The sequence below is a fragment of the Tympanuchus pallidicinctus genome, unplaced genomic scaffold, assembly GCF_026119805.1.
Source record: "Tympanuchus pallidicinctus isolate F22 unplaced genomic scaffold, pur_lepc_1.0 scaffold5, whole genome shotgun sequence".
Lineage (NCBI taxonomy): Eukaryota > Metazoa > Chordata > Aves > Galliformes > Phasianidae > Tympanuchus > Tympanuchus pallidicinctus.
In genome coordinates this window covers 33,654,553-33,798,731 of record NW_026294769.1, presented here as the reverse complement: position 1 = coordinate 33,798,731, position 144,179 = coordinate 33,654,553, and the positions used below count along the sequence as shown (strand labels likewise).

At 34.5% G+C, this 144,179-nt stretch overlaps 1 long non-coding RNA gene across 2 annotated transcripts; it reads right to left on the bottom strand.

Annotated features, from left to right (window-relative positions):
• Positions 1-63,188: 63,188 nt before the first annotated feature.
• On the bottom strand, positions 63,189-133,190 carry LOC128090910 (uncharacterized). Of its 2 annotated transcripts, XR_008211144.1 has the most exons (6): positions 133,116-133,190; positions 112,521-112,717; positions 88,142-88,204; positions 87,571-87,621; positions 86,807-87,027; positions 63,189-73,929 (listed from the first exon to the last, which is right to left on the bottom strand). It is a non-coding gene; the product is annotated as an uncharacterized LOC128090910 (long non-coding RNA). The 2 variants fall into 2 exon arrangements; XR_008211143.1 differs by lacking the exon at positions 63,189-73,929 and having other exon boundaries at positions 86,795-87,027.
• Between the last annotated feature and the right edge of the window lie 10,989 nt (positions 133,191-144,179).

Below are 144,179 nucleotides of genomic sequence, written 5' to 3'. Positions count from 1 at the left end.
CATTATGCAATTATACAGTATCACATTTTACAGAGAGCTGCTATGGCATACAACCAGTATAACCTGTGCAAATATATTGTCTGTGATTTTTTTTTCTATTTTCTTTATTTATTATACTACTTACAGGCATGCACAGTTCCTTTGTCTTCTTTGTGACAATCTGACACAGCTTGGGAAAGCAAGTTCACTGTTCATTAGAGAAATGCCACCCAGAGGGTCCTTTCAGAAAGCTTTGTGTATTCCAGCTGGGAAAAAAGAAGTCTGAATGTTTTCCATAGTCCTGCACTTCAGCTCTGATGTACTGTCATTACCAGTACTGCAGAAAAACTGTGATATTTCTTACTGCACTGCCTAGTAGACCAGTGTCATTAGGGAAATACCACAGCCTACTTTATGGGAAACTGTCCTATTTTAGATGTAGGCATATCATAAAGAGCTTTACATCTGACAGGTTTTCTTGGACTGTAATATTTTCTACTCAGGTAAGTATCTCCCTTTATTTCCCCTATATTATAAAGCGTATTACCTACTTACCACTTTTTTTGTGTGTGTGCCAATTTATTATTTAACAACATTTTAAATCACTCGAATTTTAAAAAATCAGACATTCTCTACCCGGGATGTTGGTCACAATTCTCCATTTTCTTTTACCTCAAAACCTGTACTATTAACTTCTGTCACCTTAAAAGCCTTTTACACAACACATTGCTCTAGTTATTGAAGCATATGTAATTATATCCAACAGAACCTATCCTGGGGCAAGCTGATTTCATACAATTTTTATACTACCTTTTTTCATTATTTAAGCAGAGGGAAATCTTTAGGATGTTGTGATTAAACTGAAATTGGAACTGTTCAAGGTATGTTATCCAGAGAAAAGGCAAACACCTACCATCTTTATGATGAGTTTAATTTTTTGTCTTTATTTTTTTGTAAAAAGAACTTCAGCCCACTTGGCATAGATATTGGTCACATATCCAAAACTGTCATCATTATGATTTTTCATGAGTCCGTATTACTGTTCATTAGTACTTTGTGGCTTGGATTGAAGCTTAATTCAGTGGAAATAGAGACAGTGATTAATATCACATTATAGGCATATCTAAAAATCTTTTCTGACTATTATAGATAAAATCTGTATAGATAGATCTGAGAGGTTAAAAAGAACCAGTTAAAATTGCACTAGCAATTCCAGCAAGGCGTTTCTTAAGAACACATAACTGCCACTGCAGAATACACAGATAAACATTGCAAACTTATTACTAAAGCTTGCTGGGATGGGAATTTCTGCTCCATGGGACATTCCAGATTGGACAAGAGTAAAACACCAACATTGCAGTTTTCTGCTTTGCAGAACAAACTATTTTGGGCCTAAAACCTCACCCATGATCAGGCAAACTGGGCAGCATGCCAGTCTGCCGGGGAGCTGGGCAGCAGGTAAATTGGCCAGCAGGCAAAACGGAGGCTAGGCAGGCAGCCAGCCAGGCAGCTTGCAAGTCCATCTGCCAGTCAGGCAGCCAAAAAGCTGGCATGCTATCACATGGGTTGTCTCCCTGTCTGCCCAGCGGGGAAGGTTGGGAAGTGGTCAGCCAAACAAGCCACCTGTCTGCCAGGGCAAGAAGAAAGGTAGCCCTGCTGCCTGCTGCTTCTCATCAATGACTCTGAAGGAATGCATGTATTCCAGTGAAAAGTGTCAATTCTATTCTGATATCAGACTGATATCAGAGAATATGTTTAACCACCTCTATTTCTTGCAAGAAATATATATATTTAATATATTGAATTACAGGCAGCTACAATGCAGGACTTGTTGTCTGTAGAAAGATCCAGACACAATTTAGGATTAAACGTATGAAATGTGATCTACCTGCTTCTTGGCTGCATACAATTCACTGTTCAAATTTGCATTTTAAAGATGTTCTGCTGCTGTACATTTGTAGTACTATGTCATGTTCAGAAACTTGCCACCTTCTGCTGCTAAATTCCACATAGGATCAAAGAATTAGGTACCTTTCTGCCTAAGTTTCTGATTAAATTGTATCTGGTGCAAGTTCTTGGAGTATGCTTATGTGCTCCTGGAACACACACAGCTGTATGTCACAGTGACACTACGAGAAGCATTTGGAGTTTCTGCTTAGAAAAATAGCTTTTCTATTTACCAGAAGAAAACTGGACCTGGGTCTTCCTTCTACATGAAGGATTATAAAGTCTTCCCTAAGTTTCTGGAAAGGCATCCTAAACACAAAGTTTAAAGGAAATAAAAAGCAGAAAACTTTGCCTGCCTTGCAAAGATTGCACTACCGCAGAAATTATTGAAGATCTAAGGAAGACAGGATGTGGCAAGCACCCCTGCTGGCAGGCTGGTGTTCTGATCCTGATTTCAGGGCTGTTTCTATATTTTAAAATAAATATTCTCTGCATAAAAATGAAGAACATGGTGAGACCAGGGGCTGGAACTCTCATCTGCTTATTTGCAGATAAGCACCCTCACTACAGGGCATATATAATTATTCATTTTTATCCTTTTCACCTGAAATATTTAATTTCTCTTGAGCACCCCTGCTCAAGGTGATCAGGGTAGACAGTATTGCCCCATCCATCCTGCTTTGTAGCCTCAGAAAAAGATGCTCTGTCCAGTCACTGATATGGATTTTAACATCAACCTCTCAACCTCTCAAAATTGCTCTGTTCACTTACAAGTTGAGCAATACTGTCCCTGCCTGATGTGCTTTAAAAGATGGATGTCCTTTCAGAAGGAAAGCTGGTAGGCTTGAGTTTGGGAGAGAATGTTGAAAATCTGTGAACTGAGTTAAAGAGTCTCAGGTCCTGAAAGCAGCAGTCCTACAGACAAATCTAGGATTATCTGATTAATCTTTTGAATTCCTTTATGAAGCAGTCAAAACCCTTAGGACTCATTTTGTGATGTCCTTCCTGGATTGTCCCTGCTATTCTTAAGGACTATTAAGCAAAGGTCAAGAGAACATTAACAAGAGTGTGTCCTCAACTTTTGAATTTATTTTGTGTGTGTATTTGTGTGTGCATTATACAATGTATACATCTCTATATGTATAGATGTAAATATAGCTATATATACACCATATACTATGCATACAGATTATAGAAATACAGACTGTATTTGAGGGCACAGAGGAAAACACTATAACTGTTACAGACCTCACGATTTATTAGCACTGTTAACTGCTCTTGTATCAGCATCACAGAGACTCAGTTCAATAGTATGCTGTGAAAATGTGCTACATGGGATCTTGCTTCAAGCAGCATCTGGTATCTAGCTACGTATTGACTATCTCAGACTGCTGCTAATGTCTATTTATGAAGGACTCAGTATTTTGAATGATATACAGGGTCAAAAGCAGGAACGAGTAGGATGAGGGAGAAGGATTCCTGCTGTTTTTGACTTCAAATAGGAAGAACAGAAGAATCAAGGGACTGACATAGAAGAAACAGTTTTAGGAAAACAAAATAACAGATAACAAGCAAGAAGTAAACAGAGTTAAAAACATAAAATGAGGTTAAAGCCTTAAAAAGGAGAAAGTTTAGGATTCATAGGAACCATAGAAGTATGAATAATTTTCTTCTCTCGTGTCATTTTTAGCAGTGTTATCAACAAAACGCTAAAAACATTAAGAAACTGACAATAAAAGTAAACTTATTGTAAAATATTTTGTAAACCGAAATGTGCAATTTTCGTTTACTGTTAGACAACTGTCTCAGTATTACTTGAAAAAGGCGATTATGAAATCTGAAAGAAGCAACACAGAATGTTGGCAACTCAGAATGTATCTTCCTTCAACTGGTGCTTTACCTGAACGTTGTCACTGCTTGATAAAAACGTTCATCCCACATGCTCACAATCTGTTCTCTGTTGAAGGCTCATCATACTACTGTAACACCAAGGAATCATAATCACTGTTTCAAACTATCCTCTCATTTTCTGCACTTGATTTTTTGATGGATGAAAAATTTCAATCTTCTTCTGCTAAAAAATACATAGAAATGTCACAATAACACAAAGATTTCCAATGCTTTGAAATTCTGGACAACTAGTCCCTAGCTTTATGGGAAGCATAGATGAGAATAGATTTTTTTCTTAGTTATCTCCCATCACTTATCTGACTGCAGAGTCTGAAAGAGAATCTTTAGACTTATCCTTGGACAGAAGGTCCTCAACTTGGCAATCTTAGGTGAATAGCTTAGAAACACAGCACACTTTTATTAGAGTCCTAAGACAAAAACAATTAAAAGTCCTATTTTGGAGGATGCAGTCTGAGGCAGCTCTCAGTGAGCCTACTCCTCTCTCACTCAGCCCCAGGGAATACAGGAACATTTTTTCTAGCCTCTGTGACTTCCATCTTATGGCCTACACTGCTTTACTAGAAATGAAAGAGGGAAAAAGAGGCCAGGTCATACGGAAATCAAAGGCAGCAAATGAAAATATCATGGTGATGCCACTGCATAATTATCTGATTGGATTTATTATCGATTACTTTAGAATGTCTGCATTACTGTAATTTCATGTGTTGTCCATCAGTCTTTTTTACCATTCCCCTAGTGCAAAGAGAGTTAATCTGAGTTGTTCTGCTGGGAACTTCCTAGACATAAAAGAAAATCTTTGTCAATAGGAAGACCAGTTACTCAGTTCCTTCTCAGCAGTCCTGGAGGAAGGAGAGTTGTAGATCTGTTATAGAGAAAATTGTATTCAGTCCTACTGATACCTGACAGAGAAAGTAAATATTGGCAAAAATAAACAAAGAACAAAAAGGATTCAACTCACAGCTTCTAATGGGATTTATTTGCATTTATGCATCTGTCTGATGATTTGCAATGTGTAGTTTATGAGTTATTGAAAGACTGGGAGATTTTCAAGAGCTAGTGAAAATTCAAGCGAAGACCAGACAAGGGCCTTTACCTCTTATTTTTTACAGTCCTCAGACTGAGAGACAAAAATCCTAGCTCATAACAAAATAACAAAAATCATGAGCCAAAAGGGAGCCAGGATCTTTTCAGTGGACCAAATAAGAGGACAAGAAGCAGTGGGCACAATCTGGTACAAAAGAGGTTGTGTCTAAATATCGGGAAGCATTTCTTCACTTGTACAGGTGACGGAGCTCTGGAATAGGTTTCCCAAAGAAGCTATGTATCCTTGGAGATATGCATCTTTAAAGGATACCTGGCTCTAAGTGTTCTTACTTGAGCAGAGACCAGATGGAAGTTTGAACAGATGGTCTCAAGAGGTCCCTTCCACCTTCAGTCCTGCTGTGATTCTGTAATACTCACAAAAATGATGCAGAAGTGGACATAGCTTCTATGTGATTAATGTTGATAAGCAATTATAAAAGTGAGCAAAAAACCACTGCAAAAGCTGAGCATAGTTACAGAGATGACGTATGTCAAAAAGTTCTTCTTCACTACAATAGTACTCCTGGTGAAACTTCTTTTTAATTTAAAAGCTGAATCTGCTTTAATATGAATCTAGTCCCTGATTATGGTTTTCATAAATATGATTAAGAAAAATTTTGGATATATTTTCCTCCTTTTGTGAGTTGAACATTTTGCTGTTTACGAGATCACTTAATTAAACATTTCTGTTTTTATGGACTTGCTTTGTGCCTCCTACCTTTTGGGAAAGTAGATAAAGATAAGGCTGAAGATAACACCTTTCTTTCTCTTTGAGCAATAGCTGTGGTGTTAGATATTATAACATTCAAACAGGATGCGATATTGATCTTTTACTGTTATTTGGGTCAAACATAATTATAGCTTTCTTTTGTTTCCATTGCTTAGTAACAGTACAAGACCTGACAGCTCTATGAACATCTTAGAAGAAAAAAGAATCTTGCAAGAAGGTTGTTCAGATCAAGTTTTGTGAAGTATATGCATTTTTTATACCTTGCTTTGTACTTCAGCTAAACTCACTAGGCAAATCACATCTCTGCTTATTTACAAATAAGTGGTATTCTTCCTACACGTACAAGATCTGAATATAAATTATAATTTCTTGCTGAAATTTGAAAACAAATGGAGGAACTGTTTAAAAAATAGGTAACATCCTCAGTACTCGAAATGGAAGGCTCAATTCCTTTTCCTGTCTGCCTGCGTTTTATTCCATTACTATAAGAAAGTCACTCAGTCTTCATCCCTATTTTCTCTACAGTCCCTGTTTGCTTTATATGCCTAGCTTGTAAACTTCTGGGACAGAAAATGTTTTCCCTTCTCTCTGAGAAGTAGCTAGTACTATAGTAGTTGCAGTAGTGTCTTAAGTGACAGATCAACAAGCAAAAGAGTAATTGCTAATTCTGCCAATGCATTTGCCAATGCAAATTATTCTGAATTGGGAAAATTTTTAATAATTAGTGAGAAGACTTTAAATTATACACTTCAGAAAGCTGTGCATTGAAGCTAAAGAGTCAACTCAGCAGCAGTAAGAAAAAAATTTGAACCACGAGTGATTCGTGTCAGTTTAAAATTGAGAGTGGAGAGGAGCCATTTGCTCTCAAAGAGATGACTGACATTATAGCTTTCAAGACCATAGACTGAAGCTATGAAACAATTTCTTATGTTTATAAAGACTTCCTTTTCTAATGGCAAAGATCTTGGTCACAGCGTAACAGACAAATGCAGGCCTGAATAAATGTTAATGCATACATAAGTCACTGACATCAAAGGAATTTATTGTTTAACTGAAAAATTAAGTATGGTTCTATTCTGTCTTCTCACTCAACTTTGAATGAGTCTGCTACATCTGAATGGAATGCTTGCCTTAAAAAAATTCTCAGGAGTTCAACACTGCAGCCACTTGAGGTCAGCAAACTGTCCTGCACATGCATCCTGAATAATACCACTGGTGCATGTGCATGTTTTTAAATGAGTGTATTCTGTTCATCCACTTACACAACAATTGAGACTTATATAGCTTGTCTTATATAAGACTTATATACTTGTCAGAGTATTTAAATAATCAATTAGAAAAAAGCATACAGATCACTGGATGAAGATGTTAAAATAACAGAAAAGAATAAATAAAACACAAGTATTGGATTCATACAATCATTTAATAATGTAATATAATATAAATAAATAGTTACAATAATATATAAATAAAGATCTATATTTAGAATATTACAGTTTTGTATGAATTTCAGGTTTACACAGAAGACAAAAATCTGTCAGTTGGATATTAACAATTTATTTTCCTTAGTTACTCACCCAAGTGTTTTAACCAAGTGTTTTTATTTTTATGTATTTATTTCTTTATTTATTTTCTGGATATTTTAATAGTTTGCTTTATAGCCTTGTCCAGTGTAAGTAGTCTCTGAACTGTGCAGAAAAATTGGATTTGATTCTTTTATCTTCTTTGTTACAAGCAATTTATGAGATGAATCCTGTAGCATAGTGCATGGGTTAGAGTACTGAATCTTCAGGTAATCACTCAAGGTTTAGGATCTGGCAGAATCACTGATATCAGCACATTAAATATACAAAGAATAAAGAGTTGTTGATACTGGAGTAAGAATGGTGTTGCTTGAATCTAGTTAAGAAATATCTAAAATGTGACTAATGTTAAATGGTGAAGAAATGCAATAAATCTAAATCCTATTAATATTGATAATATTACTCTCAAGATTTTTGACAAGAGTAGGTATCTTAGGGTAACTAGCAATCCATCATTATTATTTGACAAGCATCTCACTGATTTGATGGCTTTACTTGCATCTGAAACGGGTTTATGCAAACTTAATAAATGTGGCTTAAATTTTCCTTAGAAGGAAAATTTATTTTATCAGTTATGGAACCAATGTCTTTTTCATATGGTTGCATACAGAGTGCTTCAAATAGCTTATTGACTGACCTCAAATGAAGATCATAAAAAGCTTTTCATATTATGCTGAATTATGATCATTCTGGTTCACTCTTGCACCACATTAAACAAATGAAATCAGGCAAGCCATCATAGGACGTGTCAAAGTTCAAATCAACAGTTTATATTTTTCTGACAAAGATATTAAAATATAACAGCTTGCTTGTATTTATGTATTTTAGATGTATTTATGTATATAGATGTATCTTAGAGACTAAAAAGAAAGTTGAGTGCAGTTTAAGAAGACTCACTTTTTATGTAATAGTACTTCATAGAAAACTAGTAGGCAAATAAAGCAGAGGGATGTGCACTTATAGAAATATTGCAATAGCATGAAGAGATAACTGTCCATGTGACATGATAAGGAAGGCGAAATAAGGAAATACAGATGAAATAGAAGATTATAGGACTTGCTCCTTCCTTCCTTCCTTCCTTCCTTCCTTCCTTCCTTGCTTCCTTCCTTCCTTCCTTCGTTCCTTCCTTCATTTCAGTGTGATCTTCCTTCATTTCAGTGTGATATTTCTGTTATGTCTAGGGTCATGACTTAGATGCTTTTTGGGGGCCTTTTAAATTTGATTTGGTTTTTCATATGCTTTCTATTCTCTATATCAATATATAAGAACTCTTTATAAAGTTACATAGTCTGCAAAGCACTTGAAAAACTTATCTAATTTATTCTTGGCTGAAGGCAAGTTCAATGATACCTATATCATTCCTTACAGATGTTTTTTCCTAACTTCCACTGAGAGTTACTTTACAATCCGCCTGGACAATCCTTTCTCAGGGCTTGAGATGCTAACACTTAGCAATCCAAAAATGAAATTGCTTGTAATTCACCAACTGCTTCTTTGTGTGCCTTGAGATGTGCTTCAGCTCACCACTTCCAACATATTAGAAAATATTTGACACAAATACCTTCCAACCTGCTTTTCTTTTTTTCTTTTTTCTTTCTTTTTTTTTTTTTTTTACATGCAGAGGCTATAGTCCCATGTCACTGACACTGTTTGCAGTAGCTATCTGATGATGGCTATACTTCTTGACAGTGTTGTGAAGATCTTTTACACCATTGTCTTTGCAGCATATATTATCATAAACTTTTCTTATCCACATAATAATGTATCAGGATTTCTTTTCTGATCTTCAAACTTGCTGAATTTATAACTTCATATGTTGTTCCTGCTCAGACTTTACTGCTTTTAACATCCTTTTAACATTCATGCATCTTTTTAAAATTTGTACTTAAAAATCTAACCTGTATGCATCTTTCCTTTCTTTGTGGCAAATGGGCATTTAGTGAAGTTGTTCTCCTGCAGCAGAAAGTTTTCACCTTATTTCCTGTAAAGAGCCACTTGCATCCTTATTCCTTTTGAACTAACAGGCTCAAAAGCACATGGGCAAAGATTCAGAGATACTTCGTTTAGGAATTTTGAGTTTCCTGAAGTTGCTTTCATGAAATCTTTTTACTTTGCATCTTAGTCCTAAGAATCACAAACTCAGACATTTCACAAATATTTCCCAGACCTTCCTTCAGTAACCTTTTAGCATTGTGGAGAATAAAACCTGTTCTGAAGCCTTTGTCAAGAAAGAAGCCTTGATATTGCTCAGTTCTGCTGTGTTCTCCCACTGCAGTTAATTTAACGCCTTCCCTCTCAGTTCGCAATTAACTGGGAACAAATACTGTCCTTTGCTCCTAAGGTGAAAAAAACCCTTCCTTGTTCAACATTCACAGCTTGTCATCTTATTATCAAGGGAGCTGAAGTCCATTTGATAAACACAGTTACCTTGGGGGTTACAGCTCTCACTTGATCCTCCAGTGACAGGAATGACAAAAGCACTGAGTTCTACCTCTACTGACTGACCTCAGAAATTATATATGAATTGTGGGTTACTGTTAATTGAAACCTCGACATATATACAAGGAGTCTGCAGCAGTGTTCCCATCAAGAGCTCTGTGGACTGGTACACAATACACTGGTAGTGTATTATGTGCTAATTTTTTTTTTTTTTTTTTCATATCTTAAAAAGAAGGAAAGAAAGATATGAAAAAAAAAAAAACAATAACAATAAAAACTGGAAAAGTAGTGCTGGAAGAACTTCTTAGAAATTGTTGTTTATAGAGGGGAAAGGAGGTTTAAATCTTTTCTTTTGCTTTCTGATTTTATATGGAATCTCCATTGTTTTGCTTAAATGTGCAAGAAGACATTATTAAACCATTTGACATTTTACTTTACGTTAAGATTATAAATATAAAAACAGCCAGAGGTGACAATATACTCTAAAGCAGCAGCATCCAAATCCAAGGATGTCCTTAAACAGAGCCTTTATAAAATCTGCAACTTGTAATTTGATGCCTCCATTGTTTTTATAAAAGATCTAGAGCATTTGAGGACTGAATCTGATCTAATTCATGTAAAAATATGTACAGTGCTGAAAGCTCACTGCAAATGGCAGACAGGATAAAGATATAGCGATACCAAACAAGGGAATGAAGGAATGATAGGAAGGATGATGTTGGATGTAATGTATGACAGAAGAATGAAACCTGAAGACTATTACTGAATGTAACCCCTTCTTGGTTAGTCATCTGCAGTCTCTACTGATATCTTCTTATTCTCAGTTCCTGATAAGTATCAGATAAGATGATTAATAAATTTGGAACTGGGAAGAAATGTTGTTTCAAACAATATTGGCAGAAAGAAATTTAAGGAATTTGGTCATCAAGCAGTCAAGCAGAGGAAGCCTTGAATAATACTGCCTTTTTTTTATGATAGGCATATTTAAGGATTTTTTTATTTTATTTTATTTTATTATTTTATTTTTTTTAATGAGAGAGAAGCCTTATTTATCAATAGAGGTATCTACATTGGAAACCCTGCCCTTTTCCAGCTTCACTTGCTGAAGATCATATCTACTTTGGAGGAAGTCAACTCAAGTGTCTTATTTTCTAGGGTTAATTTAGAAGTTAAATTATCTTATTTTAGTTCTCTCCTCTAGGACACTTTGCATCTCTGCTCTCTCATTTGCATGTTACTTAAAATGCACTGCTGAATGTTTTTATCTATAAACAATTTCTCATACTGTGCCTCTTGTGCATTCTTCATGTTCTCTTCCCTGTCTATGAAGAGGAGGATTGGCTTTCAATTCTTGATCCCAATTTTTCAGATCACCTAACTTAATAATGTTGGTCTCACTTACATTTAAGACTTTTTTCAATCTTAAGCTGAATGACATGCATCACATTCATTTTAAGTATCCCACTGCTGTGTCTCATTTCAAATAAACTACTACAGGGAGTAGGTGTTCCTGAGATCCATTACGTTTTGTATTTCCTCATTTCTAAAAAGTACTTTACTGCCTCCTTCCAGTGGCAAGTTTCCTGAAAAAAAAAAAAAAAAAAAAAAAAAAAAAAAAAAAAAAAAAAAAAAAAATGTTTTCAGAATGACTGTTGATATCCTTTGTATTCATTACTTACTTCCTGAAAATCTTCCTACCTTTTTCTTTACATATCTGTATTATTTTGAGCTGTGTCTTTTTCACTGTCCATTCAAATTTATTTTATGACTAATGAACTTAATAATCTCAGTCAACATTTTGAGAAAGTAAGCTTTGCATTTGAGAAGAATGGTTAAATTATGTGTATTCATTTAAAAATAAATTCGGAACTTCAGTTCATCTGTCAGACGTTATCTTGCCTAAATGCTTGGTGATAAAACAAAGGACAAGGATGAAGAAGGAAGAAGCAAGGTGAAGGTGCTGTCATAAAGGATACGGAGGGCATGCTTTTACAGAGCAAACTATTGATTGCCTGGCAATGCAAAGTCTAACACAACCTCCAAAGTTTCACAACCTCCATTGAGACTCAAAGTGTGCCTACCCTTTAGGAATGCTGGCTTGAGGGGATGAGATACAGAGGGAAGCAGAAAATACTAACATGGGGCAAGGATACCTGACAGCTGGTTTAGAAATGAGTGATCGATTTTCCTTGACAATATCTGAAAAGTTTTGTCTGGAAAGATAATGGAGCTGTTGAGAAGAGAGAAACATAAGGAATTTTATTGATTTTATTCATTTCTCTGCATGGTGATGGAATAGCTTGTGCTGGATGTCATCTCCAGACAACTGGAAGAAAAGGAGGTCATCAAGAGTAGTCAGCATGGGTTCACTAGGGGGAAGTCGTGCTTGACCAACCTGGTATCCTTCTATGATGTTGTCTCTGGCTGGGTGGATGGGGGGAGAGCAGTGGATGTAGTCTACCTTGATTTCAGCAAGGCATTTGATACTGTCCCCCACGAAATCCTTATAACAAAGCTGAGGAAGTGTGGGATAGATGAGTGGACAGTGAGGTGGGTTGCAAACTGGCTGACTGGCAGAGCACAGAGGGTTGTTGTTGGAGGTGCAGAGTCTGGTTGGAGGCCTGTAACCAGCGGTGTTCCTCAGGGGTCTGTGCTGGGTCCGGTCTTGTTCCACATCTTCATCAATGACCTTGATGAGGGGATAATGGCCACCCTCAGCAAGTTTGCTGATGATACGAAGTTGGGAGGATTGACTGACACGCCTGAAGGCTGTGCTGCCATTCACTGAGACCTGAACAGGCTGGAGAGCTGGGCAGAAAAAAAACGGATGAGGTTTAACAAAAGCAAGTGTAGAGTCTTGCATCTGGGGAGGAATAATTGCATGCACCAGTACAGGTTGGGGGATGAGCTGCTGGAGAGGAGCTCTGCGGAGAGGGACCTGGGTGTCCTGGTGGATGACAGGTTGGCCATGAGCCAGCAGTGTGCCCTTGTGGCCAAGAGGGCCAATGGCATCCTGGGGTGCATTAAAAAGAGCGTGGCCAGCAGGTCGAGGGAGGTGATCCTCCCCCTCTACTCTGCCCTGCTAAGGCCTCATCTGGAGTACTGTGTCCAGTTCTGGGCTCCCCAGTACAAAAAAGACAGGGATCTCTTGGAAAGAGTCCAGCGGAGGGCCACAAAGATGGTGAAGGGCCTGGAGCATCTCTCCTATGAGGAAAGGCTGGGTGAACTGGGTCTGTTCAGCCTTGAGAAAGGAAGACTGAGAGCGGACCTGATCCAGATCTATAAATATCCAAGGTGTGGGAGGCAGAATGGCAAGGCCAGACTGTTTTCAGTGGTGAGTGGAGACAGGACAAGGGGAAACGGCCGGAAACTGCAGCATAGGAAGTTCTGCACAAATGTGCGCAAGAACTTCTTTACAGTGAGGTGACGGAGCACTGGAACAGGCTGCCCAGAGAGGTGGTGGAGTCTCCTTCTCTGGAGATGTTCAAGACCTGCCTGGATGCCTACCTGTGCGACCTGCTATAGGGAACCTGCTTTGGCAGGGGGGTTGGACTCGATGATCTCTGGAGGTCCCTTCCAACCCCTACAATTCTGTGATTCTGTGATACTACTTACTTTTGGATGAATAAATAATGCCCCATTTTGACAAAGACATTTTTAATTCACTTTAATCTCCTTCTATTGTGCTCTTGTAGTCATGAATGAAATATATATGTAGCTTACAAAGTACATAGTCATACAGGTACCACATTAGCTCAGTGAAGAATGATCCTTACAGACACCATAATCTAGAATATGAATCGAAAAAAATTAAAAAACTGAACAGCTACTTGAATCATCACTTAAAAAAATAATACTATTAGGCAGTATCTTAGTGGGCCATAAGAAAGTTAAGGCTGAAATGGCTGAAAGATCTGTGGCTGTTCAGCCAGGAAAAGAGGTCTGCAAGGTGACTGGATAGCGATCTTTCAATATCTGAAGGGCAGCTACCAACTACCAGCTACCAACTTTAAGGATTCTATGATTCTATAAATGCTTTTGTCATCTTAATACAGCAGGATCAAATACCTAGAAAAATGAGATATGAATAAATATATCCACTGCATAATATTTGTGCAATTGTTCTTGTTTCCCATCAAAACTTTGTAGATAGCCTGTTCAAAATCATGAACTATGTTTAATTAACTAATATCTCAGCATGTGGCAAACGATTTATGTGATGATTTTGTCTCTTTTTATTCCTGACGAGTGTGCAAATTAATATTTTGTAAATGAGACTTAGCTAGAAGTGAGCAATTGTGCATGGTATTTTAAACTAAATAATAAACGTTTTTTCCAATATTTTTCATTGAGATAAAATTCCACATCATTTTTTATTTTAAAAATATACTCCTAAATATTTGTTCTTCTCTAGGATTTCTCTTAGGAAAACAGTATTTATTTGTACTCTAATATCATGATTGCCTAAAAAAAAAATTAAAAGAGATGGTGATGATTTTTCCCCCCTGCAGTATCTTAACACTATGCAGTGAAATAAAAATACTCCAATCACAACCAAATCTCTTCTCTCACAAGCAGAATGCAACCTAAACAGGGTATTGAATATTGCTGCAATGCAGAACCACTTATTTAGATTCTATGCAGGAAAAATATTGTGTTGCTGCAAAACAATGTGATAGAAAAAATTAAATATCTGTCTTTCCTCTAGCCCACAAAATGGATAAAAATTCCAGAGTTTGCAGTTTATGTAGTGTATTAACCTATGGACCTCAATATTGTAAAGTGAAAATATGGATCAACTCCGACACTTAATTTTCATAGGACAAATAGAGTTCGGATTAGATATTTCTGAAGAATCTGGAGAAAAATCAATAGCATTCACAGAGCTAGGAAAGCTTAGCTTAGATAGTAAATCTTAAGCCTTTTGTTTATAAGTTCTTACCTCTAAAGCCTTTAAGGTAAGCTTTGTTCCTAGAGTTTTGTTGTCTTGGTGACTCCAATTGTGAATGTAACAAGACTCTAAAAAAAGAGAGGAACCAAAACAGACTTAATGTTTTTTTATAGATTTTCTGTCACCAAATTATTATTACTGGTCCCCTGCTGGCAGTATTGCACAAAGATGTCTTAAATGCTACTTCCAACCATTTGATTGAGATTTTTCTATAACAGAGTTAAACCCCCAGGTAATTGTCAGCAACTTCCCCAGAATACTGAAAGACTCTACTAGTCAAGAAAACACAAACATCCAATGAGCTAAACAGAAAATAGATCTCGACTCTGAGATAATCAAATGCAATCCTGCAAAAACTTGCATGCATAGACTGTATAGGTTTCACATGAAATAGCTATTTAACATTAAAGACAGATGGGTAATATATAAAGATAATGGACACTATTAAAATTGAATTTTAAAGTGGAATCAGTGATTGATACCGTGGCATCTGTAACAGAATTAGGTGCATGTCTGCTTTTCTTAGCGCTAGGTGATTGTTTTCTTTTTACAGTTTTTCATCTGAACAACTCGCTTGGAAGGAAAGGAGCAGTGAAGTGAGAAATGACTTAATCTACCTACTTGCAGAGCTTCTTCTCTGTATGGTGATAGTGCTGTACACTGTAATTAACAGCAAGAACTTCATAGAGTAAAAGATGACCTTACAGGTCAAACACATCTGGAAAAAAAATTGTCTCTGTATGACAGTACGGTAGTTTACTTGCACTGTGCAGTGAGCTAGAACAACAGCAGGGTGTTCAAACTAATACAAAGCATTATAAGTTAATGGACACATGTCTTTAAAATATTTAAGAGACTGTTACTTCTAGGCAGCTGCGCACACCTATGTTCAACTTAGTAACCCTGGACTTTCTGCATAGTTAGAGGAGAGTAAAAAAAAATTGCACTGGGACTGTTCTAGCTTACTTAGGCTGATCTCAGAGTGGATGAGTTACTTACTAGTAGTACAATTCTCTCTGCACTGAAGAGTTCATGTCAGCCAGATATGCCACCTGTGGAGGTCTACAGCTGGGCAAATCCATTATGAGCTGTGCCTCCAAATGTCCATTGAAATAATATTTATGGAAGGAGAGTACCAATATGTTATCCCTTAATACTCATATTTTCTCATAGAATGTTCACTTTTATGAAGAATTTATCTGAATACACTTTCCAGTATGCATTTTAAGAAAATAATGGGTCTGTGAGAAAATACTAATTTATTGTTCTATTAGTTCAACTAATGTAGTTTTCCAGTTTACTATAGTAAAAGAAGATCTCTGTCTATGAATTAATTTAAATTCTTAAACAGCTGTGTCCCAAAAAAGCCAAGACGAAGAGGAGAATATTTTTGAATCACAACTCCAGTCTGATCTATCCCTATAACTCTGTGAGCTCAGTTTTTTGTGCTGGCTCTGCTCCAAAGACCAAGACTGAGACAGGGACCAGTAAGTGGCAGAAATGAAATTTATATCTGTTTATGAAGTTTATAGCTCTTATCCATGGAGTATGTATTACTGAATAAATGGGATGTGGCTCAAGTGAAATCTTTACTCATTTAGGATTTTCTGAGTGCAGGCTCCACCAATCAATTAAAGCTAACTGCTTATCTACAGAGAAAACTTAAAGGAGCCAAGTATCACTTCTGGGGACTTTTTTCCCCATCAGTACTAAAAGTCAGAAAAGCCATCTGAAGAACAGTCATATATGTGCACCAGCTTATGTTATAACAGTTCCTTCTGTGAAATAATTAAAATGGACTTTTACAGTCAGAGAGGAAAATGAAGAATAAGGGATTAATAATTCTTTAATAAGAAAATGATATCTAGTTCATCAATAGCTTTTGTGTAGTTAATTAATGCTTTATTTTGAAAGAGACGGTAACCTTTTTGGCAGTGGATTCTGCAAAGTGAAATGAAAACAGGACTGATAATAATAGTTTCCCGGAGAGGGATAGGCAGTGGATACTATAGAGTCTATAAAATATGATTGTGCATACAATGTGATATCTCAGTAGTTGTTCACAGGATTTCAGTAAAAACAAATTTTTCACATGAAAGAGAAATACTTAGAGATGTCATCTGGAAGTGCATCAGATTTTATAAAACTCTCAGAGAGGTTCCTTCCAATAACAGTATCCTTGTAGCAGGTATGAAAAAAAAAGATCTTAGAGTGGCAGTATTCACCTGGACAGAGAAATTCTTTCTTATTTCCGTTCAAAGATTATTAATTCATTTTACAATTTATTTTCCCTGCCTATATGAACCTTAAAAACCTTAAATGGCATTATTTTTGCTTGAATTTATTTACCAGGCCATTTCCCTAAAAGTCCTGTTTATAATCAGGAAAGGCATTACTTAGCAAGCAACCTGTGTCAATGGGAAAGAACTATAATAATTTAAGTGCTTTTCTGGATACCAGCATTTAACCACATCAATTTGCTTTATCTTGGCTGCAGTTTCTCCCCAGTTCAGGCCAACAGAACTATTTGAATCCAGGCTGAAAAGAGTTCCAGCAATGTAAGTGCCAGCTACAAAGTAGCTGTGCCAAAGAAGAACAGTTGTGATGAATAAATGTGATGAAGAGCAGTTGTGATGGGAAAATGTAGAAAATAATCCAAATGTGGAGGCCGTGGGAGAGGGAAACAAAAAGAGACAAACATTCATGTGTCCAAATCACAGACAAGTTGAGAAGACAAGACTGCAATTCAAGGTAAATAATGTATATATTTATATATGGGTATACAAATATATTATGCAGGTATGTGTAGAAATATTACACACAAATTTATATAGGTATAGTACATGCATGTTTTACAAATATGTACAAATACTTGTATTCACTCTGTACAAACAGACACATACAAAGAGTGAGGTAGAAAATAAACATGACATTAAGCTGACTCACAGAAGCTAACGTAATAGAGTTGAGTAGAATTCACAAAGTGGGTCATCCAGAAACTTTGCAAAGTTTGGAGCAGTGAAACTGCTGTCTAATGATCACTCCAGCCTTATGTATGATAACTGTCGTACATGTACCTCCTCTGGTGGAAGGGACCCCATCCTTCAGTGTAGTCATGTGCTTCTTCTATTCCTACAGAGACCTTAATCCTAGTCAATAAGGATAGGAGCAGAAGAAGAAATTGTACATGCATCAAAGGAAACAGGTTTCAGCATGTTCTACACTCCTGCTGCACAGTCACGGTTTGGATTAAGAAATAATAGGCTATAGGCAGTCAGAAGTCAGAGCTGAGTACAATTGTTAAATCTTTAAAGGCAGGCAGAAAGCTTAGAAGATGTGTATAATTTATACCTGTCTATCATCTCCCCTCCCTTGATAACCCAAAAATGTGAACCAGGAACTAAAACAACTACTTAAAAAAAATCACTGCATATCTATGTCTGCTACGAACATGAACCATAAACAGTTTCAATTTGCTTTGTTCTCAATTCAGATCATAAAGCAACAGCACTTAAAATACTTTTGTATGGGATTAGCTTTATTAATTCTTTCTGAAGTAACTGCTTCTTGCAGTTTCTAAATGTGATGTTAATCTTATTCTAGGATATTCTTAGGGATGATGATTTTTCATTATTATGCTTATCGTATACCATACAGCAAGCTTTAAAGTAACTACAGGAAATGTAGTAAAGTAACTACAGGAATGCCTTAGTGACAAGTTTAAAATAAGAAATTTGCTGAAGTTTGTTGTTTGGGATTCATTCTTTAGTGGGAAAAAAAACTAATGCTAGAGAGCAACTCTCTGTATCCTGAAGAAAAAATAAAAATTGCATTTTATTTAATTTTAGTTCCCATCTGTTTAACATGCTTGTGCTCTTTTTGGCAGTACATTTTTTTTCTATCTAGAAAGATGGTGTGAACTAAAAAAAAAAGATCTCTTTCTTTGTTTAGTATATTTTATTACATTACACTTTATTCATAAAGGTCAGTAACTTAAATGTCCAAACAAAATTTCAGGTATAGGGGAAAATTAAATTGGATAATATAAAATAAAAGATGTTTGAACACCCATAGAAATTGTAATTGGCAAGATCTGTCATGTGACAGATTTATTTACTTCCAAAGGAAGGAAAATAATACAAAAAAACAACACACTGCCATTTGAACTATTTTTCTGAAAAAAGATTTTTATCACTTCTAGTAAAATTATTTTTTTTACTTTCACAACCTTTACTACTGTCTTAGGCAAGGCCTAAGGTCGACATTTATTTGGAGATTCCCGGACTGATAAAATTATATGATAAATCATCAGCAACTAAAATAAAGATTTTGCCTCCCAAAGACTATTTTGTAATCAATATTTTCTCCAGATATATTGAAATGATATTAAAAATGGATATTTTTAAATTCATAATTTCTAATAAACACTGCAACAAAGCCTGTGCTGTACATAGATGCACAGATACAGAATCTGGAGGGAGAATTCTCATGCACTGAGAAGAGTTTGGTGGCAAGCATGCATGCATGGTACAGAGATTGAATATGGCTATGACACCTTTCAAGAGTCCAGCTACTAAAACATTTTCTACAGAATTTCTCTGTGTTGCTGTCTAGTACATAGTCCCTGAATTATATTTTCTTAAATTTCCATTAACAATTTAAAAGGTCCTTTTTCTCTTAAAAAGCTTATTAGTTACTTCACAAATTGTAATTTCCACACATTTGTCAACAGTCTGTTTATTTTTAAGGTACTCTCAGGATTCAGATAGGGAGAATATAAATGAATATTCAAAAAATGTGTCTTGCTTTATTATTGCTATAGTTTTGAGCACTCTTACAGATTTCCTTTGTGTAAGTTCTACTTACATGAAATTTCTGAGCTATTTATTGAAGGTCTGGATTCAAAATACACCATTCCAATTACACAATCACATCACAAATATAACAAAACAAAGTTGTCTGTGAACAGAAAAGAATAGTTTGGGCAGTAATTCCTATTGTGACAGACACTTAATAAGCATGCTTTTCTGGTTCATGTGCAGTAGGGTCCACAAGTTGAGATCTATGAGCATTTGGCAGCAAAGCCTGCCAGAGGAGCAATTTAAAAAAAATGAGTTGCCAAGTGGCATAAGAAAAAGGTCTAAAAAAAGAGAACATGTAATTTTATTTAATAAATATCAATTAAAAGATAGATCCAATAATAACAGATGGTTTAGGTGTTTGGACATTATTTGTTAAACAACTGAATATAATATAGTTCATTTTAGGAAGTGTTAGTGACAATGGCATCCAAATGCTGATTCACAGCAAAGAACCAGAGCTCTTATACCTAGTTCAGCTCTCTTCTTATTTTCCTTTAGCTTTATAGCCTTTTTAATTTTCCTGGCTGTCTTTAGTCATTCTGATTAGACTTCAATGTAAAATCTTTGTCATACCACACTGGTACCTTAAATTGATACAATTTTAATTATCATTACCATGATGGAAAAATGCTTTGTTTCCAGTTACTAGCCACGTCAGCACAGTTTCTATTGATGCCTACTGTATTTTGAGATGTAAACTTAATCCAAAAAGCCATCTGCCTTACATGCAGAGAATGAAACTGTAAATATGTTTTCAGTTGCAGTTTTCAGTTGCATTCAGAGTCTGCTTTCTAGAATGTGTGGTATTCCACCTGTCAGGGTACATCTTTGGTCTCTTATATGTCCCTTAGCACAACATCAGTTCTGACCCAAAGTCCTGCAGGTAGTCAGCAGGGTAATGGCATAGCGAGCAAAATGCACAGACTGTTGATGGCCATGCTGAAATCTGGTCTTAAAAGGCTGAGTTTCCATCTAGGAAGTGGTGAAGAGCTAAAAGGGTCTGCTCCTTAAATCCTAAGAATTTGTGACTGTGCATTCAGAATCTTAAACTGGAACTAGAAACTAATGTCTGGCTGGACTAATCTAGAAGACAGCCAATTCTAGAAGGTAGACTTGGTGTATTTTCACTGACAACTACCTCAAAAGAGATGAGCATGTTAGCAAAACTACAGATTCTAGCATATCTTTGTCAACAGCCTTGAAACATAGAAGTTAACAGCACTGCATCACACAAATAATCATGTTCAACTGAGCCTATGTGAAAGGAAGTATTGTTGTTTTTTTTTTTTTTTTTTTTTTTTTTTTTTTTTTTTTTCTGGCAGGTAGATATGAAAAAAAAATCAGTTTAATAACATAAACTCTCTGAAGATATTAGGGGGCAGTTGGAATGCATTTTGAGAGTTCGTGTCATTTTGGTAACAACTTGGCTGGGACCTAAAGTGAAGCACAAAATTAACCTTGCTACAAATCTTTCTTATATTCCCAGTAGTACATTATTAAGTTTCAGCCATCTGTTTTGTATCCAAGGATGCTAGTTGAACCTTGTGAAATACTTCATGTGATGATCATTAAAGAATAAATTCAGATCTCTTCCGTTAGCCAAGGAGGGATTTTTGGAGTTTTGTTCTCTACCTTTACAACACAGATCACATCGACTGCAATGAGACGCGCATTCAGCATCAGAAGTATAAACCTAACTTAGAAATTAAATCAGCACTTTTGCTAAAAATTTAGGGCAGAGCTCAAACTAGCATTTTTACATTCTTAGTTTACAGGAGAAGAAAATGGAGATAACGCTGATCTGAATAAATTACCTGTCAGGATAGTCACTTCAGTGGCTTGTTCTTTTATGATGGCAAGACCACACATCTTTTTAAGTGATTGTCATCAGTCTATCCATAGCCCTAACCGCTCCTTCTTGGGTTATGCTGGGATTGCTGAAGGACATGCCATAGGGAAGCTTACCTCTTAGGGAAGTCACCTCTTAGTCTCTGACTTCCACTCAAAAGCAGTTATTTCATGCAGCTTACTTAAACACATCTAAAATTAATGTTGACCTCTTTGAAAAACATGAGTGTATTTCGTAGTGAAGATAAGCTATAATTAGTAATGACAAGTAAATTTGTGCCAGTTTGCGATTTCTTAAGCTACAGAGACTGAAGTCCAAAACATAAAAAAGCTAAATATATAGAATTCCAAGTATTTTATGACCATCAACATTTTGCATGATAAAAATTAACAGAACTATTAACTACAATTTTAGCACAGCATGAGGAATTAACGTTCTGAAGATGTGGGGCCTCTACAAACAAGAACAAAATCTTAATGGAGGTGTGATTATGTTAGTATAAACGGTGCTTGAGGTGCAATTTTTTTTTTTTTTTTTTTTTTTTCTGGTATAGATTATTGGTGGAAAAAGAGAGGAATAGAGACTGCTTATATAAAATGTCCATTTATTAATGTACATAAATCAAATGTATCTACATCAGAGAACTACTGTATTGAAAGTGTCATCTGTTAACTAGAAATGTTGAGAGCTGAAAAAAGCTAGCTGAAAAATTCTGTCTGAATAGCAGGAAAGAAATATCACCTGTATGCTGAAAAGAAAACTGTTCTGTCTTTTCCTATTTTCATGGGAATAAGTTAAGTGGTCACATCTTTCTTTTTAACTCATCGACTTGCAAAACAAAAAAAAAATCATTTTTTTAAAAAAAAAAGAAGAAAAAAAAAGAAAAAAAAAAAAATCCCCCACTGTAAGAGAAATTGTTCTTCACTATCAAGTATGCTTTTTTCCTTTAAAATAAATTTTTCCAGGGTTTGGTGTGTTGTCTTTTCTGTTTATGCTGTAAATGAAATTATGGTAGTTTTTTTGTTTGTTTGTTTTGGTTTTTTGTTTGTTTGTTTTGTTTTATTTGTCTGTTTGTTTTTCCTCTAGAAATTATCAAACCTAAATTTATACATTAATATGCTGTGAGGAAGCTATCTCTTAGAATGGTATCTCCAAAACTATAGAAGATAAGCAGTGCATGAAGTTTATATTTTTGAAAATACAATGCTGAATAGTGAACAGTTTAGGAATAAAGCCATATACATTTTAGAAAAGTTGTGCTGTTTATAATCCCACATCCACAGGGAAATGCAAAGGTGACATTTTTTATTCTATATCCATCCATCAGTAAGATAGAAGGGTTTTTCACATAAGCAGAGAGCGCAATGAGCTTTGTAAATCTGCATGTTAGGTTTTACATCATGTGGAAGTGTTATTGATTCAGATCTATTTGGTGACAATATTTAGTTATAAATTTTCTGTAACTCAGATGTTTTGGCTAATACCCTTGAAACTCCAGCCACCATACCTGCAATGATGATGTAAAAATATTATATGCAATTAATGTTTCAAACTCCTATTAGTATTAGTACTATAATACTACTGGTATTATTAATATTAGTACCAGTGTTTTTAAAGCTCTTGAGTACATTTAGGACATGAATTAGAACTGAGTTTAAAATTTGCTGTGAAAAGATTCAACAGTTAAGTGACCATTAAGTGCCTTTCCTGCCATTCACTGAGGCTCTTGGTTCACTGTAGATGGAGAAATCCCAGAGAGGCAGTAATCTCTGCCTGGTTATCTGTGCTCTCAGACATCTGAAAAATCTAATGTTGCCATAAGGATGCACCAACCATCTTCAGGACACTAAATATTTGTTCGCAGAATTGTCTGCTCCAAGAATACAACTTTCCAATATCGCACTTTGAAAGTAAGAGTGTTGAATTCTTTACAGATAACTGTAAATAGAGATTTGGAACTTAATATTATGTACAGAATTGCTTCTGTTCACATTGCTCTGTGATGGAAAGCAGCCAGCAGAATCTGTTCTGAAGTAAACTACAGGGCATTTCACAACTGAAGATCTGAAACATGATTCAGTTCTTCACCAGTGGTTTTCCCACAGCTTTAGTTTTTTAAAACTGCCGTTTTTGTGTCAGTACTTTATAGTAATAAATAGTGAGAGCATTGGATTTATATGAGATGAATGACATACCTTGTAATTGGATACAGTCAAGCATAGACCACAGAAAATCACAGATGTATCAGACTGAATGTTGAATAGCATACTGACAATTCTGTTATACAATGATGTGTACGTCTGAATATTTCCAACTCTTTGAAAGTGCATTTTCCTTTGATATATATTCCTCCATGTTGCTCAATGGACTAGCATCTGCAAGTTGTCAGCAGAGCAGGAGCATAAGAAACTCACCATAATTACTTGTTTCAATAGCTGTTCAATCCTGCTATCACTGACTACAGATGTTTTGTAGTGAGCCACACTGAGAGGCGTTTGCATAATTACAATTTTTCTGACATTTTACTACCTTGTGAAATAATTTTTAACACTCTTGGGAATTCCCATCAGTGGGCAGAGAAGCAGTGGTATGCTATGAGGGATGAAGGTACATTTCAGATCTGTCATCCTCTTCAATTTATGGATTTTAGAAATGAATGAGCTATAACCAAGAATAAAATTTCTGTGTTTGCTGAGGTAGGCCTAAATCTGATTCTCTGTCAACAGCAAAATCACGGCAGAAAAATATCATAAGGAGAGTAAAAGTAACTGTACAAATCTGTTTTATGAATAGATATTTTGCAACATTTTCACTAGAGCATAAAAATCATATTAAATTAATTTAATTCAGTTCAGGTGAAACAGTTTTGTTTTTACGTCAGATTGATAGCCCAAATCTTAAGAAGAAAGAATCCAAAATTCATTTGTGCGTCCACATTCTTGCATAAGATTGCCTATATCTGCATGCACTGGGGATTTTCACTGCATATCCTTCTAGAATACCTCACCTGATTATTTCACACTGGCTGAAACTCAGATTTTAACTGTGAAAGTTATGACTTGGTCTTCTGGGTGTGTCAGTACATCTGTGTGACATTCATAAAGGTTTTTGCTGATACAAATGTTCTGCATTATCTCTGGAAATATACAGACAGTAATATTAGAGGCAATTAAAGCCTTTCACATGTGAAAGATACAAAAAACAAACAAACAAACAAAAAAAAAACAGCACAGAATAAAACACCTACAGTTATAACTTCATTATTATATAGCAATAAAATCTGAATCTGTAGTCATAATTATTGATGTGTCTACCAATAACATGCCAAATCAAGAAATAGTGCAACATTTGAAATGGAATAAGTTTTAAAGTCAGTCTCACAGCCATGCATTGTGTAAAAACACAGGAATTTCCTGAAAATCTAGGATAAGTAGGGAAATCTAGGTAAATTATATGTTGCCTGCATTAAATTCATTATATCTCTTTAGTCTGTGTGCTCATAACAGGTCTGCACGCTCTGCCACTGCCCTGTCAAAACCACAACATCATGAATTCCCCTGTATAATACTAATTATCTAGGCTTTACTTGATTTCCCCTTACCAGAAACTGCTGTTCATATTTCCTATTTCTGGTCCTTTCTCTGCTCTCTCTTATCTTCTGCCTTTTGAATTTCTTGCACTGCTATTTTTTTCCATGTCTTTCTTATGTTTGCAAACATTTCTCATTTCTTGTTCACAAAAGCCCAGTCTCTTTCTAAAAAAACAATTTCTTTTATCAAAACTCCAATATTTATTTTTATATTATGGATATTTTTAATCTTGGATAATAAAATTTATTAATCTATGTAAACTATATCAGAGATTAATGTATTTTATTTGTTTTTCAAAAAGAATTGTGTCTTAAGTCTTTTAGGCACTAAAAAAGACAGGTTTATGTACGACATTTCACAGCTGATGGAGACTCATCTCAGTTCTTCCCAACACACAGCAGAGAAGTGTGCAGAGAGATACAGTTCCCTGATTCATTTGGAATATGTGGATTGTCAGTTACATTCTTTAGCATCACTTATAAATCCAGCAAGATGGTTTCACAAAGCATCACAGCAGAATATTTTTGTTTTCATAGATGTTTGTATAGATGTTCTGTATGATGTCTCCATAAGACCCAACAAATATCATACTAATGGTATGCTGAGATGATAGCCAATGAAGGTGAAGAATCTTAAATACTCTATGATCTGTAATTCTACTTTCTGACACTTAAACTGGAGCTAGAAATCTCATTGCTATTTTTATCCCCTTTTTCTTTAGTCCTTGTTCTTTACCACGAAGTGAGTACACAGACACTACGAAGGATGACAAATTAAAAAAAAAAAACAAAACAAATAACTATGATGTCATAGATTTTATGCGTAGTTTATTCCACATAATGTAGTTTGTAATAACAAAGACCATTGCTCTAATAGAAACTATACTTAAGTGAAGCATAAATAAAACAGTGGAGTGGCAGGAAAGAAAACAATTAGACAAATTAAAGGTTTTGACACAGGTATTCCAATCATACTTTTAAACTGCAAAACAAACATTAATTTCTTTTTACATAATTACAACCTTCTTAAAAAACAAAACAAAACAAAAACCACAACTCCCCTCCCTCCCCCAAAAAAATCATGAAGGGAAGAATCTCAGTCTCAGTTTTTCATTGGAATTTTCTTTGCCAAGTTTCAACCCACAGGGAGAGGAAATATGGTGCATTCAAGTTAACAAGCTATTGGCTATTCGTAAATATTTACATCATGTTCTGCTTGGAAAGTGCCAACTGTATAGTTTGTTTTTCCAGTGGATTGCTATAAACAATATTGTAAAGTCATGTAAAGTTCTCATCATAGTCTTTATTTTTGGTTCTGTAAAGAAAAAAGGATTTGATATCTTGGAATTATAAATTCATCAAAAGAACAGTGAAGCTCCTGACAGAGAAAAATACTTGTTGAATGGAATAGATCTACACAATGGATTTTCCTAATACTCTGACATATAGATATATCTGGACACAGAACTGGATGCAGCACCTTGGCAGTGCTGAGTAAATAGGAAGAACCACCTCCTTCAACCTGCTGTTGGTTATTTAAAATGTGGCCTGCGATACCACTCCTTTCTTAGTGGAAAGGGCACACTGCTGACTTTTGTTTAACAGTTGGCAGTTATAATTGGACTGAAAAAATGTCGTTTTTTCCACATATATCAGAACACAACATCAGCTTGTAAAGGCATTTTGGACTCTTTATTAGTCATTTACCATGTGACCACATTATTTTTCAGCCCCAAATAGTATTTTAATATAATACTATAATATATTTTAATAATAATAATAATATAATACGTAATAATATATTTTTCAGCTACATCAAGTACAAGTGAGCTAATACAAATAATTTCATTGCTGAATTGATGTTTAGTTAATATAGTTAATAACCATTTTAAATCTGCTACATCAATTCCGAAAGTTTGATTACAGATCAGGTTCCATTTTTTCATAGGGCCACAGATTTTAGAAAAATGTATATACGCATGTATATTTTTAATATTACAGTGGTGTCTAAAATCTATCACTCATAGTATATTATAAAATGTGACTAAGGACCATCTTGTCAATTTAACTAAAGACAGCTATATTGCTGTGCATTTTAATTTCTTAATGCAGATACAGCTTAAATGCTCAGCATTAAGACAACAGAGTTACCACTGCCATTCCAGTTTTTACTATTTACATGTAAAGCCAGAGTTAGATAACAACAATTTATTTTATAAGGTAAAAATTATTTTGAATGTTTGGCATACTGGACTACAGTGCAATGATATCCCAAAGAACTCTATTTAAGAGGCCAAAATTTATATCAGCACTTCCACCCAGAATACATCAGATCAGCTTAAAATGAGGAATAAGTAATTTTTAGTGTTGAAAACTATTTACATTTTAAAATATCTGGTAATTAAAGAAGGCATTGATCGTTTGAAAGTTAAGTACTTCATCTTTGAATCAAATAAAATGTATAATATAATCGATGGCAAGGAAAAAAACAGAAGCATTACTACATTTTGTCCCCTACAGAATAGATTCTTTTTCTTACTCTTCTCATAAGGGATAAGGGTCTGCTCAAGAGCATACCGATAATTCAATGAACAGATGGAAAGCATATGTTACTTCTTTCTAATTTTCTTTGATGGCACTAACTCAATGTTTATAAACTAGACCACACTGAGAGCCACCATAAAATGTGTTGACCCATATTTAAATAGAAGTGTTGAAAAGTACAGAAGTATAGAAACTGGAAATGAATATCCAGTTTCAGCCCACAATGTGTTTGAATGAGTAATATCAAAAGGAACATTTGCATAATCTGCAAATGTTTTGTACTTTATGAAACATTACACATGTAGCACTCATATTTGAAAAACAGAGATTCAGTTTGCAATCTCCCCGTCTCCCACAACCAAGAAGAAATCTCCGAAGCTAAAAGTATAAGTTAGTGTTTTTAAGTCATTTTGCTACAGCTACCCATTATACACTCAATATACCTCAACAAAAATAAAATATTTCAGAAAGACCTATAAGATTTAGCCTACTTTTTTTTCCTGAAACATCCAGAAATGCTCTCTAAATTTTAAATAAGACAACTGATAATCCTAATTTTTTTTAGGATTTTATAGGTTTTAAATACAAAATAATAATCATGAATTTGGTTCCATCTTCTTTATTCTGATGACTATGCAAATGAACCAAATGTAACCAAATTACATTTAAGAGATTTTGATCACAAAGAGCTTCATATTATAAAAAAAAAATCCATATTAAATATAAACATATCCAAATCAACTCTCTACCTGAAGAATTCATATTTTCTGAGTAACTTTTGAAAGCAAACCTCATGAGGAGAATGAAGAGGTCACACCTCTTGACATTTTCCTTGGCAGTAATTGAGCTCAAAGAACATGTGCTGAGCTTGTCAGATTGTACAACATCTAGACAGCTTGGATAGCTGGGCTGAGGCCAATGGGATGAAGCTCAACAAGACTGACTGCTGTGTGTGGCACTTTGGTCACAACAGTCCTATGCAGCACTATAGGCTTGGGGCAGAAGGCTGGGTCTCACACTGCAAGAAAGACATTGAGGCATTGGAGAGTGTCCAGAGGAGAGCAGTGAAGCTATGGGGATTCTGGAGAACAAGTCATATGAGGGTTGGCTGAGGGAACTGGGATTATTCAGTCTGGAAAAGAAGAGGCTCAGGGGAGTCCTTTCAGCTCTTTACAACTCCCCGAAAGGAGATTGTGGTGAAATGTGGATTGGCCTCTTCTCCCACTTAACTAGTGATAGATTTAAACAGAATGGACTTAAGTTATGCCTGGGAAGTTCAGGTTAAATATCAGGAAAAACTTCTCCTCTGGAAGAGTGATCAGGCAATGGAATGGGCTGCCCAGGCAGGTGGTTGAGTCACTGCTCCTGAAGATGTTCAAGAAATGTATAGGTGTGGTAATAAGGAACATGGTTTAGTGGGTAAATATTGATGGTAGGTGGATGGTCAAACTAAACAATCTTGGAGCTCTCTTCCAACCTTAATGATTCTATGATTCTGTGATAACTAGAAGGCTCTAAATATCCAGTGTTTTTTCTCTAGAATTTTGCAACATAATTAGGTGCTTTAAATTATGCTCAACATTTCTTTCTAAAGATAACAACATGAAATGCTTACTATTCCCTGATCTTACAAAAATTGCTAAAATAACAATACTCATTTGCTACTGTTTCCTAAAGATGCTCTTATCTGGGCAAGATTAAGGTGAACTATTGAAGAATTTCATCCAAACGGACCAGCATGGGCAAGTGCTTGTCTGACACTCCAGGTACATGTTAAATTTTAGGCTTATATGGAAAAAACTAAATAGCATTAAGCTAAGTAATACCATGGACATTTTCAAGGTTTTAGCTTTTTTAATGGCACAGTGTAAATTGCATGATTGACTACTTTTAACTTATGTGTAATGGATTCCTAGCTCTAGAATAGCATGAAAACATGATGAATGCATGGTATAAATGTTATTTAGAGCAATAAGCTGTACTCAAGTAGCTGATTTCTATGTTTGAATCATATGACTACCTTCTCCCTATTCTTGGAAGAGAATTCTAGTGATGATAATATGCAGGTTCTTAATGGGTAGGTTACAAAACTTCATGTTTTTCATAGATAGTAGCCATTTGAACTTGACTATGTTGAACTCAGTATTACTTACAGAGGTATATTTTATGGCAGACACACAAACACAATCAGTATCCATCAGGAAGCCTTTTGACTGGGGATGCCACTTGTTTACTGCTTCTACTATCCTTATTCCATTTTATCCTACAATGCTCAAGTAGAGTTCTATTTTAGCTGTTAAACAGCAAACACCGAAAAACTTCTCTATGGTGACAGTTCAATTTTCTGATCAAATTTTTGTCTATCACACTAAAATTGTTTTTCTGCATTTATTCATGCACTTGAGAAAACACTCTGTACAAGTGTCTGTGAAAAACAAAAGTAAAAATACTTAAAGATCTTAAAATATTCTGGAATAATCATTGCCACTATATACTTACTGTATGCTACACACATGCCTTTTATGATCACATAACTCTTATATATTATTTTGCAAATAAACCTCAGGCATATTTTATACTCTGCTCTGCAGAGTGCACACTTCAAACACTGACATGCATTTGGTACATGATTTTTATACAGCCAACACGATTGTGTTATCATTAACTATAAAATGCAGTTGGGAGGTTAAAATTTCTTAGCTCTGAATTCTCTAACTGAAGAAGTATGTATGCAGAAGTCTTGTTAGTAAAAAAAAAAGTGAGAGATTTTAGTGTATAGAGTCTAGGATAACAGTGGGGAGATACTTTGATAATGTATTATACCCCATGGTCACCTGTACTTGAAAGTGAATGCATGACAAAAAAAAATAAAAAAAAAAAAAAAAAGAAGAAGACCACAAACACACCACACACACAAAAATAACCCAAAAATAACAACAAAAACTCAACAAAATCAAACACAAGATTTATTTAGTACTTAATCAAAGAATCATAGAATTATAGAATCATAGGATCATAAGATCATAGAATCAAAGAAAGGTTTGGCTTGAAAGGGACCTGAAGGTCATCTAGTTCCAATCCCCCTGCCGTGGGCAAGATTATGAACCGCTAGGTCACAAGACCACTAGATCACTAGATAGTTAGGGAGAACTTAGATATGAGTTATCAGTTTGTTTTGCAGATGATTTATTTCTGTATGATTTAAATTCATTTTAGATTTAGTTTTCTAATAATATGTTAAATTATTAACTTTCAAGTGCATATTTCATCATTCAGTGACTCTGTGATGACTCTTAATTTGTTTGCATCAAATTGACCTGGCTTGTAGTGGTCAATGAATCTATCACAAGGAAGTGAAACAGATGAGGCTTTATTTCCATGAATACTCTGCATCTTTTAGTATGTGTGTCTTTCAGGTTTCTTTCTTTTTATTTGTAAATTTCAAACTATGTATCTTGCTGGCTCACATGCTGCACTTATGTTCTTGATTATTTGCTTCTAGCAGAACTATTAGTTAATTATTATATAGATAGAGAGATAATGTTGCCTTCCATCTTGAAGATCATATATGTTTTATTTAATCAGATTGCTAGAAATAATATTGTTCAATATGTGTTCAACTTTTTCACTATTTCAAGGTGACATGCTATAAGAAAAATAAATGTTTCAGCAAGATATATTTGGAATATTCACATTGCTATTTTATATAAACTGAAAATATTAAAGGATGATATAGTCTGAAACAAAACAAAACAACCAAAAATATTCTGTGTAAGTGCAACTGTTTCCAGTAGGAAAACATTAAGACTACATGTGAATACTCCTTACAAAATAATGAAGCCCTTTGAAATCTCTTACATAAACAGATAGCTAGTCTACCTTGACAAAAATCGAACAACATTAAAATGGAAAGTTCATGTTTTTCTGCTTGAATATTTAATCACATAACACCATATCTGGATAGCAGAATATTTTTATATTTCATGGTAACCGTGAATCCTCAGTTCACATTTTCTTATATATTTTGTTATAAAGGAATTTTTCATCTTCTGTTAGAATAAAAAATCTCAGGATAGATGACATTTAGTTAAATTTAGATGCCAAAATTGGGATAAACTGATATAAAGTAGATGTATGATTTCTGTGGATTACTGAGGGAGCCTACGTAAGTATCTCAAGAGAGACAATGACTCCAGTGAAATCTAATCAAGCCTTACCCGTCTTGTCTAATAATTAGATCTAGATCTGAATCATTTTTGTCGGGTGATCTGAATTTGCACTTATGCTATAATCCTGCTAAGTAAATAGAAGAGCTGTTCATGTTACCTGAAACCACTCTGAAGAGAAAGAGACAAAACAGGTGAAATAAAAAAACTGTCAGAAATGTGTCATCTTCTTCACAGAATTTGGAATTTATTTTATTCTTAGTGACCACCAACTACAGTTATTGTGTGTCTCCTCCCCTTGTGAAAAACAGCCAATTCTTATCTGCCTTTTGCCTTTGAAAGTGTCCCAGCTTGTGCCATGTTTCTAGTTTAAATTATTTCCAACACACTGATTGTAAGTGTTAGGGAATCTTAAGTAGGCAGAGAAACAGATAGAAAACTTATATAAAAACTTCTTGATCTTAATCATTTTTTATTTTTTATTTTTTATTTTTTTTTAATAAAGACAAGGCAAATTAAGTCTGTCTGCAGCAGGTGAGATATACACTGGTCATCTCTCATGAGAAAGCTAACATGTTATTATGGCACTAGCTGTAGTCCATTTGACCTCATACGTACTGGTTTACTGTAGTGAGGAAACAATGATTTATTGCAGTAGTTATTTTCCAGTATTCACTGAGGAAGAGGGAAAAGAATTTGTCTTCTACCGGCATGATAATATGATTATACTTTCCTAATACTATATAAGATCAGTAACTGAAGCCATATTTATTTTATTAAATTCCCAAAGGACTTTACTTGACTGAAGAAACAATATTCTTTTATTCCAAAAAGACAAAATAGAAAAGAGTAAAACAGCAAAAAAAACCTGCAAGACAAATGGCTATGTATATATGGATTTTATTACCTTTGTGATTATAGTATAGGAAGTTTCTTGCTGCCACGTTCTCACATGTAGTCGTTTTTCTACTATGAATATTTTATATTTTTTTTTACTAAATAATTTATTCATAATTATTAGAAATTTTTATGTAACACTTGTCTTAGTTTTTATATTGAAGTGGTGAAATATAAATGTTTTCTTCATGAGGAGATTCCATGCCTTAATAATTCAGTCTGAGCTAAGAAGGTTTCAAGATCTTTGGCCTAAACTTCATCACTTCATCTGTTTGCTGTGTTACACAGGTCTGTACAATGTTTACTACCTCAGTCATCACACTCTCTTTATTCCTGCCCCAGAAAAACTACATAGGTAAATGTATTGTTTCTTTAGATGGCTCCTTTTTTATTGCATTTAATAACAATAACTGTTAGAAGTCTTCAAGTGGTGTTTTAGAGAATACTTACTGTTTTAATCAATAGATCAAAATAAATATTATATCAACGTACCAATATATTGTCCAGTTTCTCAAAAATTCTGTTAGTGCTTCTGTTTTCTGAGTGCCTTTGTCCTAGTTTCTGTGTATTTTTCAGTTTATTTTTGCAGATGTTCTGTTATTATAATTAGTCTTTTTTCAACATCTTTTAGCTTGTTTACAAACCAATTTGAACTGATTTTTCTAATGAAGTATTTGCATAATAGTATTAAATACATTATCAAAGCCATTTCTAGACTACTACAATTCCCTCTCTTATTTGTATTCTTAAAATATGAGTGCATTTTGTCTACTCTGATTACTAATTAAGTCCATAATTTTATTAAACTCCAAAAGCAATTTACAGAGCACTAAAAAACCAAATTTCATTAAAATGAATACAACTGCTGTGTCTAAATCACAAAATCACATCTGTTGGAATCTTATGAACCATCTTTTATCAGTTGTCTGACTAATGTTGTAAGCACAAATGTATAGTCAGGCCATGAAGAAGTTAAATACTAGAAATTGTCCTTAATTTGCCTGCTCTGTTTCTTGGGATTCAAATCCAAAAGTCTTTTTTTCAGTGGTGGTGGATTAGAAGGAAGTGGAATAATAGTAAACTATCCTGCCTTAAGTATAATTGGACAGTACTATCATGCTCAGGTTAAGAACTGTTTTAGCACTGATCAAACTAATACTGCTACTGACAATTCTGGTGATATTTACTCTTTATGTCAACAACATACATCAATAGCAAAAACATATTTCAATATTCATATCACATAGCATAACATACTCAATAACTATATGCAAAGGAAATTTCTAACCATTATGAATCACAATGGGTAAATTTCTTTTTTTTTTTTTTCCTTTTTTGGTGAATAATTTATATTCCCTCTGTAATCAATGGAGAGGTTTTAAGAAGCATTCCGAGTTAGATGAGCTTTACAGAGAATAACCAAAAAAATGTACAGAAAAAACATAGGTGAACTGGTCAGACAAAAGATCCTTTAACAATTTGAATTAGAGAATATAAATCTTACCTGTGCGATTCCTTTCTTTCTCAGTGAACATTTTGTGTTTACTCAGATAACAGATCTTTCTGTTCATTTGTTTTTGGCGCTGTCTACATACTTACTAATTTCATTAAATATGTCATTTTGTTAAATATAGGATTAAAAATTACTTGAAGCTATAAACATCTATTTTTACACATGCACATCTATATTTTTGCATTTGTGTACAATTTCTACACTTCAATGTTCTTTAAGAATTGATGTTGACCCTGCGCGATTTTTCGTAACTAAATTGAAAAGGATTTTAACTCAATGTGATCAATAGTTGTAGCCAAGAAAGACAAGAATTCACAGGTGAATACATGTAGGAATCCCATCACAGTTAATTTCTGCAAATGTAAACTCAACTCAAACAATAAAAATTTCTAAAAATACATATTTTAAAATATAATCGGCTGTGAATATAGCACCATTTCACATCATTTTCTTAAACATAGATTAGTCAACAGTAAAAATATATTTTTTACAGGAACATGTAGAAGGAAAGACAAAGAAGAGAAGAAAGAAGAACAGAATTCAGCACAGCAACACAACAAAGTGCAAGGTAGGAGGAATCCCAGGCATCCATACAGACTTGAAGGATTGGTTCTTGAGAGCAGCCATGCAGAGAAGGACCTAGAGGCCCTTACAGATGAAAAGCTTAACATGAGCCAGCAGTGTGCTCTTGCAGCTCGAAAAGCAAATGGTATCCTGGGCTTCATCAGAAGAGGGGTCAGCAGGGACAGGGAGGTGATTGTCCCTCTCTACTCTGCTCTTGTGAGGCCCCATCTGGAGTACTGTGTCCAAATGTGGAGCCCCCAGTACAAGAAAGACAGAGAGCTGTTGGAGAGGGTCCAGAGGAGGGCCACAAAGATGGTCAGGGGGCTGGAGCACCTCCCCTACAAAGACAGGCTGAGGGAGCTGGGCTCGTTCAGCCTGGAGAAAAGAAGGCTGCGGGGTGACCTCATTGCAGCTTTTCAGTACCTAAAGGGAGCCTACAAACAGGAGGGGAATCAACTCTTTGAAAGGGTAAATAACAGCAGGACAAAGGGAAATGGTTTAAAGTTGAAGGAGGGAAGATTTAGGTTGGATGTCAGGGGGAAGTTCTTTACTGTGAAAGTAGTGAAGTGCTGGAACAGGCTGCCAAGAGAGGTTGTGGATGCCCCGTCCCTGGAGATGTTCAAGGCCAGATTGGATGGGGCCTTGAGTAGCCTGGTCTAGTATTAAATGAGGAGGTTGGTGGCCCTGCCTGTGGCAGGGGAGTTGGAGATTCATGATCCTTGAGGTTCCTTCCAACCCTGGCCATTCTGTGATTCTGTGATTCTGTGAATTCTATTAAAGCCTGAATTCAAGGAACATTTGATCCAAAGTGTGTAATACTTTGACCTCTGCATGAAGGGTCATCAGTGACAGACACTATACTTAAAAATAACTAAAAAAAGTAAAAAAGAGGCAAGGCTTTATTGGCCCTTATTAGGTTACTCTCTCTTCACTTTCTAAATGTATGTTTATACATGGAAATGATTGCTGGAATATGTATTTTTAATAATACTAAAAAGTTTATCATTCAATTTCAGATATATTTTAAAAATTTAAAAGCAGTTTTGCATTTAAAAAAGTTAGCCACTTTAAAAATCCTTGATATGTGCTTTTATGTTATCTTAATGATCTCTTAAAAATCCATGTTATGAAACACTGCTTCTTTCATTCCCACAGGTAGTAAAGCAGATTTTACAAGAGATGTTTCCATATTTTTATGTATATCTTAAGTTATCACAAATGTTGATACAGCAAGCACTATGTAAATGATAAAATTAAGAGACGTACTATGTCAATATTTTTATGAACAGGGAAATAAACCCACTTTCTTTTCCACTTGCATACTTTATTTGCTTATCATTTCTTCCCACATCTTATTGTTATATTTTATGCAGATAACACATATAAAACATCCAAAACTGCTTATATCAGAGGTTTCACAGCTTGCCAAGACAAAAGCATCCATGCTTAGGCAGCAAAGATTTCCATTAGATATAAAGACATTTTAGACAAGTTAAGAGCTCCACAGGCTGCAAATCCTTATTGATTATTGCTTAGGAAATTTTAAGCAACCACTGAACATCACTTCTTAAGTCTCTCCTCAGAAGATTAAACTAGTTTTCTTCTTTTATAGGCACTAAATACCATTAAAAAAAAAAAAAAAAAAAAAAAGAAAAAGAGGGAGAAGGGAAGGATCTAGTCAGTTAAATAGGATTATTAACAATTTGTTTTAATTCTCTTGCATTCTGTTTCCTTTTCTACAGTATCTATTTTTAAATAGACTCAATAACAATGTGAGGGGAATTTTATAGATTCACTGCTGATAAGAAAAGTGTCATGTATTGCCTACAGCCCTTCTCTAGAGATTGCTTCAAGGTGGATCTTCCTGATCTCTGCTACCCAGAGGATCTGGCCTTTTTCAATCTCTTTCCTCCCTGATTCTCCGATGATGCTTTACCTGCCAGACACACTCAGGGACTTACAGTCCTCAAACTTTCTCACTTCAGAATGAAAAGGCTGTGTTTTGAATAAGGCTGGACAGACTTGTTCAGACATTTAGAAAGCAAATTTTACAGATTATCCTGTAGATGTAGTGTAACTGAAATCAGATTTTCATGCCTTGTATTTGCTTGCTATCTCTTACACAAGATACATGAATATTGCATGCACAGTGACTAACAGAAGTGATCAGATTGCATCTGGAACACTGTTGAATTAATACAGGATTCTGCTATCCTAAAATATCTTGAATACTATTCCAATATCAGTAGTACATTCTAAGATAAAAGTTACTGCTCAAAACGCATGGCAACTGGCAGTAGAATACAGCACTTACTGTCTATTTAGTTTATGAACTTGAAGTACATTGACTTTGCTTTTGATCTAGAGGCTCATTAAACGAAGAGAACAAATCAGGGCTGTTTTACCACTTCACTCTTTATAGCGTTTTATAAATAAATGGACTCTTGCTTCATGTTATCCTAGACTAAACCAACAGAAGAAGCAGTTCATGTAGTTTGGGTATATCAGAAGGATATACAGCATACATTATTCTCTGAACTTCTGTACCTATCCTGGAACAGAATGAAAATCAGTGTAAAACTGATGCAATTCCAAACTGAGACAATGCTTGTATATCATTTAACTATAAATCTGGGAATTATCAGGAAAGGGTGATGGGAAAGAAATGCCTCCATAGCAAGAGATTTGTCACTAAAATTTTCCTTCTTCATCATAGTGAGAATAAGCTATAATTAATCATGTACATTGCATGTAGAATCACTGTAGTAATTGCTGGATTTAAATCCTTTGATTTATGAATAAAGAGAAATGTTTTCAATACAGAGGCAATCTAGACAAAGCTAACATTAGCCCACCATGCATACCACAGGCAAGAACGATGGACATTTTTTGAGTAATTAAACATATGGCATTAGAAAAAAAAAAGACAAGAAACAAAGTAAGCCTTTTCATTAAATTTATTTTAACAAAAGGTTTTTTTAAATCTAATTAAGTAAATGTGCTTTATGATCACTTTCATTTCAGTCTTTTGGATAAGGCTAAAAGAAAGTACTAAAATACCTTTATCATAGCTATCGGAGCAGCTCATACAAAGGTCAGTCAGTATCATTTAGGTGTTACATTTTTTAATAGCAATTAAGCACCCAAGATCCTTGATGCATCTTGAAGCAGAAAACTTCAAAATTCGTGTATCAAATGAGTTTTTCTTCTTTTTCTCTGTATCACAATGAAGCAAAGTCAGATGAAGAAAACAGAGGTCCTGACAGGAAATCTGTTCCCAAATCAATGCATTTCAGCAGCTAAATGCAACAGTATACCTGCAAATTAATTTCAGAGCATAACACCTACTGAAAGACCTAGGAATGGTTTTTCGAAGGTCATTTATATTCAGTTTGTGTACTGTAAAAGGGTACTCTTGTTAAACTATATGGAAAAAAAGTAATAAATCTCTGATCAAAACCAACAAATTGATACCACAATTTGAAATCAGATTATGCTTCTCTGAAGTGTATTAAAAGATCTATATGAAAATAATAAAGAATTGAAAATGAAATAATTTACATTAGCAATTATTGTCCTCTGGGAGTTAAAATTTTAATTTTGAAACAGATAAAAGGTTTCAGAAGCAGTGGAACCATTAAAAAAAAAAAATAAAATGACATATTCTCATGGAAAATGGCTTTTCTTTTCAATGTGATTTTATTTGATTCTACATAGGCCATGGAAAAAAGTTGCTGAAATTTGGAAGGAGAATTAAAAAGTGAAAAAGAAAAAAATCAAACACAATTTTTCTCAGAAGAATTGTTCAACACCATGATTAGATAAAGGTAGTAAAATCCAGTCTCATGATCTTATTTTAATTATCAGTTTAATTATAATTTTGTAGATCATAATTCAAATAAATCATATATATTTACTTAAACTTCTGTAGAGAGCCCCTAGTTCGCTACAAGGAAGAAGTCTGAAAATTTCCTGACTCAGAGTTCAAAGATATTTGTTTCTGTGAGATAGACATTGTCATTACAGATTAATATGAATAGATCTGTCTTGAAAAGTTGAATGTTCAGTACTGCATAGTACAGATCTTCCCACCACTGGTACAAAGCCATTTTTTTTCTTACCCTGACAACCAGATTTTTAAATTTTCCTCTTAGCAGCAGTAGTAGAATTTTTTTTGATGATTTCACTTATTGTCTGCATCTTCATTCTATAAAGGGAAAATATCCATTACTTATATTGTCATAAGAGCTTATTCTCATTGTACAGTAAGTGCTTTTTCACATCCATGACTTCTGAGGTATCATGGCTGTGCTGCTGAATGACCGAGGAGTTAAATGGTGATACAATATTAATCATTATGAGAGGTAAGCTTGGAAATTCATAGACTCACAGGAGAAGACTGTTTTCAGGACAATTTACTATTCAGCCTTCGTGTTCACACTGTGAATGATTGTAATTACATGCTGTGACAATAACACATTCATAATACAGTACAGAAATAAACTTGTATTTTTAGTTCATTATTTAGGGCAGCAATTCACAACCAGCCATAGAAATAGGACAGTACAGAGGAAGAAATTTACCTTTCACTGCAAGTTAGCAAAGAAGAAAAATAATTCCATTATGTTTTCTCTTGGAAAAGCCGTTAGTTTAGTCAAAGTCTAAAAACTCTTCATCACCCCAATGGTTCTGCTGAAGCTTGTAGATAGTTGCAGTTTACTAGTATTCTAGAGTAATCTTCCAGTAGCATAGAATTATAGACAGGGATGAGAGAAACATTATGTCCTCTCAAAGCTTCACGTTTGAGAAGGTTTTTGTATTTCCTAACAGAATACATCTGTAGAAACTGAAGATTTTTTTCTGTTCGATATTAGGATTTATGACATAGATCCAGATTAACAAACACAGATTCTTTCTGTTTTGGGGTAAATGGCATTGATTTGTCGGACTTAAAGAAAAACAAAACCAGTGGCTTTTAGGTGATGTTCACCTTCTTAATACAAACTATTATTTTGAAAAGTATAATATATTAATTGCACCTGTTATGCTTTGTTTCTAAGGTTGACTGCAATGCCAAGTTTTGCTGAGGTATGTTAAAAAACACCTTATATTGTAAGATTTTTAATAGCAGTTTACATTACCTCTAAAAGCCCAATTTTAATTGCTAAAATACTACTTATAAAATGTAAACTAGGTAATGAGTATCTGAATGAAACGGAATAGCCATAGAATAGAGCAACATCTAAACTGGTCAATGAAATCAAATGATACAGATACTTCTACAGAAATGAAACATCTGAATCTGGGATTATGGGCCAAAGAAAATACCTCTGGACAACAGCAGAAACTCTGCATTAAAAGAGAAAAGCCAAGAGATACAGAAGTACAAATAAATGTGTTAATGTAAATGTAAAATGTAAAAATTGTAATGTAAAAATTACTTCACTGTCTTTGAGAAGCCTGTCAAAAGTACTTGGCACTGTTCACCTTTCATTTTGGTTTTTATTTATTTAGGAAAGAGATGTTACTTTTGCATTTATTTCTCATTACTCTCTGCTAAATTTTGGTGCTTCACAGTAAATAATAATATTTTCAATGAATAGAAATTGAATATTCACTGTTGCTTGAGCTAGGTTTACAGTGGGACCAAATGATCTTTCTCAAAGAGGCATGAAGAGGAATGGAGATTGTCCTTGCAAAGCCACTTTTATCCTTAACAGAATTCTCAGAAGAGACTCAAAAACTGGCAAAGAGGGCATTCGTGTTCTTAACACCTTGATAAACAGTTCTAGAGTATATCATGCTATATATCTTCTCTTTTTTTCCTACTCAGTTAATGCTATGATTTGTATCATGTCTCTATCAGGGCAGTATGAATACATGAGTGCCTGTAAGAGTGCATCTTTTCAGGAACTTTGCCTCTGCTAAGTTAATGAGCTAATGTCTTTCCAGAGTCTTTATGCTTTATTCATTTTAAAAAGGTCATTGCAGAATAATAACACTATTTAGAGTTCATAAATCAATGTTGATCTGTGGGAAACCAACTGCTCACTCAGAATTGGTTTCTCATGTCCAGCTAAAAAATTGAATCAAATATGTCCCTAAATCTTCCTTTTTGCATAAAACTGCTCCCTTTACACTAGTTATGAATGTTGAAAGTCTGTGAATTTGTGGAATATGTGATTAGTGGTAAAAGGCCTTGAAAAAAGTGACATCAATAAGACAATCTTCCTGTTCAGATGTGTACTTTCTCATGAAAAATGTAAAGATTTTTATATTAAGGGAAAAAGTTACAGGCTTCTACTAATGACTGGGGGAAAACAACTCAGAGGCAAAGCATGAGAATCAACACTGGAATATATTTGAATAACATGGAGCATAATAGATAGCCCTGGAGTAAATACAAGGCTGTATTTCAGTCAAGAACTCAGCTGCAGTCATAAACTTTGAGAGGTTTATGAATGGCATCAGAGCCTTAGGAATTAATTCTGACTTGTATTCACAGAGATGCCATATGTTGTTATTTATAACACTCACTTTATAATTACTGCTACTAAACAATTTAATATTTGTAGTAGTAATATTTCAAAGATTAAATCATTAACTTGAAATGCCATGCTTTCGTTAGGTAAAGCCATCAAAACTACACAATTTCTTATCAGATAAGGTATTAGAAAGACTATATTTCACAACAAACTGAATCCCACTGATTGATATTTTATGCCACAAGAAACTATTATCTTTAAGGCTTTTATTTCTTTTTTTTTTTTACATCTATGGAGTAGAGTATAGTGCTACTAAGCATAGATGTAACGGCCTCATTTTTAATTTGCAAAGATGTACATTTAGATTGTGTCCATTTGATAGTTACATCATACATGCTAAGAAATTAATTACAGGAAAAGCTTTTGTTCTATAATACATTGCTGTGAAATTAAGGGTTTTATACAACTACCCAGGGTCTGCGTTTGAAATGTAGATGAACAAAATACAACAAAGTAATAATTCAAATATTCATATATTTGAACAATCTTATCTTAATTTCTACAAATTGTCTAGAATAATCCCTGGAGACAATATTACTCTTGCAAGTTAACTGCAATTCTTCTCACCAGAATAATATTCTTCATCACACTCATTCTTGGCCTCTTCCCATATGCATAACATTTTGGCAGCACAATCATGAAAAATCAAACATCAGTAGCGGAAAAGAATTCCTGCTCTCTGCAGCAGCTTGCAATGACAGACTATCAGAATGCAATTGAAAAACAACTGCAGGAAATCAGAACCATCTCACAGAAATCTTCCAGAATCCTCTACTCCCACCTCTATTTATTAATCTATCTATCTATCTATCTATCTATCTATCTATCTATCTATCTATCTATCTATCTATCTATTTATTCATTTGCCTTTTTTCCCTTTCCATGTGCCTTATCTGAGATTACATTTTATGCAAACAGAAAGAGGCCTTCATTTATTAGTTATAATTTATGAAACAGCTTCTTATCTTTCAAACTGAAGGTCTGTCTTATTAGAATATATTTAAAAAAAATTTATTATAGCACACCCTGCATAGTTTGCTTAAGCTATATCCTTGTCTCACATGTTGCATTGTGTGGGTGAAATGTTCTTGTTATATTGTATTAGGCATTCTTGTTCTGCTTTGATCCTTGCTAAGATGGCATGCTGCAAATACGAGATAGGATGAAGAAAGATAAGGAGAATATTAAATGTATTTTAATCCAGTTCAGATCTGGGCCACATAAGCAAAGATGAGTGGTGCAGTCAACACAACAGAAGGGAGGGACACCTTTCAGAGTGACTTGAACACAGTCCAATATTGGGCAGATAAGAATCTAAAGAGGTTTAACAAGGCCAAGTGCTTAGTGCTGCACATGGGTTGGGGTGATCCTGGTATGCGTACAGACTGGGAGATCAGCCCAGTGGAGATGGACTTGGGGATCCTGGTGGATGATAAACTTGATGTGAAACAACAATGTGTACTTGCAGCCCAGAAGACCAACAGTATCCTGGCCTGCATCAAAAGAGAGGTTGGCTAGCAGGGAGAGGGAGGGGATAGTCCCTCTCTATTCTCTCCTTGTGAATACCCAACTAGAATACCATGTCCAAGCCTGGGACCCCAGCACAGTAAACATGTGGAGCTGTCGGAGTGCATCCAAAGGAGGGCCACAGAGATAATCAAAGGGCTGGAGCACCTCTCCTAAGAAGACAGATTGAAGGAGTTGGGCTTGTTTAGCTTGAAGAAGAGAAGGCTCTCTGGAGACATTATTATTACCTTCTAGTACCTGAAGGGAGCTCACAAGCAGGAGAGAGACTGACTTTTTACATGGTCTGATAGTGATAGGAAAAGGAGGAATGGCTTTAAATAAAAAAAGGGGAGATTTAAGTTAGATGTTAGGAAGAACTTCTTACTCAAAGGATGGTGAGGCACTGGCATAGGCTGCCTAGAGAAGCTGTGGATGCCTCATCTCTGGAGGCATTCAAGACTAGTTTGCATAGGATCCCAGATGACCTCATTTCAATTCTATCAAAATTAATTTATATCTAACATGTAAAATAAGAAATTATGGAGATATTCATCTTGCCATCTTCATATGTTATACCATCCAGGAAAGGACAAAGGTACCTGAGAAAGGCATACAAGAATATCTTGGTAAAAATCAAAGTAATCATGTGCTCTAGGAGCCAGATTTATTATAAGACCAAAATCTGAACTTCTTTTCAAAGTACAAAAATAGTAATGTACTTCCTTTTAATTTAATCATTAGCTCATCTTTAAAAGAAGCAAAACAATGCAATTCACAACTGAAGTAATGTGGACTATAAATTTGACTTTAACCATTGAAGTTTCTTACATAAAGGAAAGCCAAAAGGTGAGAAATTAAAAAAAAAAACTTGTGAAGGTCCTGTAGGATTTTCCATGTCCCACAGCAAAACATTCTAATAATATAAACAATTTTTTTTCTGGCTTTGCAAGCTCTCTCCAGCAGAAAAGTCCCCTAGGCTTGCCTTTTAAGAACAAGGAAGTCCAATGAGTGTAGTGCCTTGGACTAAGCTAGTGTAAGGACAATGTCTCTTTTTTTTTTTTTTTTTTTTTTTTTTTAGAAACATAGCTTTCATAACAAACCAGAGGTAGAAAAGTAATTGACCTGTAAAAGATTCCATATTTAAACTGCTATTGTTTAATTATCACAGTCAGAAAATCGAGATTGGAGTGGACCTCTGGAGGTCATCTAGAGCACAGCACAATGCTGTATGATGTTGCCTAAGATTGTGCCAGTGAAGACAGTCAAAATCAAGTAGAGAAATATGAATATGGCAGAAGGAAAGAATATAGTATCTTTTGTGATTTCCAGTGATTTCAAATTAAAAAAAAGGATTTTCACCATCTTCATTTCGATAGTAATTCAGACCTGCATTTAGCAGTGTAACATAAGATTAAAATTGTGGTTATGTGGTTATTTCTAGACGAAGATTTGCAAGATAGAGAGGATAAACAGTAGTATGGGAGGAAGCAGCCCTGAGGGGGCTTAGTTGACCATCTTCAACATCAACTCACATTGCCATGACATGATATATTTGCAGCTACACAACAATTATATATATATATGTATATATATAAAATACTCTTCTAATTTCCCTCCATTTGGAATTAGAAATATTTGCCCTTATCTATAATAATTTTTTAAAAATAGAGATGTTTCCATCAGATATCTACATTTTTTGCAAAAATACAGTGTTCTGCATGTAATTTATTTACTGAATCTAGAATCATAGAACGGCCTGGGATGGAAGGGGTCTTAAAGATCATCTAGTTCCAACCTCCCACGTGGAGGGCAGGGCTGCCACTTATCAGATCAGGCTGCCCAGGGTCCCATCCAACCTGGCCTCGAACATCTCCAGGGATGAGACATTCACAGCTTCTCTGGGCAGTGCTTTATCACCCTATGAGTAAAAAAAAATAATTTTAATCAAACTTTTAATCAAAATATTTTCTCTTTTAGTTTAAAATTGTTCTTCATTGTTCTATCACTATCAGATCACATAAAAAGTCAATCTCCCTTCTCATCTTCTTCTAAGTACTATAAGTCCACAATGATGTTTTCCCAAAGCCTTCTCTTCTTCAGACTGAACAAGCCCAGCTCCTCAGCCTTTCTTTGTAGGAGAAGTGTTCCTTCCCCTTGACCTTCTCCAGTGGCTCCAAGTCTTGTGCTGAGAGTTCCTGGATGCTGTGCTCCAGATGGAGCCTCATGAGAACACAATGGAGGAGTATAATACCCTCCCTTTTCCAGTCCTCTTTTCATGGGATACAACTGGCCTTCTGGCCTAGAAGTTCACATTATGGGCTTACATCTATTTTTTCATCCACTAGGATCCCCAGGTCCTTCTCTGCAGTGCTGATCTCAATGAATTCTCCCAGTCTCTACACACATCAGGATCACCTCAACCAAAGTGCAACACCTTGCACTTGGCTTTGTTGGTCCACATTAGATGCATAGATCTACTTCTACAGTCTGTCCAGGTCCCTTTGGATAGCATCCCTTCCTTCTCTTGTACTGCAACACTTAGAGTAATGTAATCAGCAAACTTGCTGTGAGCGCACTCGATCACAATGCCTAGGCCATTTATAATGGTGTACAGAGCACTTGTTCGAAGAGGTACTCCTGTGGGACATCACTTTTCTCTGAATTCCATATGGACATGAAGCCATTGACAATAATCCACTGGCTGCAACAGTCCAACAAATTCCTTATCCATGGAATACTTCAGCCTTCAAATCCATTTTTCTCCAATTTGGAGATAAGGATATGGTGTGCGACCATGTCAAAGGCCTTGTACAAGTCTAGGTAGATGACATCGGTTGCCCTTTGTTCACCAATGCTGTCAATTTAACTAGACAGCCACCAGACTGGTCAAGCACCATCTTCTGCCTTTGGAGAAGCCATGCCCATCTGCGTCTTAAAGGAGAATTACTTTACAATTTTTATCCAGTTTCTGATTCAATACAAGTGCTTCTGAAATATCTCGCAAGTTGATATCTTCTAGTAGTTATTCAGTACTGGAAACTTCAGAGGAAAAAGTCTACCAAAGAAAAGTTCCACAGTGAGACAACCTCTTCCTGTAAAGAGATATATTTTCCCCATCATACCTCTAACAGAAGCTGGTTGAAGCCTGGAGCTTTAATGGTCCTTCCATTAAAAATAATCAATTATGGATTTGTAGATTAATGTATTTTCTTTTTCTGAGTACTGTTATATTCTCATTAACTTTTCAGATTGGCAGTGAACTCTAGAAATCAGTATACATTTTATCACTAATTATTTATTTTTATGATTTGCCAGGGAGCAGCAAGAGCAGGATTGTTGCTAGTGGGAAGGTGTGCTGGGAGCTGATAGCAGCTTTGATAAAGGCTGTGCTGTGTCTACTCAGCAGAGCCTTGGCCCTCAGTGGGAATCAGCAAGGCAAGGCAGGATGGTCACAGCAGTGGGTCCCATTGGCTCAATGAATATCAAAGAGGACAAGGCAGAAGGCCTGTTTCAACCTGGGAGATGCAAGCAACAATCAGCACAGAGACACTGAAGGAGAGACTGATGGCCTTCACCTGATCTGGAATAGCTTCGTATGCCTTGTGTAAATTGGGTCCCTGAGAATCAGTTCTAATTCTCCTCATTTTAATTTCATTAAATGGACAATAGTTTTTGTTCTCAGTGACATAGAAAGGAGTAAATGTCAGTCACAGTCTTCAGGCAGAAGATGTTGTGCCCCATCTTGGATACAGCCCAGGAGCCATGACGTATTCATGGGTATTCACAACAGTGTTTTTGGATGCACTGAACAGGTCAGAACTCACCATCACCCACACATTAAGGATAATTACTCATGAAACAGATTTAGTTTATTTCATTCTCTTCAAATGTCCATCCACATAGGGGATTCTCTGTATCCACTGTCTTTCGTCAAAGAGGAAGAGGCTTTTCAATTTCATATTGTATCTAGTTTTCTGCATTTAATTAAAAAAAAAAAATAGAAAAAGAGAGTTAATTGCATCAGAAGAAGATAGGGCAAAGATCAAGGAACTCTGACATTTTTTACAGATACTCATCTAAAATATCACTTGTTGGGCAAATTCTTCACAAGTGTCCAGAAATTCAGCTAGTATATGACATTTTAAAGAAAAGCAGCTATAATGGTGAATGTCCTGACTACTGTTAAATAGCTGCTGTGCTTTGGATTACCAAGTATACTTAAATCAAAAGAAGATACCTCATTTCTCCTGCATTTTTTGTTCCAAAGAGTTGGGAAGCAACTGTATAAATGGGGAAAAAATTGATGCATTTTGAATTGTTTGTTGTCTAGCTTTTTTTATTATTATTATTTTTATTTTATTATTATTATTATTATTATTTTAATTATTTAAAGTCTGGAAAAGGAATGACTTATGTAAAGCTACTATCTTTTAACGTCAGTCATTTCTCCCCAGAACATCAGTCAAATTCAGATGGTCCTGGACTTAAGTACAAACAAAAAAGCAAACAAACAAACAAACAAACAAAAAAAACCAAAAACATTTTATAAAAGACTGCATTTCAGACTCTATCTCGGTATTCCAGATATATAGATATATTACATGTTGTTATGATTTCTGATTATTATTACCAGTGGAATTAGGCCCATTAAATCTCTATTAGAATATTGCTCTGAAAAATTTTGTCAGAACTTAGTAAGAGCCTTTCTGTTTGCTGTCAACTCTAAGCAATGGGATATAACAATGTTCAATTTTGTAAAAGGAAAAGAGTCCGAGTGAGTCTTCCCAAATATGCATGTGTTTTCCCAAAATAAAACACTCCCATATAATCATAACAAATTCTTTTTTTTTCACAAATTCATTGTCATCCATTATATTCATTTAATAATATAATAACAAGCTTCAGACTTTGTGTACTCATGTTTATAAAGCTCTGCACTCTTATTTTTTTTTTAAATCAAAGATGCAAATGAGAAAATTAGAAACTTAAAATATAATTTTAAGTTAGAAAATGGATGTCATTACAAAGGTAGCATTAGTGCTTAATGAGAGAGCATACACATGCTATCATACCAGAACATAGACAGAAACATCATAAAACGCAAAAAATAATTAGGTGACCTTTTCACAAACTGTTTTCAGTGACAAAACTGTGACCTTCTTAGATTGTGTTCTGAACTTTTGGCATACTATTGATTGCAAAATCAGTGTAAGTAATGAAAGCAAGTCTTAGTATGCCATAAACTGTTTCACAAGGCAGAGATGACAGCATATGAAATGTGTTGAAAGCTCTAATGTAAATTATTTAGACTGCTTGCACGATGCAAACCTCTCTGCTTGAAGAGTCTAATCAATTCTTTCATTTGATAGGAATTTTAATTGGATACAACTGCCAAGGATGCAAATATTGTTTAACTACCTAATTCACTGGTTATTTAATTGAGGCTAGCCTAATGTTGTTATTGTTGCTACATATATTACAGCAAAAAGACAATATTTAGATGATTTAATTGTGGATCTTGCAACAGGAAAGGCTTAAGTCATAAACAGTGTGTTGGAAATACAACATAAATATTAAGAAGATAATTATATAGCTTGGAACAGTATAGCAAGATGTATACTCTTATCCATCACTGCTGATGGAGCATGTCTTCCAATAATATAAGCAATAAAGTAAGAAAATCAAACTGGAGGAAACATCTGCACAAAACGTACCGCATTGATTTATTAATTGGCTACTGGTTATGAGTTTCTTAAGTTTTGTACTTAAATGTAAGGGTAAAAATGCTTTTTCTTGGTTCATTTCAACTTCTAGAACTTTTCTTTTTAGAGACTATCAGGCCAGCTGCTTAAAAACTTGTATGTGTAAATATACAACAAGCTATGTTAAACACATACCAAGGTACATTTTTCTACTGAATTATACCCCAAAACAGTTACTCAGAGGTTAAAAATACGTGTTTAAGATAAATTAGTAGAATATTTCACTTGTCATTGAAAGGAACATGTTTAGAGAGTAGTAAATTCAGAAAAATAAATGAAGAGCAGTTATTCAGATAGTAAGACATATTGTGTTGAATGAAGGTCAGATTTCCCTGATACGAAATAGGAAATTTGAAGTTCTGTCCTTCCTTGCAGCTCAAAAAACAGAGAGAATTGATTACTGTAACCTATTATCTATAGAAATAATGTTTTTGCAGAAGCTAGGTTAATGAGGTGAAGGCTGGTGATCTGCTAATTAAAAATCTAAAAATAGGACTAGTGATAAATGGTGTGTCAAAATATCCTAGCTAAGTAAGTATCCTTAAGTTAGCTGTGATCAATGTACAGCTCTGATTTCATGACACTGCATATTCATTTAATGAACTTCCTCTTTTATCTGTTAATTACTGCTACACTCTCTGGATTAAGACTGTAACACATGAGGAGAGTCTGCGCATTGTCTAGTTCAAGTTTATTTATGAATATTTATTAGTTTGCTAGCATACCAGAATCTTCTTACTAGCTGACACATTATCTCACACTAATAAGGGCTTTTGTTTGACACAGAAAGCAGTTGCTTTACACTGGAAGAACTGTTAAAGCTCAGCATGTCTTTCAGAATAGCAAAGAAAATTGGGAACCTAAATATGCAGAATACAGGCCCAGATGAATTATGCAACCCATTTACATCACATGACATTAAGAATGATACACAAACCCAATTTTAATTCTAAATGGAAACATCTGGCCAGTAATTCTACTGTTAATGGCAAATCATCTTTTCAGTTAATTCCTGAAAACAATATTTATTCCAAACTCAATGCAGTGAAATGTGCATTCATAGCAAAACCCTTTTTTTCATATTTTTCTTCACAGAGAGAGTGGTGAGGTGCTGGAACAGGCTGCCCAGGGAGGCTGTGGGTGCTCTGTCCATGGAGGTGTTCAAGACACCAAGGTTAGACCAGGCCCTGGGGAGCCTGATCTAGTGCCAACCAGATCTGGAGACTGATGACCTTACCTGTGGCAGGGAGGTTGGAACTTGATGATCCTTGGGGTCCCTTCCAACATAAGCCATTCTATAATTCTATGATTTTATGATAATATTCTGAGTAATATTAATGATTTTTATCACTTTGCTGGAGTATTTTATGAATCTTAGTTAAACATGAGTATTTTATGAATCTTAGTTAAACATGAGTAATTTCTTTCAATAGCAAACATTAAAGTGTGATGAAAGATTTTTTTGGCAGACTAAGAACAGCCAAAAAACTGAAACACAACAAATGATAAGAAGAATTAAAAAAAAAAGTGGTAGAATTGAAAGAATGCAGAAAAAATCTGCAGCATTTCAGTGTAAATAAAAGATCAGGACCATGCAAATCTATCAAATTCTAGAAAACTTAACTGGTGGTATCCACTGACTCTGGTACCTTCAGTAGCAGGGATCCAAGAGAGAAACTCAGCTTCTTCTGACATAAGCTGTCCTGGTAAAAGCTATTAATTTCAAACCTAGAAATTTCAGACCTTTTGAAGTTAGTGACTATGAGTGCACAAGAGGTCTAAAAAGAGAATTTATTGCTCTCAAATAAAGCAGGAGACATATTTCCTATCTTTATGCATGGCCAGACTCTCCCTTGGAAGACCAAGGTTTCAAAGTGACTGTTAGAGATTCAGTTAAACAGGAGCTATCCACAATGCAGTCACAAAGGTTGAATACTAGATGCTAAAGTGTCACATGGAGTCCTAATTCTCTAATTTCTTATGTTACTCGTTAAAGCCCTATGATACTATTCTGTTCTTATTGGACAAAGACATAAATGTGAACTGGGGACAAGGAGTATCTGGTGCACATCACATCAGCCTATGAGCACCACTGTGTCCTTCCATACTATCTCAAATAGAATGACAGAGCCGAAGGGCAAGCCACCAGATTTTATATGGTAACTTTTGTACTGACTCTACTAATCCATTCCTGATTAAAGTTTTTTTTTGTGCTGATAAAGGATATTAATACATAATGGTGTAAAGGAAAGAAGCAAGAGGGTTTGTGGAATAGAACATACAGAAAGAGTGAAACATGCTGAAATGCTGAAGAAGCAGAAAGAAGAAGAAGCAGAAACACATACTGGGTTTAAAGGGAGAAATTTACTGTAAAGAAAATAATACTGCAAGGACTACTCCCTGTTGTAATCTGTAGACTGTCACTAATCTATAGACAAAATTCTAAACAGAGAAGCAGAAAAAATTGCAATTTCCATGTTACCTCTACAAATTCACACACTTTTAATCTAAGTCAGCAGTTATTTAGTGCATTATTCTTAATGCCTATCACGACTTTGCTAACAAGAATTTATTTTTCCACTCTTTGAATTATATTGGCTGCAGTATGCTTGTCTTTCTAATTATATCTTTTCTCTGATTTAACCTGAATGAAATGATTTACCACCTGTACTCTTACCTTTACCTGTGCCAGCCCATTCAGCTCCAGATTTAATCAAGCATTCACAATGTCAATCATTTCATTTTCACCTTTACTTATTTTATGTGAAATAACATTGATCAGTAGTCAAGTGATTAGCTGACATTGTGTGGTGTTCTCTCCACTGCTAAAGACGTTACTTGACCACTGCTTTATTTTTTTCTTCACTGCTTACTCCTGGGTGCAACTGTTGTCACGAGAGCTTTAAATTCATAGCCTACATATTTTTCATAGTGTCCTGAGACCACAGTGAAATGCAGGCTCTTTCTTCTATATTCACATCTGACCACAATATGTCTGCCATCTGTCCAACATGCAGGTATGCTGTTTGCATGCTTTGTGAGGTATTTGTACTTCAGACATTTATTGTTTGAACTCTGAATCACCTCCTCAGAGGTTTCTACATCACTATGTTGACTGTACAGGAACACACATTTTTAACTGTCAACTTCAAATTTGCACCTAAACTGCACAGTAGAGGAGGTTATGCGAATAACTCCACTGCACGTTTCACAAGTTGACTGGTTAAGAAATTATGTCTGATTTCAGTCTTTTTTTTTTTTTTTTTTTTTCTGTCACAGTACAGTGATATTCTTTCAGCAATAATGAATATTACATTAAGAATGAACTTGTAGACTGTATACCAACAGAAGTTATGCTCTTAGGATAATTGATTTTCACTCATACCGTAGGTGATTGTTGATGGCATATGCTTGATTTAAGTTAATGTCCTATTAATTTGTCCCTTTGAGGTGCATGTACACACAGAAACACAGAATAAAAAAATGAATATACTATATCTAGTATATAACTATTCTACTTACAGTATGATAGGAACAAAGTTTTTGGAGTGTGGACTGTTCTGGAATTTAGTAGCCAGTCTCTCAGTATTAGCAGGATTGGAACTTTACCACTGGGACCAGGATGCCACCTTTGGTTGGAGCAGAGCATCTTCAAACTCTGGGCATTAAAACAGAGAAGAAGGATCAGTGAAATTTTTACAAGATTTCACTGACATCTTTTCTGAGTAAGTAAACTTTAACACAGTAATAGAAATGAAAAACAATATTAACACAAAACATCCAGCTAGATAAATATAAAGATAAAATATGTAACTTCTCTAATCCAGTCAAAACATTCAATTCTTTTCATTTGAGATGTACCCAAACATTTCGTTTGAATATATGTGGAATATAAGGTGAACAAGCAGAAAATGCTTTTGTGTGTGGGGGGGTATGCCTGGTGACTGGGCAAATATTTTAAAGGAGTATATGTAGTGTTTATTAGTCAGATAACCCCATTCAAAATGAAGGAATCTACTCACAACAAAATCATAACAATACTTTCTCTCTGCTTTAGTTAATGTTTAATTGGGTCCCTGTCTCGCTCCAATTTATAGGAGGGAGAGGATGTTCTTTTATTATCTATATACCCGGTGTGAGATTAAGAAACAACGGTTCAAATGTTGGTCCGACCAGTTTATTACAAATCTTAATCAGGGAGATGGGGAAGAGGAAGACAGACACTATTATGAATTAGGGTAATGGGGAAGGGAAGGAGGGCGATAGAAAAGAAGAAGCAAGGAATCTTTATAGGAAGCAAGAGGGACATAGTCACCACCATGGATCCAGCATGGTTCGTAGTTCAGTCTTTGATCTTCAGTAGTGGCGGGTCATCGGGCAGAGTTGTTCTATTGACAATGACAAGAACCACTGTGATGATGGCCCCTTTTCAATGCTTTCAAAGTGGTTGAGTCAGCTCTCTTTTGAGTGACAGCTCAAACCCAAGGTGGTTGAGTCAGTTCTCCTTGTGATGGCAGCTTCTGGCTCTGGGGCCTCAGCAGGAAATTCCTTTGTACTTTTTCTTTCTGGCCTTGCCAGCAGATAAGAAGAAGCAGGGAGGCATCAACTTGTATCTTGCCTTCTCAGGGTACAATGGCATCATCCCCCAGCCTCCCATACCAAGCTGGAGCTGTTTTGTCACAGGCCAGATCTTCCTCCAGTGAACACTCCTGAGCACTCTCTTCCACTTTCCTACAGAGCAAGCAGCTCTGGAGGAAGGCGCTTTCAAATGTTCACAAAGCGAAATCGATTGTCACACAGTTAGCACCCATCAGTTGCCTCCTTGACAAATCACTCAGAGTATTATAACAAGAAAAACCTCAGGAAGCAAACTTTGAGCCAAAAAAAAAAGAAGAGGGATTCTCACAGTCATGTAGAAGATCAACTCAAAATAAAACTAAGATTGTAGACACATCTAATCTACAATAATTGTCTGAATGAACTGTTTTATCCAATTAAGTTCAAAATAATTTAAATCAGATTTGCACTCTTTTTGTTGTAGTCCAGACTAATACTAACTTCTTTGTGTTTGCTGCATGGGAAGAGCATGCATGCATATGTGTATGCATGCTCATGTTTGGTTGGTAGATGTAAGATAATGTTTTAAACAGCACAGAAACTCTGTACCCTTTGATGCTGGAAGGTAGAATCATTTCTTCTGTTTTGGTGAGCTAAAGCTAAACTATATTCAAATTTGAATCTGTATTCTTTCATTTTCACTGTTGTGAACTATAGAAATATTATATATCAAATATAAATATTTTTAATATATTCAAGTTTGTTGATTTCTAGTTTACAGCTGTTGAGTAAAAATATGAAGTTTAAGTCTTGAATGGAATAATAATGAGATTTAACACAATTTCCTAAATAGAGAACTGAATATATTTTCTATAATAACATCAAAAGGTAACAGCTTTCTTAAACTTACAAAATGCAGAAGATGATTATAGGTAATCTGCAATACAGTAAAATTTGTCTTTTCTTTAAATAGTTACATTAATTTTGCAAAATCCCAGGCACTTCAGTAGAATACTACATGCTAAAAATAATGAAATGAAAAAAACAATTGTTTTTTGTCATTTATGTATTTCTTTTATTCCTCTCTTCTTTATTATCCATAATTTTCAAGGTGTAATAGAAAAAAAAAAGAAACAATGCATAAATGTTTGAAAAGGAAATACTCTGAATTGCTCAGTATATTATCAGAAATAGTGTGATTTGTGATTTTGCTAAGTAAACTCCACAGGTGAAGATATGGGAAAGATATAATCCTGGCCTTCTGAAACATTTATTCATATTAATGCAGTGTCATTAGATTTGTCTTTGTAAATGTTTGTTTCATACCAATCACAACAAAAAGGTAATAAGGAAGGTAATTAGAAATGATTTAATGAAGTTCTGTCAATTGAAATAGGAAATTTCATATGCATGTAAGGGTGCTTATCTTTGCCAGGAGGGTTTCCCATATTATACAAAGGAGGTATGTAAATAAGTGTTCTGCATATGCTTTTGAATAATTAAACACATTATCAAAAAGAAGAAACATATTCTAATCTATCTACACATAATGACCACCTACCATACCTATAAAAACTATAGTTTACTCTTCATTGTCTTTGTGCAGAAAACAGCGGGATCAGGGTCTGTAGCAGTCTTTGAAGCCATGTTATTTTTTAAGGTATGGAAGATTTGTAGAAAAAGAAGTGATAGGGATAATTAATATGTTCTCTTCAGGTGATTATAAGCCTTAATTCTTGCACTGGAATATAGTGCTAATAAGCAAGATCATTGCTGATTTTCAAGGTTGATAGCCAAGGGTAGAGCTACTTATTACAGATGTGTCCATATTGTCTACATGCACAGGTCCAGAAGTTCTTGTGCTCCTTGCAGTTTTTACAAAGAATTTAAAAATAAAAGCCAAGAATAATAGATCAGTGGTTTGTGTGCCAGCAGAGCTCCTGAACACTATTATAAACAGAGTATAAATTGCACAAAAACACATTAAAAAAATGTTATTTGAAAGATCCACAGCTTGGAGTCATTCCCAGTACTACTACAAGAACAATCAATTTGTAGCAAAAAATGAATAGATTGGCAGGCTCAGTCATAAACAAAATGGGAAACATTACTTTCTTACTTCCAATTCAAGGAAGCAACAAACTAATGAAAAGGAAGACTGAAAGATGCAAAATATCTATTTATTTTGGAGCAGGTAGATGAAGAAGACAAAAAAAAAAGTGAAACAAACTTCCTGTAATACCGAATGGAGAGAACATCAGTTTTCCATGCACATAGTAACAGCACAAAACTTTCAAAAAACGTTAAATTTGACTTGATTACTTATACTGTATTCTTTCTATTCCAAATGAAACTTAACGTTACCTGTTTTGACTCTAGGTTCATACAAAACTAAACTTTATCAAACTTTTCAATCATATAGGTTTTCTGAAAAGCTTCTAGTCTGGCAACACTGGAAAACTTTTTTCTGGTCTATAAAAAAATAGCTGAGAACTGTATAGTGTGCTGACTGCAAATAGACTTCTAAAGCTCAAAGACTGTGGAAATATGTGTGCAAAAATCCTATTTTGCCATTAATATCTTAAGCAGTATGGTAGGCACTTCAACTGCAAGTCTGTGCTTTCTCCACCATGCCTTACCTCAACCTGGAATAGAGTTCTATAAAAATGCCACAAATACTTTAATTTATTTATTTATTTATTTATTTTCCCTTAGTAACCTCATGAAGGACTGATGTTGATTCATGAATGAGCTTTTGTGCTGTGAGAAATTCTTTCCTAATAAATTAACTAATTCACAAGAAATATAACAATATCTCATACTATAAAGAACTTTCAGTTGGTACAAAGATGGCTTGTGGTCCTAAGGCATTATTGTATGAATTTTTCCAGTCACTGAACATAGGGTTTTAGTGGGGATAGGAAAACACATAACCAGCTTAGACTGAATGAAACTGGCCATAGTTCTCACCTATCGTGTAAGACACTTTTCCTTGAGGAACAGGTAATAAAACTACATTGCCATTAAATGGACTATTTTGTTTAACACATATAAATAGAACAGATTTCTTCTTAATAAAATTAATGAAAGCTTCACTGACATAGACGAAGCCATCCTAATTTTTTTATAAATATTATTTGCTCTTACAAATATGCACTTCTATAGTGCATATTTTTATAATTTTGCTGCACTATTTTAACATTCTTCAGCCAAAGTATTAAGATAATGACACTTATTTAGTACCCCCATTCCCAGATTCTTAATATACACTGAAATAAGTCAGTGAGATAAGACTATAGCTATTGACATTTCAAACTATAGTGCATTGCAGATAATGTCTTTAAATTTTAATCAAGAAGAGCTTGTCTCCCCAGACATTGGAATTTTTCTGTTTCCAACTAAATTTCAGCTGTTTAATCGTCTTTATTTTTATATTACCTTACCAGATCTGACTTTAAAAATCTATCCACATTTACATTGTGGAAGTTGGGGCAGTTGAGGTGAGGTCTAGGAGAGTGTGTAAATTTCACAGAAGTACATAAAAAGTTAGGATAAGCCTGTGAACCCTAGGCACACCTTAGAAAATATCACAGCTGTGTTGGAGGAAGACATGAATATGAGAAGTCATCCAGTGGATGCTGATGCTGGAAAATACCAGGCAAAAGGAATTAAAAGATTTACATAAAGGCTTCATTCAACCTGGGCAGAGGTTCTACATTACTTACTCCACATTTACTCCAGAAAGAAAAACTGATGGAACAATTTCTTTTGAGCTGTCAAGGATAAGATTTTCTGACTGCAGTCTCTGATGAGACATACTATCTCAGAGTCTTTCCTTGTGATATTTTCACTACTTGCCATTTCAGACTAGTCCCTTTGGCATTACCTTCCTCATGCTGGGTAGTATCTAACATTCAGTCAGATCTCCCTCAGGCCTAACTTTTCCCAAGTCTTTCATCCTGAATGGAGTCCTACACCACTGAGGAGTACCTTGCCTCATTATGTGGGCTTTCCCTCTGTTCCGGTCACATCAAAAAAGAGGTTAATGCTTGTTCTGTTGCACTCAGAGTTTCTTGGCAGTTTGCCTCCCCTCTTAAAGACAATTGTCTTGGAGATAATTATGGCTGCTACATTTTGTTTTTCTAATTTTCCCCAATGCCACGTTTTTCCAGTCTCCCACTATCCATTCTGAGGTCATTTTTCTCATCCTATCTTCGGATGGTGTCTCGCTCCAATTTATAGGAGGGAGATGAGGTCTTCTAATATCTGTATACCCAGTGTGAGATTAAGAAACAATGGTTCAAATGTTGGTCCGACCACTTTATTACAAATCTTAATAAGGGAGATGGGGAAGGGGAGGACGGACACTATTACGAATTAGGATAATGGAGAAGGGAAGGAAGGCGATAGAAAGGATGGGAAAGAAGAAGCAAGAAGTCTTTGTAGGCAGCAAGAGGGACATAGTCACCACCATGGATCCAGCGAGGTTCGTAGTTCAGTCATTGATCTTCAGTAGTGGTGTTTGGGCATTGTTGTTCTGTTGACGACGACGGTGACCATGGCGATGATAGAATCATAGAATCATAGAATCACCAAGGTTGGAAAAGACCTAAAAGATCATCCAGTCCAACCGTTCACCTATTCCCAATAGCTCCTACTAAACCATGTCCCTCAATACAACATCCAGTCTTTCCTTGAACACCCCCAGGGTCGGTGGCCCAGTTTCAGTGATTCCAAAGTGGTTGAGTCAGCTGTCTTTGGAGTGACAGCTCAAATCCAAAGTGGTTGAATCAGCTCTCCTTGGAGTGGCAGCTTCTGGCTCTGGGATCTCAGCAGGAACCTCCTTTGTTCTTATCTCCCTGGCCTTGCCAGCAGATAAGAGAGAGCAGGGAGGCACCAACTTGTATCTTGCCTTCACAGGATACAATGGCATCATCCCCCACTCTCCCACAGCAAGCTGGAGTTATTTGGTCACAGGCTAGATCTTCTGCCAGTAAACAGTCCTGAGCACTATCTTCTGAGGGTAAACAGCTCCAAAGAAATTCTTTCAAATGTAAAATTGTCCACAAAGTGATGTTGATTGCCACACAGCAACACCTACCTCTCATCTCCTGGAGTCTTATCACAAGAAATACCTCAGAAAGCAAGCTTTGAGCCAGAAAGCAAAGAAGGATACATACAGATGGGGAATAAAACATTATCACCATAACTATCTTCATATTCTGAATATTTTCTTTCACCCTCCTTTGCCATCCTCACCATGAACATGCCCTTTTCAGGTATTACTGATAGGAGCACATCTAAGCTTATTACTCTCTGCAGTCAGCTCCACTGATTTACCCTTGTTGAAGAGTGATAGTTGCCCATGGTGGGCTGCTATCCCCTATCAATTAATAGAGTACATTTGTCAGCTTCTGGAAGTGCAGTCTATATGGCTACATGAAAGGAAATAATGGCTTTTTTCAGCTTTCTACATTTTGTAATACTATGTGTGGAATGGAAACCATCCTCACATGATTGCAACCAGGAACACGAGACAGGAAAAACTAAGCAGTCAATGTCTGTATATCAGTCCTGGATGGAAAGGAAAATAATCAGCTTCTAAAATACATCAGAACTGAGGACTTTTCCCTTGGTACTGGAGAAAAACAGTTTTGTTCCCAGGTTTTTACTCAGGACAGACTGTAATTACAGAGCTAACACTTAAGTAATTTTAATTGTGTGCCCCCAACAGAGTAAGAGGATTTTGTTATTGTGCTTTGACTGACATGGCTGAGATAAGTGTTCCTTCACAATTACACTTTCTCTTGTTGGTGTTGTCACTGAAACAGAGATGGAGTTGAGTTCAGTGGCAAAATTACATCAATAGGTTTACTTTCTAGGGTTCTGCATATATTCATATTTGATTTAAATTGAAACTAAAATGCATTCTAAATGCTTAATAACATTGGTTTGACCCCCAATTAGGTGATGCGTGTCTGCAAGTAACTGTGAGATACAGCATGTTTTCAGGGTTTCATTATCTTCTCTTTTCCAGTCAGTCTCTCCACTACCTGCTCAACAGACAGATGAGTCTCTTATCAGAACTAGCAGATGGCAGAGCCAGTCGGTTTGAATTTTCCAACATGCACTCATAAAACATTTCTGCAAATTTTGTTAAAGTGCATTATATTACAGCACAATTGGGAATATAAGCAAACGGATAGCACAACTTCTGTTCAGGAGTGTATTTTTAAATCTTGTCACAGAGTTCTGTAAAGCAAAGAATATTCTGTAACTCAAAGAAAGCAGACTGAATATTCACTGACATTGTCTTCAGTCCCCCTCATTTCAATGACTGAGTTCAAAGGATGAATCACGGATTTATCTTAGCAGTTTTTGAACAGGGGAAAAAAGTTCTCATTGATTTACTGAGAACTTAATGTTTGTTAAATGAATCAGACCACTGTATAACACTGTATACTGTAGAATTTCGACACACGCCTGAAGAAAAAATGGACTGAATGGTTAATTAATGGATAATCTAAATATGTAGTTCCTTGGTGTTATACATGTTTTTTTCTGTAAAATTACATTAGCTTTATCCTGTTTTCCAGGTGAGAACTGAAAACAAATTAAAATCACCACCCGCCCCCATCTTCCTCTTCCCCCGGATAAGAACAGAGGAATGGGGATGGGAACTGTGATCAGTCCAGAACTTTTCATCTCTCAATTTATTCCTAAAATAAAAAATGACTAACAATCAACAATCAATGTTATGGAACGCCCTAGAATAAGATCTGTTCATTTAATTCCATACATTCCATTTATGATGTTGAGCTGGTTAATAAGATTAATAAAGAGCCAAGATTTCTTTTCAGATATGAGTATATGGAATGTGTCTCACATCACAAACATGGAACTATACAGTACATATTAGAAGGAAGAATTTAGTTATGGACACATACAAATGAAATTATCCAAATTAGACAGACACATTCAAGAACATTAGGTACTACAGATCCATTTTTAAAGAAATATTCATGCAAAATAAATTAAAAAAGAGATTTGTATCCTAACAAATAAATATTTTTTTTATCAGTGTTCTTTTCAGTGTAAATATGTACAGCTCTATAATACCTTGTAAATGGAGAAAGAATATCAGAAACCATATCTGTTAAAAAAAATCATTTTTATTAATGTTTTCCAATTTCCTGACACACACACACAAACACACACACACATATATATTTATTTCATCAAGATGGTTGCGAAACTTAGATCAGAATTTATGTATATTTTTTGTTGTACATCTTATTTTATTATATGACAGATAGATATTTGTAATAGTACCATTTCTATGTTTAGGTTTCTGAATTCCAAGAAAATACTTGTAGTTTTATAATATTTGTATATTATATAAAATCATATATATTTATAACTACCTTGCATTTATACTGTATATCTAAGATAAAGCATCATCAACAACATATTTATTCCACATGTATTTCATATTATAATGCCACTGGGCTGTGAATTACAGGAGAGTAGCTGGCATATTTAATTATTTAATTCTCATTTTTAAATATATTGGACAATTCATTATTTTTCAGATCATTCTTAAAGTATATTAAGAAGGGATTACACAGGAATTTAGAGATAGTCCCCAGTTTTAAAAATCCCAGTACAATTTAACCATTACAAAAAGAAAAAAGAACAAATCAGTATTGATGAATATGTTGTTCTTACAGAGCAGTCCTTTATTTTGGTAACAAATTCTACTTCAAAGTTATCTTGTATTCAAAATTCTTGAGGATAGTTCTGATTCACATAAAAAATGCACAAACAAACCTGATATGAAAACTGAAATATATTAATAGTAACTATCTACATTAATAATAACTATCTACATGTGCGACCTGCTATAGGGAACCTGCTTTGGCAGGGGGGTTGGACTCGATGATCTCTGGAGGTCCCTTCCAACCCCTACAATTCTGTGATTCTGTGATACATTACTTATGACTTATGGTGGAGTTAATGTATAGAAAAAAAAAAGGGTATTAAGCAGAGTGCATGAAATAATATTCAGATTTTGTATTGATGGGTAAGACATAACTGTTAACAGATAAGATACGCACTGCATTACCATTGCTATACTTCACACGACGCTAGAACATACAGGGCTCAATTAAAGAGCTTGATCTCTGAAAAAAAGTCACAAGTTGCCTGATCTCAACTCCCCAGTCACCCTTCCTCCCTCCCACCTCAAAGTATTTTTGCGTCCTTTATAGTCATGTTACTATGCCGTACTCTTTTAGAACAGAGGGAGCTTAAAATAAAAAATAAATACAAATAAACACACAAAAAATCTAGTGTTATGAGAAAAGCATTGCAATAATATGCTCAAATAAACAGATAGACAATGCTGAAAACACTAGTACTATGATTATGGTATATCATCAATTCTAAGTAGTAATAAACTCAATCTCTCAATGTGGAGTTCTGGAGTTTTTAGTCACAAATCTGTAACAAACTTACAGTGCTGCTATGAGTTCGTACTTTTACTGAACCTATTTGGTAGATCAGAAAATAGCATATAGTACTGAAAGAAAGTCAGATTTCAGCTGATTTTTGTCCAGGGTATGTTTTATTATCCTCTGTAGAGAAATTGTTAGAAATAATTTAAGCTGTGTAAATTCTGCCTTCCTTTACTTCAATCTTGGAAAAAGCTTACCTGCTCTGTCATATCTTTGTTGAAAATTACATCTGAGATGAATATGGATGGAAGCAAACAAAAAGATAATCTCAGACCATAGCTGTCCATACTCATAAAATGATCTTGGGGGATTTCAGTCTTAGTATATACTAACAAGATTTTGTTTTCATCAGCTCCTTTTGTTTTTTTCAAATATGAATCTAAATTCCACTAAAATTACTCTCTTTTCTTATCAACACAGGAAAAATATCAAGCGAAGTGTTATTTGTGTGTATGTGTTTTTAAGCTGTGTGTTTCAGTGTTGATAAGCAGAGATGCAGTGACTGATAAAAGAAGAAATATAAGAAATGATGTTACTTGCTCAGACATTTCTAAAAGAAACCCATAGCTTTCAGGGTAAGATCATTAAAAATAATGTTTCATAGTAATTGAAGAACTTGAAATTATAAGTTTCGAGAAATGCATGCAGTCAATTACACTAAGTAAAATAAAGTCAGTGTCTAGAGATGATAGTTGTAGTGAGACATAATTTGTACACATTAGATTTAACTAATTTGTTATGAATCTTAGAGATACAACAACACAACAGGTGATACACATTCATTTTTACATTTCTACATAACTGGCTATGTTGTAAGCACTATTATGAGAATAGACAACAAAATCAACAATTTCTTTGGTTGCTTGGGCTGTGTAAATAATTTGAGAGCCCTAAGTAACATCATCCATACACTATGTGTATTTAATTCTACTGTGAGATACTATCCCCTCATAAATTTTACATTATTGAAATTTATATCTGCAGTTGATAGGACTGTATATTTAAATAATTGGAAAGATCATTCTATATTCACTGACTTAGATTCTGCCAAGGCTACCTAAAATATCATCTTGATGAAATAAGCTGTAGGAAATTTGCTATCCAGTCATTATTGATCAGAGAACTGAATTTATGAACTCTCCAAGCAGCAATAGGTGAAACATGAAAAGTTTCAGTAACTACTTGATTATCTCAGAAAGACCACAAAGCTTCTTGGGCATGAAGTATTGGGCTTCTTTAAATAAAAGTTATCAGACTATTCAGCACAATATATAATGCATGACAATTCTACCATGATACCGACCTTGATGCAAAGTTAGCAAGGAAAAAAATGATAAGAAAAGAGTAATAAAGGAGAATATAACTCGGTGATACTTGAGGGAATTAAAATTTATACCCCTAAAGCTGCTAAAATTCCAGGGGAAACAAAACATTTATTCCACCATCCTACATACAGATTAAATATTCTAAACCTGATTCAAAATTTAAGTTTTGCTGGAGCAAAAGGAATGATATGTGACTGAAATAGATAAGCTATTGGTATTTGCTGCCATGTGTTTAAAAACTTAATAGATAATAGATATATCTATTATAATAATAAATAATTGATATATTAATAATAATAATAATAATAGATATTTATCTTACTGTTTCTCACACGTACAGTGGGAAAAACATAGGCCTGCAAAACAGGCTTTAAATACTCTTAGGATCAATAGGAGACTATATAATAGTGCACACAGAAAATTTGTTTTGATACATATTATATTAGATTTAGGCAAATTTCACTGCAAGTCTGTGTGAGATTATCTCTTAGTTTGCAAAGTTAAGGAAAAAGGCTGGCAAATGGCAGTGACAATATATAGCTATTGGCACTGCACAGAGTTACTGTTCTATTATGATGACTTGAGTTTTTTTCTTGTTTGATGGAAAACTTTGCTTTGATCAGCAATATGTGTATCTTTACCTCTTACAGAGAAATACAGTGGATAGTAGTGGATATTTTTATTGCACTGAGTTAATGAACAATACTATCAACAACTATAGTTCTTACTATTTAAATGCACTAAATGTGATGAACAGTTCATTCAGAATTCCAGGCTATTATAGAATTGTACTTTCAAAAGAGTGTCTGCAACTCAATAATAACCTAGGCAGTAATTCATTTTTTGACCCTTACCATTTTTTCTTCATTTAAGTCTTAACATTTGTCATAGTAAATATTATCAATTTCAGGTCATTTGATAATTTTTTGTGTATGTGAGATAACACAAAAGAATTTCAACTCAAGAATGCAAAAGATGAAGAAGAGTATTGATGGTATTTGATTATCAGAATTAATTTAGTTTCACTAATTAGCTTCATCACCTGACAACATTTTTGCTAAAAGCTTTTTCTGAAGACCAAACATGGAACAGTAATTGGAATATATGGAAGTTCTGTACAACTCAGTAATCAAAGGTTTATTTTTAGCTGAAAACTTTGGCTTTTCTGAAGTTTTTGCCTCCAAATGTGAATGCCTTTTTTTTCTGTAGGTGAGACTGGTGACACACAGATGGAACTCATTATCTGCAGTGCCACATGCTGCTCAAGAGAAAGTTTAATGAGGGTGAGAAAGTGGCTGAGACTTTTACCCATTGTCTTCCATCACTGATCATCATGACAGCTTCAGGAGGTGTCACAGCTAATACTGCTTCTGCAAGTGGAGTTGCATAAAGGGACTCCACTAAATATTTTCCCCAAAAGGCTAAATATCAAAGCAAATTTTCATTTCCACATATTAGATAGTCAAACATTCCAATAGAATTGGCAGATTCTTTAAAACCTAAGACTATGGATTTTACTGAGCATAGTACGTCGATAAGAATATAAAATACATTTAGAAAAAATGGTCATATGAAAGCAGCATATTATACATAATTATAAATCGTTGTATTGAAAGGAAACAGAATTCTATTTCTGAAAGTTAACAGTGAGAAAAAAATCTGTTTTGTCCAGCACTAACATAAAAGACAATGCTCAACAGAAGAATAACACACTCACCTGACAGAAGGAATACTTGTAGTAGTTGGAGAAGCTAATATTCACATCTATAATTTTTCCAGCATTTCATTCATGCTTTAGATTTTGTTTCTCTTAGGTAAAACGCTTCATTTTACTCTGCTCCCTGTTTTCTCCAGGAGTTTTGTGTTCAAATTGTCCAAACTGTGTGAGGATTTTGTAGCTCTCCTGTATGTTGACTCCCATTATCACAACCCTGGACTTTGGATCCACCTTAACAGTCTTCCTTGATTACACTGGGACAGTCTTCCAATGTCTAATTTTGATCTTCGGGCACACAGTCAAAGGACTGAGACACCTGCAGTGATTGTTCCTGTGACAAATATTTGAAGTTGTTTGTCACAGCAAGGTGGTGCCCAGTCACTCCAGGTTACCCACAGGCATTCTTCAGCCTTGTAAAGGTACTCTTTTTAGAACTTAAGGCAGGATTTTTAGCTCTCTCATACCTGACAGCAATAGCCTGGCAAGGATTCTTCTGCTGCAACAGCTTTTTCCTAACTGTGGAGTCGTATTTCTTCAATCGCTCTCTAAGTTTCATTTTTATCTAGAAGCATCCTTTTATTTATTTGTTTATTTGTTTGTTTGCCTATTTTGTTTTGTATTTTATTTTATTATATAGGTGCATTGATCATGGCATGGACCTTTATTTTCTGACTGTGGCTGTGGAATGGAAGCAACCAATATCCACCACACATCAGAAATCAAAGAATCTAAAAGTGAGGAACTTTATCTGCTACTAAGGTGCATGCCCAGTAAGAGCTATTACTGCTCTGTTGCCTTTAAAAGTCTTGGTCTCTAGCAGAGACAAGATATTACTGATTAGCATCAGCAGGCAGCATCGTTCATGTAAGCAACAGTCCCTCCATCAGTCAGGCTTTTGCAGTGTGTGCAAACACAATGATCATTAGTAGTACAGCATTTCTGTCTGCATCTAGTACCAAGGCAAAAGATCTTCGAGCTCCATTTCCAATTGGAGACCAGCTTCTACAATTTAGCTCTAATCACATGAGTCTAACAAATCTCCCATCACAAGGTCAGAAAAGGCAGCTTAGAGAGCTTGAGGGTGTGCTATCTGCATAGACATCTCTATAATCTACTCTTTCTTTTGAGATAACTACTGAAAGAGAGAAAAAGGAAGGTAAAATACACCTAAAAGATACTGAAACTAACGTAAAGAGACTATTGATGAAGTATTTGATAGAAACTTTCATTTTATACATATGAGATACTTGTTGGAAAACCATAAACAATTTATAAAGCAGTAATTACTGTGAGCTTGTAAGGCATTCTATCAAAATCTACTTAAAATTGTTTTTTATTAGACCATGTAGAAGCTGTCTTTGCTAGGGCCTTAAAATAAAATTGCACTGGAAGAGAGTCCATTAAAAAAAAATCTATTATTGAAGAGGTTTTTTTAAGCAATGTCTTTAATCTCATTCTCTTTCTACTCAGGAGGCATGCAGCTACATTTATTTTTACATTTTTCAGTCCTTGACATAGCATAAGGTCTGACCTCAGTAGCCTTTGTTGAAATCTTCCCTTGTATTATTCTTTATCCTACCATGCTGGCAAATAGGAATCTAGACCATATCAACATGCTGTCAGCATAGAGTTATTTCTCTTCAGTCTTTTCTTTTATCCAGTAAGAGTTTGATGCACGCTTGATATAAATCTAGGAAAATAGGACCGTTTGATACATGCTCAGAATAGCAGGAGTTTTACCGCTTTGTGCTTGCCAAAAGTGTTTCCTGGAACACTTGGTGTTAACTGGCAGAGATTTGATAAGGGGAATGGAGAATAGCTGTGGGTAACTAACAGGTCAACATAAGAATGCAACAGCCCATCACTGGCTATAGATTTTTGGCTACAGTTTTTCAAAGCTAATAGAAATGAGCATATGGCTGTTACACCAGTGACAGATCTACTCCATTAAATACCTATTACAGGAATAAAGGGAAGAGAGGGAGTGGTAAATGTCATGTGACTAGGATTATGAGGTCTCTTCTGTTTTCCTAGGCAATCACAAACACATCTATTGGGATAAGGTTTTAAAGCAGTTTCCTAAATTTATGTAAACAGTTCATGTGCTTCTCTGATCAAATTGGTGTCAGTGAATGCTTTGAGGGAAAGAAAAACAGCCAATTTGAGAATACTTTTGTCATAGTTTATTCACTCTGTTTGAAAGAGGACACAAAAGAGAAAAAATTGTCACCATTAACATCTATGTTCAGCAGAACAAGATCTATTTAGAGGGATGCCTGAATGGACATTCCAATAAGAATAGCACATTGGAAGAATAAAGGAAAACATAGGATTATAGCAAAAAAAAAGCATGAAATAAGGGAGTTGGTACAGGATAAGAAAACTAGAGAGAGGCAGAGAAATAAATTTTTGGAGGGATAAAGGATAAATGACTTTTCAGCCTGCAGGACAGAAAGCAAACTCTTTCAGTATGGAAAATTCTGGGTTGAACAGTTGTATTATTTCAGAAAAATACTCAGCATTCACAGCTCTTTGTTAGAAATGTAATTACATACTTGGGCTTAGAAAAAGTGGTCTTGTCTGTCTTTTCCTATTCATTAGCCTTGTAGAACTTATTTTAGAAAGCATAGCAGTAACGCTTTGTTCTTGTTTTAAAAATGGTTTGGAAAAGGAAAATTGTTAGTGTGATGCAGGCTGCTGTTCAGCAACAAGTTTCTCAGTATTTCATGACTTTTGTCAGGGCATTGTGATAGGACATTATCCATATGGTTTAGCTCTGATACATAGAGAAGTAATTAAGATGCTTTTCCCAATAAAATGAAAGATAAAGTGATCTAGGATTATTTTACACACTAATTCCCTATAAGCAATTGAGTCCCAGAGGATCTACTGAGCCCAATGAAACCATAAGACCTCAGACTACTGTTGTTCTCTCATTGCAGCATTAAGATGTTCCTATCTCTTAATCCATCAGGAAAAATCCAACACAAAACTATCAAAGTAGCAAAGACTACATATTGACATCACATACTGCCTAGAAGCTTACATATACTCAGTAAATATTTAATGAGGGCTTCTCTTTAAATTAGTTGGAAAGGACTTTTCACTGCTTTTCTGTATTCAGATTGCTTTCATGGTCTTTTGCTCTGCATATGTACACTATTTCTAAGTACATTTTTGTTTTGATTGATAAAACTTTAGAGAGTGCCTTGGAGAGAAATGCTGAATTATTATGTCTTGAATATAGCTGGCTTTCATCCACTGCAGTACCTTTGTCATAGCCCAGTACTTCAAAGCAAATCTTTGATAATGAGCTTTTTCTTTCTTTCTGCCTATACTTAATGCAATTTCTGCTGTTAAAATTATAGCCGACATGACTTCAAGAAATTATTTTCAAATCTCTACATTTTTTTCTTGTTTGATGTGAACATCTACTAAAAAGTTTTTATTCTATTTCCCTCTGATTATTCTTTTTAATAAAACTTTTACAGATGTGCTTTTTTAACTCACATTTTTCCTCTTTTTTTGTTTTTTTTTTTTCCTTCTAGTCTGCATCTGCACTATTTTCAGTCTTTAATTGTTTCTTTTAAGGAAGTAATACTGTTCCAATCTGATTTTAAGGATGACAACCTGCATTTGAATCTCATTTTTACAGTTTGGGTACTAGTTTTAAAAGCTTCTTTCTAAGTCACTGCCATGAAAGATGTAGGCTGAACTTTCCTATAGCTAACATGAAGATTAAGATTCTCCTGAAACTTGGTGTGACCTTTTGTACTTTTGATGTGTCTTTATATTTCTGAGGTTAGCAAGATTTATATCTCTATTCCAATAGGGGGCACAGATCTGTGAGAATTAGCAGGAGATTGAATAGGTTTATTCCTTTCTTTTGATTGTTCTTATGGAAACAGTAATCTTGGGATTTTTTTTGTGTGCTATATCCTATATTTCTTAGTCTTTTTCCTGCATTTTGAGAATGTGCTTTGTTCCACTCAGCCCTTGCTTATATTTTTTTCTTTGAGAAGTCAGAGCAATTTTTATGTTGTTCATACTTCTCTATTTTTTGACTACATAGGATAAAGTAGTTCTAGCTCTTAACTAATTTATTTACTTATTTATTTATTTAGCCACTGTGTTTTATTTATTGCAGCAGCCTTGCAGATTGTTCTTTTCCAAAAATCCACCAAAACTGAGTGCCCTAAATCTTTTGGACTCACACTCAGAGATTTTGCTCTGTTACAGTACAGTTAGTCTCAAACTATATTTTTAACAATGGCTTTTGCACGTGCAATGTCTGAAATATCTGCGAATTTAATGATAAGTAATAAATCTCAGTCAAGCTCTGGCATTCACTGGGTGAATAAAAGATTGGCTAAGACCACCAGCAATGGAAGAGTTTGAAGAAGATGAAAGATTTTTGTTTTTTTCTGACTATACTCCCAGAGAATGCTACTTTATTTTTCATGTTATATTCAAAACAAATTATGATTCAAAGTTTCTGTAAGATTTTGTGAACAGAAATATTAATATGTTCATCAGAAAAGTCTAAGTTGGCAGCATGTCTTCTTCTCTTTTCTTCTCTTTGAGGGATAAGTATTTGGGGCTTACTTTTTTTTTTTGGTAAGCATGTATAAAAAAGAAGAACCAAAATTATTCTCTTATAGAGTCAAAATCTCAATTCTATAATTTCCACTAACATTGTCAGCTCTTTCTGGGTCACATGGATGCTGCCTTGCCAGTTGATAAATCCTGGGGAGATTGTTAGAATATAAATAGTACTTTTGCATGACAAATCTGATTTTGCTACTGAAAAGGAAAGATCATCTGGTCAGAGCTTGTCTGATTTGATCTGAAGAACTAAGCAAGATGACTTAGAGGTTGGAATTTTCAAAAGAGGAGTTTTCAAAAAATACAAATTGATCCAGGAAACTACTGATACAACACCAGAGTACAATTTGCGTGTAGTGCACTATGGTGTAACGAGTGAAGCTGTGGGGGGGACTCTTCTACTGTTGGGAGAAATGCTTCTGTAATCAGAAGTGTCCATCATTCACACTGAAGTCTGCTTTCCTTAAGCAAAATGATTGACATGAATAATTTTGATGCAGACCTGAGAGCTAAGGTTTCCTCTGCAGTAGATGCAATAACTCTGTTTTGATGCTAAATTCTTCAGTTTAGCATCTTCCATCTGAAATCTTCAACAAAATATTAATAAATTAATAATCACTACAACCTGTCATTAAGAGCTACACTTGTTACTATTTTACAGCAGAGAACAATATGGTACAGATGAGATACATCCAAAAATTCAAATACAGCATACAGCAAAGCAGGACTAAATTGTGAACTTCTTTAGTCTTTGTACATTAAGCAGATTTCTAATAGAAATATGTTCTGTTCTTTATGCTTGATACTATTGTTGCACTTCTTGCATTTCCTAATATTCAAATGGTAGTTCTTTCAAAAACTTCTCCAAAATGGCTCATTTATGCTCATTTTTCTTTATTTGTAAATAATGAAATAGTAATTTCATTAAATGGGGGAAGTATTATAGAAATTCTGTTCCTTACTCTTGACATCGTGTATTTTAATCTCTGTAATATTAAGGGGAAACAGGGTAGAAAAAGTCTAAGTCTTTCCTGATGAAAATCAAACATAATTTACTGCAAGGAGAAACATCCAGTAAACAGCTGCTAGTTCAGAAAATACAAAATAAATAATTTTACTTGGCTGTGTAAGTATCAGAAGTATGTTTTTGTTTGTTTTTTTCTTTAGTTATAAAAAAATTAATCCATTGAATCTCCATATTCCAAACTATTAAACAAAGTTCCACTGTAAATCAAACATTTCCTGAGTCACTCTTTCAAATGTGTTTGTTTTTTTTTTCTCTGTGTGGAGGTTGTACCCATTTCCAGTACTGTCATTTTGATAAATGTTCACTCTGTGCCCACAATCCTGACTACTTTTCTGCTTTCAGCATCTACATAGACCAATTCTCAGCTCCACTATCTTCCTTCAACTGTTCATCAACATCTTGAAAAACAAATCATACCTGACCTGTAATTGTTAGATGTAGTTAAATAATGTTGGAATCCTGTATATGATTTTTACTCTGTGATAAGAACTCATTAGTTACATAGGTCTTAACTTTCTCTAGTTTTTTGTTTGTTTGTTTTGTTTTTGTTTGTTTGTTTTTTGTGTTCTTCCTCACTTCCATGCTGGGCTAAAATCAGAAAGAAATATAGTAAAGATATCACAATAGGCAGAAATAATTACATACATATAGAAATATTCTGTATTCAAATACAGATAAAGCCAGTCCAATCACAAAGCAAGTGACAGATAGAAGACTATCTTTCAGTCTATATGAGTGTCATGAGATTTAAGACAAAGTTTTGTTAATCATATGTAACTCAATGCCCTGATGCTGAAATATTTTCTCTCCCTCTCTCTTCTTAAAATGTTCAACTTTGATCTCTGTTTCTAATCATTTTTTCCTATTTCTCTTCATCACTAAAGCCTTTGGAAACAACATGGTTTACAGCATTAACTCATAGTCTCTTTCAAATTCAGAAAGCCTTCCCACTAGCATAGGTTTTGTCTAATTTTTAGTCTGAACAATTTGTAGGAAAATTTCAAGCATTCTCTTTACACTGTTTCCATCTCGTAATTTCTCTTGGTAATTTTTTTTTTTTTCATGCTACACACTAAATGCAGTTTTTAAAATCTTATCTTCCTCTGGTCTGAATCCATTCCCATATCTTTCAAAGTTCCTCTAGTCTCTCATTAGGTAAGCACCTTTTTTCTTCTTTTTTATCTAACAGACATACACCACACTTTGTTGCTTAGTTTACATTTTTCTTGTACTTGAAGAGCAATTCACAAAACTTTTTTCTGCTCCTGCCCTCTCTCACTCTTATTTGCATTTAGCATATGTTTTTCCTATCCTCTTGGAAAATATCCATGGAGTAGAAATGGACATATTTTTATGTGCATGGTAGTGTGATGATCAGAGGTCATTGCATAACAGCAGCATTTACAGACACTAGTACATGCAATAGCAGCATGATAGAACATCTATTACCAAAAAGAAACTGGAAATGGTTAACTGTGACAGATTCTTTCTCTTCCCTTGCAGAATTTGTGCCTCTCTTTTGAAAAGAAATACCCTTTTTCTCCACTGGTATCTGTTGAATAATACTCTCCAGGCTAAACTGTCATTTAGTCCTTTTAATGAATACAATCTCTAATATATATATTTTTTGTCATTTAGCATATTTGAACGTACAGGATTTAAGCATATAACTCACATCAGCTGCATTTTACATTTTTGCTCTTCATGAAGTGGCTGAATGACTTTGAGCTCACTACTAGTGTTGTTTTTTTTTTATAATTTGGGGCACATTTTTAATTGATCCCTAAAGGATTGTTCCAAAAGCCCTTCCTTTTTCCCAAGTGCCAATAATACGGTGACAAATCATACTGTTCACTTGCTTGTTTCCATCGCTGACAAAAAATGTACTTCATAATTTATTCATCACCTCTGGTTGCTGACTTCTAATTAACAATCATCATTCTAAATAAACATAGTAATATTTTAAGTAGCAATGAAAGTTATTATTATTATTATTAAGCAATTACTGATAAGCCTTTATAAGTCATGTTCATGTAAATTGTTGTTATGAGCTGTTTCATCAGAAGACGTGATAAGATGCTTGACAAAATTTTGTAGTACAACTGTTGGAAGTTTAAGTAAATAAAAAGCTCTGTGCAACTTCACAACTTCAGTTCATTGAAACTATATCACTGGGAACCAGATGAAAGAGGTCAGGGAAAAACATTGGAGTGCATTGGTCCAGGAGTGAGAAGATAAGATGCAATCCACTCCCTGTTACCTAACCTGCACTGAATCTTGAGATGTTGTTTTGTTCTTCTGCTTCAGATATTACTATCTGTGTAGAGAATATATCCATACATCTCTTCCTCCTTTTTGAGTTCGTCAAGTAAGTTTTGTGAAAGCTTCTTTGAATACGATAGAAAAGACATAACTGGGAGAAAAGATAAATATATATTTTCAACATCTAACGTGTTTCAAAGTACCTCCAAATAATAAATAGAAAGAAAGAAATTGAAACTAGGCTAGTGAACATGTCTTTACCATGCAGGAAAATTTGATTACTGTTTGACACATGTAAATGCAAATATTTTCCCCTAATGTGTCTGTATTTTTGTCATTATATTCCATCCCCATATTCCACTCCAGATAAACAATGTAACGGGATGTCAATATAGGCATCACATTGTCTAAGTCTTTGAATAATCAGAAAAATTAGCATTATAAAGTAAACACATGTGCATTTCTTATACCACAAGTCTGACTACCAAATATTTTCTGAGTCACATAATCATTCAGCCTCACAATACCTGTTGCTTTTTGACATGACCTACTGAGTACTTGAGTTTTCTCTACGCCCTGCAATTATTTCTCTCTCTCTCTCTCTGTCTTTCATTTTTTTTTTTTTTTTCTAAAGATTACTGGAGTAGTTCTACCACTAACAAAATCAATCTTAGAACCTGGTTTGCCACTCTCCTAAGGGAGTACATTGGCTTTCAGGTGTTTGGAGACATTTCATTTAATTCTGTCTCAAAATACAGCATGGTCTACAATCAGTTTCCAACTGATCAAAGACTTGAATTGCCAAAAACATCCTTTCTGGAGCATGAAATACAAAATTTAATCCAATATCTTTTCTCTCTGTAAAAAAAAGTAAGATTCTTTCTCCCTATTACTATAAATATAGATGTATTTACTATATTCACGGCTAAGACTTAGTGAACTGTAGAAAATGAAATTCAACTTAAGTTTTAAATATTTCAGTTTTAATAAGAGAAAAGCTACTTGATTGAAAATAAATAAATAAATAAATTGTACTGATTTTAGCATCATTCTATCAAAAGCCCTATTTTTTTTCTTTTTTTTTTTTTTCCTATGTACTCTACTTGGAAGCACTTTGAATATAGACTGAACTCTGTTAATGGGGGGTCATTTATGAGTTCTATTGTTAGCTCTGGAAGTTACGTATAAGATGAAAAGTATCTTTAGACTTTTTAATCTGGAGGTCCCAAATCTATAGAAGTGAACTTGTAATTTATACTATGCAACATGCAGTTCAGTCTTAGATTCTTGATGACAAACATGTAGAGGAAAAACATTAAAATACAATTTCTTGAACATTCTTTTTATACAGAGAATGAGAATGGCCTGGAAAAACATCATTATTGAAGACAAGTTAGTAACATTTCATAGTTAATTTCAAATAATTTTAGTATCCTTCTGTTGATTCTCAGTCTTGAATATAGTCAGATCCCCTCTGATGCACTCTGAAGAACAGATCCACTGAAATAAATAAAAGGTGCAGAGAATATGAGTCTTATAAATTATTGCTATCTCTCCGTCATTTGCTATTTATTTATTTATATATTTGTTTGTTTATTATAGATAACAAAACCTGAATCAGAAATACTTTCATGCTATAGGAAAATACTTCATGGAAAGCATGTTTTTAATCATTCTGGGGAACATGATAAATGATCTTTCCTTTGACAGTTATAACTGGGGCTTTGCTTTGCTGCTCTGTAAGTTTTTAGTTTCTAGAACCAGAGAAATAGAGCGAACAATCAAAATTTATCAGGAAGTGAAATAAATCAGGAATTATTTTAAGTGTCACTTGTTTCAGGTATCATGGGGAAACTCAGTTTTAACCTATAGTCAGTGTTGCTAATGATACTGCTTTATTTTCACTAAAATTATCTTAAAATTAATTATTTTGCATTCATAGAAAAATAATTGATATGTGGTGTGGAAATGAACCTTCTAAAATTCATAGCTGAGGCACAGATAGGCAGCATGACCTAATAGCAGTAAAATGAGATAAAGCAATGAGATTTGCATTAAAATAAAAGTGGAAGATTTTTTTAAAAATTGTTATAGAAGTAATTTGCAACTGTTCTGTTCCTTACAATTAAAAAAAAAAACTTGTGAACAAATTGGAGAAGAATTTGAAGATGATCAGAATGCTGAAGAACCTGCGCTATGAGGAAAGAGTTGGGTCCTTTCACCCTGGGGAAGAGAAGGCTCCTGGAGAATCTTATTATAATTTGCCAGTAGGTAATTGGTGGCTGAGAGGACAGCAATTCTCATTGCAAAAGGAGTCACATAGAGAAGATAAAGAGCAATGGGTACGAGCTTTACCAGGAGATGTTTTGTCTTGATTTTAGAAAGAAACATTTTAAATTAAGAATCAATAACTTAAACAACCTCCTGAGAGACACTGTTGAGTACATGTCACTTGAAGTTTTCAAAGATAAGGCGGATAAGGAAATAATTGGATAATTGCAGCCTTTATATCAAGGTGGAGGCCGGTGACAAGTGGTGTCCCCAGAGGGTCCATCTTGGCATTGGTGCTCTTTAGCATCTTTATCACTGATAAAAATGATGGGCTTAAATGCAGCCTCAGCAAGTTTGCAGATGACATCAAGCAGAGTTGTACAGTTACTACAGCAGAAGGAAGGGATGCCATCCAAAGGGACCTTGACAAACTTAAAAAGTGGATCCATGTAAACCTAAAAAGGCTCAAAAAAGCCAAGTACAAAGTGTTGCAATTGGGTTGGGAAAATCCCAGATACATATACAGACTGGGAGTAGAACTTACTGAGTAGAACTCACTGAGTAAAACGATTCTGTGGACGACTTGGGGATCCAGTTGGATGAAAACCTAGACATGAGACAGCAGTATGCTCCTGCAGCTCAGAAGGCCAAATGTATCCTGGGCTGCACCAGAAGAGGAGTGGCCAGCAGGAATAGGGAGATGATTGTCCCACTCCACTCTGCACTTGTGAGGCCCCATCTGGAGCACTGTACCCAGGCCTGGGGGCTGCAATACAGGGTTGATACTGAGATTTTGGAGAAAGTCATGAAGAGAGCCATGAGGATGATCAGAGAGCTAGAGAACCTAGAGAGATAGGCTAAGGAATCCGAGCTTGTTCAGTCTGAAAAAGAGAAGGCTCCAGAGAGACCTTATTGCAGCCTTCCAGTGTTTAAAGAGAGATTATAAACAGGAGGGAAATCAAGTTTTTACATGGGTAGATAGTGAGAGGAAAAGAAGGAATGCTTTTAAATTGAAGGAGAGGAAATTTGGGTAAGATGTATGGCAAGTTTTTTACAAAAAAACTTGTGAGGTGTTGGAACAGGCTATCCAGAGAAGCTGTGTATATCCCAGCTCTGGAGGTATTAAAGGCCACGCTGGGCAACCTCATATAGTGCTTAATCTAGCAGGTGGCAGCCCTGCCTATGTCAGGGGGGATGAAACAAGGTTATCTTCCATCCCAAGCCACTCTAATGCAATTGACCAAGGGGTTAGATAACCTCACCTTGACTCCCTTTTCCCATGGATCTTTCAAGGTCCATTTCAACCTATTACATGATTTCACAAAATTTGCAATTTGTTCTCAGGTGCTTGATTCTATTCAGTGGTTTCAGAACACAGCCTTTACAGGAGCTGATGCCTTCTAGATATCAGAGCTCCTGGGAACCAGCAGCCTGGGGAAGCAGGGAGCCTCATGGGAGATGAAATTGAGTAAGGGAATTAAATAATTGATTTACTGAATTACAGTACTGTTTCAATAGAAATAATTATTTCTGCTCTATTGCAGTTCTTAAAAAAATCTACCCAAAACATTATTAAATAATGAGATTTTGAAGATAACATTACCTATAAAAGCTTGACCTTTCATTAGTTGCACGAAGAGGCAGTAGAAACATCTCCAAAGCTGAGTTCTAAGTTCATTTTTAATGACAAGTGAAATAATGGATTCCTTAATCTCACTTAGGCCCTGTTTTAGCACTGCAAGTGGTTCAATAAATATGCTTAATCTGTCCTAAGTCACAAGTTTTAAAAGTACAGCACAGTGTATTCATTAAGAAACTTTTCTTTTGACACTTCTTGTATCTTTGTAAAATATTTCTGAACAGATCTGTATAACTAGAATCTATTTTTTTTCAGATCTTTTTTGTTGAACCATATTATGCATTAATCTATCTGGCATGAACAATAGCACTGTTAACTTCTTTGCAGAGCAGTAAACAGTGATTTGTTGTTTTACCCACCTCAAAACCATATGCGAAAGAAACAGTGATGTGAAATGTAGAAAAGTATGGTTAACAACTTAATAATCAGGATGTCAACATCCCATATCATAGAAATTGGATTGCACTATTACAATGTAGAATGTAACTATACAATTTAAGATAACTTCAGCATAATTTCTGACATTGTCAATTTTTCTCCATCAAAACAGAACTCCAACCATCCTTGTCAAGATTACATACAAACAAGTGTGTTGAAGCACGTCTACTTTTCCCTTGCCAGTAGATACCTGAATTATGGATTTTTGTCAGTTAGCATGCCCAATCTAGTCATGCATAATGTTTGTGTTAAGGTGTTGATTTGGGTTTGTAAAACCTAGCTCTGCATAAAGTAATTCTAACTGTGGCCATGCTGAGATAGAGAAAAGCAACACAAAGTTATTTGTAGGCATAAATATGAGTTCTAATAAAAGACCATTTAGTACTAATAAAAAGAGTGACATTCTTTTTACTCTAACTTGAAACAAAGCTACTTAGTTACAAGAGAAAACACATCAATTATTGATGTATGAATATTCTTATTTTTAAAGTAGAATTATTCCCTATTCATTAGCATTTATCCAAAAGTTATTAATTTTAATATGCATTTGGGTGGTGGTATTTGAATTGTAAATAATTCTGCATTCTCCACAATTTAACCACATTTTGCATATTCATGAAACAATTTAGTCGAAAGATGTAGCAGGGCATGCATCGCTTTGGGACATAGTCACATTAGGTAATTATGTGGTACTGTGCTGCCTATGGCATCACCTACTTCATTTAGCACCCAACAATGTGAAAGAACCCATGCACCAGTGTCTCATGTAATTGAGATGAAGAGACCCCAGTGAAAGCACTTAAAGAACATATTCAAGTTAATAAATTCACATATGTTAATATAATCTTTATGCAAAATAATCAATCATAGAGATACATAAGTAAAACCATGACCAGAAAACACTGAATATCTTCGTTTCAGTATTTTATTTTTCTCTGTGCTGAGATACTAATTTCTATATTCTACACAATTTATTTGTTGTGTAAATGATTAATATCTAGAATGGTAGGTGGATATTTAAAAATATCTGACAATGAAATAAAAACATCACATGACTTAAAAATAGTATGAGGAAGAATGTGGAGGACAAATTGTTTCATGAAAATATCACTTAGTATTGCAAAAGAGTTGCATTATGTCCAGATAAATGTAAAGGACAAGGCAACAGACATATTTAATGCTTCCAAAATTAATAACAATTCTAAGTATGATGGTTAGACAAAGGAGAGTCAACTCAGAAGGAAGCAAGCTCTCATAAAAAAAGTCTGAAAAGTCAAAAACGTCTCATCAATGCTATGAAAAAGCACTCAAGTTTTGAGCTTCTAGTGGAGTTGTAAGGCAAGTAAGCCATGTACAAGATGTAATGATACATCAGGAAATGTTTTCCCATATCATCTAGATGATCCCCACAATGGCAAATGTGGCCAGCCAAGTAGAGCCCATCACTGATTAGGGCTCTTAATGTGTTAGTTAGCAACAATTTAGTACTGAGCACTATGGTCTTGCTAAATGTTATGATTATTTCCTAGCAATCCTCAATGTTCCTGTTTATTTCTATTGTCTAATCAAAGCTAAAATTTCAATAACAACCTGCAGTAAATTAAATGAAGATTTAAAAGTACTGTCTCTAAAAAAGGTCCATGACAATGCACAAAGTAACAAAAAATACAGAAATATTTCATTTAGAACAGCATTTCTGTTTATTTCTTCACTCTAGACTTGGTTAATGTTACATGTTTTCTTATGATAATTTTATTATGTTATAAGGGCTGCTCAGACAGTATGGCTCCTATTTTATTATGTTGGATGACAACGTCAGAGGCAGATATTAGTGATATGCCAGTAAAGGTTAAATTTTCCCTCCAAAAATCTGTTACATTTTGTTGTTCTGTGACAAACGTCAGCAGAGGAGTGGTGTGCTTAATTCATGTCTGACATGGAAATTCATATGAAGCAAAGGTCTGCCATTGAATTCCTTCATACAGAAAAGATGGATCCCACTATCATCTCTGATGCTTGTTGAACAGTTATGAAGACCAACCAGTGAAAGCAAGCACAGTGAAGGGGTGGGTGGTGTGTTTCAGCAGGGAGAACAAGAGTGGGTGAGCTCTGCTTGTGTAGATTTGTACCAGTAATACTGGTGACAATGTAAAAATAGTGTTTTGTAGCTGAGAATTTTCTCTATCAGACAGTGTTATTTTGCTCTTTATATCTCTTGTAGTTTCTATGGAAATAAATAGCAGACATTACGGAGTGATCTACATATATTGGGAAAGAGAAAGAAAAAAGTTGGCAATGAAGAAATAAAAGGTAATGACAACATAGAAATGAATTATTAGTTGACCATTTGGCAAAATAATCTGAGAGTGTACAGTGCACAGAATGGAAAAAAAAGAAACAAAAAAGAAACAAAAAACCCCAAAATGCAAATCCAAACAAAATAAACACATCACAAAAACAAAAACAGACATGTTCAGAAATGACTTATTGAATATTACTTATCATTACCTACATTATATTACTGTAGCCTCTTCTTGCTTATCAAGTTATTAATGACCCAGGTTTTTTTGCATGAAAAAAATTTCACCACTAAAAACTTTTTATTTTCTATAATCCCTGTCAGATATTGTATTAATTACAAATTTTTCACTTTACTATAGGATTATTAAATAGATTTTTTTGGAATGATTTCCCAGTGAAAATTTACTTTCTGTTCAGTCAAATGTTATTTTGTTTAGTGATCATATTTATTAAAATGTCATTTGGTTAAAGAAAAGAGCTTTTTGTAAAGAAACATCAAAACTGATGCATATTTTTTGGTTGGAATGACTTAAAAAATACAGTTTTATTGATTGTCTAAAAACAACAACAAAAAACGAGGAGCCATACAAATGATACCACAACAAATCTTCATCTTCCACACCTGCAAGGCCCTTATATTTCCTTTTTTCATTGTCTTTCATGAGACATAATTCAGATGTTTTTATCTCTTTAAAGATTATGTATTGTTAAGGACTTGGGAATTCAGAGGCAACTAACGCACTCAGACTTTCGTTGCCTCAGTTGTCTGCTTATAAATACAAACATGTCTCACTCGTAATGCTGCTGTGAAGACCATGTTCAAAGCTTTGTTCCCATCTGTTACCTTTCTGTTTCTTCCCGTTTCTAGGGAATCAAGCATAACCTTCTTTCCTTGCTTTCAAAGCCCCTCACAGCTTTGTCATATTAGCACCTTTCACTCATTACTAACTCCTACTTCTGTTCATGCCTGCTCCTGTGTCATATTTCAAGTAAGCACTTACAGGCAGTATTTCTCACATTTGGGAAACTGCATCTTGAGCAGTAAATGGGCTAACCACTTTTCAGCTTTCGAGGTTCTTTCTCCTCAATGCAAAAGCCAATAAAAATCCTGAGAAAATCTCTCTTGCTGAGATGGCAGTGAAGCTTCCGAATAAGTTTTATGTTCTCTTTGTCTCTCTTGTTCTGCATGTGCTCCTCAGTTAACATTTAGTCTGTGTTCTTTTTGGGTGAGGTCTGTGCAGTTTTTACACTTTGCCTATCTAAAAGAAGTGCTAGTCAGTGCTTCTGTGCACTATGATGACAGAAGAAGGTAATTGTAAGAGGGAAGTTGATGAGTAATCCATCTCAAATAAGAATTTAACATAATTTATAACCAATTTTCTGAAGTCTTGGAGATACGCAGTTATTTGCGCAAATCAACTGATTCCTGAATAACAATAAACAATATGAACATTCAGATCACAGTCAGATTAATTCATTGTGTTTAATCCAAAATCAGTATTTTCAATCAGCCTCCCTTTTCCTCCTAATTTTTAATGTATAAATGGCGCATCAGTTAAAAAGCACAGATTCTAAACAAATAGATAAAACTTGGATAAAACCAAGCAAATGTAGGATTACTTTTTAAAGTTTGATTGAGATTGAGACACCAAATCTTTGAGTGATGATTTCCTTTTAGAAGTACTGTCCATGATAAGGCTTTATGTATAAATCGAGAAATAATTAAATTTTTACCATTGTAGCCATAGAGGTCTGGTAATAACCAATAAAATACAAGACAGAGAAAGCCTAATTAAGTAAGATGCTAGATTTAAGTTTATGTTTTCCGAGGAGTAATTAGCAATATTAAAGTTAAGTAAATACTATAAAATTATTCCCAGGTGTATTTATTCACATTATTAGTGAATTTTGCTTTGAAGATGTATGTTTGCTTTCTGTTTGCTTTCTGTCTGTATTCATTTAATTGAGCTCTAGCATGAAAAATACTAATGAAAATGAGTTTAATGGTAATATTTACCTCAATAAAAAACAGTAAATATATCAATTGCAACCTAACAAAATAGCAATGAAACTAAAGAATGAAGTAAAAGCAATATAGATGGAAAAATGTAACTGAAAAATTTTAGAAATGTTAATAAAAAGAAAAAGGTTTCATTATTATTTGTGAAATTCAGCAAATATTATAGAAATAATATCAGAATGAAAGAATACTATACAGAACTAAGAGCTATATATCAATAGTGCTATATTGAATTTTTTTAATAAAACACTGTCTATATATATAATAATTTAATGATTATTTTCCTCTAATCCCTAGAAACCTTTAGAAATATATTTTCTCAGACAGTAGAAATACAATTATTTTATGAACACATTCATTTTGTAGGAGCAAAGAGACAGAAACAGATTTATGTATATTATTTAAGTATATTATTTCATCAAAGAGAAAATGTAAACAAAATAATGGTATACAGGAAATATTCCCAACATTGTTAAGTAGTTAAATAAGCTCTTACTTTTTATCTGGTTGATGGAATTGTGGCTCAGAAATATACCATAAATGTGTGTATTTAATTAAAAACACTGTGTTTCTGTAGTATATAAACACTATCATTACATATTTGCTGTGAGATGAACCTTTTAATGAGATCTTGGTTTTCTTTAAAGTGTACATGGTTTATCTCTAGCCCTTATTTTCATTCATACTCTCAGCAGTGGAGAATTCACACAAAGATCAGATTCAGATCTCCAAATGTATAATGGTATAGAAACAGCTCTACCCTAAAGATACATCTGTAATTCCGTAGTGTAAGGGCTTTGCTCCTCTACTGCACACTCCTCAAGTAAGAATTTCTATTTCTAAGTTCTTTCTGAAAAATTCTTCACCTCTAACCTTGACATTCAGTGCAAAGTAGTACAGCTTTTCTGTGTAATAAAAGACTGGATTTTTAATAAATATATATATATATATACATATAAAGTAAATTTAAAAAAATTGTTATATCTTCAGTAGTTTTCATTTGAAGCACTTACAGTTTATTAAGAATAAAATTACTATCAAAAGTCATATGTTTAAGACACTGATATATTAAGGAAAAATCAAATGCATCTTCTATACAAAAATCCACTTAACAGAAGTATTAGTATTACACGTTCTGCTTACAGATGCAATTTGCATAAAAGTATTTTACCTCCTCCTAGAATTCAGAGACAGTAGGAAGTCTGACTACGTATTTGTAGAAAACTTATCTTAAATAATAATAATTTCAAAGAATTAACTTGTTGAAGAATGACAGCTTTGTGTTGCTACATTTGGTATTCAGCAAGCAGTCATTCAGTCACAGCTACCAATGCTGACTGATAAATGTTCAAAAGAGCCTAGAAGAATATTGACAAACCCTCAACTTGTGTGTAGTATGGAGATAAGGATACCAAAATTATATTTACTTATGCTCCTAGTGTAGCATGAAGCTTCACAAAATAGTTAAGCTGGTTAGTTTTTTTCTACTTGTGTGTGGGTTGTTTTTGTTTTGTTTTTTAAATTTACTGCTATGTACTGTGAGTTTCAACTAGTGTTCAGTGATTCAGTGCTGGATAAAATTACTAATCTCCATGAGGGTGGATGGAGACTGAAGAAAGAAAACAAACTACCAACAAGAGTTTTCCACCTCAAGAACCAATCCCCATCCTCTATTAAAAACAAAAAGGGGAGGGTGGTTGTTGCATTGCCTCCTACGGGACTGACCTAAAACCAGGCCAGGACCAAATGACTGCAGGCACACACCAATATGATGAACAGCAAAATGGCGTTTATTACACGTGAACTCTAGCTTATATAACCTATGTGCTTCGTCTACGCCCCTAAGGGCACGTGCCACACATCAATCATAGAGCAGGGAGAAGGCCTATCGCGTCACATCCCGTGGGGGGGTCTCGCAGTTGCTGACAACAGGTGGTAAAAGAAATAACAAATGTGCAAGGACAAGATGAAGTATTTTCTCAGTAATTTCTGTCTAGGACTGATCAGCAGGAATTTAGATCCTGTTGTGTTTATCTAAAACCTCCACATAGATTAAAAATTCTATTTTACTCTCTTGACATGTGGAAAAAAGAAAGTTAATGATTTCTTTAATAAATTATAGGAGCCTTTAAATTAAGGCCACATCAAGTTGTAATGAATTATTCCACAGTTTGTTGGACTTACAGTTTTAAACTTTTAAATTAGTGTGCGTGAGTTTTTCTCTTACCAGTTCTGTATTCTAATTTAAATGGAAATTGCACAAGAAGCTCTTCATCTAATTCATTTCTATGTATATATTTTGCCTCCTGGATACGGTTAAAGACAAAGACCAGCAGCAGAAATTGACAAACACTAAAGCCACATGTTACAAAGATTTATAGATAATCTTTTCATTTAATGTTCTTCAATGAACTTTTTAGTTCTCTGCCATTTAAAGAAGCAAGTATTATCACCTCCCCCCACCCCCCGCATTTGTCAATTCAGCAAAACAGAATTCACTTTTGTAGAACTTTAGAGTAAATACAACAAATTTCACAATCTATTGAAAAATAACATTTGGCTGTTGAAACTATGGGTCAAGAACTTGGGCCATAAGGTTGTGACAGTCTAGAGGAGATCTAGAGAGTGGGTGTCAAATAGATTGACAGTGCTCTTTTTGGTGATGCCCAAAGAAAGGACAAAGACGATACTCTGAATATCTACCTATCCCTTTATTTTAAGCTAGTAAAAATAAATACAAATTATACAAGAATGAGAAACTGGCCAAGTTTAACGCTATTTAATTGCTTTCCAGATACTTCTCTTTGCATACGTATAGTTTATTCTTGATATTTTCAAAAGTATTTCAAAGCATTGGTTCATATATTATTTAGTACTATAGCTCAGGAATACATCAATGTATATTCAATACATTTAGATGGGTTTTATCTTCATGATTCTTTTAATTTCAATGCAGGTAGTTAAGTCAGTTAAGTCAGCTTAACTACCTGACTGTGCTGATGCTTTGTCTGACAGATATTCTTCAATTCTGTTCCAGATTTCTCAAAGAGTGGAGAAAAGTAAATAGGAGACTACATTATTTCACTACAGTTAGTAAGCAGAAGCTTGTGTTCCTACAACAATGAACAATTATTGAAGGCAGATTGCTTTTTTATTGTTCCAAAAATCTGGCACTTGAGTACCCTTTTTCTACAAACAGTCTTCAAGTTTAGAAAACTATGTCAGACAATGTTAGCTGAAATGATAAAAAGCTCAGAAATTGTTGGCACCATCTGTTACCCCAAAAGATCTAATGTCACAGACAGAGTAAGCACACTGACTTGCCAAAATGCACATAACTCAAAATGGTAAATCCTATGGCTTTCTGAGCAGTTTGAAGGCTCATGCTGCTGTTCACAAGTGAACTGTGTGCCTGCTTTAAGCTAAGGAGCTGTTAGATGGAATCTTTTTTTTTTTTTTTTTTTTTTTTTTTAATTGGATGCTTGCAATTGGGCTTTTATTACTTGGAGGTACCTGCTTCCTTCAACTGGATTTTCCTGAAACTATATACTGCTGTAAATTATAACTATGTGAAAAGTTTTTTAAAAAAATGTACAAGCTTAATACATTTAAGATGCTAGTGAATTTAAACGTGCAATTAAACACAATATAGTCCAGCACAATAACTGAATAAAAGTGCTGTTTCTCATTTTATCCAGAAATGAAGATATGTAGACCTTTGCTGCATAAAAAACATATGGGCTGGCCTATAATTAATTATTTCTGGAGCTTAAAGTGGCCTGGTAGAAAATATATGTGAATATGTATATACATATAACATATGGATTATTCTGCAGAGCTAAGTAACCCCTCAAATTTGTCCACTGTCATTTTTGTATTTATACCCGCTTCGTAACTATAACATTTTCAAAGCCTGGAATTAAAAAACAAAAGAAAAACAAACATAATATGGAAACGTAGAGGGATAAATTCTGAACAATCTCCCTCTTGTTCTTCCTCTTCCCTCCCTTGGGAATGATCCCCACCAGCTCTTTGAGTTCATTTCAGTAGTTCTTTCTATTCAGAACCTCTAGACTGAATGCCTTAATCAATCTCCTGCCAATATGGATTTCTCCTCTGTACAGAAATACAACTAAGAAGTCCTGGAACTAACAAAAAAAAAAGCTAATAAAGGGAGAGAAAATTTCACAAAAAGGATAGAATAAGACTGCCATGTTTGCTTGCTCACCACCATCTGACAGATTTTCTTAATTTCTTACATATAATCCATAAATAACTGAATTATTTGACTAGATTAGAATAAATAATTAAGACTTAGAGTCAGCATAACTAGCAATCATAATCTGGAAACAGAATCACAGATCACAGAATGGCCAGGGTTGAAAGGGACCTCGAGGATCATGAATCTCCAAACCCTCTGCCACATGCAGGGCTACCAATCTCCCCATTTAATACTAGACCAGGCTGCCCATCCAATCTGGCCTTGAACACCTCCAGGGATGGGGCATCCACAGCCTCTCTGGGCAGCCTATTCCAGCACTTCACCACTCTCTCTGTAAAGAACTTCCCCCTGACATCCAACCTTAATCTTCCCTCCCTCAACTTAAAACCATTTCCCTTTGTCCTGCTGTTATCTGCCCTTTCAAAGAGTTTACTCCCCTCCTGTTTGTAGGCTCCCTTTAGGTACTGGAAGGCTGCAGTGAGGTCACCCTGCAGCCTTCTTTTCTTTTTTATCACAGTATGATAGATAAGTGTATCTACCAAGTGCTCAGAAATACATACATGCAAATATGTATGTTCTCTAATACCTAATTATTATCATAATGATCTATAATAAAATATTCATATTGCATTCCAAAGTAAGAACCATCATGCATCAAAATGCAGAAGTATTCAAAATGACTTTTAATTATTCAGCTTGGTCCTAACCAGCACATATTAATTTTTCAGTCTACTCTTTCTTGAAGTAGTAAAGTACATGCTTATATTACCCAAAACTATTTCAGTAGTTATGAAAGTTAAGCTGATTATAAACGGGCAAAATGGATGACAGTAGGAGTGAAAATAATTTCAGAAGCCAGCAAATCATTGCAGTTCTCAAGAAAGTAAATCTTGCCAAGAAAAAAGACTTATACACTCGAACAGCCCAACGGGGGTGTAAGTACTATGTTAAAAGCACATAATTTTCTTATAAATCCATCAATCTCCAGCAGATTTATATAATGAATTACATGACATAAACATCAGGGTGGAGGCCTGACTACAGTTTGTGCTCTGTTGATCTCCAAAGGTTCAGATGTTGCTTATGGTTCAATGGAGCTTCTAAAAGAAATAACGCCTAATAAAAGCTTTTGTGAATTATGATAGCAGTTTGAGAGTGCCTGAATTTATTCTTCCTTTCCAATAAACTTTGTATTGTTAATTTTTCCAAATGAACATTTTTTCCTAAATTAGCCATCTCTCTGCATAATGCAACTGCAGCTTTTTTAAACATATTTTTTTTAAACAAGGAAGCCCAACCAAAATCCTACTGTTTTTATTTAGACACAAGGCAAAGTCAAGAAAGCCTTTACAGATTCATGACAAGGATGAACATGGTCAGTTTGTCTAAAACGAGTATGATGTAACAGCTGTATATCTTCATTTTGCCATTGCATTTCATGTAAAAAAAAAAAAATGACAGCCAGCAACTGAAGAACAGTTATCACCTCTTTATTCACCAGAGAGTGTCAAATTGAGCCATGTTTACTTGGATAAATCCAAGTTTAGCCCAACCTGTCAGCGTACGATGAGTATATTTCTCATTGCATTCTTCCTTTGCAAAACAGAGAGGATAGATTTCAGACTGATAAATGAAATTTTCACTGTTTTCCAGTAGAAATTCACTAAGAAAATCATCCTGGATTCTTTACAAGGAAAGAGTAGAGATCTGCAGAACCATAGACACATGTCACTATTAGCTAAGCTTTATATGTCTGTATTTGAAATAGAGTAATTGAGAAAATGGCATTACAAACCATGCTTTGCTTTGTGTATTGGACAACATTTATTATTTCCATTCTGGAAATACTGTTTTGGGTAGAGTTATTTGTTGGCAAAGGCTCTCTCTGCAAATGAATTGATTTGTGAAGTCTCTTTGCCTCATGATTTTGGATAAATCAAAAGCAAAATGTTGTATGTACAACGGTACTTTACCAAAATATGAAACATAATGGACAATAATGACAATGGAAACAAAAGTTAAAAGGCATCTCCAAACAAATCTAGCAATTCATCATTCTTGGAATCTTATCTCATATTTCCAATTTCATCCCACTCCAAAGGATTGGTAAAAAATAAATTCTGTTGTAAATTACAGAAATTAAAAGAATACATTTGCACTTTTAGTGAAATATTACCTGTTAGACAAAATGTTACCTGCTCTCTCCGGCTCATCTTTGTGATTATAGAGCCTAAAATGCAAAAGATTTACCTGCTGCATCAGGGGAGATCAAAGCCAACATTTTTGTTCCTATCCTTGACTCTGAAATAGAGGTATAGGTAAGACATTCAGCTGGGGGCACACATCTGTCTTCATCTGCCTAGAAGAATCATTTGCTAGTAAACTTTTTAAACTGATATTGCAATTATAACTTGAAAAGTTATGCCAAACTTAGAACTTAAGTAATTGTTGCTGTAAAATATAATTATGTATGTGAAGGATGTAAAAAGAAAGGAAAAAAACACAACCAGTACAGCTAAAATTTTGTAACATATTTTGTAAATATTAAGATAAAAAGTTTTCACTTAAGAGATATGGAGAATTTTCTCTTAGGACAGAAAAACTTTGCAAGAGGGAGATACTATAGGAAGAACAATAATTGTATTATCTTCTTATGCATAGGCTTTATGCTGAACTGTGAAATGAATTGTTTTATCCATGTTCTTGAGCTGCATTCATCAAACATCTGACACAATGCTTATACACTGAATAATTACACTTAACTAACTTAACAGAGGAGAGACATTCATACAAGAATTAATTATTTAATGCTTGTATTCACCTTGAAAATGTAAAGCATTTCTCTTTTACAGTTGCTAGTTACTCCAGGCACTTAGAAGATTTCCTTCAGAAAAGGTGTGGGTGTGAGAAGGAAAGCAACAAAATGAAATAAATTATTCAGCAAATGTGATAGCAATACAATTATTTTACTATTTGTGGTTATTCTGTAGGCAGTTTTATGCTTATTTTAGAATTTAAAAACAAGTGCAGCTACAGCATTAAGAACTATGAATTTAATTTTTACAGCATTAAGAACTCCATTTAGTTAAAAAGTGTGGCACTAATGTTCTGTCATGTAAAATTTGATCCCAGCACCAAAAGCCTTCCTCCCACCTTCAAACAATCAGATCGAATATAAGGAAAGGAAAGAGAAAAAGAGCAACACATAACCTGCACAAGAAAAACTTAACAAAGAAACATATTTCAGAATACTAAAGTTTCCTTCAGAGACTGTCTTCCTATTTTATTCCTTTAGATGAATATAGGTTTCTTTGTACAATACTGAATCTTGAAATAGTAATGTCTTTTTAATAATGGGAGATGTAAAGGCTTGATTTAGTCAGTCTATGCATTTTTGTCATCTTTTTATTAATGTGAAATCATATATGACTTGACTATATGCTGCTGCCTACTCTTTAAAATTTGTATTGACATGAAAGGTTCTATGTAAATACCTTATCAGAATACACACTGTTTAATTGGGGCATGCTATGTCACTGTAGCTGCTTTATTGAGATGTCTCTCAGGAAACGGATTTAGCCTACTGATAGCAAATGGTAATATGGTAATAACCATTGCTTAATCAGGACAGTAATTAGCATCAGTTCTGTTTAATTGAACTGGATTTAACTGGAGTCAAGAAGTAAAGTACTGATTAACCTCCAAACTATTGATCAGTGCTCACTAATTCTCCAAAGACAGAGAATAATTACATCAATAAATGACATAAATGTCTAATTTTACAAATCAAACAGTATCTGGAAATACAGCACAGCATAAATAGTGTGCCTGCATGGAAAAAAATCATTCTGAATACATTATCTCTGTAGTCACAATTCCTTTTAAAATTTAAATTGCACATAGTTGATGGTGTTTAGCTGTTTATGGCTATCTACAGTGGCTTTTTTTCAGTACCTGTATACCAGCTGTCACTCAGTTCCACTGCAAATTTGAGTGATTGCTGAACTGCAGAATTCTGACATAGATTTTACTATCTATGAGAGTAAGAGAGTAATGATACACAGGGGCAGAAAACTTCTTGACACCTGGTCTCTTACTGTTCACAGCCTGATACTTGTAGAATTATGCCAGGGACACAGGGCTTCATTTGCTTTTCACAACTTTTTATGGCATTATATTCATGTCTCAAAATGTTGCAGATTTTCCCAAGAGCAGCAGTCGTGTGTTACAACTCTCATAATGATTAGCACCCGGGTGATTGTGTCATTCACTGTTTGATTCAAAGAGCTCAGAAAACTTCATCTTTTTATGCTCAGTTGCAGTCTTTTGTACTTTCACATACCTTTAGACTTGAGTAGTATGATTCTGTTGCTCTTTTACTGAAATTCCTGTGCAGTGATTTCCAGTCAGTATTACCGATCAAGAAATAATGGGTATTTTTTTCCCCATGTAATAATGATAACATTCTTTTGAATTTCTGTCTGTGCCTTTCTGAGTTTTTCTTCTTTGTAACAGATAAAGAGGGTCACTGGAATTGACAACCTTGTCTTATACCTATCCTCAAGTTAAACCAATTACTTTGCTCATGTTTTTTTCATGAGAGAATTTCTACTAGGACTTTACATCAATTTTATGATGTTTTCAGCAACTCCATCCTGCTGAAGTTTTCAAAAATCCAATATAATATCAAATCTGTAAGTACAATCCATGACAATACAACTTGCTTTCCTCTTGTATTCCAGTGTTTTACACACAGGATATAGAAATAGTATTCTTATGGAGACTACACTAAAATTCTGCAGCAATTTTCCAAATAAACTAAATCCACCATTATAGCATTTTTTTCTAGATAGAATGCATTAATTCATGGTGACTACCTTTGTCACATTTTTTCATTGTCTGTTTATGTTTCATATAAGCTTGTCAGGAACTTAATCATTCTGTATTCCATAGTATATTGTCCATTGACTCAGCTACTAGAAGATTCTTCTCACAAGTGTACCTTCTCACACATCACATGCATATGAACATTCTCCTTAAATTCCAGTACAGTGACTTTTATCACACTGTATATACAGGGCTGCTCTGAAAGTAATGCTTTCTATTTTATTATGTTGGCTTACAATGTCAGAGGCAGATGTTGGTGGTATAGCAGTAGAAGTGGAACCTTCCCAACAATATTTCATTACATTTTGTTGCTATGTGGCAGATGGCAGCAGAGGAGGCACTCTGACAAATTGGCATCTGACAAGTTCATACAAAGCAAAGGTCTGCCACTGCATTCCTCCATGCAGAAAAAATTTCGCCCATTGGCATTTTTGATCCTTTCTAAACATTTCTGCAGACAGAATGTGGATGTGAGCACAGTGAAGCAGTGGGTGGTGTGTTTCAGCAGCTGCGATAGCAACAGTGGGTCACCTCTGATTTTTATAAGCGCAGAATGCAGGTTCTTGTTCATAATGGAGGAAATGCATAGCTAATGATAGTGACAATGTTGAAAAAAGTTTTTTAGCTGAGAATCTTGTCTGTCAAACTATTATTTTTCGCTTTGTGTCTGTTGTAGTTTCCACATAAATAAATAAGAGGCATTACTTTTGGAGAGATCTCTGTAAACCTATTTAAGAATCTACATATTTAAATGTTATATTGTTAGATATAAAATAATGCAAGAATGAACACAAAAATTCTGGCTAATTTTCTCAAAAATTGTTTAGGTTCTTAGTATTGCAAGTATGTAGGTCACTCTGAAAGGAGCAGCCCTTGTACCTCAAAATATCTGGTAGACCTCTCAAGTATATGCACTGTAATGCTTACCTTCAATGTCTTTGCCACCAAAGCTGGCTAAGAAATAGAGCAAATACTAGATGTACTATTTTGGAATTTTTTTATTGAGAGTTCTTCATAAACAACGGGGGCAATAAACCAAATTATTCAACTGCTTAGCACTGGCTATTTTTTTTTTACTACAATGGCTAACCTACCAACACTGAGCTAAAGTTATTTGGAATGGAAATGTCTGCTGATGAACACTGATATGTCTATTATCTTCCTGGCTTTAGGGTGAAGGCGTAGACATTTCTCTAGTAGCCCAAACTATTCTGGGAATCTACTTTCTTTTGCATTTCATTCTGTTTGATTTTCAGGGAATGTGTAAGAGAATCAAAGCATTTCCTTGAAGATAGAAAAAAATTGACTTTAAATTAAAAACATAATGGTAACTCTAGTTTATCATACTCTCTTCTTGAGTAACTGTCATTGTACTCTCTCTCACATACACTTTGGCAAAGCAAATGTGCTTTACCACACTTCCCAGCATGAGTAATATGTAGTTAATCACTTCCACTACATGAAAATCCTATTCATCAGCAGAGGATACTGCAGACCCAGTAAAATTAGCATGGAACCTACTAAGTCATTCCACAATGTCCTGGTTCAAATTATCTGTATAAAATAACTTTCCCTGAGTTAAAACATTAATAAACAAACTACATTGAAAAATAAGTTTCACTGTGGATGAATATGGCCAAAATACTTGTAAAAATAATTTCAGTGTTCTGTTTTACCCTATTTAATTATTTGTGCCAGTCTTAACTGTAATCAATTTCCCAATTACTGAACCAATTGCTATTTCTAACACACACTACAAAACCTTATAGAATGTTGCAAAGAAAAATGTACAGAAATAATTAGTACTAGACTCTGCTAGAATAGGCTGTGATCAGTATCTGTAGACAGAGTGGGTGACATGCAATCATCTGCAAAATGATTTGCCAAAAATTCCAGAGATTAATGCATTCAAATTCAGTGTGCTTTTCGTCCTATTAAAAGTATGATAAGAACTCTAAGCACATTTTCTTCGTTTTGGTCTTTTAAAATTTAGTTTCTTTCCTTTAATTTGTTCCACAGATATTGTTATTTTCCATTAGTATGATGTTCTTTCTCACTTTCTTTCCTTTTTCTTTCCGTTTTGTTTATGATCTATTCCATCAGGTAAGTTTACTATTCAATCAAGATACTATTTGCTGTTCATTCTTTGTATGAAATACCCTCCCTCCACTAATTGCTTTACTCATTTATGTTTCTCACTTCTTCATGTTTTTGAGTCAGAAATCTTTTGTGATTCTCAGGCACTTCAAGAATTAGGAACAAAAATATGTATATATAGGAAAGGTGTTCAAACGAATTTCTTTTTGAATTTATTCTGGTATTAAATGAAACTTTTAGCTTGAAATAAACTTTTAGTTTGCGTAGGTTTTGAACATCTGTACAAAATATTTGTCTTCTGCAGAATATGGCATTTGTATCTGAAAAATTAACTGTTACTTATTTTCATTAATAATTCTTAAGCAGAGTTCACCACATTAGTGCCTATGGATGGAAATTTAGAATTAGTGGTACTCAGGCAATAGAAAGATATTTCTCAGTATTCAGAGTGTCAAGAGACATATTTCTGAAAAATTCTTCTTATAGATTGCAAATGCTTGTAAACATCTGGGTTTTCAATAACTTTTTATTTACATATTTGAAGTTTGTCTAAGGGTATAAATTCCAATTCTGTCAAATATGAAAGTCAGGCTTTGTGATTACACAAAGGTGGATAAACAGTTTAGCTCACCAAGAGCAAAAACAATCACCAAAATTACACCCACACATCCCTTTGATTTTTGAATACTGGATTTGAAAAAAAGCTCTAGCAACAGTAGAAGAAACTGTCTCTAGTTTTGACAGTGTGCTTATCCACTGAAAACTATATACAAAATATAACCCTAAATTTCAGTATTTAAGAATCTATATTGACCATATAGTATATCACTGCAAATATTTTTATCTGATTTTTATTTTTCTGACATGAATTAAAAAATAATGAATATGCTTGCATACAGGAAAAAACTAGAAATAGTAGTTTATTGTTTGTTTCCGGCTACACTGCTTCAGGTATTCATAAAGATAGAACTCTTTGGAGAGTCGGGGATCAATTAGTAGGAATTGTGGCACTTCCTCAGAATTATTAAATTATTTCAAATCAGAATTTTATGACAGAAGAGTATTCTTCTGAAAAATTTATATCTACAGCCAAAAAGCAACTATGTAGACAATGTATCATCAGATATTTAAATTAAATATGTGTAATTAAACAATAATTGTCTGCATTATATAAAAGGTTTTAATATTTCCAAGATAAAATAGTGCTAGCCTGTCAGAAAGTTTAAAAATGACTTCAAGTACTACAATTCTGCTTCTTAACAGGTTACTGAATAGATATTATGTTTTTCTCCTAGTTAAATTTAGAATCACCTTTCATCTCTGAGCAATATGTGAATAAACATTCAGGCTTATTCTATTCTCTTTGTCTTTATGTGAACTCTTTAGAGAATGACCTTTGCCAGCAGAACAGTGTCTCAGAATATAAATGGACATTGACTTTCAAAGCTATTGACAAAGTTAACACATATAGAGAATATGCTGTGATGAAATTAACAGTTCTGCCAGATGGTTTGTACCTGCAAGCTTTGCAATAATTACAATAACCTCATCATATTGCTGGTCTTTCTTCACCTTGAATATTTTTATTGCAGTTGTGCAGACATCTTTAAGAATTTCACTTCAAAAAGTGAAGCTTTCATTCGGGTGAGAAATTCCATTATAAAACTGCAAATTAAGGAAATGAACAATCTTATACTAATTACAAGTTTTTAAGTTCCTCCCAGCAGTTATCTCTTGCCTTGGAGATTGGTAATATGCTCGAGAGAAATTTTGAGATGCACTGATCATGGAACTTGTTGTCTACAATAAAAATAAATAAATGAATATAATGAAGAGAGAGTTAATTTGGCATCAACAAGCATGGCAGCTTGATCTGAAAAAAAAAAAAAAAAAGAGAGTGAGCCTTTGAAAATAAGCTCTATATAACTGCAGTGAAATATGCCAGGTTTGTATACATCCAGTACCACAGATGTGATTCAAGCCTCTCTGTTCTGCAATAGAAGTTGCAACCAGCACTGAGGAAGACACTTATTATCTCTCTACTTTGTTTAATTACTATTAAAAAGAATAAAATACTCTTCTATGAAGAGAGGTGATAAGGATAAAACTATGAAATACTCATACAGTACTCCGGTGGATGTATGAGCATTACAGAGAACATGGAATAGTGAACTGAAAGAAATGGTTGGCTTGAAATATGGTAAATGAAATGTATAAATAATAATATAAAAAAATCTCCAAATTACCTCTACTCTCATACTTGCTTGACAATTTTTAAGTTTTCAGACAGACTTTTGTCTTCCCTACTACTTTCTGAAACACCTGGAAAACCAGCCACTGACACTAGACAAGGGTATTTCTATCTCTTTATTAGTTCAGCCAGACTTCACCAGAGCTCTAGAGGGCAAATGTTGAAATTCTCTGCTTTCAGAATGATGTCAGGTTAAATAAACAGAAACATTACAGAATACATTTTTCTTTATTCATTTCAATTACCAATGCTCCTAGTTCTTGTCTGTCTCAATAATAGATAGAAAAAAAGTATTCAGAATAAGTGTGATTATATGGATTACATCAGGGTTATATATAATTTTAAATATCAATACATCATATGCTCTTACTCACTGAATAAGGCTTGCCAGCCAGCTGCCAAGTTGTTTAAAGTCACGCTAACATCCCATTAACAAATAGAATTGCTGCCTTCTGGTGTAGAGTAGTTTATCTGACTCCCACCTGAATTCATTCTGTATCATATTATTTCAACCTAGCTGTAATTTCCTAGATGGCAAAGTAATATCCATTGTATTGATTTGATTTAATGCATCAGTTTCAATAAGTCATACTAGGACAGTTCAAGTCAACCCAGACTGTTATATTCAGGGATCCAGAGCTCTATACTTCTTTCATATACCCATAGAAATTTTTTTTGTTGAATAATTTTGAAATGGGATTCTCACCGCTGTCTAAGCAGCTTGCAGGGGTGGCCAGGAGGAAGACACATGATAATATGAAGTGACAAAATGAGAGATAATGAGTTATAAGAGAGACGGGAACTTCTCAGAGGATGCTGACTGCATTTATATTATCTATGGTATTCTGCTCTAAGATACTGCTGAAGACAGTAAAGGTGAACAAGAAAAGCTTAGAGTTTTCCACAGTTGTGGATAAAAAAAAGTTTGAAAGGAATCACATGACTAGCCAAATCTCCATGGTCTAATAATGATAGGATGACCATTGAGAATGAACCTGATACTCTGCAGTATACTCTGCACAGGGGTGCAGGCTTCATGAAAAGCTAGTTGTGACTTTCATCCGTGTTAACTCTGTGCACATGGCAGGTATAATGTCTCATCACATCTTTCAAAGAAAACGAGTGTGAGCATATGCTCAACTTTCTTTTTGAAGAAATGAATGGAACAGAGTTCACCTCTTTTTCTCCCCATTTTGTAAAGGCTTTTATACAAAGTGTGATAAAATGTACAAAAGGAAAAAGAACAGAATAAAGAGCAAACCTTTTATAGAACTGGCAATAGTTACTCTCATATGGATAGCTAGGGGAAAATGACATAATGTATGGTGATAAAGACATATAGAAGAACAAATATAACAAAACTCTAAAGCACTGAGATGCAAGTGTTCTCTTTTAGCCCAAAGTCTGCACAGAATGGAAGTGTGCTGCACTGAGCAGAGGGATGATTTATTCACAGGATAAAATGAAAGAGGGTTACAGGGTGAAACACAAAGAGAAGGAGTAACTCAGTAGGAAGACAATTTCTGGAGCATGGAGTAATGCAAGTAAATTATGTGCTCCATCTCTAGTGATTCCCAGAGAAAAAGTATGACTGAAAATGTATCCTGAGAATGAGTTCCGTACAAGGGCTACTTGCTGATTTCATTTATTATTACTGTAAGTTCACTGTATCACTCACTGTTGTTACAAAGATGCAAATTATTGGCTGTCTGACAAAAGCATCTAGATGCATGTGAATGTAACAACTAAATGTGAATTCTTTTGGCTGGACACAGGTGTCACTGCCTTTTTTACTTTGAAAGTGAATACACAAAGAGCTGGTTTGGTGCCACTATTCAAAAAATCACATTTTGAATCTGAACTCTCCTTACAACTCTCCTTACTGATTAAAATCAGCAAAGCCATTCTGAAATACTCAAGGAGAAACAATAATACTAAGGAATTCTCTCCATTTTACAGAAGACACATTTTAAGTAAATTTAATAACCAAAATGAATGCAATATATATTATTTTTCCATGATCGTTTAAATGAGAAACCTAATACCTAATAAGGTCAATCTCCCTATTAGTGATTAGGCTCATAGAGTCATTTTACATTTCTGTTTGCAAATGCATGTTAGGGAACACTATATTAATTATGAATTTGTCAAACTAGTTGAGTAGCTTTTTTTCCATAAATCTACTTGCATGTGTTTGAGACATACCAAGAACAGCCCAGAAAGTCAGAATGTGTCTTTTGTTGTTCCTTTACAGGCACTAAGGGATGTGGTTAGTGTGTACGGTGGTGATGGACTGATGGCTGGACTAGATGGTCTTAGTGATCTTTTAGAACCTTAATGATTCTATTATTCTATGATTGTAGTAACTCCTAAATTTAAACTGATCCTATGAGATATTTGCCCAGAATAGCTAAAATTTTGGAGGACTGTTATTTTTAAACCATGTCAAAACACTCAAATGCAAGCATGAGGGCAGATTGCGTAGTATACTCATGCTTGCTTTCAGGTGTGAGTAACACTGAAATTGAGAGTAGGTTGTACTGATCTCAGATCAATTTAGCTGTCTGAATATTATCTCAGAATCTGGTGAATTTAGGTGCCTGGGTTATCATTTATGCTGTAGCAGTGGCAACATTTATATAGAACACTGTGTTGAAGCTAGATGTTTTTGTATACATAAGCTGCTCATACCATTGAAGTGAAAGATCAGGAGGAATGTACACAAAGCAATAAATAGGTGAACAGTGGAGGGAAAAAAAAAAAAAAAAAAAAAAAAAAAAAAACCAAACAAAAAAACAGATTTAGATCTGGATAGTTCCCAGAAGATTCTTTAAAATTTCAAAAGAGTTAGAGTTTAGATTCAAGAATCTTCTTTAAAAACAAACAAACAAACAAACAAAAAACCTAACAGTAAAGTCTCTGCTCCCAAAACTCTTTATTTAAAATACAGTTAAGAATTTTAACAATTTGAATTGTGTAGAGTCATGCTTCTTCTAGTTGTACAAGACAACTACTGACTTCTATCCACATAGATTCCTGTACTGTCCCACTGGGGACTATAATTTATTTTCTGTGTAAAAATAGAAACCATTAATAACTTTAACTTCTTTCTGCTTTCTCACCCTGCAGCAATAATTAGTTAAATCCTTCAGGGGTGGGTGAGACAGGGATGTTGGAAATAAAGTAGAAGCTTCGTTTTCATAGAGAGGTTCACTATCTTTTAAACTTAGCTTCATTATACTTGAAAATGAAGAGCAGCCATATTTACTCTCCATGAAAGGATGTGAGGGCTGCATTCTTGTGGTTACTATAGAGAAACTGCTGAATTCCCTGGATGTTTGCCATTCTCTGGGGAACAGCTCTATGAATGAAAGTTCAGCAATCCAGACTAACAAAGAACTACAAGAATTTTTAGCTTTCAAGCAGAAACTAAACCAGACATACAAGATTTCCATTTCAGACTGACATTTGTGGTGATTTTTCTTGCTTCTCATGATTCAAACCCATCTTTAATGAAAATTCCCCTGACCTATTAGTTTTCCCAAAATTTTCAGTAAATAAAGACAATATAATTGTTACATCAGAACAAAACTGTTGCATTAAGGGATTACTGCAAAGAATGAAGTAATGCTCATTTTAGTAAGAATAAGTAACACGGAAGACAAATGATTTGTATTCTATATAAAGCAAGATTTCCTGTTAGCAGAACAGTAACAATAGAGATCCAGAGATCCAGTAGACTTGCATAATCTATTTTGAGTATGGTAAGGTCAAGTTCTATCTGAGCATATACCTTAATTGTTTATGAGAAAGACTGCTAGTCTCATGGAAGAAAACACACATATAAATATACATTTTTTAAATTGAATGTTTCATCTACAATTACATGAAATAGAAAATATGTGTGAAAAAGCAAACAGTTGGCTTGAAATATGGGCATATTAAAATGAAACATTAATAATGTTTATATAGATGACTTTCAGAAGTTATGTTATTACAGATTACTAGAGATTTTACAGATTGATGGTATATATATTCATATTTTTTGAGAAAAGAATGATTTCAATACAAACATACATAATCTCTGTTTTGAAGTTGACTTTATTTACCGGGATGGGGAGATAGCGCTGACATTTTCTGACACAAAGTACAGGGATAGGGCAAAAAAAAGGGAAAAAGCATTTGAAGGACTTATTGAGTGCTCTGATAAAAGTCTGGTTATTTTATGACAAGAGCATTTTTTTCCCCAATATCATGAACTTGCTTTGATGGATACTATTCTGTGACAGACTATTTGGTTCACCATGATATGTGGATTTATATCTTCTTTCAAATGTGCCCTTTTGTCCTTTGATATTATTTATTTATCACAGTAGTAATGCTCAGTTTCATTTTTAACACCTTTTCCTCACAAGTGAGACAGATGAAATAATTTCCTGTGAATTTGTACCTTTGTAATCCTTGTTTTCTTTCTCAAATCATTTATAAACAGATTACTATCAGGTGATTAACCTTTTTTTCAGATGCTGAGGGCTATCCAAATGAATTATCTCACTGGCTATAATGGGGCTTCCCACATATGTGAGTGTTCACATTGACCTTGTGATTGTGTTTGTCAGACAGTTTGAGTAAATGCAATTTCTGTATACATTCTTTACAAAACTGTCCCTTTTTCTATCTTCCATCTGTGATATACTGTATCACCATAATGACTACATTTTAAGCAGAAAATGCATTATACCTTTTAAAATATACATGCACCTTTGCATTTGTGAGATAGCAAGGCAAATCAACATTAAATCTCTGTTGTAAAAAAAACTGCATGGAAAAGAACTATTAACATTCTTCTGCCTTCTCTGATGTGAGGTCACTGACAAATATGATAACGTGGGACACATTCTTCCTTTTTTATTCTATTGTAAAATGGGAAAAAACTTGACTGGCTCTAATGAACAACTGAAAATGGAAGTTTGGAATCTGTATTGCATGTCCATGTTTTGAAGTAGATCTTAAGAGATGTTTTGTCTTTTCTCCAACTTACCTTTAAAACTTGGGATATTACATATGTATTAAAGTTTAGCTATTAGTTTAAAATATGTAAACTCCTATGACAATGCCACATTTATTTGAAGATTCCACTTTGATGCACCCTCCAGCTCTTTTCATCTAATTAGAATAAATATTAAAAGAGAAGAATTGTTGAATAGCGTGTATGTCGCTGAACACTTTGGAATTTGGGTCAGTCTTCAAAGAACAAATTATTTTTGACCATGGACTGCTATTGCAAATTGTATTTGTCACTTTAAACTATGCATCATGCTAGTTTCTAGAAGTTTCTACTTCAAGGCAGAATGAAAGTAGAATAATAACTGAAGCAGGTATAACGTAAAACCTGATTCTCTGGAATTTTCCCTGTCCTACTTAACTCTCATAATCTATCTGTGTTGTTTGTTTCATTGTTTGGGGTTGTTTTTTGTTTTTGTTTTTGTTTTCTTAGTCTTGGTATGCTCTAAAACTTTCTGGACAAGAAGTGATGAAATTCAAGCTAAGGTGAAAAAAATAGTTCATGGCACAAGTTTACACACTTCTTCAAAACCTACCAATACCCCCAACGACTGAGTTCTGTTCAACACCTCACTAGAACAGTCTTAACAATGAAATCCTCACTAATGTTTGTTAGTTCTAAAGAAAATATATTTTGTTTTGTAGAATTTATTTTAATGAAGAATTAGACAAAATTAGTAGATTGGTCTCAGAAGCTGAGCTGTCAAAAAGCCTCATATGCAGCATGTAATTAAAAAAACTATATTTCGTTTCATGGTCGATTTATCTAAGCAATTTGCCTCAAACAAACAAATAAAAATAAGGCCCTTGGAATAATGGCTTCTCCTCTGCTTGTGGTATAAGCATCATAGGAACTGATTAACTAATTTCATAGAGGTCTTATAGTGAAGATTTCTACTCTCATCTTACACCAGAAACAAAAGTACAAGTACGTATTGTGACTGGTAGAAAAGAGACAAGTTGTGTTGAGGAAACACAGAAGTAAGGAAATGCAAAAATTATGCATGTACACTTCTCGTGTTTTTGGAAAACAAATTTTGGTGGGTACAGGGCAGTAGAAATGAAGAGAGTTAAAGGAAAGGAATAAATGAAGTGAGACTAATAAAATTTGAAAATAAAGCATTTTCTTTTTCCATGTACAGAGCAAGTAAACGTAGTGTGCAAATTTAGATAGTTCCTCTCAACCAGGGAATTATTTAAATAAATTTTTCTGCTGATGTTTTATTTTAGGAAAATTTTCTTCATCATTTTCAGTTATTTTCAGAAACTAGAAAAAATGAAACATTTTCATGATTTAAATTTAAAATATTCTTTTTCTGCAAACTTTTATGATCATCTCTGACCAAGATGCACTGTTACTAAACATGAAAGAGCAACTAAGTCTCATTCCCTGTTTAATCCACGCTCATCTGTCTAATCACTGGTTAAGTACAGGACACAGCTCCTCTACAGTCAGTGGATCAAAGGGAAATTGTTTTAAACTGGGAGAGAGTAGATAGAGACTAGATGTCAGGAAGAAGCTCTTTACTGTGAAGTTGGTGAGAAACTTGAACAGGTTCCCCCATAGAGGCTGTGAAGATCCCCTCCCTGGAAGCATGCAAGGCCAGGCTGGATGGGGATTTAAGCAAGCTGGTCTAGAGGGAGCTGTTCCTGCCTATTGCATGAGGGTTGGAACTAGATGATGATCTTAAAGGTCCCTTTCAACCAAAACCATTCTATGATTCTGTGATCATTTCTGATGACCACAGGACATGGGAAGCATCTTTTTATGAAAATGTAAACTTCTTTCCGAGTTAACTAAAATATGAACTTCAGTGTGTTAGTAAGTATGCTGAAAACATCACTGAAAAGTTTAATGATGAAAAACAACTGTATTTTGTAACATAATATTTTATAATTGTACCATTCTGAACTGGTTAAAACACTCGTGCAGTACTGCATGAGCTTGGGCATTAGTAACACAAGTATAGCATACAAAGTAATTTATTTTCTATAATGTGATTATAAGAAATCTGCTTTTTTAAATATTACATTTATGAAATAGCCAAGAACACAATTTGCTTCCCTTAAAATCAAAATATTTCAGCCTGCAAACAGTTAACATTTGGAAAAGTTAAAAATATATTTACACATACATTAAAGGGTAATCAAGGCAGATTTACCATTAGAATAACAGGTTTTCTGCTGATATAATATAAAATTCACAACAGAAAGATGGTTGCTACTTAAATACTTCCAGATAGAAAGATACATTAATTCAAAGAAAAACTGGAATTAACATATCCTAACTGCAAAATATGGTCCTATTATATTGATTCATTCTTTCACTATTAAAATAAGTTATTTACCAGTTATGAAAAGTGCCAATCCTCACCTCTGTGAATGGTACAATCACAGATGATGATACAATCACATGGACTATTTCAGAAGTCAGCAGTACCGCTTATATCTGACACTAATCATAACCTCTTTCAGCCTTTTCAAATCTGTTAAGCACAATGGAAAATGTCTCTTAGACCTGATTTAAAATAATCCTTCTAGCTGGGACAAGGTATGAAAATGAGTAACAGATAGAATCATCTTTGTGGATAAAAGACATTTTTTAAAGTTCAAATATTTCATTACATCAAAATAATTATACAGAGTGGATACAAATTCAGCTGTTAGTTTTCCTTCTGGGGGAAAAAAAAAAAAAAAAAAGGGAAAGGGAAAGGGAAGGGAAAATGGAGAAGGGAAAAGGGAAAAGGGAAAGGGAGAAAAAAGAAGGCAAGAAAAGAGAAGCTTAACATAATCTTTTAAAATTAATGCATTTGCTTAAAGAGTTGGTTTTGAAAGTTTTCAATTAAAGCTTGATGTGGTATTGCTCAGTCAATCACACCCTATCAATAAGACATGACAGCCTGTATGCTTCAGCAGGTTCTTCAGCCGTATTCCCTCAGGTACAGGCTGTGCAGCCAAGTGCTCATTGCACAAGGCCTCAAGTGCCTGCCTGCTTGATTAAAACATGATCTAAATTGATGAGGATGTTTTCTAATGGTAGGAAGAAAAGGGAAGAAAAGATGTAAATGTTGTGGAACAGCGTGATGCCTCTGCCCAAAAAAAAAAAAAAAAAAAAAAAGCCCATCAGTGGAGAAATCCCAGTTCCATAAAACAGTTCCTCCTAATTAACATTTTTCTGTGATCAATTAATAATAATTACAACATGCATAATTACAAAGATGATTCAGTTGGATGGGTGACTGGTGCAGGGCCATGTTCTGTTTAACTTAATGAAGTGGGAGAGCGATTGGGCTGTGACTGCTGGGTACATTTGTCACTGACTGTAGATCAGGACAGTATGAATAGAAGACACAAAAGATGGATTTTGACACAAAAGAAAGTACAGAGAAATAGTAAATTCTATTTCTTTTCTTAAGATTTCTATGTGAGAGGAAGGATGCTAAGCAATTTCCATAGATAAGCCCAGTAACGTATTCTTAGATCTTCATATTATGTTTCATTTTTATGTAAAACATTTCGGAATTAATTCAAAAGACTTCTGGTATGTGCTTTATCTATTAGGAAAAGTTGGAAGTATTTATCCATTTTGTTTAACTAGTTTTCTATCTTTAAAAAGTTTGGTTAGATCTTGGTCTTTGTAGCTGTATTTTTAACATATCTTTGATGGAGCCTGAAGCTAGAAAGAATTTAATTACTCCTCTTTCTTTCCATCCTAATTTCTAATAATAAAATAAGCATAGGGGATTAAGACCATTAAGAAGAGTTGCCAAATCATTCTCTTATATAAACTGGAGAAAACGTGCTATGTTCAGTCCTCATCATGAAGACCTGAACAGTCTTATACTTCTAGTTAAACTGGAATAATTGGGAAACTGCAGAGTAAGACATATTCTCAGAGCAAAATTGGCTTTAGAGGCCAGATGCCTGAGCTCCTTATATCACCAAAAGGGGTTTAATCACAACAATGTGGAGTTTAACACAATCAGCACAGTGAGCAATGCATTGCCTTTAGTGATCATGTAAAGATTTTCTTAAGTTGCTCATCTTCTCCAGGGCTTTGGAACTTAATTCTGGATTTCAAAGAGAAATATTCTTCACAGCCACCAAATCTTCTAGAGAATGGCTGCTTCCATTTTCCTTTAAATGAGAACAAAGGTTTATTTATTTTAATACATAGCCAGCAAAATATTTCAGGAGAATGATTCTGTTACTTTTCCTGTAGACACTGGCATTTTGAGTCAAAGAAAGGATGTGGAAAAAGAAATACAAATTTGTAAATAGTAATACAAGCATCCAGTTAGAATGATCCTTAATTCTTATTTCCATTCTAAAATATACAGAGGGAAACCATATAGCAGGACAAACACTCTGCATAAAATGATTCTATAAAATCCCAAGCATGCTTGTGCCACAAATTCTCTCTCTTATATGCGAGTCACAACACCAATAAAACTTACACAGAAAGAACAAAATAAGGGCACTAAAGAAGAGTATGCAAAAGCATGGTATCTCAACAGAACCACCATCCTCTGAAGAGGCACAAGCATATCCAATTTTCCTCTTGGAAAATGCTGCTTGGAGAGAACAGCATAACTCTTACCATCAATTATCAGTCTGTAATTGTTTTTTGTGTTTCTGAACAGTGTTATCAGAGATGACTACAGCTTTTAGACACTGTCATATGAGGATAGATAAAAATATTCCCACTTTTCTTAGCATCTTCTTATTTCTTCCTACAGAATCTTGAGAAAATGAGATCCCGAACAAATTAAATTAAAACTGCCAAAGAAAATTAACCTGTACATTTACTTAGCTTTCCTCTGATGCTGCTGTTTCTTAAGCTCTCCCTAGTGATTGCTACATTAACATGTATTTACTGTTAATATAATATATGTCACAAAAAAAAAAAAAAAAAGGCTTTGAATTTTATAATGAAGCCTTTTTGCTTCTGCTATATTTATTCTCAGATATCCTTACTCCCATATTTGCCTGGCTTTCTTAAAATAATCCAAAAAGGTAATTTGAAATTTGAACAAACATTATTCAGGAAAATATTAGATAAGTTCTTCCTTTATAATTCTGATCTGGTAAAACCAATCAAAATTATAGTTGCTGTTTTAAATTTCCATTTGATAAGGATGGAAAGACAAACTACAACACTTATTAAATTTCATATCAATTAATCAGAAAAGGTATACCAGGCAACCCAAAATTTTGCCAAAATTATTGCAGTTGTTAATTAAGAATCAAATTAATCAAGTAATTTCTGTGATGTATCATCAGAAATCTTCTGCTTAAATCATACATTCTTTCTAAATCATAATGCTAACTTTGCATTACAAACAAGCAAACTGAAAGATTCAATATATTACATTACAGTAATAGTTTAAAATTTATCCTAGTTTTACCAGAAAAACACATTTTTAAGGAAGAAATTCAACTACGATCAAGTTAGCTGGTAATATTGGTAGTAAGCAAGCAGATTATTAACAAACCCAAGTTCACCTGCACTTACATGTTAACAGAACGAAAGGAGAAAAAACAAATAATTAGTGTTTTAATCAGTAAATCCTACAAATAACATAATTAAAAAGTGCATAAATAATGATTGCAGTGATTTATAACCAATTAATGTCTCCAAAAGTCTTTGACTGAGATAGAAAATTGCTGTAAAACTTGGTGTAGTCCAAAATCTTAGTTCAGTTCACGGAATTATTTTAAATTTTGTTAAATGAAATTATGTCATAGCATATACATGAAAATTTAATTGTCCTATGAATTACTTAGGCTTTAAGGGGCCCCTGAGCTGAGGAAAATACAGCTTCAATATTTTGAATTAAATTCTAAGCCTTCAAGGCTTGCTGGGAACAAAGTAAGAAATTCTGAAGGTCTTTGAACAAGTTGGGAAAGCAGATTCTAGCTATTGAAACAAGGCTTTTAGTAATTTTAAACAGTGTTCTTATTTATTTATTTATTTGTTTGTTTGTCCATTCATTCATTCATTCATTCTTTTATTTTGGCACATAAGCTTTTACATGCATTTTTTAAGATCTCTGGTCTAAATCTTCTATTCTAATGGTTTTGCTCTTTTTAGAATGACAGATGGGACTATAGTCAAAGAAATTTAATGCTACAAAAGATAATATCATTACTAAAAGTATACAAATACTGCTAGATTATCTGATTTTCTTTTTAACTGAATATATCAAGGTAATTTTAATCAGTAGTTAGAAAACAATAACAATAATATTTGAACAGTATAAGCACAAAGTGATTCACTTCAGTACAGGAGTGTTTTGATCTTTTCTTTCTCTAGGACTATTGGCAGAATTTTCAGGTTCACTTTTTATCTTATAGCAATCAAAACCATATTTAATGGAAGTTTGCCTGCCACCTTTCATAACAAATTGAAATACAACTGGTCCTTCCAAAGGCATTTTTTATTTTTCTACTTCAATGAAACACACTCTTACATAGTTCTTATGATTATCTGTGCAGCAATTGTACTTTTTTGAGGAGATGTTAGCTCCTTCTTTTCCATATTTTTGAATTCCTATGTAATCTGAAGAATTACCCACATTATCTATCTGCTTTATCTGGATATTGATTATAGGAGTAAAACACATGCCATAATATGGATCTCTGTCTCTCTAAATTAAACTTGTGCTTTTTAGGAACACATATGTGTTTTCTATCACAGGTTCAGTATCATCTGTTCTAAGAAGTGTAAAAAAGCCATATTTTTCAAGCTTTTTTCCTCTTATACATAACACCATAACATAATAACTCACTGTTATCATACAGTTGATTATTAGATGTGTAAATTAAATGCTTAGAGTATATTTTTGAACTAGTAACACTTCGAGACTACCAGAAAGCCTATGTTTAGAAATACAGACAACGTTGCAAAGCCCTTTTTAAGCCTTTACTATTCACAGAGAGGACATACTCTCTGTAGCATTTCCATTATTCCACAGTGATGATTCATATCCATACTTATTATCTGGTTTCTTCTCTGCCAACTGTAGATGATAGCTTCGACTGCTCTTTAACAGCAGTAACTCAGTGAATTTTGACCTCTTGAACAAAGGACAGTTCCACTTTGTATCTCTGATGTCATAGAATTAAGTATAAGACATAAAGGTCAACTTATCATCAGTACTCACTTGAATTGCATATTTATTATAATTTTAAGGGGCAGGTCCCTATGTTCTCATTCTGTATCTGTAATAAACCACAATTTCAGAGACAGACCTCATAGGGCTGAAGAAGGAAATGACATCATTTTTCATCATTTCTTTCCTATGCAGAGTATTAAATTTTGTACTTTCAGAAAGTATCTGGAAATATAGATTCTTGAATTTTGCAATGGGTTTGTCCACTGTAGTTGTCCAAAAAAAAGGCCCTCAAAATCAGAGCACAACTTTTCACAGGATTTTAAATCTTTAAATGAAATTAAATAACTGAAAGCTTTAAAGTTCTATGCTTTACTTGAACTGCTTTATATTTTTTCTCCTTCTCTTAACAAATGAAACATTGTTGTCAAAATCATAAATCAGATTAATGCTTACTACTTGATGCTGTTTATATTTGCCAGACTTCTTAAAAGAATAAACAGTGAAAATCAGATTTTCTGCTACAACCTGCAGACTCAGTTGACTTTTCCTAGAAGCTGAATATGCTCTGTAAAAAAAAAACCAATATCTTTCAAAACCAGTCTCTAGGAATGTATGCTTAGGTTCTTAATGCTCTTCTGTGAAGATCGGTGTTTTTCCTTTCCAAACGATTCTCCTATCACCATTCACCAGAGCTGAATTATGCACTATCAATTTCAGCATAATCAAAAAGATTCTTAAGAAAGAAAAGAGCCCCCTTCTGAAGTGTCATTGTTACCAACAATTGGGTACTCAGACTAGAAAAGTTAGATTGCAGCAGTTTAAAATGATCACCTGTTCTTTTGAAAAGTACATCAGAGATAAAAAGGATGAGACAAGTACATTTGAATGCAGATTTTGAATAAAGTCAAGTCATATAGTTCATATGTTAAGTTGAAGCTCAAACTTATGGCAATTGGAGTTAGATGCAAAACTCAATTCTTGCTTTACATGGCACATCTTAGAAATATCTAAATTCTTCTCAGGGATATTTAAATGCTTGGCATTAGGCTGATAATATTAAAAGAAGTATAAATTAGTAATCTGATGTTGCATACCCACTATTCACTTACTAACTGAAAAAGAAAATTATAGGATCAATAAAAAATCAAAAAGCTCTAACAAATTAGATATTAGTTAAAAAGATTTTAAAAGTAAAATTGAACAGAAATAGAAAACACTCAGAACACATGAAATTATTTCAGTACTGCCTATATTCACAGTTTTGTAAATATGTTATGCATGCATGGAAAATTTAGTGAGATCTATAAATATTTTTTTTCTTTTCCACAAGAATATGATTTTTTTCCATAAATGTTTACATTTTTCATTGTCTGAAATAAGCGTGTGGTATATTTACTTTGAGAAGCAAGCAAAATAAGCACCATGTGACCCTACCAAGCTAAAATTAACATAAATAAATAAACAAGTTAAATTAAATTAAAAATTCTCTCAGAAAAAGGACTAATTTAGAAGGGGATAGTTGGTTGGGTTACAATTTCATTACAGGACTTCAAATCTGGGTCAGCATCAGAGATTTTTCTTATTCAATTGGTTGGTGTTTTTTTTTCCCCTTTTCAACATTTTCGTTGACTGTGGAAATCTCTAAGAATCTCTGAGAAGATTTACAGCAAAATTTTTCTATTAATATTTACTATTTCTGTAGGTTTTCAATTTGTTTTAAGCTGGGATTGTTCAGTCAGGAGAAGAGGAGGCTCAGTGGAGACCTTATTGCTCTCTATAAATACCTGAAGGAAGGTTGTAGTGAGCTGGAGGTCAGCCTCTTTTCTCATGTTACTTGTGATAGGACTGGAGGGAAAGGCCTCAAGTTGTGCCAGGGGAGATTCACGCTGGATGTTAGGAAATACTACTTTTCTGAAAGTGTGTTCAGGTGCTGGAATGGGCTGCCCAGGGAGTTGGTGGAGTCACCAACTCTGGAGGTGTTCAAGGAACATTTAGACATTGTGTTGAGGGACATGGTTTAGAGAGAACTATGGGTGATAGGTAGACAGTTGGACTGGATGATCGTGGAGGTCTTTTCCAACCTGTGTGATTCCATGATTTTTATTTAGGGAGAAATTCAGAACAAATGGTAGTTCTAGAATCATATTCATCTATTGGTAACAGCATAATTTTCTAATGAGTAATGATCTAAGAAGGTGCTATTTTTCTAAAATGCAGTCAATGTTCTAGTAAAAGAAAATATGCATTTCTGCATTTATTATCCTGATCTGCTCTATAAAATGTACTCTAGATTTTTCTCTTTATGAAAACAGACAGGATATGCAATGATCTGCTACAATCGTATTTAATTGTTTTTCCCATCTGGAATTCATTGTCCAAAACAAACGCTTTGACTTCCTATTACCTTAGAAGATGCCACAGTAAATTTACTAGTTTGCTGCTTTGAAATACTGCCAGTGATTGATGAAATATTGGACATAAGTAGCTAACGCTGATATAATTCCTGTGGAGCATAAGCTATGACAATTCAAATCCACTACTGACTTACTGACTTATTGCAGGCAGTGTATTCGTATTTGGAGCACCTTTTGAAGAACTGAAATAACGTTGCAAGTTTTAAAGTATTTTCCATAGTTTTTTTATTTTTTTTTATTTTCTTTTAGTTGTTGTTGTTGTTGTTGTTTTGTTTTGTTTTATTTTGTTTTTTTTTGTTGGTTTTTTTTGCACTTTCCAAATATTCCCAGCTGAGATTTCTGAAACATGCAGTGTCTAGTAGGTAATAAACAGGACTGGATGTCACAAGTGGATATGAACAGAAAAGTCATTGGGACTACCTGAAACATAGAATCTAATTCTCTCCATACCAGAAGTATTTATTTTTAAAAAGGGTTCTGAGAGCATTGATACCACATATGCTGAGAATTTAGTTGTGATTCAAGTTCAAAGGGAAAAAAGGTTAGTATGACATGACAGTCAGAACGAAAAGTTCATTTATAATAAAAAGTTATCTCTGATCTAGACAAAACTATTGTTTTGCTTTACTGGCAGAGTAATAACAAAATATTAACAATAATTTTAAACCTTGGGAAATAAAAACAGTACGGGGAAATTAAAATTCTGGATTATCCTGAAAATAAGTTATAGGTCTGATTTCAGTGCTTATTTATACCACTCACTGATGCCATATTAGGTTATGCTTATCTTACTTTCTTGTCAGTCTCTTAACAGTTAAATGGTAGTATATCTGCATTGTTAATGAGAGGTAAGAATAGGATGTTGGGTTCTTGAAGATGGGTGAACCGATATATTGTTTAAAGTGTTAAACTCTAGTGCCAGAAAGTGTAAATATATACTTTATTTTAAAAAGAAATAAACAATGAATGGTCAACAGTATAGGGAAGAGGTTTCACTTGTTTTCTTTGGAATTTGGGGTTATCTATCTTTGGAATTTGGGGTTATCTATTGTGTTTTTCTGAGACTAAGAAGGGTATTAATGAAAATTAAAATTTCATCAATGTCTTTTACAACCTATCTGTGAAAAAGTTATTCACAGAATTGTGCAGGAATCAACCACCTGCACTAATCTGAAATACAAATATTTCAGTGCTCATCAGAGTACTGCTTTGCCTCTACAAGTAGTTCCCAGCAATTTTTTAAGTGCATCATAGCAATTTTATGAAGCCACTTGAAGATCAGCTTATATACAGCATGTTTTTTAAAATGTGCCAGATGATGAGTTAATCACAGCATGTTAGTCAGCTAACTCAAGTCAGGGGAACTCAATCTTCATATCTCCAAATAGCACAGAAAGAACAAAGGAAGAGGACAGGGAAAAACAAAAAGATAGGAAAGAAAACACTGAATGATTTACTATTCTTTACTTCCTTCTCTGTCTCCATATTTTCTTCTTTTATCATGTTCCTTTCCTTGTCATTAGATTTTTTTCCTTCATCTTGCTGTTGCATTTATTTTATTAATAGCATGCTATTATTGTTACTGAATCTTTCAAAGATCTTTCTGGGGGCTGTTTTTCACAGAAAATAAAAGATAAAAGCTAGATGAGTTGTACAATTGTCTGATTTCTTTCATGTTTGGACTTCCTTTAGTAAAAATTATTATTAATGCTAGACTAGACTACTATCTCCATATTCTCTATCTTTTGTCTAATCACCAACTCTTTTTTTTTTTTTTCTTTTTTTTTTTTTTTCCACAGCTTCAGAAGTACAGAAAGCCAAATTGATGGGTTAGCTTTTTAAAGACCCTATTTAGTTCTCTGACCATTAATCTACTTTAAATTAAAGTAATGATTTTATAATCTCTCTCTGAACTGCACAACGTTTAAAGACTTTGAAGACTTAGGATGGCAAAGTGTGACCTTATGGTGCAGTAGTCCTCAACTATTGAATGTTAAACAAAATTCTTTGGAAATTTTTCGTGCTACATAATCATTATCACACAAACTGTTGTTAATACTGAAATAAGTTAGGAGAAAAAAGTGAGTGCCTGTGGAATTTCTGACAAGCTTTAAAAGAAAAAAGAATATATTTAATATGAAATCACAGTCATGAAAACAATTTACAATAAAGCAGCATATTTTAACAGAAGTCCATATTCAGTAATTGCAACCAAGGCTAGATAAATTGACTCATGGAGTTATATAGTGAAACAAAATTCAAAGTGTTGTGCTTGAAATAGATTCACTTCTTAGCCATATACATTTGTATGATGAATATGAATTTCCAAAACTTCTTGAGTGTTAAATTCAGAAGCCTGGGACTCTAAGCTCCAGTTTCTGCTGTGATTCTACAATTTTGCAGCAAAGTTTCAAGGCAGAGTTTTGTATTAGTATTGCATTTCAGTAGTTACGTATTGAGAAGGTAGAAACTGTTTTGAATGCATGCAGCATGAGGAATATAGATTATAAGAACATATTCTGACATGGGTTTAAAATGCTTTTGTGTCAATTCATTTTGAGTTGAAGGCCTCTCTGTTTGCAGTCTTTCAGATGTATTAGTGCCATAGTAAAATATTTCACACTAGGATGCCTTGGCCATGTAAACCAAGGCAAGGAATAGAAAGCATCCTATCTGCTATCATTCAGAAATGGGTAATAAAGAAAAGCTATGCTATCTTGATTGCTTAAACCAGATTCACAGAACGGTTTGTGTCAGGAAACTTTTTTTTTTTTCCTTTGTGCTTTTGTTTTGCAGTTTCTATCCTGCATCTCTGTCACTCTTGTCTCTGATATCTTTGAAAACCTTTCTGATATTTTTGAAATACGTCATATATAAAAACATCACATTCATAATTTCTTTTAACATTCCTGATCTCTCTTCCTTTTTTCTTTTTTTTTCCCCCAAATATTGTCCAGTATTCTCTAAAATATTTTTTCATATATATTCATTCATTTTTGTCAGTTTCCTTCTTCTTCTTCCTACTGTGAATATTTTCAAGGGAATATATAGCTAATTCAGATATTCACAAAACTGTACAAGCTTCACACTTGAGTTTCTGAATTAGAATGAGATACCAGACAATATTCATTCAGTCTTATCATATAACTGCAATGTTTCAGATGTACACATGATTATTTTGCCATCTAATTTAAAGCAGAATTTTGCAACATTGTAACACCTACTGATAGATAACATCAATATTTAAGGATTGTTAAGGTTTTCTGTTTCCAGAGCTACGCCATGAATTTTCTTATCTAGTTCTTGTTTTCTTCCTGCTAGATTATGTCAGCTTCTGAGACCCCAAGCCTTTCAATTAGTGCAACCTACCTGAGCAAGCGCTCCTTGTAATTCCTCTTTACTGACTCTGAAGAATTCAGGGATGTAGCTAAGATACTCATTTCTACTGCTTCATTTTCTTTCGCCCGGATTCCTGAAGTCCTTCTTGCTGCAGCTGACTTCCTTCCCAAAGCTCCCGAATGCTATGTTCTCTACTGCCATAATCTCCAAGCTTGATTCTGTCATCTCTGGTTTAAAAGAAAAACAATAACAAACTTTTGATAATATCCAAGTCTGGATGATTGTATTGACCTTTCACTGATGTTACACCAGTCATTAAATGAGTTGATTGGTGTTGGCTGAGATCTCTGTGTTAACAACAGCTGGAGAGAAATCTGGAGATATCTTTATAGCAGCTGACAAATACCTTTTTCTGGAAATCTCTCTTCTTAAAAACTCCAGTAACTCAAATTAAAATTCACTGTCTCTAAGCACAGGTAAGGAAAACTGTTCCATATGCTAAAAGTCTCATTTCTCTGCATAATAAATGGAAGTAGATGCCATGTAATTGAAGTGCTCTGAGGTGCCCTTTGGAGATACCTTCTTTCATTCTATGTATAAGTAAGGAGCCTAAGCAATTAACGGAGATTCCCAAATTAGGTGTCTAATGTAGCCACCAGGAAAAAAATTCCTCTTTCCCTAGATAAAATAGAATATTTTGCACTGCAATCTGCATACATAAGACAAGTCTTTGAAAAAGCCAAGAAAAACAGTATCTTTAAGCAATTAAACAATTTCAGTTTTATATTCACACGTCTTTTCTTTTTTTTTCTTAAAAATACAGTGAATTTCCAGTTAATATGAAATTCTATGTATTTGAGTACCCACAAACACTGATTGCCCTTAGAATATACACATTCTGCAACATATCATTTATATTTCTATGAGAATTTATCTTTCTGAACATCTTTTCTGCTTGTGATGCTCTACATGATTCCTCCTTCCATATAAAATAGTTATTATATTTTAATCTGAGATGTAACTTATAACTAATATATTATTCTGTCTTGATCTAGATTTAGATTAAAAATAAACAATAAAAGAATTATTAACAATGTCAATTATGGAACAATCCATTTAGAATTCAGTACTCATGCCAGTAGCCTCTAGCACAAGAAAGGTGTGGAAATGTTGAAGTTGGTACAGAGGAGGCCATGAAGATGATCAGTGCTGGAGCACTTCTGCTATGAAGAAAGGCTGAAGGAGCTGAGTTTTTTGAGCCTGAAAAAGAGAAGGCTCTGGGGAGTACTAAAAAGGAACTTATAAACAGGGGAGAGAGAGTTTTTACACAAATCTGACAGTAGAAGGACATAGGAAATGGTTTTAAATCAAAGGAAAGAAGATTTAGGGTAGATATTACGTGGAATTTCTTTACTCAGAGAATGGTGAGGCAATGGGGCAGGCTGCCCAGAGGAGCTGTGGTTCCCCATCCCTGGAAGTGCTCATGTCCAGGATGGATGGGGCCCTGGGCAGCTGAGCTGGTAGATGGCAACCCTGCTCTTCCAACTCAAGCCATTCTGTGGTTCTGATTCTACAAATACAACATGGAGCAATGGCACAGAACCTTTTCAGCATTCTCACCCATCTTCCTCTGTCTTGGGATGCACTGCTTCTGGGCTGGTGGAGATGGCCCAACTTTCTTGGGACACTCGTCCCTTCAGGGCTTTATCCAGTGTTACCCTGCCAAGCAGTTCCCTGAAGAGGTTGAAGTCTGCAGCAAGCCTGCTACTCTGGAGCTCAGGAGAACAGATCTGAAGCAGACCCCCACCTGGAGTTCTGCACCCATTTCTGGGGACCCCAACACAAAAGAACACTGAGATGTAAGAGTGGGTCCAGGGGAGGGCCACAATGATGATCAGAAGGCTGGAGCATCTCCCCAATAGGGAGAGGCTTGGAGAGTCGAGGCACTTCAGCCTGGAGTGGAGAAGGCTCCAGAGTGAAGTCATAGCAGCCTTCCAGTACCTGAAGGGGGCCTAGAGGAAAGCTGGGGAGGGACTTTCTATAATGAGAGGTAGCAACAGGAACGAGGGGTAATGGCTTTAAACTGGAAGGGGATAAAGTTAGATTAGATGTTAAGAAGAAATTATTTACTGTGAAAGTGACGATACTCTGGAACAGGTTGCCCAGGGAGGTTGTGGATGCCCTCTTCCTGGAAATGTTCGAGGCCAGGAGTGACGGGTCTAGAGGGAGTTGTCCCTACCCATAGCAGGGGGGCTGAAACTAGAAGACCTTAAAGGTTCCTTCAAACCCAACCCATTCTGTGATTCTATGAACATTGATATTTAAGCAATATACTAATGAACTCCGAGAATACAAAACTGACCTACGAGTATATTTTGCACTGCATACTATATATCTGCTTAAGGTATGAGGTATATACCTCAAATGTTTGAGGTAGCATTTACTCTGGTTTGCACACTGCCTATATTTAAGCCCAATAAGGCACGTATTTTGTTAATGAATTAATGCTCTTATAATCTATTTTTGGCTTCTAAGCCATTACTTAGAGAGCAAGAACAGCAGATACTATATTTTTGTCTTTACTTAGTGTTTTGCCTGTCATAGTAAGTAAATGTAATCTGCATTATTAGTAACTGTCAACAGCACACTCTGAGCAGAAGGCAAATACAGCAGGTGGTAAAAAAAGAAGAGATGGCTGAAAGCAGAAAAGCAAAACAAATGATTGCCAGGAACAGCTAATCTAGTTATGCATAAATTTAAGACAATTTAAATGCATGCAAATCTTCCAATGAAGGAGAAATATTTGACAGAAAAGGAGATAAACTGACCAATTGTTGTTGTAAGTCCATTTGTCAGAAATCTCAAGTGTTAAAAACCTTTTATAAACCTCTAATTACTTTGATGCTATTATTAGAAACCTAACCTACCAGACATTTTGAACTTCCTAAGTGATGACACATCAGACAGTGAACTTATGCCAGAGGATCGTTGCTTTGTTTATTAAGGCATAAGATAGGTGATCATTTTGGGTTACTGTACATCTCCATAGCCAACATTTAAACTATTCAAATGTTTTTGCAGGTGATTAGCATCCATGTGCTATATCTTGTGAGAGTTAAAGGCATAAAAAAAAAAAGCTCACAGAGAGTGATAAACAACATTGTGCCAATTGCCTATTTTATATCTCATTATCTAGTGTTTTTCAGTAACTCATATCAAAAAAGTTTATGCAGAAAAGTCACCAAAAAAGCAACAGCTGTTGGGTTGTGTTTTTTTCTTCCATTTCTGGTGATGTGAGTGGGTTAGGAGAAATCTGCCAACGCCTTCTATATCTCTCCAGAGACTGTAGGGCAGTCTGCTTGGAGCCAAGTGTAGAATTTCACTTCTCCCAAAGCTCAATAACTCTATATGATAGATACTGAACTTTTGGCACTCAATAAAAAACCCTTCAAAATAATTGGTTATAGTGCAGGTTGAAGATAGCTTGACCTTAAAATGTTAGGTGGCTGCTGTTAATATATTCATCTAATCCCAGTTAAACAATTATCTCAGTCTCTGAAATGACTTGGCCTAACTTCGTAAAACATTGAAACATCAACAACAAAAAATCTGCCTGGTTTGAAATTCAAAAACATTCTATGAGAAGCTGAAAAGACAACATCTTACTTCTAGAATGCTCTCTCTGGTATATATCTTACCTACTTATCAGGTAAATAAGTGTGACCTCAGGGCTCAATGAGTGTTTACAGTGTGATCTGCTGCAAACCACTTCTCTGTCCTACCCACATGAATTGTAGTAACTTTGCTCAGGTATTTCTTTTCTGAGGTCTCCATAGATATGACACATAAAAATAAGAGGAAATTAAAAAAAGAATGCCAGGCCTTTAGAACACACCAAGTTCCACACAGATAAAATAACTCCTGTGGAGATTTTCTGCAGTACTACCTCTACAAAGTTAAGTAAACAAACAGACAAAAGAACACTAAACAAACAAAAATTAAGCCCATATTTACTTCTTGCACTCATATGACTAGTGAAAGGAGGGTGTAAATTAATCCAAGGTAATGCAATGAAATATGACACTTCTCTGAAATGCTCCTGAATTCTATGTCAGATTCAGGCTCCCTGCCATTGTGCAGGGCAGCCATTAACAGCATCACGGAGATAGTGCCAGGATCCTTAGGAGCTGCTAAACTTCCAAGGAAAGGAGTTACAGAAGAACTCCACGGGAGTTCTGCAACATGCAGGGAAGTTAGTGTTAAGTCACTGCAGTGTAATTAAGGCAACTGGGGCATAACGTTTCAGATTGTTCAGAATAAAATCCCAGAATACATCAGTTAGGCTTTGCATAGAACATTTTCCCTTTTGACAGCTGAATGGGACAGATGGCCTTAGAGCTCTGTCACCACTGCACAAAACTCTATGGAGAATTCTTTTTTTTTTTTTCCTATGTTGTGATGCAACAATCAAATTTTTGAATTTCCAGTTTGCTATTAATAATCATACTTATATAATGAATATCTTTCTTTGAGAACTGAAAAAGAAAAGCTTTCATCCTACAGATTTTTAAAATCAACTTAAAGCTTAACCTGAAGAGTTTTAACTATGATAAAAGGAATGCTACCTTCCTCATATTTGAACATGAATTTCGCTATGAATTTTATGAGAAAAGTCCTTCTTGCTTCACTGATATAAAATATTCATGAATTCCTATGTGAGTGCTGAGATAGACAATAGTCGCACAAGAGAAGTTGTCTCGCTCTACTGCATTTGAATTACCCATAACAAAATCCTACTCTGGTGAGTACACAAGTTCCTACACATTTTAATTTATAAATACTTTGAATCTGAACATCTAAAAAAAGTTAAAGACCTATTCTTCGGGCTTTCTGATACTATCAGTCCTGTCATGGCCGTTATGACTTGCAGCACAAATTTTATGGGATAGTATCAATCTCTTGTATTCCAAAAAAAATACATAAAGGAACACTCCCTTCCTACAATTTAAAGCTAGAGCGCTTGAAGGGAGTACAAAGAGAAATAAACTGTGACATTTCCTTTTGTTTTCATTAATAAAAAAGTACTTCTGCATGCTGACCTAGATCTGCATGTATTTTCCCATGCAGCCTACGGTTAAAATTGCAGGATTCACAACAATCAAGGGACATTGAAGAAAAACATTATTTTAAAAGAGAATGAATAGTAATATGACTATTGCTTGTACAAACAAACACCAAAAAAAAAAAAAAAAAAAAAAAAAAAACACACCACTCTTGATAAAAGAGAATCTGATGTTACAGTTAAATTTTTAAATTACCCTTATTGCTCATATTGCTTGTTATTCTCCTAATGGCATCCTAATAGCATCCTAATGCAAATAGGTCTGATAAAAATTACACATTACAGTGTATAATCGAATGGGAAGGATTCATCTTTCTTGAAAGCAGCAGGTATGTCTTCTCACGAATGGAGACTTAGATGGAGATAGTGATCAGACAAGGTGTGATGATTTCTGCAATGACTATGAGCAATTAAAATTCATCTTATTCATAAAAATAACTTTGCCTACTCTGGTAAAATGTGAATGCAATCATCTAGGAAATGTGCAAATAAATCTTAGAAAACATATTTCATGGACACATTTGTGATTTCTTCTTTTAAGTTGTTTGTCAGCAGCTTTCTGTTTGCTAGCTGAAAGTGATGGGTAAATCAGCTCTCCAGGGTCTCGGCCTAGAGCTTTCTCTTCGTAGAAGAATCATGTAGGCAAATATCTCTAAAACAATCAAGACCTACTCACTTCTTTAAAGTAGAAGACAAAGCTAAATTACTGGGGAGTAACTAAAAGAAAACAAGTATGACATTGCCCAGGACTCTCAAGAACAACAGTAAAAATCATTTCAAATCAAGTTTCAGACTTACTATGCTCAGCTGGAATCTTTACTGCCTTAATAAGGGTTCTATCAAGACACTGTTAGTTTGTGTAAAAATAGAATATTCTTCATGAAAGGATTTTGCTAAAAAACAGGGAGTTTACTTATGAAAAGTCTTTTCTTAAATCTCATTAATAAGAAAGAGCTGCATCACACTCTATGCAAAATGCTACATCTGAAAATAATAAATACATTCAAGCCATAAAAGGTTACCTACAATGGACATTCATTATAAGACTCATGATAATAATGATTATAGTGATTACATATTTTAGAAATTGATACTTGAAGCGTTTATAAGCTAAAGCATTTAAATTTATGCATTTTATTTTTTGCAATTGACATAATTCAGAAAAATAAATATTAAGATTTATGACATCAGTAAGGTTTACAGAAATTGTAGCTGTCTGTTAATGCTGTGGCAATTTTTAGATAGAAGTGAGATACCAAGACCACATTTGTTAAAATGCAGATAACATTGTTCATTTTGAATGTTTACTTGTTAGATTAGTTGAATATTTACATACACATATTAAAATGCAAAACTGTGCTTTACACTTTGATCCTGAACATGGCACTTTACTCTCATGAAACAAGATTTCTCAACTCTACATTCAACAGCGATTTTTTGTTTGTTTGTTTCCCGGATTACTCCTTGTAACATGCTTTTCTGCGTATGAAATAACACCGGTATACTTGAAACACTATTAAGTTCCTAGCCCGTCAGCAAGAAATGAAGTATTTAGCTGGTGCTCTCAAAACCAACTGCAGAAAGGTTTTATATACATAAAATATATAGACCTCTATTAGGGAGTGATTTCTTATATGTATCCTCTAACCAGTGTTGCTACTTCAGAAACATTATCTCTAAGTTTTGTTTTAAAAATACTATTTGCTGTTACTGCATGGTCTTTCCATGTTTCTTTGTGGCCTTTTCCACTGCAACTCTGGAAAATAGTAAACGTTTTTATTTCTAGTATACATTTATTATGGGTCTTTATTTTAATAAGTTGATTTAAAATTTGATATTACAATTGGTTTTGTCTTGGAATTGTGTATTTTTTAATTAAGTCGTATAAGAAAAAAGTTGTAAATTTGTAACTGTCTATTTAGTTTTGAAAATGTATGCATCAATCATCATATATTCTTATATCCTGCCGTACAGGGTAGTTATTGGCATATATTTTTGGTATTCTATTTGCTAGACTTACAAATGAAATCATGTGTCATCACTGCAGTTTTTCTTACCTTTCCTTTAGCGAGACCAAAGATTTTTAGAATTCACCCAAATAGCATCTGCAGAAAACACAGATACTTTCTGAAATTTACTATGAGCTCTCAATCTGTTCAAGGATTGAGAAATTTATATGTTATAAATCTATGCATTAAAAGTCAGCAAACTTAGCTAACATATGTAAAGATACTATCTTACATGAGCAGTTAATGTTAGAGATGTTTAACACCTAAAGCATTTTAACATATACCACATATACCACAGTTTACATATACCACAAGTTCATTTGCCAGACTTACAAGTTTTCCCAAATCCTAGGCAAATTAATCCCTAAGAAAGCAAAACATCACAAAAGACTATTACGAGAGGAAAAAGCTTTTTATTAAGGAGAGAATATTTTTATTTAAAATATGAATGTTAGCATTATAGGAAAGCTAATTATAGCCCTGAATATAAATGTCATATCTCCATTCAATTGTGATTGTCACAGAAGTCTAAATGGCATACAAGTGGTGAAAAAACATTTCTGAATCTAAGATTTGAAGTATCACAGTTTGACCTACTTTTATGATCTTTTGTAACTCATTCATCACGTATTTAATTGGTGCTAAGCACTCAATAATGCCATTGATCTTAAAGTACAATTTATATTAAAATGTTTGACATAAAACACAAGTCAGACCAGACACACAAGTATTCTAGAACAAATACTATATGCTTTAAAAGTGTATTATTAGAGAAATCTAAATGCCACAGCAGAAATCAAAACAGCATCTTGCCTAATTTCTGTCTTTAATTTTCATCTTTACTTTCAGATGATTCTAAATGATTACTAATTGCAAATTTTTCATACAGCTACTGAATGAAATGCAGTACAAAATATAGATAGATCTAGACATTCTGGTTTGTTTAGTTGACACTGAACTTCGGTTATTTTGAAGAAAATTTCATATTATCTTTTGACTGTAATTTCTGCATAGTTAAATAACATATATTAAAGTCAACAGCTCTTTAGTTTATATTCTGTAATTTAATCATAAATTATCTTCACAGTTTCCTTAAGGCCTTTCAATAATCAACTATTTTTCCATAGATCTCTGTTACACTTGGCAGTGGCAACATCTTAAGATTTTGCAGATTTTGATTCCTTTGGCTCACCACTTGCCTCTATCTTTCCTTTAATTGTAGAGATCCTTAATTTTTATCACAACACTTATTATTTCCTTCTGAGTGATTAAATTAACAGCATTTTCCAAAACTGTTGAAAATGAAACCTTTATTGACAAAAACATTGCATCTTTCGGTAGGACTTTTATCTGCCTGAAACATACACTAAATTATTATTCTACTTCAATACTGAGAAGCAAGCAACACAAAAAGGCAAGTCATTTCCTGCATTTAAAATCCATATAGAAATCTCCTGATGTACACAAGAAGTCAGAATAACCCAGAAGGAAAATCTAATTGTTATAGCAACTGTATTGTTTATGTGAGGAATAAACTTATGGGAAATACGGATTTTATATAGATAATTTTAATTATGGATATGAAGGGCCATCACTAAAATTATTTTTTTTTAGTTGGAGATATCAGGTAAAAATATACTGTAGTCAAAGCATATGGAATTACTAACAAAACACATTATAGCTGTACGTGTCTGTTTTCAATCTGTGGCAATTCAGTATCACTTCCTATTCCCTTTTAAAACATTTTAAATAAGAAAAAGTAAATATATAGATAAGTTTCAATATTGTTATTACTTTTATTAATTCTGTGTCATATCATTTCATATGTGACTTTCAGGCTTAATGAAAGGATATTTCTAGATTAATAACATATGTCATCCATAAGAGAATTGAAAGATATGTCTCAGCTATTCTCTTCTATTCTTTCTCCATCTTCCAATATGTTAATTTTTTTTGTTTGTTTTGTTTAAAAATGAAGAATTGACATTTTCCCTTACATAAGGATAATGCCATATTTTTATTAGGAACCAGGCATTATTTTAAAAAGACACTTTGTGGTGTAGAAATAGTCAATATAGCATAGATACAACTGGTGTTGAAATAATTCAAAAGTTAACTACCCAAATTCAAATTGATATGCATGGGGAGTGAAAATAATACATTAAATTCTTAGAGGCATGTCTTTGAAATATTTTTATGAAGACTGAAATAACACCTTAAACATAGTGATTTCTATAAGCCTAGATTATTATTATTATTATTATTATTATTATTATTATTATTATTATTATTATTATTATTATTATTATTATTATTATTATGGTGAAAGCTATCCCTGAAATAATTTCAGCCATTTGTGGAAAGCACTTCCTATTGTTGTTCCAGTAGAAATGATCTTCCCATGACGTTTGTCTTCCAAATTTCAAGCAAGTACCATCAGATGTTCACCTATTTCACAAGACCATACTCCATGCCTAGAAAATATATATTCATTCTTTTGTAGAAATGTATTTTCCAGTCTAGCAGTCTGAGACCTTTTAAAATATTTTTTACTGCCTACTGGCAATCCGTCAGTGGAAGAAATTTGTGATTTTCAACAGTTACATGATCCAGATACATTTATATTAAAAATAAAATCATCCACATTGTTAAAAATCTAGGGTTTGCTTATAATAAAGAAAATCTGACCATACTAAGCATATGGTCTTATGCAAGAACTATTTTTTTTTAATATCCCAGCCAATACAGCCTCTGATGCCCATTTCTGTAATCATCTGAGACTCAAGCATTCAGGTGAAAGTGCCAGATACTTGCCCTGTTAATCTGTGAAGAACTTCTTAGGATTTCTTCCCCTCTAAAACAAAACAAATATTTCTTACTGAGATAACTTCGTAACAAACCCCTTCTGTCCTCAAATGTATGTAACTGGCTTGTGATTATGCTAATTTGATGCTGTGGGATCCTAACACCCTACCGATACAAAAAATTTTAAAATGTTAACAAAATTGCTATGTGCACTGCAGAAACTGCAAAATAAAAAGTTGCCATTTTCCAAATATGCCATTCTTGAAGGCACGCTGTGGAATTCTTGGTGCGTGCATTCATCTAATATCAACTTATTTTCAAGATAATTATGCAATTTGATAAAAGAAACTCTGCAGGAATACTATATATATATATATATATATACACATATACACAAAATAATATATATAATTTGTCCACTTAAGTGGAAACAGAAGTAGCTTTTGGTTCCTTAATCAACTGTGGATTTCCAACACTTTCCTACTTAAACTTAGCAAAGCTTGTGTTTGGCCCTAAAGGAACTTGCAGACAGCTTAATGCTCAGAATTTTAGAAAATGAAGATATTCTAAGGTCGAGGCACTATATAAAAAACAACTGTCTTTCCTCCATTCCAGTTCATTTCTTCTTTACAATTCACTAATACATCCTAAAATGAATTTATAATACATTGTACTGGAAAAATTTACAAATTACTAACTTGACACTTTTCCTGATTTAAGTAGAAATAATGTAATAAATCAGTATAATACTTCCTCATTGCCTGCCACCTTTTGCTCTTATAATTAAATATACGGAAGCATAAAGAAGTAAAATGATGTTTGCAATATTCTGAAGGATGGTAAAGTCAAGCTCTATCTGAACCAGTAGTGGGTTATTTTTATGTAAAAACACATTGAAAAGCATATGAATTTTGCTGATTATTTCTTATTTTCCTCGCAATTGCACAGTATTTAAGAACAGGGAAGAAGTTTTACATAAAAGGTGTGGTGTGTCACTTTATCCAGAAAATTTTGCATCATTTAATTTTTTCCCCATCTCTTCTGCTCCATGCTTTCAGGAAGAAGTAAATAGAAAAATGGAGGTGGGAATTATAGGGGGAGCGATTTTATTTTATCAGCCCAGTTCTATTAGCTTCATGTTTATTCTTACCTCTATGCTGTTCATTACTTGCATTCTCCTGGCTCTTATCTTCTAATTGCAATCAAGATCTCTTCATATTATATCTAAAAGCTTATTAGTATAATAGATCAACAAAAGGGATTTCTACGTGTGGATTTCACAAAGGTAACCTCTCATGATTCTCTAACAAAAATTGAAGTAATTTTGTAATTTAATTATGAAATATGTAACCTATTCTTGCCTTCTGTAGCATGAAACCATTGAAGCTAACAATGCAGTTGCATTTACCTATGGGTTGATGAGCTCTGAGAGTTAAGCACAGGCAACTCTCAAAGCATAAGCATCTTCCCAAGTTCATAATTCCTAATTACTACAAGAAGAATTACTACAAGGAAGATTCCTCCAGAGAGGGACCACTTTCATTCTGTACCTGACAGGTAGAAATTAGTTGCCTAATAGAATTGGAATAGCACTGCAACATGAAAGAACCAAGTAAGCGTTTTTAATTTAGCCTGCTTTTAAATTAGATTTTAATTTGGATTCAGATGCAAAGCTAGTAGAATGAGACAGTATATTTTGGATAACTTCCAATAAATTTACATTGCCCTTTACCCAGATTTCATACAATACGATCATCTGAAAAATAAACTCCTGTGTAAGTAAAGTTGTTAACTTTCTTTGCTGTTGAGGCATACGCCTGAGTTATATATGAAGCTGGAAAAGCTCACATTTGTACATATATCACCCTTTAAAACATTTAAGACATTGAAACATAACAGGTATTTATTTAATTTTAAATAATCAGAAAGCAAAGTGTCAAACTGTTTCTATTTATGACCTTCTATCTCAAAAATTTGTCTTCTAAAAATTAATCTTTAAGAGGAAGAGAAGAACTTGCATTTTACCTAGAACGTTTCTTTATTTTTATTCCCTTGCACATTTAAAAGACAGCTATTTTCACATCTGCAGGAAGAACCATCAGAAAAAATATTTTCAGGTATTACTTGTTTGATAACATAGATTGTGCTTTCCTGAATCTTGTCCTATGACAATTTACCAGGGATCTTTTCCAGTTACATGACATTTCTAGATTCATCAATACATTTTCAGAAACACTTCTCATCTGTAAGATGTTAAGGTGAAATATAAAACCATGGCCATAGCAGGAACTTCGTTCAATGGCATTTTGTTAGATAGGCAATTTGTTATGAAATTATTCAGCAATATAATTGCCTTTCTGACCAACTCATTTACCAGTAATTAGGGGACTAAAAGATACAAATTATAAATAAATGTTCATACAATTTCTCTGAAGTACCTGCCTATTCCTAGGATTGCTCTACATACTGAATTCTAGTATTATGCATTTATTGTATTAATTTGAAGCTTTGGTTTCCAGGCAAAAGTTGCATGCTACATAAACTAGGTTCTATATATGTTCAGAAATTCATTTACAAAAAATATGGATGTTGAATTAGTATTTAATTGATGCTCAGACCCTGTTAGGACACTGTGAGAATCCTTCTTTGTTTTTTGGCTCAAAGCTTGCTTCCTGAGGTTTTTCTTGTGATAAGACTCTGAGTGACTTGTCAAGGAGGCAAGAGATGGGTGCTAACCGTGTGACAGTTGATATCACTTTGGGAACATTTGAAAGCCCCTTCCTCCAGAGCTGCTTGCTCTGTAGAAGAGCGGAAGAGAGTGCTCAGGAGTGTTCACTGGTGGAAGATCTGGCCTGTGACTAAACAGCTCCAGCTTGGTATGAGAGGCTGGGGGATGATGCCATTGTATCCTGTGAAGGCAAGATACAAGTTGGTGCCTCCCTGCTCCCTCTTATCTGCTGGCAAGGCCAGGAAGATAAGAACAAAGGAGGTTCCCGCTGAGATCCCAGAGCCAGAAGCTGCCACTGCAAGGAGAGCTGACTCAACCACTCTGGATTTGAGCTGTCACTCCAAAGACAGCTGACTTAACAACTTTGGAACCACTGAAACTGGGCCATCATCGCCATCGTCATTGTCATTCTCTTCGTTGTCATCAACAGAACAATGCCTGACGACCCACCACTACTGAAGATCAAAGACTGAACTACGAACCTCGCTGGATCCATGGTGGTGACTATCTCCTCTTGCTTCCTATAAAGACTCCTTGCTTCTTCTTTTCTATCTTTTCTATCACCCTCCTTCCCTTCTCCATTACCCTAATTCATAATAGTGTCCATCCTCTCCTTCCCCATTTCCCTGGTTAAGATCCATAGTAAACTGGTCAGAGCAACATTTGAACCATTGTTTCTTAATCCCACGCTGGGTATATAGATAATAAAAGAATCTCCTCTTCCTCCTATAAATTGGAGCGAGACAAACACCCACTATTACCACTGGCAGAGTACAGTTTACCTACTATTCAAAGTGGGATCTCTACTTTTTAGGTTCCAGATGTCCTTCATTTCTAGAAGCAAAACATTTATGAAGACCAAACAGTTGATGTGAGCTAAGAAAGTGGTGGATGGTACGTTTCAGCAGTGGAGACAGCAGGCCACCTCTGCTGATGCAGATCATGAAGGGTATGGCATGCAAGCTCTTGCTTATTGCTGACAAAAATGCATAACTAATGGCTGTGACTATTTTGAAAAATAGCGTTTTGTAGCTAACAATTTGCTCTATCAAAGAGGGTTACTGTGCTCTTTGTATCCATTCTAGTAGCCACAGAAATAAATAGGAGGCATTACTTTCAGAGCAATATGTATTTTCTGTGTGTCAGAATGCTGAGGAAAAGTATCAGATTACTTTTATTAAAAGGATCTCACCAATACCATCTTCATTCCTGTCTTCTAAGCTACTCAGCTTTCACCCAAATGTCTTCTTCATAAAAAAATCAGCACAAACTCAGAACAGTTGTACATCCACCATACTGTTATCATATATGCTAGGAAGTTGTTGGAATATACAAATGAAATTATCTGTTCCTTTAAATTTATAACTAAATATTTTTCGGATGCCGAGCTCCAAATATTCTTTGAAAATTCAGAAGATATCTCAGCAAACTCTGCAAAGAACTTATCCATTAAATGAAGCTCTTCCTGGACAGGATTAATTTCTAGAAATTTCTTTTGTGATGCAGCCTGCTAAACAAACACAGACTGTGGGAATCGATCTGCTTGTGTTATTCTGAAAATGCTGAAAACTCTAGAGAGATTAAAGGAAAAAATAAAGGAGGAAAAGAAAACAGAATAAAATATTAGATATGCTGAATAATTTCAGACAAAATATAATATGAATTTGTGCCACGATTGATAAAACTCGTGGTCTTGAGACAGAGAAAAGAGAAATGCTTGGTTTCCCAAACATCACAGAGCAAACAGAAAGGTTTCTTCAGAAATTTAATGAGAAAAAATTAACCAGCTGTAGTGCTGGATGGCATGGCATCAAAACATCCAAAAGTTACTTTGAAAAAAAATAAATGAATGTTTAATGTTGGCAACTTCTCATACCAGAGAAAGGAAGTGTGTATTCTATGAAAGAAAACAACATAGTTTCATGACTTAAGCAGGCAGAACCAGAAAAATAGGGTGTGAAAATAAAATCTATGTCTTAAATCAAAAGGCTAAATGGTAGGCAAAGAGAGGATATAATATGTCTTAAGGATATTTATCCTTTGTGAAAAACATTCATGAAAGGAGAAAACGAGAATAGGCAATAAGATATAATATCGTGATCTTCGTGATTTAAGGATCCTAGACATGAAAGAACTGACCTGAAAGGAAGATTTCCATCAGAAGGCTTGATCTCCACTCTAGAGACAGAAAACACCCCAACTTCTCCAGACAATTCACAAATCTCTTACATACTGGTAGCTCTGTGATTCACAGTGTAGCATCAAAAGCAATATATAATCTGTGCTAACTGGAGATGGCCTAACACGCTAAATAGGCAAATCATCTGTCACCCAGCCCAATCATCTTGACCTTCAACTATCTCCAGACATACAAGATCTAACAGCTGTTAGAAAATAAAGCTAAGAATAATGATTTTGCTACAAGTAAAGAAAATGTCCTTTAGAGAGATAACATACATAAAAAAAACATTAATCTACTTCTCTTGCCTAGTTCTTCAAGGAATACGCTAAATGCAACTCAAAATTATATTTTAAAAAGAGCTTTTTATTTATTTAATGGTAAACTTCTATACACAAAGATGACAATGAGGGGATTTGTGAATTTTCCAAAAAAAGCTGAGCTCAAATGATAGCATTTCAATGTGTACTTTACCATAAAGTTACTTCAATATAGCACTTGGAGTAATCAAAAGAAAATACAGCCTTGTTCCTCTAGACCTTCTGCTCCTTCTGCTGGGAAAGCACAGCACAGCTTGTCACAGAAATTATGACATCAAAGTATTTCAGAGTAACTGAAATGCTTTTGAAAAATGAAGTGTTTTGGATGCAATTTCTCTCTCTATGTGTTCTCAGCAAGGGCATCACCAAGAAACTGCCATAAATAAATAAATAGATAAATTGTACAGTCTGAAGTACTGAAATCTTCATCTCATGTTTATTTGCATATGCATTCTGCAGATATTGAGGTTTGTATGCAGAGAGGAGAAGCATGGAAAACATCTAAGCACATAACGTACAAGCTCTATATGCCCCACAGTTCTTCAGGTGTCTTCAAGCTCTCCCAAAAGCAATGATGTGACCTGTGTGTCTTCTGGTACAGTGCATAGCCCTGCATATATTTATACTGACCTCTTTACTGAAATAGTAATGTGCTGTTTTAATTTTAACCTGTTGGTATGTGCTTAGGAAGGTTTGACTTTAAGTCAAAGTAAATAAACTGCTAAATTAAAAGGCTAGTGAATTGTGTAAGCTTTTAAGACTTCAAAAAATCTAATTTTTTAATGCTTCTGTATGCTTTAATATAAAAATAATATTAAAATATTTAATATATTTAATATAAAAATGTTTCCATTGTATGCTTTAATATAAAAATAGAACACTAACACAAAGTAGACACTTAACGATGAAACTAAAAAAATCTTCACCACTCATTATGAAAGTAATTCAAAGAATTAGTAAATAAACATCAGCTTTGAAATTATAGTGTAGACTGTGCATCAAAATATTCACCACAATATTACAGGCTATGCCCTTCTTATGATTTCTGAAAGAAATGAAAGGACTTTGTTCTTTGATAAATATTTGTAGCAAATTTTTAACAAGTAATTGTTAACGTCTATTCTTGACAATGCTGGTCAAGTTTTTTTCCCCAGTTTTTTTTTTACAGCTAAGTTAAACACTTGAAAAATGAGGGTTTACCAACAATAGCATTGTCTGAGCTTCCACTCCAATACTGCAAGGAGGCTTACGGTGATGCATTTTACAGATTTTAAGTGAAACATGTACTGTATCACATGGCATTATGTCATCAGGCTCCTGTTCATTGAACAACATTAAAAAGCTGGATCATGAAAAACTAGGATTCTTGTCCCATTAGGAAGTTTGCTTACCTAGCTCCTCCCTACCTTGGGAAAAATACAAGCACGTTTTTCTTCTCACATACTGCGCACACAATTCATATCAAAATTCAATCATGCTCAATTAACACTCAAAGTCTTCCAATAATTATGCTGAAGGCAGCACCAGCACATACAAAGCGATATGGGAATCAGAGACTAAGCTATGCATAAATTCACTAATAAGAGAAAAGGTCACAGTCTGATATTACTGAAATTTGATTAGATTTCAGATCCTTGTGCTAAAAATCAATGTTTTTTTGGCTTCAGCCTTTGTGCTCTGGAGTCAGCCAATCTCTGGGGCTCTGTGTATAATCAGAGGCTGTACCAGTGTTGCATCCTCTCTTGGGCACAAGGACAGCAAGAAATTAGAAAGGATTTACAGGTCAAAGCAGTCATGATTTGCCATTCCTACAGCTGAGGGGTTTGGGAAGCTGAAAAGGAAAAGTTGCAGCTGCTGTGAAGTGAAGCAACTGTTATGTTGGCCAGTGCTCATGAGAAAGGTAAAGCTGGTGCTGGGGATTTTACAGCTCTTTGATAGCTTCCAGGAGCAATCTAGTCAAACCAGGACAAACCCACAAAGGGCTTTACACATGAGCACTGCTGCAGAATGGTTACAAAATGGGAGATACAGCCTATGTTTAAACCTGTAAGTGAAAAACAAACAAACAAACAAACACAAAAGGCCCCCAAAGCAAGCCTTACACATAGTTTTCCTCTAATATGAAAACTGGCAACAAGTAATATTGAAAGCTTCTGAACTCTCTGTAAATTCATATGTTTTTCTGGGCACAAATGGAAGTCTGTCTCCTGCTGTACCCATTTTTTTGCTTCAGCAAGTTCAATCAAACAATTAAACAGATTGTCAAATGTACAGTACTGAAGTAACAGCTTTTCATGGAAGAAGAGACCAAATGATCTGATGAAAAAAAAGTAAATTAAAAAAAAATTGTTTCCCACTGGAACTACCCCTGATTTTCATGATCAAAGCAATAAGCTTTATCAACACAGAACTGACGAAGCAGTAAAGAGGATTACACCTATAAAGCTCAGAAAAAAAAAAAACCACAAAAAACCCCCCACCAATTAGAAAATAAAAAGAGAAAACTTATAGCATCACATGTTTCACCAAGTCTACCTTGTACTTTGGAATGATGCTGACTAATTCAAGGGGAAGCAAGGATGCCTAGATGTGAAATCTAATTCTCTGTTTGGGAAAAGAGCAGTTATCACAGTACATAAAATACATATTTATCATTGCACACATAGCAAAGAAAAAAAGAACTACAAGAGACAGCATAGAAAAGCAGCTGGTTCTATCACTGGAACTTGAAGACAAAGCTTTTTGTCAGGTAGTTTGTGCTCCCTGTATCTAGCTTTCCTGCGGAGAGATGTTCAGAGACTGGAGAAGTAGACAAGTAGACAAAACTGCTCAATTAAATGACAGCCTTTGGAGCCCATTTACATCTAAACCACAAATAGTAGGAGGAAGTAAGCAGTGGCGTTTCTCCAACTAGACCACGTCAGTTAAAAAGAGGTCTCTTTTGGCAGCTATTACCTTTGTGATCATGAATTGTATAATGAGTGTATTTTTTGAAGAAATTTTCTAGTGCTCAATGGATGGAACTGCTAGCAGCTTGGACTCTATATGAAGGTGACAAAAAAAATAAAGAACAAAATAAAACAGCCAAGTTATAGCCATAAGAAAAATAACATTGACTGATAAGGGAAAAAAAAAAAAGATGACATTCCTTTTCTTTTTCAAAAGCCATTGATTTTTCTTCCTTTTTTCTAATGGATTATATCAGACAATTTTCTTTTTATCATAAATTCAACATCATATCAGTGGCCTCCTCAGTATGTTTCTAAAATAACTGGATAAGAAAGACTCAAGCTCCTTAGAGATATGCTTCAGATATCCATCAACTGTACAAAGTATGCTCTTATTTTTACTATTATCTGACATTTTGTAAACTGAAGAGCTGCTCTCATAGACTATTCCAAACATTAAGCTAGTGGAGACAGCTGGGCTTTATGACTCAACAAAACACTTTCCAAATTTGAATTTGAAATCTTAAAAAATATCTGAAACCTTTTGTATCTATGTCATGGAAAGAAAATAATCATTTATATACAGTTGCATACAGAGAATGTCTGATAACTGAGTCAACTTTTATTTCAAAGTGCAGCACCAAAACTTCCTTCCTGTTCTTAAAAAATAAAAATCTATTCCGGCTGTGACTTTACAGCCCTTTCTGCACCCTAGGGAACAAGGAACTCAAAGTCTACAGAGTTTCAGCTTTGTGCTGTGTGCTCAGGGAGTGCTGCTACAGTCATCTTTTCACCAAAGGACACTTTTCACCATTGAGGACACTTGTCAATATGCACACGCAAAGGACCGCCATGTAGAATGAGAGCTCAATCCTGGAAATGCTTACCCACACTGCTCCCTCAGAACCTGAGATATGGAAATGTGGAGAATCTTCAGGGTAAGCACAAACCTTTCCCTGATAGATTGGCATGAGAAAACCTGTACTTATTAGAAATCTAGTTACAAGGTTTTTCAATTTGTCACTACCGTCAAAGGCAGGTATCACTAACAGCTGCTCTTCTTATTAGACCATCTTGATAAAGAACACAAGAAATTCTTCAGTGCAGCTTACAAACCTTAGCTTGGGAACGTGATTTTAGAAACAGAAAAGAAAAAAAACAAAGAAAAATAAAGGGGAATAAAAGTATTTTATCTTATTTACTGTACAAGAGATTAACATCATGTGGAAAATAATTTAAAATCTCAAATGCAATAAAATTAAAGAGTTCAATTTATTCTTTCAACTTTTATTGAGGGTTTAAAGGCTCACTGCAGCTCTTTAATCCTCCACACTGTACAGAATAATCTGCTGCACTTGAACATCTATCAAAGGATTTCTGCCTTTTTTTTTTTTTTTTTTTTTTAGTTTTTGCCAACTTATCACAAAACAAGCTTTACAGCTCCTCAGTCAATACCTGACGGGCCAGAACTAATTAATTTCCTTCAATGTTGTACAACTGATTAATATAAACATCTATTTTAATGTTTTCTAAAGATGCACTTGATAATTTTATCCTTTTTCTTTGGACTAGTCCATTATAGTATTTCTAAATTTTATTTTATTTTTTAATAGAGACACAAATATATACCTGAAGAAGGATGAACTAATACAGGCATAGAACCAGCATAATTTTAGATTGCCAAGAGATATTTGCTTTGTCTTTTGATTGCAGGCAGGAGGGTAAGGACATCACTTACCTTGCTGGTTCACTACCTGTCCATTTAAATTTGACAATAAAATTCAGACAGTTGTCTTAGATTCAGTAGGAGAAAGTCAAACTATGCCTTCTTTTTTTTTTTTTTTTTTTTTTAATCACTAATGTCAAAGAAAAACAGAAAATAAGAGATCCATTGGCAAAATTGAGATTTTTATTTGCTGTTTCTCTCTGGCCAAGAAAGCACATATTTACTGATAGCTATTTTATGCATTCACTGAATGAGTTGGCTGAATTCGGAATTCACGGTGATTCCCATTTTTGGAAAATTTTTCTGGTCAGAATCAGAATGCAAAACTCCTGTACCTGGAGCACAACATTAAAAAAATCTCTTAATACTTTAATGTGATTTAGCATGCATTTGGTTAGTAAAAATAAAACAAACAATTTTAGTGCAAGGATACTTCAGAGGAATTTAAAGAGCAGGTTACTGGATTATCTAGCAGTCTGAAGAAGCTAGAGAAATATTTATTCCCTACAAAACATTTCAGTGTAAACTATGTGATCATTCTAAAAAAGGATAAATTTATTTAAAAATGTAAATGTTTCCAGGTATCTATTTTAACTAAGATAAAAGAGCAACCACATTTAGCAACCATTGCATAGATTTTCAAAACAATTTTTAAGCAGCAAAGATTCATTGTTGAATCTATTTCTCTTAACATATTAAAAAAATGTATCCTATTTTTTACTCCAATTGCCAACTTCTGTTTGATGGAGAGTCCAAAAGCACGTGCAGATATCCAAACCATTAAATACCTGGTCTGAGTAGAAATGAATCTCTCTGACTATTCCTTGACTCAGGGCACCAAATCTTCTGCAGTCTTAAGCATCAGCCGAAATGACCAAAATGATGACCTAAATGAAAATCATGGTTGGAAAAGACTTCCAAGATCATTTATTCCAAACATCTACTTAGCACCAATATTTCCCCGCTAAACCACATCCTTTAGTACTGCATCTAAACACTGTTTTCCAGTGCAACTCCACTCCTCTTGATGGAAAAACCAGATGGTTCAGATGTGAAATCTGCTTATATTTACCAAACTCAAGCACTTTAAAGTATGCTGCCATCACCTTAAAATCATATTTTTTCTACATTTTTCTTTTTTTTTTTTCCCACAAGTGAAGTGATCTGTGCCAAAAGGGCCTCGCTTGACAGATAAGTTTTATTTGATCTGTTTGCTTATTCTGTCACATCTGCCTCACCCAGGTATACATAGGAAACTCCTAAAAGCTACAGGGATTCCTTGAAGATAGTTCTGGGTTTATTCTGCACATCGCTGCAGAAGATGAAGAATCCTACTCCAAATTTATAGGACTACAGCAATTTAGATGTATGCTACTTCAAATTAAACTTCACAGAGCAGATTAAAGCTTGTTTTATAGCTGCTTTTGGCCTCTAAAAAAGCATAATCAGGGGAAACATGAGAATTTGAACACTGATAGCTTTCTTCTTTTCAAATATTCTAACATCAAAGCTATTAACAAACATTCCCTGTAATCATTCCTGCATGTTTGTTTCCTGATAGCTTTCATGTGTTTCTATAACTTTCACCAATGTTTTCTTTATTAACCTTGGGATCTCTTTTTTTTTTAAGTTCACCTACTGATTAAAGCATAGAGATGAAAAAATATCAAAACATATCAATACTATGTTAAGCACTAATTTAAGAGGTTTTTCTTTTTTTTTTTTTTTTTCCCAAACTTAGACTGTCTGTTCTTACCCAACCATCCCTTTTTCATACACTTACTCATGTTTTCACTTACTCGTGTTATATTGAGCCTGGATAAATTGCACAAAAAGCTGGCACAGGGAATACTGTAAACTGGGAATAATTGTAACCATTTTTAGCACTGAACAAGCCTTCTGCCATCTACAAACCAGATGGAAACTCTACTCAGAAAATACTATCTGAAATCAGGTAGCATTCAACTCCAGGGCTTTAAGTACCATCCTAAGGGCTGCTGGAAAATTTATATCTCCATCTGTGAAAATGGAGAGTAATGTAACGTATGTACATAAAACCCTTTCAACAGAAGTAAAACTTATTCTAGAGTGAAAGAAAAATGGCATTGTTACTCATTCCTTATGCTCCCCAAAAAACATAATGGCATTAAACCTTTTATTCCAAGCCATATATTTAGTACAGATTTGAGTATATTTGCATATTTCCTATGTATGTAATATAATGCAAAAATCTTAGAATAACACCATAGAGTATTCGACATAATTCAGTATCAGGCTAAATTAACATTTGTTGCAGTTTTAGCAATTTATCAAAATAAATAGATTATAACAAAACCATACCTGTGAGAAGTCTTACAGTGTTATGTATTTCCCCATATATGGAAATCAGTGATTGCTAACAATGAATGTCTCACAGTCACTCTTATGTTAAAGTAGTCAAGCAACTGTTATGAAGTTAGAAATGAAGTGGTAAGTGTACAGTAAGCATAGCCCCTAAGGTCAGTTAAAGCCCATCTTGAAAGTGTAGTCATGCATTGGATTTACTGAACTTGCACTTCACCTATATTGACTCTGCATCTGTCCTTTTCCTGCCCCTATTTTCCCCTCTGACATATCTGCACTGGTGCCATGCAATCACAGTATGGCAGTGACAGATGGTGATGACATCTCAGTTTAATCTCCACATGTAAATGCAGAGAAAGAATACCTTGTTAATTGCAATCCAGCACTTCGTGTGCTAGGGTTACATCTATGAACTCTTTGATCTTCTGACCGCACTGTTTGCTTGAGGACAGTGTGTATTTCTTCAGAAAGCAGGCAGCCATGCAAACAGTACCTTTTATGTTGTTAAACAGATGTTGACAGGTTTGTTTGCTTGTTCTACTCGTTTACTTCAGTAACCTCTCACCTTACTCCTCAGGAAGTTTAACCTAGTCTACTTTACAGGAAGCATACTTCCTTGACTTTCAAATGTGATCTACAACTATGACTGCCAGTGTCTATTCAGGTCCCCCCCATAATGTAGTCTAGCCTTGCTAGGAAGTTGTGCTGCTTTCCATGATCTTAATCATATTTGAGCTCACTGCAACTAAACATTGCTCCTCCGGAGAAAGTTTCACAAAAACATGTAAGAAGACAGTCAATTTGCAACAATTACAACTGGAGTAACCTGTCTCCATTGTATTTCTAAATATCTGCTGTTACTACCATAATTTCTGTCATGATAGCTCAGCATATTGCCTTTAAAACATAACTTCACTCACTCTGTAAAAGATCCTTGCTTGAGGTAATTCAGCTCACCTCAGTCAACAGTACTATTTCTCTGTTGATTTATTGGAGGTTCTGGAGCAAAGACACATTAATTCAAACTGTGGAGAAGGCTACTATATTATTGCAGATGAGTTAAGTGGACAGGCCTCAGCTCTGGAATATATTTCTAAATAAGATATACTGCAATATAAACACTATCTTTTCCTTCCAGCAATAGAAAGCTCCAGAAAGCAACAAAATTCAAAGAAATTATTTTATTAGCTATTTTCTACACAGAATATAGAGCTGCAAGATGCTAAATTACATATGCACTTAGTTCAACTTAGCCTAGATATGATATATATCAACTTGAACCAGACAGACCACAGAACATGCATCCTGTTCTTGAGACTCAAATCACATTATCTATATCTATTTAATAAGTTCATATTTGTCTTATGAAAGTCTATCACACATTCCATGAAATTATAAGATAAAAATACATTTTACTGAAAATCTTTGACCAGCTTTGCTTACAAATCTGATATAATTTTTTAAATTATCTGTACATTTAATCACACTTTATATTGTATTAAATACCTGGATCCATAACAAAGCTATCTGTTTATGGCATCAAAGGCTAGTTAACATGTTCTAAAATACGTTTTCTGAGCAGAGCTTGTATCTATTATTAGAACAATATTTTACACTCAAAGAGAACAGTTCCTTTGAGGATATCATTTCTCATGTAACCAAACATCCCTTCATCATCCAAAGTCAGGTTTTAGACATTTAATAGCTAAGAGAGAAAATAACTTCTATCACAAACCAGTGCGAGGCTCTGTTTCAACCTGGATCATTGTAATTCACAAACAGGACAAACTCCACATAATGCAGGCTATGGGCTTGAAGCAACTGCCAGCATTTGAAAAGAAACATGTGGAAGGGCAAAGCACCAACTCTAGCTTCTCTTCCAAGAGCACTGAATACTTCATGCAGTGAGTTATTCCACAGTACTGGAGACAGGGCAGGATATTCCACAACCAATTTTCTGCACTGCACCAGAATACGTTTTTAAATTACTTAAAAATCATAGAATGACTTTAGTTCCAAGGGATGTTAAAAGGTCATCTAGTTCCAACCCCCTGCCATTGGCAGGGCTGCCATCCACTGCCCAGAATTCATGAAGCCTGAACTTCAACACCTCCATGGAGGGGAGGAGCGGGGGGGAGTGGGAGGGAGGGGGGGGGAGGGAAAGGGAGAGGAGAAGGAAAAAAAAAGTAAAAAAGTACCTTTGTCAAAGTTGCTATCTGCAGAGAGCATGACTTCATTTTTCAGCTGTTTGGTAGGAACGTCATAAACTAATAAAAGCATACCAAAACAAATTCTATGTTTCCTATGTTAAAACTCATGTGTTTAATTATTGACAAGGAAAATATTTCTGTCAAAGTAGATAAATAAAATCTTACATCATCCAAAGTATTTCACAGTACTATCATATACTTAGCCCCTTCCACCCCTCCCCCTGTATCAAAGTCCTTAAAGCCCATCTTATTTCAGGCAAGTTGTCTTGCACCTCAGTCCTTTATTTCTAGTTTAGAAGTACACCATAACATAGACCTGTGTGTGAAGAGATAGAACATGAGAAATTGGGAAATTTAATGACCATTCCCAAATCTCTTCAAAATAAGTAAAAAGGAAAGATTTCATTCATTTTCAGCTGTCCCACAGCAGATTTTCACAAAGTTTATTTTTCCCCATGGCAGAAAAGAAATTAGAGTGTCTGAGTTGTAAGATGATTTAGTTCTGATCGCTTTCAAGAGAAATACAATCATTTCTTTTCCTCTTTAACAGCTGGTGGTATAAGTGCCTAAAACATTCAGACAAGCATTTCTTTATTATCACTGAACATCTAATAAATCAATATGTGTTTTCACAGCATCAAATAAAACATTTCATCTAGTAGATGGGACCAGAACTTACTTACATTGATACCTTCTCAGAAAGAAGAAATGTAAAAGCTTTCAATTCACTCTTTTTCCCCATGTGTTAACATTTTACATGACATTGAGCACAAATGGAAAATAAGTATTTTGGCTCTTCTGCATGTCTGTTTCCACACTTCTAATTATTCTACTACCAGAGCTAAAATACATATATGCACTAACGAATCAGCTAAGCTCTTCAGAATTGGCTTCAGGAAAGCAGAATGCTGTAAGTCTCTGACATGTACCATATAGACAGTAAAAATAAACCGTAAAAAGCTTCTGCAGTGTTACTGAAGGTAGCAACCCTAGAAGAGGTACAGTTAGATGTGGCTGTCATCTTCTCTCAATAATAAGATGCAGTTATCTGTTAAAGGGAACACATCATTAGTAATTACAGAAGGCAGTGCTCCCACCATGCATTAATATTTGTGCTTATCTGAGGTACAGTGCCTCTCAGAACACTTGCTGGACTGCTGCAAACCCTCATGACAGACCAGTACCATACAGTACCAACCAGTACAGTTCAGCCCTTACTGATTCCAAAAATGAAGAAATAGAGTTCCAATTCTTTTTTTTGTGTGTGTGGGTTGACTTGCTTAAAAATGAATCTCTTTAAAACCCCCCTAGGGAGAAGCAAGCTTCAAAAGGCAGACAAGCTACTTTCCAAAAAAATTGGATTAACAAAAACATTATTTGTCTAGATTTCTGCACACTGAAAATGCTACTGATCTGTCAAATGATGAAATTCAGTCATCCCAAATGATAAGGGCTCCCTTGAGCTGTCTCCTCTCCAGAGAGGAAACGACCCTAGTTCTATCAGTCACTCTTCATAAGACTTGTGCTTCAGATCCCTCACCAGGTTCATTACACTTCTTTGAACATGTTCCAGGGCCTTAATGTCTTCCTTACAGTGAGGGACCCAGAACTGAACACGGTACTCAAGATGTAGACTCAACAGAGCTGAATACAGGGGGATGAGAACTCCCCTGTTCTTGCTGGCAACACTAAGTCTAATACAAGACAGGATTTCATTTCCTTCTTGGTCAACAGGGCACACTGATTTCTCATGTTCAGCTGAGCATCAACCAACATCCCAGATCCTTTTCCAGCCACCCTGCTCCCAGCCTGTGGCATTGCCTGGTGTTGTGGCTAAAGTGAAGAATATGATAGTTGGCCTTGTTGCACTTCATTCCATTGGCCTCAACCCAGTGATCCAGCCTATCCAGACTCCTTTTCAGGGCCTTCCTACCCTCAGGCAAACTGACACTTCCTCCCAGCTTGGTGTTATCTGCAAACTTACTGAGGGTGCACACAAAACCCTTGTCTAGATCATCAATTCACATATTAAGCAGGACTAGAAATTATGTTAAATTTAGAAGTTCAGATTGGGTACTTTAACCTGGAATCAAACTCTCAGTGCACTCAAGTTCCTTAAAGTGTACATAAAAATATAAACATTGCTATTAAACAAAACAGTTTTCCAGTATGTAGCACTCACAGGAAATTCTTGCCTACTAAAAACATAGAAAACAAAAATCCCTGGAACACAAAAATACTCTGGAATATCCAAATACTAATGTTTGTAGAAGAAATTATTATAGTAAAATAAGCCTATTATATATATCAATCAAGGCTTTTTCTTTTTTCTTTTTGCCTGTATACTGATAAGTTAAATAGAAAAACACAAAAGATGTGAAGTCACGTATGTACATAACAAGCTATGACCTAACAGCTCCCCTACAGCAGAATAAATTCAACTACCAATAGTAATATGAAAATCACAAAAAGAGAGTTTAAGCACCACTGAAATGTAGAATACGTTGCAATGATAATAATAGAACAAGTTACCGAGAAAAAAGTCAAGAATAGAGGAAAGATAGGCTGAAATTACTTGAGACTATGAAAAGAAGAAAACACTTGAAAAGAAAAGGTATTTCAAACACTGGTATGGTTTATTGAGAAAGAGGCAAAAAGTAATTAATAAATACTAGTCACAGTCATAACAAACCAGGCAGTTTTTAAATCAATGTATCTTCATCTGCTTCAGGGGAACATTTGTTTGTTTGTTTTATTTTTGCTTTATGTTGTCTTCATGTGCTGTGTTTGGTGTGCCTTAATACAGAAATAGCAGATTTTTTATTTCCTTTTGTACCTTTCTGTTCCCTAACTGGTTTTCCGTGATAAGATCTGCCTTCTACTAGTGACCATTCTGCTACAGTGTAAACCTCAGTATCCTTCTCCAAAGGCACTGTGGATACTATAGACACAGCTTTAGCACACACTGTGTGTGCCAGCCTATTTCTCCACTAAACATACTCTTGCACCTACCTTTCTGTGGACCCAAAACAAGGCCTTGGTCAACTCTGCACATTCTGAACAAGTTCTGCGGAAAATTAATGGCTAAGAAGAGTCAGACAATTGATCTTTTCACAACAAAAAAAATCACCTTTTAATGGGGGCAAAAGATACATGGAAGATATGCTATTTGCAAATGTATGCAATATATTTGTGTGCATGTTGGCAGACAAAGCCCTTTTGTCAATCCCTGGGAATAGACTGTTATAATAAAACATTGGAATTGGCATAGAAGTTCTTTTAGGGTTTCTCTTCAGGGAACAGCAGTGACAGCAGTTTTGGGTAATTTATTTTCTCTCTCTACAAGTCCAGAGCGTTAAAGAAAGTTAGGAGATATCTGTGTAGAATTGCTTTAGTTTCAGCAGATCTTGAAATAACTGTAGCTTCTGATCATTTTAATTCTCAGTTATTCACAAATCAAAAACAGGATGCAGCAAAAGGGCACCTTTTCAGAACTATTCCCTGGTTATGAATTCAGACAGCAAAACCCTCTAAACTGAAGTGTGTTTTTCTCAATTTAAAAATAATTTTTCAGGAGCACTTCATTTCCTGGAGACAAGAGTATGTTTACCTCTGAGTAGCATTTCTTCAAGTAAACAACTAGGGACTCTCTATTTTCCTCACTCTCCCAGCCTTAGACACACTTGATTTTTATTATTCATACTGTGCTATTTGCAAACTCAAGGACCAAATAGATTTCTGTGTGTTCTGCATCCAGACAGTTTTGAATGTGTTTTACCAGTCAGTCTATGCTTTCCTCGCTCTTGGTAATTACTTCTGTTCCCACCAAATCTCTCTACACAAGGCATATAATTATTTATGAAATCTATCTTCAGAAATAGAGTATCTAGTGTTAATTTAATATTAAAATACCAATAAGATTTGTCATATGAAACAAAATACAGGAGGACAAACACTAACAAAGAACTGAAATGTGTGAGATTTTGTTATTTGAAGGAGGTGGAAAGTATTCTTAAGGATTATTTAAGTGGTGATGTGATCCAGTGCCCGTTCTTACTTGACTGGAGCAATCTTGTATTGAAGAGCACTGTTCTGGAAAATAAAAGTGTCTCCAGTTGTCTGCAATAGCAGAAGTTTAAGGTCATTCAGCTGTCTCAGAATGAAAATGTGTATTCTTCACTATTTCTGAATAATGTCAAAGCAGCTGGGTGTTTATCACTTCTTTCATCAATACAGTAATTTTAGAAAGATGCTTAAATAGATTTCAAAAGATAATCATTTTTAATCTTCCAGATACAAATATTAAATTGTGAAGTTAATATCTCCAAATTGGCTTTCTTAAAGAAAATATATTAATAAAACTTATTACACTTAATTAATTTTTATCAGGGGAAGAGCTGAGTAGTAAAAGTGCATTTTAGAACACCATTAAAAATAGATTCTGCTTGGGTTTCCACTGACATCACTGTCTCCTACAGAATCTGTTTCCAATATTGAAGCAAAATTAGCCACCTCTATTTTAGCAGCTTATACATTGTGTTCATACATCTTACTTTAATTTTCATATACGGATTCTCTTTGTAATCTGTCTCTGGAGTTTGCAAAATCACAGAATCACAGAACAAAGAATGGCCAGGGTTGGAAGGGACCTCAAGGATCATGAATCTCCAAACCCCCTGCCACATGCAGGGCCACCAACCTCCCCATTTAATACTAGACCAGGCTGCCCAAGGCACAATCCAATCTGACCTTGAACACCTCCAGGGACTGGGCATCCACAACCTCTCTGGGCAGCTGTTCCAGCACCTCACCACTCTCTCTGTAAAGAATTTTCCCCTGAAAACCAACCTAAATCTTCACTCCCTCAACTTAAAACCATTTCCCCTTGTCGTGCTGTTATCTACCCTTTCAAAGAGTTTACTCCCCTCCTATTTCTAGGCTCCCTTTAGGTACTGAAAGGCTGAAATGAGGTCACCCCGCAGCCTTCTTTTCTCTGAAAAGATTGGCGTGTTGCACCAAAACATTCAAGATGGTTTGGGGGATCCTGTAACAAGAGTAGTCATCATAGCTCAGTTTTTCTAGTTAAAATAGCATTAATTTTTCTATTCTATTCTATTCTATTCTATTCTATTCTATTCTATTCTATTCTATTCTATTCTATTCTATTCTATTCTATTCTATTCTATTCTACTCTATTCTATTTTTTAGATATATTTTATATCTAAATATATAAATAACATATAAATATATAAATGAAATGCATTATATTTTTGTCATATGTAGGTCACTCTGAAAGTAATACTTCATACTCCATGGAAACTACAACTCATACAAAGAGCATAATAACACTATTCAGCAGAGTAAAGTCTCAGCTACAAAATATTGTTTTTGCATATAGTTACCACCATTAGCTATGCATTTCATTTTCACCAGTGATAAGCAAGAACCCTCATGCTGTGCTAATAAAAACCTGCATAGCCATCTGGAATGTGGCTTTTCTTTCACTGGCACTACTGCCAAAATGCACCATCCACTGCCTCACTGTGCTCACATCCACTGTTTGCTCTTCATAAACATTTAGGAAGCATCAATAAATGCCAATGGATACCTTTTTTTTCACATGGAGAAATTCAGTGACGCATCTTTACTTCATGCACACTTCCATGTCAGACACCATTCTGTCAGGTTGTCCCTCTGCTGCTATCTGTCACACGGCAACAAAGTGTAATGGAATACTGGCAGGAAGGTTCAGCCTCTACTATCATACCACCATCATCTGCCTCTGACATTGTGAGCCAACATAACAAAATAGGAGGCACTGCTTACTTTTGAAGCAAATCTCTTACACTGTAAGTGTTGTTTAACTGAATTCAAAGATAACAGATTAACTGAAATTAAAAGTGACCTCATCAGTTATAATTGCAAGGAAGTCTGATGATAACATATTAATAATAATAAATTTTTCATACATGGAAGGATTAATTATTAATTATTTTTTTCCTTGTTTGAAATTGATCTGTTAAAAAACAGAATGAAAAAATGAGACATGTATTTTAAGAACACATATATTTATTTTCTTTGTTTTAATTTCAGCCTGTATTAAAAAGTTTCATGCACAATTATAATAACTGCTGGATATGTACTATTATATTCCCTCAAGAATACTAAGTCAGTGCAAATTTTTATTGATTTTTCTTAGAACTAGCATATAAATGAAGATTCCCAGAAAACAATAACTATACCTGATAAGTTTAGCCAGTCTACTTTTTCAGTTTGTGGGAAGAGACCTATCTCTCTTTAGAGAGGCATATGTCTATAGTTCATTTATTCATTTATTCTTATCCACAAAACTGATACTCCTCAGTAAAAATACTAGATTTTGAACAAAACAAAGAAACAACTTCAACATGAGCTTTTTTTAATATACTGGAAGTTTCCTATGGAGTAATACTTTTATTTCAGGAAAGCATTTTGATACATTTTTGGGGAGCCCTCCTCCACTGACCTGTCAGCAGTACTGCCTGCAGAAGGGAGGAAATAACAGGCTTCGTGCTGAAATGAAAATGATACTGCACAACTCAGAACAGGAGATAGCTCTCATACAGTAGCTCCTATGTGGATGCTTTTAGATTGTCTGCTGCTAGAAGAGCAAAATTGTGCACTTAAAAAATGTGCACAAGTTTATCTGATGTAGGTTGGCTTGAAATTTAAATGTCTGCTAGTTTTTTTATATGAAATCATTTCATATTTGCTTAAAGCAGTAATTCTCAGTCTGTAAGATGCGGAAGTCAAGTAATTCAAGACAGTATCTGTGGGTCACAAAAATTGCATGTTTTATCTATGTCAATTCTGTAATGGAAGGAGATTTTTTGGCGTTGATAACCATGTAGTTTATCAGGCCAAAAGCAAGTGATGAGTAAGAACTATTTCTGCAGTACCATTATATATATATATATATAAATATATATATATATATAAAATATATATATATATATATAAAAGATCTAGTCACATTAAAAATAAAAATTTGTGAACGTAGATAATCATTTTATTTTTAATCGGTATTGATAAGTAAGTATAACTATTCTATTGGACTATTAAAATGCATACTGTAGATGAAAAAAGAATGAGGCTCTTGAAAAATTCTTGCTTTTCTATATTTGATACTAAAAATCATTATCCAACAATGTATTCCATTTTTCCTCTCCCCTACCTTTTTCTATACTTACTGCTTCTCAATTGTGGCACAGGATGTTCTCAGGAGTTAAGCTGAAGCAGATAAATATGGATTTTCTGTGT